Source organism: Mustelus asterias, unplaced genomic scaffold (assembly GCF_964213995.1).
Source record: "Mustelus asterias unplaced genomic scaffold, sMusAst1.hap1.1 HAP1_SCAFFOLD_360, whole genome shotgun sequence".
Classification (NCBI taxonomy): Eukaryota; Metazoa; Chordata; class Chondrichthyes; order Carcharhiniformes; family Triakidae; genus Mustelus; species Mustelus asterias.
The window spans coordinates 198197-341149 of NW_027590319.1; the positions used below are offsets into that span (position 1 = coordinate 198197).

At 48.9% G+C, this 142953-nt stretch overlaps 2 protein-coding genes across 2 annotated transcripts in view; both read left to right on the forward strand.

Moving 5' to 3' along the window:
* The first annotated feature begins 33664 nt into the window (after positions 1–33664).
* Positions 33665–103062, forward strand: mogs (mannosyl-oligosaccharide glucosidase). The gene is made up of 3 exons (XM_078204520.1): positions 33665–33906; positions 51251–51444; positions 100673–103062. The coding sequence occupies exons 1-3, from the start codon at positions 33691–33693 to the stop codon at positions 102414–102416; spliced, it is 2154 nt and encodes a 717-aa protein (XP_078060646.1). The 5' UTR covers positions 33665–33690; the 3' UTR covers positions 102417–103062.
* Positions 103063–135703: 32641 nt separating this feature from the next.
* The window catches only part of LOC144486476 (uncharacterized), a 129752-nt gene continuing 122502 nt past the window's right edge, over positions 135704–142953 (forward strand). The window contains exon 1 of the mRNA XM_078204519.1: positions 135704–136058. Within this exon, the coding sequence (XP_078060645.1) occupies positions 135716–136058 (343 nt within the window). The 5' untranslated portion in view covers positions 135704–135715. The remainder of the gene's footprint in view (positions 136059–142953) is intronic.

The window sequence follows — 142953 nt, forward strand, 5'->3', positions numbered from 1 at the left end:
AGCCACCTCCCCCTTTATCCCATGAGATCCAACCTTTTTCACCAGCCTACCATGAGGGACTTTGTCAAACGCTTTACTAAAGTCCATATAGACGACATCCACGGCCCTTCCCTCGTCAACCATTCTGGTCACTTCTTCAAAAAAGTCCACCAGTTTAGTGAGGCATGACCTCCCTCTCACAAAACCATGCTGACTATCGTTAATGAGTTTATTCCTTTCTAAATGCGCATACATCCTATCTCTAAGAATCTTCTCCAACAACTTCCCCACCACAGACGTCAAGCTCACAGAGAAAGAGTCAGACCTCTCAAGAACAGAGGGGAATTATCCTGAGAACCCAAGGAAGTAGGTGAGATCCTAAATGAATACTTTGCATCAGTATTCACAAAAGAGAGGGGCACATTGATTGGTAGTGTCTCAGAGGGATGTGTAGACCCGTTAGAACAAATCGCAATTACAAGGGAGGAAGTGTCAGGTGTTTTAGGAAGCATTAATAGAACATTACAGCGCAGTACAGGCCCTTCGGCCCTCGATGTTGCGCCGACCAGTGGAACCAATCTAAAGCTCCTCCAATCTACACTATTCCAATATCATCCATATGTTTATCCAATAACCATTTGAATGCTCCTAAGGTTGACGGGTCCACTACTGCTGCAGCAGGGCATTCCACGCCCTTACTACTCTCTGAGTAAAGAACCTACCTCTAACATCTGTCCTATATCTCTCACCCCTCAATTTAAAGCTATGTCCCCTCGTGTTAGCCATCACCATCCGAGGAAAAAGGCTCTCACTATCCACCCTATCTAATCCTCTGATCATCTTGTATGCCTCTATTAAGTCACCTCTTAACCTTCTTCTCTCTAACGAAAACAACCTCAAGTCCCTCAACCTTTCCTCATACGATCTTCCCACCATACCAGGCAACATCCTAGTAAATCTCCTCTGCACCCTTTCCAACACTTCCACATCTTTCCTATAATGCGGCGACCAGAACTGTACGCAATACTCCAAGTGCGGCCGCACCAGAGTTTTGTGCAGTTGCAGCATGACCTCCTGGCTCCGAAACTCACTCCCTCTACCAATAAAAGCTAACACACCGTACGCCTTCTTAACAACCCTATCAACCTGGGTGCCAAGTTTCAGGGATCTATGCACATGGACACCCAGATCCCTCAGTTCATCCACACTACCAAGTATGTTACCATTAGCCCAGTACTCTGTATTCCTGTTATTCCTTCCAAAGTGAATCACCTCACACTTTTCCGCATTAAACTCCATTTGCCACCTCTCAGCCCAGCTCTGCAGCTTATCTATGTCCCTCTGTAACCTGCCACTTCCCTCCGCACTGTCTACACCTCCACCGACTTTAGTGTCATCCGCAAATTTACTAACCCATCCTTCTATGCCCTCAGCCAGGTCATTTATAAAAATGACAAACAGCAGTGGCCCCAAAACAGATCCTTGCGGTACACCACTAGTAACTGAACTCCAGGATGAATATTTCCCATCAACCACCACCCTCTGTTTTCTTACAGCTAGCCAATTCCTGATCCAAACCACTAAATCACCCTCAATCCCATGTGTCCATATTTTCTGCAAAAGCTTACCATGGGGAACCTTTTCAAACGCTTTGCTGAAATCCATATACACCACATCAATCGCTTTACCCTCATCCACCTCTTTGGTCACCTTCTCAAAGAACTCAATAAGGTTTGTGAGGCACGACCGATGCTTCACAAAACCGTGCTGACTATCCCTAATCAAATTATTCCTTTCTAGGTGATTATAAATCCTATCTCTGATAATCCTTTCCAATACTTTGCCCACAACAGAAGTAAGGCTCACCAGTCTATAATTACCAGGGTTGTCCCTACTCCCCTTCTCGAACAAGGGGACAACATTTGCTCTCCTCCAGTCTTCTGGCACTGTTCCTGTAGACAATGACGACACAAAGATCAAAGCCAAAGGCTCTGCAGTCTCCTCTCTAGCCTCCCAGAGAATCCTCGGACAAATCCCATCCGGCCCAGGGGACTTATCTATTTTTACCCTTTCCAGAATTGCTAACACCTCCTCCTTATGAACCTCAATCCCGTCCAGTCCAACAGCCTGCATCTCAGTACTCCCCTCGACAACACTGTCCCTCCCCTGTGTGAATACTGACGAAAAATATTTATTTAGTGCCTCTGCAATCTCTTCAGACTCCACGCACAACTTCCCACTACTGTCCTTGACTGGCCCTAATCTTACCCTCGTCATTCTTTTACTCCTGACATACCTATAGAAAGCTTTAGGGTTTTCTTTGATCCGACCTGCCAAAGACTTCTCATGTCCCCTCCTGGCTCTTCTTAACTCTTTAGCTCCTTCCTGGCTAACTTGTAACTCTCAAGTGCCCTAACTGAGCCTTCATGTCTCATCTTTACATGAGTCTCCTTCTTCCTCCTAACAAGAGATTAAGGTAGACAAATCCCCAGGGCCAGATGGCATCTGCCCTAGATTACTGAGAGAGACAAGAGATGAAATTGCTGGGCCTCTAACTGAAATCTTTGTTTCTTCATTGGACACAGGTGAGGTCCCAGAGGATTGGAGGATAGCAAATGTGGTCCCATTATTTAAGAAGGGTAGCAAGGATAACCCGGGTAATTATAGGCCAGTGAGCTTGACGTCCGTGGTCGTGAAATTGCTGGAGAAGATTCTTAGAGCTAGGATCTATACACATTTAGAACTGAATAGTCTCATTGGCGATAGACAACATGGTTTTGTACGAGGGAGGTCATGCCTCACAAATTTGGTTGAGTTTTTTGAAGAGGTGACAAAAATGATTGACAAGGGAAGGGCCGTGGATGTCGTCTACATAGATTTTTGTAAAGCATTTGACAAGGTCCCTCATGGCAAGCTGATGCAAAGGATTAAATCTCACAGGATCAGGGGTGAACTAGCTCGATGGATACAGAACTGGCTTGGCCATAGAAGACAGAGGGTAACAGTGGAGGGGTCTTTTTCTGATTGGAGGTCTGTGACTAGTGGTGTTCCGCTGGGCTCTGTACTGGGACCTCTGCTGTTTGTGATATAGTAAGAGTTTTAACAACACCAGGTTAAAGTCCAACTAGTTTATTTGGTGGCAAATACCATTAGCTTTCGGAGCACTGCTCCTTCGTTTGTGATATATACAGATGATTTGGAAGAAGATGTAGCTGGTCTGATTAGTAAGTTTGCGGACGACACAAAGATTGCTGGAGTTGCGGATAGTGATGAACATTGTCAGAGAATACAGCAGGATATAGGCTGGAAAATTGGGCAGAGAAATGGCAGATGGAATTTAATCCAGATAAATGCGAAGTGATGCATTTTGGTAGATCTAATGCAGGGGGGAGCTATACAATAAATGGCAGAACCATCAGGAGTATATACACACAGAGGGATCTGGGTGTGCAAGTCCACAGATCCTTAAAGGAGGAAGCACAGGTGGAAAAGGTGGTGAAGAAGGCATATGGCATGCTTGCCTTTATTGGACGGGCTTAGAGTATAAAAGTTGGCATATGATGTTGCAGTTATATAGAACGTTGGTTAGGCCACATTTGGAATACTGCGTCCAGTTCTGGTCGCCACACTACCAGAAGGATGTGGAGGCTTTGGAGAGAGTGCAGAGGAGGTTTACCAGGATGTTGCCTGGTATGGAGGGGCTTAGCTATGAGGTGAGATTGAGTAAACTAGGGTTGTTCTCCCTGGAAAGACGGAGGTTGAGGGGCGACCTAATAGAAGTTTATAAAATTATGAAGGGCATAGATAGGGTGAACAGTTGGAAGCTTTTTCCCAGGTCAGAAATGACAAACACAAAGGGTCACAAGTTCAAGGTAAGGGGAGCAAGGTTCAATACAGATATGCGGGGGACGTATTTTACACAGAGGGTGGTGGGGGCCTGGAACGCACTACCAAGCAAGGTGGTTGAGGCGGACACGCTGGGATCATTTAAGACTTAACTAGATAGCCACATGAACAGACTGGGAATAGAGGGATACAAACGGATGGTCTAGTTAGGAACACATGATCGGTGCAGGCTTGGAGGGCTGAAGGGCCTGTTCCTGTGCTGTATTGTTCTTTGTTTGTTGATTATTTGTCATTTATATTAATGATTTGGATGAGAATATCGGAGGCACGGTTCGTAAGTTTGCAGATGACACCGAGATTGGTGGCATAGTGGACAGTGAAGAAAGTTATCTCCAATTGCAACAGGATCTTGATCAATTGGGGCAGTGGGCTGACGAATGGCAGAAGGAATTTAATTTAGATAAATGCGAGGTGATGCATTTTGGTCGATCAAACCAGGGCAGGACTTACTCAGTTAATGGTAGGGTGTTGGGGAGAGTTACAGAACAAAGAGATCTAGGGGTACAGGTTCATCGCTCCTTGAAAGTGGATTCACAGGTGGACAGAGTGGTGAAGAAAGCATTCGGCATGCTTGGTTTCATTGGTCAGAACATTGAAGTGGAGATGCCGGCGTTGGACTGGGGTAAACACAGTAAGAAGTCTCACAACACCAGGTTAAAGTCCAACAGGTTTATTTGGGAGCAAAAGCCACACAAGCTTTCGGAGCTGCAAGCCCTTCTTCAGGTGAGTGGGAATTCTGTTCACAAACAGAGCATATAAAGACACAAACTCAATTTACATGAATAATGGTTGGAATGCGAATACTTACAACTAATCAAGTCTTTAAGAAACAAAACAACATGAGTGGAGAGAGCATCAAGACAGGCTAAAAAGATGTGTATTGTCTCCAGACAAGACAGCCAGTGAAACTCTGTGGGAGTTACAAATAGTGTGACATGAACCCAATATCCCGGTTGAGGCCGTCCTCGTGTGTGCGGAACTTGGCTATCAGTTTCTGCTCAGCGACTCTGCGCCGTCGTGTGTCGCGAAGGCCGCCTTGGAGAACGCTTACCCGAATATCAGAGGCCGAATGCCCGTGACCGCTGAAGTGCTCCCCAACAGGAAGAGAACAGTCTTGCCTGGTGATTGTCGAGCAGTGTTCATTCATCCGTTGTCGCAGCGTCTGCATAGTTTCCCCAATGTACCATGCCTCGGGACATCCTTTCTTGCAGCGTATCAGGTAGACAACGTTGGTCGAGTTGCAAGAGTATGTACCGTGTACCTGGTGGATGGTGTTCTCACGTGAGATGATGGCATCTGTGTCGATAATCCGGCACGTCTTGCAGAGGTTGCTGTGGCAGGGTTGTGTGGTGTCATGGTCACTGTTCTCCTGAAGGCTGGGTAGTTTGCTGCGGACAATGGTCTGTTTGAGGTTGTGCGGTTGTTTGAAGGCAAGAAGTGGGGGTGTGGGGATGGCCTTGGCGAGATGTTCGTCTTCATCAATGACATGTTGAAGGCTCCGGAGGAGATGCCGTAGCTTCTCCGCTCCGGGGAAGTACTGGACAACGATGGGTACTCTGTCCACTGTGTCCCGCGTTTGTCTTCTGAGGAGGTCGGTGCGGTTTTTCGCTGTGGCGCGTTGGAACTGTTGATCAATGAGTCGAGCGCCATATCCTGTTCTTATGAGGGCATCTTTCAGCGTCTGGAGGTGTCTGTTGCGATCCTCCTCATCCGAGCAGATCCTGTGTATACGGAGGGCTTGTCCGTAGGGGATGGCTTCTTTAACGTGTTTAGGGTGGAAGCTGGAGAAGTGGAGCATCTTTGAAGGTCCGGATCAAAGGTCTTGATCAGAGTGTTGAGTTGACGGGTGTGTTCTTTGGTCGGATCTGCAGGTAACTGTCTGACTCACCATAGACTACTCTCCGGAATCGGTTGCATTCTTGGACACACGCATCTCCATTAAGGACGGTCACCTCAGCACCTCACTGTACCGCAAGCCCACGGATAACCTCACGATGCTCCACTTCTCCAGCTTCCACCCTAAACACGTTAAAGAAGCCATCCCCTACGGACAAGCCCTCCATATACACAGGATCTGCTCGGATGAGGAGGATCGCAACAGACACCTCCAGACGCTGAAAGATGCCCTCATAAGAACAGGATATGGCGCTCGACTCATTGATCAACAGTTCCAACGCGCCACAGCAAAAAACCGCACCGACCTCCTCAGAAGACAAACACGGGACACAGTGGACAGAGTACCCTTCGTTGTCCAGTACTTCCCCGGAGCGGAGAAGCTACGGCATCTCCTCCGGAGCCTTCAACATGTCATTGATGAAGACGAACATCTCGCCAAGGCCATCCCCACACCCCCACTTCTTGCCTTCAAACAACCGCACAACCTCAAACGGACCATTGTCCGCAGCAAAATTCCCAGCCTTCAGGAGAACAGTGACCATGACACCACACAACCCTGCCACAGCAATCTCTGCAAGACGTGCCGGATCATCGACACAGATGCCATCATCTCACGTGAGAACACCATCCACCAGGTACACGGTACATACTCTTGCAACTCGACCAGTGTTGTCTACCTGATACGCTGCAAGAAAGGATGTCCCGAGGCATGGTACATTGGGGAAACTATGCAGACGCTGCGACAACGGATGAATGAACACCGCTCGACAATCACCAGGCAAGACTGTTCTCTTCCTGTTGGGGAGCACTTCAGCGGTCACGGGCATTCGGCCTCTGATATTCGGGTAAGCGTTCTCCAAGGCGGCCTTCGCGACACACGACGGCGCAGAGTCGCTGAGCAGAGACTGATAGCCAAGTTCCGCACACACGAGGACGGCCTCAACCGGGATATTGGGTTCTTGGCACACTATTTGTAACCCCCACAGAGTTTCACTGGCTGTCTTGTCTGGAGACAATACACATCTTTTTAGCCTGTCTTGATGCTCTCTCCACTCATGTTGTTTTGTTTCTTAAAGACTTGATTAGTTGTAAGTATTCGCATTCCAACCATTATTCATGTAAATTGAGTTTGTGTCTTTATATGCTCTGTTTGTGAACAGAATTCCCACTCACCTGAAGAAGGGGCTTGCAGCTCCGAAAGCTTGTGTGGCTTTTGCTACCAAATAAACCTGTTGGACTTTAACCTGGTGTTGTTAAACTTCTTACAGAACATTGAATACAGGAGTTGGGATGTCTTGTTGAAGTTCTACAAGACATTGGTAAGGCCACACCTGGAATACTGTGTACAGTTCTGGTCACCCTATTGTAGAAAGGGTATTATTAAACTAGAAAAAGTGCAGAAAAGATTTACTTGGATGCTACCGGGACTTGATGGATTGAATTATAAGGAGAGACTGTATAAACTGGGACTTTTTTCTCTGGAGCGTAGGAGGCTGAGGGGTGAACTTATAGAGGTCTATAAAATAATGAGGGGCATAGACAAGGTAGATAGTCAATATCTTTTCCCAAAGGTAGGGGAGTCTAAAGCTAGAGGGCATAGGTTTAAGGGGAGAGATACAAAAGGGTCCAGAGGGGCAATTTTTTCACACAGAGGGCGGTGAGTGTCTGTAACAAGCTGCCACAGGTAGTAGAGACGAGTATAATTTTATCTTTTAAAAAGGATTTTGACAGTTACATGGGTAAGATGGATATAGAGGGATATGGGTCAAACGCGGGCAATTGGGATTAGCTTAGTGGTTTAAAAAAAAAGAGCGGCATGGACAAGTTGGGCCGAAGGGCCTGTTTCCGTGCTGTAAACCTCTGACTCAAATATTGAACTTTGCATGTTTTTATTGACGTTGTTTTTACTCTACACGTGAAGCAAATATTAACTAATTTTATCATTTAAATTTGAAAAGTTCCCCTTGCTCAGGATTCAGTACAAATTCAGGAACAAGCTATATTTAACTAAACTAGCATTTTAAAATCCATTACTCACCAGATGATGGGCAAGTGCAATTGCAAATATTTTCACATATGGAATGGTTCCAAACTGCTGAGGTCTCACATTTCAGAACAGTACACCAAAACTATTCCGGCTCAGATGAATATGGTTAGATCATCCAACAGACTTGTTCTTAGCATCTCAATTTAGAACATAGAACATAGAAAAACTACAGCACAAACAGGCCCTTCGGCCCACAAGTTGTGCCGAACACACCCCTACCTTCTAGACCTACCTATAACCCTCCATCCTATTAAGCTCCATGTACTCATCCAGGAGTCTCTTAAAAGACCCTATTGAGTTCGCCTCCACCACCACTGATGGCAGCCGATTCCACTCGCCCACCACCCTCTGTGTGAAAATCTTCCCCCTAACATTTCCTCTGTACCTACCCCCCAGCACCTTAAACCTGTGTCCTCTCGTAGCAGACATTTCCACCCTGGGAAAAAGCCTCTGAGAGTCGACCCGATCTATGCCTCTCAACATCTTATATACCTCTATTAGGTCTCCTCCCATCCTCCAAGGAGAAAAGACCGAGCTCCCTCAGCCTATCCTCATAAGGCATGTCACTCAATCCAGGCAACATCCTTGTAAATCTCCTCTGCACCCTTTCAATCTTTTCCACATCCTTCCTATAGTGAGGCGACCAGAACTGAGCACAGTACTCCAAGTGGGGTCTGACGAGGGTCTTATATAGCTGCATCATTGTCCCCGGACTCCTAAACTCAATCCCTCGATTGATAAAGGCCAGCACACCATACGCCTTCTTAACCACCTCCTCCACCTGCGGGGCCGATTTTAGAGTCCTATGGACCCGGACCCCAAGGTCCTTCTGATCCTCTACAGTACTAAGAGTCTTTCCCTTTATATTGTACTCCTTCATCCCATTTGACCTACCAAAATGGACCACTACACATTTATCTGGGTTGAAGTCCAGCTGCCACTTGTCCGCCCAGTCGTGCATCCTATCTATGTCCCTCTGTAACTTCTGACATCCCTCCAGACTTTCCACAACCCCACCAACCTTCGTGTTGTCGGCAAACTTACCAACCCATCCCTCAGCTTCCTCATCCAGGTCATTTATGAAAATGACAAACAATGAGGGTCCCAGAACAGATCCCTGGGGCACACCACTGGTGACCGACCTCCATTTAGAAAAAGACCCATCTATACCCACTCTCTGCCTCCTTTGGGCAAGCCAGTTCTGGATCCACAGGGCAGCAGCCCCTTGAATCCCATGCCCTCTCACTTTTTCGAGAAGCCTTGCATGGGGGACCTTATCGAATGCCTTGCTAAAATCCATATAAACCACATCTACCGCCTTCCCTTCGTCAATGTGTTTAGTCACATTTTCGAAGAACTCCACCAGGCTCGTAAGGCACGATCTGCCTTTGACAAAGCCATGCTGAGTATTCTTGAGCATACTAAACCTCTCTAAATACTCATATATCCTGTCCCTCAGGATCTTCTCCATCAGCTTACCAACCACTGAGGTTAGACTCACCGGTCGATAATTTCCTGGGCTATCCCTATTCCCCTTCTTGAAAATAGGAACCACATCCGCAATCCTCCGGCACCTCTCCCGTCTCCATCAACGACGCAAAAGTCAATGCCAGAGGCTCTGCAATCTCTTCCCTCGCCTCCCACAGGGTTGTTGTAGTGGGAGACTTCAATTTCCCTGGTATAGACTGGAAACTGCTTAGGGCTGGGGGTCTGGACGGGGAGGAATTTGTAAAATGCGTACTGGAAGGTTCTTTGGAACAGTATGTAGATAGCCCGACTAGAGAGGGGGCTATACTGGACCTGGTACTGGGAAATGAGCCCGGTCAGGTCGTCAAAGTTTCGGTAGGGGAACATGTGGCATATAGTGACCACCACTCTGTTAACTTTAGGATAGTAATGGACAAGGATGAGTGCTGTCCTACGGGCAGGGTGCTAAATTGGGGGAAGGCTAACTATAGTCGGATTAGGCAGGAATTGGTGGCCGTTGATTGGGAGAGGTTGTTCGGGGGTAAGTCCACGTCTGGCATGTGGGAGTCTTTTAAGGAACAATTGATAAGGCTGCAGGATAGGCATGTGCCTGTCAAAAGGAAGGATAGGAAAGGTAGGATTCGAGAGCCGTGGATAACCAGGGAAATTGAGAATCTGATCAAAAAGAAAAGAGAGGCGTACGTTAGGTCCAGGCAACTGAAAACAGATGGAGCTCTGGAGGAATACAGAGAGAGTAGGAAAGAACTCAAACGGGGAGTTAGAAGGGCAAAAAGAGGTCACAAAATGTTCTTGGCAGACAGGATTAAGGAGAATCCTAAGGCACTTTATTCATATGTTAGGAACAAAAGAGTTGTCAGGGAGAAAATCGGACCTCTCGGGGTCAAAGGGGGGAAATTATGCTTAGAACCCAAGGGAATCGGGGAGATCTTAAATGAATACTTTGCATTGGTATTCACAAAGGAGAGGGACTTGTTGACTGGGAGTGTCTCAGAGGGAGGTGTTGACGCGTTAGAGAGAATGTCCATTACAAGGGAGGAAGTGTTAGATTTTTTAGGTAACATTAAAACTGACAAATCCCCAGGGCCTGATGGCATCTAGAACATAGAACATTACAGCGCAGTACAGGCCCTTCGGCCCTCGATGTTGCGCCGACCAGTGAAACCAATCTAAAGCCCATCTAACCTACACTATTCCAATAAAATCTATCCTAGACTGCTCAGGGAGACAAGAGATGTAATTGCTGGGCCTCTGACGGAAATCTTTGTCTCTTCATTTGACACAGGTGAGGTCCCTGAGGATTGGTGGATAGCGAATGCAGTACCTTTATTTAAGAAGGGGATAACCCGGGTGATTATAGGCCACTGAGCTTGACGTCCGTGGTAGGGAAGTTGTTGGAGAGGATTCTTAGAGACAGGATGTATGTGCTTTTAGAACGGAACAATCTCATTAGTGACAGACAGTATGGTTTTGTAAGAGGGAGGTCGTGCCTTACAAATTGGTGGAGTTTTTTGAGGAAGTGACAAAAACGGTTGACGAAGGAAGGGCCGTGGATGTCGTCTATATGGATTTCAGTAAGGCATTTGACAAAGTCCCTCATGGTAGGTTGGTTAAGAAGGTTAAGGCTCATGGGATACAAGGAGAAGTGGCTTGATGGGTGGAGAACTGGCTTGGCCATAGGAGACAGAGGGTAGCGGTCGAAGGGTCTTTTTCCGGTTGGAGGTCTGTGACCAGTGGTGTTCCACAGGGCTCTGTACTGGGACCTCTGCTATTTGTGATATATATAAATGATTTGGAAGAAGGTGTAACTGGTGTAATCAGCAAGTTTGCGGATGACACGAAGATGGCTGGACTTGCAGATAGCGATGAGCATTGTCGGACAATACAGCAGGAAATAGATAGGCTGGAAAATTGGGTAGTGAAATGGCAGATGGAATTTAATCCAGATAAATGCGAAGTGATGCATTTTGGAAGAACTAATGTAGGGGGGAGTTATACACTAAATGGCAGAGCCATCAAGAGTATAGAAACACAGAGGGACCTAGGTGTACAAGTCCACAAATCCTTGAAGGTGGCAGCACAGGTGGAGAAGGTGGTGAAGAAGGCATATGGTATGCTTGCCTTTATAGGACGGGGTATAGAGTATAAAAGCTGGAGTCTGATGATGCAGCTGTATAGAACGCTGGTTAGGCCACATTTGGAATACTGCGTCCAGTTCTGGTCTCCACACTACCAGAAGGACGTGGAGGCATTGGAGAGAGTGCAGAGAAGGTTTACCAGGATGTTGCCTGGTATGGAGGGTCTTAGCTATGAGGAGAGATTGGGTAAACTGGGCTTGTTCTCCCTGGAAAGACGGAGAATGAGGGGAGATCTAATAGAGGTGTACAAAATTATGAAGGATAGAGATAGGGTGAACAGTGGGAAGCTTTTTCCCAGGTCGGAGGTGATGATCACGAGGGGTCACGGGCTCAAGGTGAGAGGGGCGAGGTATAACTCAGATATCAGAGGGACGTTTTTTACACAGAGGGTGGTGGGGGCCTGGAATGCGCTGCCAAGTCGGGTGGTGGAGGCAGACACGCTGACATCGTTTAAGACTTACCTGGATAGTCACGAGTAGTCTAGGAATGGAGGGATACAAACGAATGGTCTAGTTGGACCAATGAGCGGCACAGGCTTGGAGGGCCGAAGGGCCTGTTTCCTGTGCTGTACTATTCTTTGTTCTTTTGTCTTTGTCTTCCCTGTTTGTCTTGAGAAGGTGCTTGAGCTTGGCATCCTCCAATGAACTTGACTGACTTCCAATGTGTTTCCAAAACAGGAACATAAAGGAAGTGATAGTCCAGGTTGGAGTTGGAAAATTGTAGTGTATACTATATCATTATTTATTGAGACAGGGACAGCTGAGAGATTCTATCTAAAGCTGTGCAATATTTTGTGTGCAGGGTGTGACTCTGGTTACTTGAACTCAGGGTTTTTACACATAAGCAGCTGGAGTCACTAGGACTTGGAGGGCCAAAGGGCCTGTTTCCTGTGCTGTACTGACGTATGGGAGGCTGAAAGTATCTTGGACATTGGCATTTGGATGGCACATTTCAGGAGATGCTTACTCCCCAGCTCCAGACAGTTCATGTCATATACATGGATTTTAGTAAGGCGTTTGATAAGGTCCCCCATGGTCGGCTTATGATGAAAGTGAGGAGGTGTGGGATAGAGGGAAAGTTGGCCGATTGGATAGGTAACTGGCTGTCTGACCGAAGACAGAGGGCGGTGGTCGATGGAAAATTTTCGGATTGGAGGCAGGTTGCTAGCGGTGTGCCGCAGGGATCAGTGCTTGGTCCTCTGCTCTTTGTGATTTTTATTAATGACTTAGAGGAGGGGGCTGAAGGGTGGATCAGTAAATTTGCTGATGACACCAAGATTGGTGGAGTAGTGGATGAGGTGGAGGGCTGTTGTAGGCTGCAAAGAGACATAGATAGGATGCAAAGCTGGGCTGAAAAATGGCAAATGGAGTTTAACCCTGATAAATGTGAGGTGATTCATTTTGGTAGGACAAATTTAAATGTGGATTACAGGGTCAAAGGTAGGGTTCTGAAGACTGTGGAGGAACAGAGAGATCTTGGGGTCCATATCCACAGATCTCTGAAGGTTGCCAGTCAAGTGGATAGAGCTGTGAAGAAGGCCTATAGTGTGTTAGCTTTTATTAACAGGGGGTTGGAGTTTAAGAGCCGTGGGGTTATGCTGCAACTGTACAGGACCTTGGTGAGACCACATTTGGAATATTGCGTGCAGTTCTGGTCACCTCACTATAAGAAGGATGTGGAAGCGCTGGAAAGAGTGCAGAGGAGATTTACCAGGATGCTGCCTGGTTTGGAGGGTAGGTCATATGAGGAAAGGTTGAGGGAGCTAGGGCTGTTCTCTCTGGAGCGGAGGAGGCTGAGGGGAGACTTAATAGAGGTGTATAAAATGATGAAGGGGATAGATAGAGTGAACGTTCAAAGACTATTTCCTCGGGTGGATGGAGCTATTACAAGGGGGCATAACTATAGGGTTCGTGGTGGGAGATACAGGACGGATATCAGAGGTAGGTTCTTTACGCAGAGAGTGGTTGGGGTGTGGAATGGACTGCCTGCAGTGATAGTGGAGTCAGACACTTTAGAAACATTTAAGCGGTTATTGGATAGGCACATGGAGCACACCAGGATGATAGGGAGTGGGATAGCTTGATCTTGGTTTCAGATAAAGCTCGGCACAACATCGTGGGCCGAAGGGCCTGTTCTGTGCTGTACTGTTCTATGTTCTATGTTCAGGAGGTTAGTAAGTGAGTTGGAAGAGCAGGTTGTACAGGAATCCTCTCGGAGTTTAGCACTGAACAATGGTGAGAGGGTGCAACCTGGAACAAATCCACAGCACTGCAGGGAGGATGACTTGAGAGGATGGTAGTCCATTGGATAATTTGGTTGTCAAAGAGGGTGTGTAATGATGAGCATTTCATGACATTTTGAGTCCCACGTGCTAAATTGTACAGGGTGAAAGAAACCAGGAAGAAGGTATGGAATATTCTATGCGGTAAAGGGAGCAGCCAGAAGTTGTGCGCAATCAGGACCCTGACCTTCCAGTTGCTTGCCATTTTAACACATGATCCCACATGCCTGCCCTTGGCCTGCTGCAATGTTCCAGTGAAGCTCAACGCAAACTGGAGGAACAGCATCTCATCTTCCGGCTGGGCACTTTTCAGCCTTCCGGTCTCAACATTGAATTCAACAACTTCTGATGATTAGCTGTACCCCACCTCCACCCCTTTGTTTTCATTTTATTTAATTTTAACTTGTTCTCTACTTTTTATTTCTTTATTGTCTTTCTTTATTTTTCTTTCCCCCCACTATTTTATCCCCCCTTTCTTGACCTTTTCTCCCCCTTTGCTTCCCCTTTCCCCTTTTTCCTAATTTCACCCATCTCCCCCCTCCCCCACATCTTCATCTCTCCCAGTTTACCCTCTGATTTCAACTTCTCTGCCCCTTGACCTTTCAAACCTTCTATTCTCTCTATGGACTGCCGTTAGCAGCCTTTCCCCTTGTTTGTGTGGCTATGACTCATCTTTCATTCCCTCCCCCTACAGTATAAATATCTCCCATTTTCTATGCCTTTTAGCTTTGACAAAGGGTTGTCTGAACTTGAAACATCAGCTCTTTTCTCTCCTTACAGATGCTGCCAGACCTGCTGAGATTTTCCAGTATTTTCCCTCTTTGTTTCAGATTCCAGCATCCACAGTATTTTGCTTTTAGCCAGAGGCTGTGGTCCATGTTGGAAACAATGAAAGGAAAGTGTAGATTTATAGATAACAAATTGAGAATCTAATTAAAAACCTAAAGAACAGGATTTCAAGGTGTATCTCTGAACTCCCAATGCCGTGTGCTATTGAGTATAGGAACAGCAAGTTAAGGCAGGATAATACATGGCTGAAGAAATGGTACAGGTGGGAGTAGAATCATAGGACAGGATTTTACAACCTTGCTCGGGCAACACCGGAAATTCCCGCCTATGATCAATGGAGATTTCTGTTGTCGGACTCTCGCCTGCGCCAATTCCATTGTGGACGAGGTGGTAGAGTTCCAGCCATAAGGTTTTAAGCACACAAAGGCCATTTGGCCCATCGTGCATGCACCAGCTGTGGAGCATCTGTCTATTCTAATCCCATTTTCCAGCACTTGGCCCAAAGCCTTGAATGGTATGGCATTAGAAGCATTCATCTAATTACTTCTTAAATGTTGTGAGCGTTCCTTACAAGGCTGCTACCTGGACTTGATGGTTTGCGTTATAAGGAGAGGCTGGATAGACTGTGACATTTTTCTCTGGAGCGTAGGAGGCTGAGGGGTGATCTTGTAGAGGTCTATAAATAATGAGAGACACAGATCAGCTAGATAGTCAATATCTTTCCCCAAAGGCAGGGGAGTCTAAAACTAGAGGGCATAGGTTTAAAGTGAGAGGGGAGAGATACAAAAGTGTCCAGAGGGGCAGTTTTTTTCACACAGAGGGTGGTGAGTGTCTGGAACAAGCTGCCAGAGGTAGTAGTAGAGGCGGGTACAATTTTGTCTTTTAAAAAGCATTTAGACAGTTACATGGGTAAGACGGGTTCAGAGGGATATGGGCCAAATGATGGCAATTGGCATTAGGGGTTAGGGCTTAGGGGTTTAAAAAAAAGACGGCATGGACAAGTTGGGCCGAAGGGCCTGTTTCCATGCTGTAAACCTCTATGACTCGATGACTTCCCATCTCTACCACACTTTGCGACACGGCAGCACAGTGTTTAACACTGCTGCCTCACACTGCCAGGGACCTGGGTTCAATTCCCGGCTTGGGTCATTGTCTGTGTGGAGTCTGCACGTTTTCCCTGTGTCTGCGTGAGCTTCCTCCAGGTGCTCTGGTTTTCTCCCACAGTCCAAAAGATGTACAGGTTATCAAAGAATCCCTACAATGCAGAAGGAGGCCATTTGGCCCATTGAGTCTGCACCGACCACAATCCCTCCCAGGCCTATCCCCGTAACGCCATGTTTTTACCCCAGCCAGTTCCCCTGACACTAAAGGGCAATTGAGCATTGCCAATCCTCCTCACCCACACATCTTTGGTTAGTTGCATTGGTCATGCTAAAATTCTCCCTCAGTGTACTTGAACAGGCGAACCGTGTGGCGACTAGCAGATTTTCACAGTAACTTAATTGCACTGTTAATGTAAGCCTACTGTGACACTAATAATTAAATTTAAAACTTTTATTTTTTAAACTTAAAAAACTTTCAGGCAGTGAGTTCCAGAAAAAGTTAGGTGAAAACGTTTTTCTTCAAATTCCCACTAAATCTCCTGCCCCTTCACGATTGACCCCTCTACTAAGGGGGAAAGTTTCTGACTATCTACCCTGTCTATGTTACTCATATTTTTGTACATTTTGATCAGGAGAATCATCAGGATGTTGCCTAGGCTGTAGAATTTCAGCTTTAAGAGAGGCTGGTTATGAAAAAGAGTGGCGAAAGTAAACATTGGTCCTTTAGAGGATGAGAAGGGGGATGTAATAACTGGAAATGAGAAAATGGCTGAGGCATTGAACGGGTATTTTGTGTCGGTCTTCACAGTGGAAGACACAAATAACATGCCAAAAATTGATGACAGGAAGGTTATGGCAGGTGAGGACCGAGAAACTATCATTATCACGAAAGAGGTAGTGTTGGGCAAGCTAATGGGGCTAAAGGTAGACAAGTCTCCTGGTCCTGATGGAATGTATCCCAGGGTACTAAAAGAGATGGCGGGGGGAAATAGCAAATGCACGAGTGGTAATTTACCAAAATTCGCTGGACTCTGGGATGGTTCCCGCAGTTTGGAAAACAGCAAATGTGACGCCACTGTTTAAAAAAGGAGGTAGACAAAAGGCGGGTAACTATAGGCCGGTGAGCTTAACTTCTGTAGGAGGGAAAATGCTTGAATCTATCATCAAGGAAGAAATAGCGAGACATCTGGATATAAATTGTCCCATTGGTAAGACGCAGCATGGGTTCATGAAGGGAAGGTCATGTTTGACTAATTTGGTGGAATTCTTTGAGAACATTACATGTGCAGTGGACAATGGGGAACCTGTGGATGTGGTGTATCTGGATTTCCAGAAGGCATTTGACAAGGTGCCGCACCAAAGACTGCTACATAAGATAAAGGTGCACGGTGTTACGGGTAATGTATTAGCCTGGATAGAGGATTGGTTAACTAACAGAAAGCAAAGAGTGGGGGTAAATGGGTGTTTTTCTGGTTGGCGATCAGTGACTAGTGGTGTTCCTCAGGGATCAGTGTTGGGACCGCAATTGTTTATGATTTACATAGATGATTTGGAGTTGGGGACTAAGTGTAGTGTGTCAAAATTCGCAGATGACACTAAGATGAGTGGCAGAGCAAAATGTGCAGAGGACGCTGAAAGTCTGCAAAGGGATATAGATAGTCTGAGTGGGCGAGGGTCTGGCAGATGGAGTACAATGTTGGTAAATGTGAGGTCATCCATTTTGGTAGCAAAATGGACTATTATTTAAATGGTAAAAAATTGCAGCATGCTGCTGTGCAGAGGGACCTGGGTGTCCTTGTGCAAGAGTCACAAGGAGTTGGTTTGGGAGTGCAGCAGGTAATTAAGAAGGCAAATGAAATTTTGTCCTTCATTGCTGGAGGGATGGAGTTTAAAAACAGCGAAGTTATGTTGCAGCTGTATAAGGTGCTGGTGAGGCCACACCTGGAGTACTGTGTACAGTTTTGGTCTCCTTACTTGAGAAAGGATATACTGGCACTGGAGGGGAGATTCACTCGGTTGATTCCGGAGTTGAGAGGGTTGGCTTATGAGGAGAGACTGAGTAGACTGGGGCTATACTCATTGGAATTCAGAAGAATAAGGGGAGATCTTATAGAAACATATAAGATTATGAAGGGAATAGATAAGATAGAAGCAGGGAAGTTGTTTCCACTGGCGGGTGAAACTAGAACTAGGGAGCATAGCCTCAAAATAAAGGGGAGCAGATTTAGGACTGAGTTGAAGAGGAATTTCTTCACACAAAGGGTTGTGAATCTGTGGAATTCCCTGCCCAGTGAAGCAGTTGAGGCTACCTCATTGAATGTTTTAAGGCCAGGATAGATAAAGTTTTGAACAGTAAAGCAATTAAGGGTTATGGTGAGCGGGTGGGTAAGTGGAGCTGAATCCACAAAAAGATCAGCCATGATCTTATTGAGTGGCAGAGCAGGCTCAAGAGGCCAGATGGCCTACTCCCGCTCCTAGTTCTTATGTTCTTATGCCTTTGAGCAGAGAAGGCTAAGAGGGAATCTGGCTTGGTGGTAATGGTAGCATGGCAGATAGACCGGGCCATGAGTACTATTCTGCTGCTGCTGATGGCCCACAGTGCCCCATGGATGCCCATTCTTCATTTGCTAGATTAGTATGAAATCTGTTCCATTTAGCATACAACACAATGGAGGAGATCCTTATTGAGCAGATGGGACTTTGTCTCCTCAAGGACTGTGCGGTGATCACTCCTACCAATTTTGTCATTTACAAGCTCCCCTGTGTGGAGAGGTTGTGCAAACAGGATGGGCCAAATGGCCTCCTTCTTCATTGCAACAATTCTGAGATATATTTAATCCTTAAAGACCAACGGTCGCTGTAAATTGACATTAATGTGATAAGCAATTGGTTAAGAAGATAGAACTCACTATCAGTAAGTAGTGGGAATTTTAATTTCAAAAGAACTGACAGCGTTCATGAAGGTATGCGTAATGCTGCGGATGAACAGGGATCGAGGGGTGCAGGTTGACAGCATATAGGGATGCATGCAGTATTGCACTTCAGTTTCTCGGAGCTTTCAAGATGTTACAACACAGTCACTTGGGTGCAGTGTGATATGAGACAATACAAATAGGAAGAAAAATGAAATAGTTCCTACATATAAATAGTTAGAAATAGGAAAGGAGCGGTCACGTTGTTAGGAGTTTACTATAGGCCCCCAAATAGTAATAGAGAGGTGGAGAAAGAAATTGCTAAGCAGATTATGGATATGTGTGGGGGTCACAGGGTAGTTGTCATGGGGACTTTAACTTTCCAAATATTGATTGGAGCCTTTATAGGTCGAATAGTTCGGATGGGGCAGTTTTTGTGCAGTGTGTGCAGGAGGGTTTCCTGACACAATATGTGGATAGGCCGACAAGAGGTGAGGCCACATTGGATTTGGTACTGGGAAATGAACCGGGCCAAGTGTTAGATTTGGTTGTGGGAGAGCACTTTGGAGATAGTGACCACAATTCGGTGTCTTTTGTTATTGCAATGGAGAGGGATAGGGCCGTACAGCAGGGCAAGGTTTACAATTGGGGGAGAGGTAATTCTGATGCGATTAGGCAAGAATTAGGGGGCATAAGATGGGAACAGAAACTGTCAGGGAAAGGCACTAATGAAAAGTGGAACTTTTTCAAGGAACAAATACTGTGTGTCCTTGATAGGTATGTCCCTGTCAGGCAGGGAGGAAATGGCCGAGTGAGGGAACCATGGTTCACGAAAGAGGTGGAATGTCTTATAAAAAGGAAGAGGGAAGCTTATGTAGGAATGAGGAAACAAGGTTCAGATGGCTGGATTGAGGGTTACAAGTTAGCAAGGAATGAGCTGAAAAAGGGGCTTAGGAGAGCTAGGAGGGGACATGAAAAGTCCTTGGTGGGTCGGATCAAGGAAAACCCCAAGGCTTTTTACTCTTATGTGAGGAATAAAAGAATGGCCAGGGTGAGGTTAGGGCCGGTCAAGGACAGTAGTGGGAACTTGTGTATGGAGTCAGTAGAGATAGGAGAGGTGATGAATAAATACTTTTCTTCAGTGTTCACCAAGGAAAGGGGCCATGTTTTTGAGGAAGAGAAGGTGTTACAGGCTAATAGGCTGGAGGAAGTAGATGTTCGGAGGGAGGATGTACTAGCAGTTTTGAATAAACTGAAGGTCGATAAGTCCCCTGGGCCTGATGAAATATATCCTAGGATTCTTTGGGAGGCAAGGGATGAGATTGCAGAGCCTTTGGCTTTGATCTTTGGGTGCTCACTGTCCACGGGGATGGTGCCAGAGGACTGGAGAGTGGCGAATGTTGATCCTCTGTTTAAGAAAGGGAATAGAAATGACCCTGGTAATTATAGACCGGTTAGTCTTACTTCGGTGGTTGGAAAATTGATGGAAAAGGTCCTTAAGGTTAGGATTTAAGACCATTTAGAAAGATGCGGATTAATCCGGGATAGTCAGCACGGGTTCGTGAAGGGCAAATCGTGCCTCACAAATTTGATAGAATTTTTTGAGGAGGTAACTAAGTGTGTTGATGAAGGTAGGGCAGTTGATGTCAAATACATGGATTTTAGTAAGGCGTTAGATAAGGTCCCCCATGGTCGGCTTATGAAGAAGGTAAGGAGGTGTGGGATAGAGGGAAAGTTGGCCGATTGGATAGGTAACTGGCTGTCTGATCGAAGACAGAGGGTGGTGGTGGATGGAAAATTTTTGGACTGGAGGCAGGTTGCTCGCGGAGTGCCACAGGGATCAGTGCTTGGTCCTCTGCTCTTTGTGATTTTTATTAATGACTTAGAGGAGGGGGCTGAAGGGTGGATCAGTAAATTTGCTGATGACACCAAGATTGGTGGAGTAGTGGATGAGGTGGAGGGCTGTTGTAGGCTGCAAAGAGACATAGATAGGATGCAAAGCTGGGCTGAAAAATGGCAAATGGAGTTTAACCCTGATAAATGTGAGGTGATTCATTTTGGTCGGACTAATTTAAATGTGGATTACAGGGTCAGAGGTAGGGTTCTGAAGACTGTGGAGGAACAGAGAGATCTTGGGGTTCATATCCACAGATCTCTGAAGGTTGCCACTCAAGTGGATAGAGCTGTGAAGAAGGCCTATAGTGTGTTAGCTTTTATTAACAGGGGGTTGGAGTTTAAGAGCCGTGGGGTTATGCTGCAACTGTACAGGACCTTGGTGAGACCACATTTGGAATATTGTGTGCAGTTCTGGTCATCTCACTATAAGAAGGATGTGGAAGTGCTGGAAAGAGTGCAGAGGAGATTTACCAGGATGCTGCCTGGTTTGGAGGGTAGGTCTTATGAGGAAAGGTTGAGGGAGCTACGGATGTTCTCTCTGGAGCGGAGGAGGTTGAGGGGAGACTTAATAGAGGTTTATAAAATGATGAAGAGGATAGATAGAGTGAACGTTCAAAGACTATTTCCTCGGGTGGATGGAGCTATTACAAGGGGGCATAACTATAGGGTTCGTGGTGGGAGATACAGGAAGGATATCAGAGGTAGGTTCTTTACGCAGAGAGTGGTTGGGGTGTGGAATGGGCTGCCTGCAGTGATAGTGGAGTCAGACACTTTGGGAACATTTAAGCTGTTATTGGATAGGCACATGGAGCACACCAGGATGATAGGGAATGAGATAGCTTGGTCTTGGTTTCAGATAAAGCTCGGCACAACATCGTGGGCCGAAGGGCCTGTTCTGTGCTGTACTGTTCTATGTTCTACGTTCCTATTAGACTGCCAGATGATGAGCTGATGTGTTTAAAATAATGAAAGGATGAGAGAGATGGATCAAAGCAGATTGTTACCAGTTACGTAAAAGCCAGAAGGCAGAGATACGAGTTTGAATGTAGAGATTTAGAAGTGGAAAGTCATCTTCATTCAATTGAAGCTGTGGGATTCACTTCCAGAGAAAGGAACTGTGTTAAGATTCAGGTTAAGACTGCAAAGAGAGATAAACTGTTTGTTTCTTGGGTTTAATTGTTGTATTGTGGGCATTTATTGGAATTCACTTGCTCTTCTATAAAAAAAGATTGAAACTTTAGGTTGTTTGCGGACGTGTGTTTGTGTTGTGTATCTATAAATACAAATTTTTGAAATATTTAACGATTACACTCCATTTCTATCTGTTTCTCTGATATAAAAGGCATGGTTACATTTTTATATTTTCTATCACAGGGTTCAATGGAAAATGTTTAATTTTGAATCACTGTTTCTGGATATCACGTAATACTCAGTTTCACATTGTGCAATTTTATCACCTCGCTGCGCCTAGCAAACAGTATGGTTTGTGCAGCTAAAAATATGATTCAATATAGTTTGCATCATCCCGGCCCCTTTCCTTTCTAATGGCGTGAACTTGATTAGCATATTTAAAGTAGGCTTTAAAAATTCATAACCCATTCAAATGTCATCACACGGAATCTTCTGGACATCAGGCGCAGCCCATAATGGGGCAAATCGGATAGGTCTCCATAAGCACAGACCTGGCCAGCTGGTCACGTGGGGAGGGGGGTGGGGGCTCAGAGGCCATTGAGGCCCCCCTTCCCCCCCAGGTGGTCAGGGACATTGCTGGGCAGTGCACATTGGCCAGTGTCAGTTGGGCCCTGCCAGTGTGCCAGGAGCAGTGCCAGGGGGTGGGGCCCTTAGTGAGGGGGCTTTGCGACGGAGGTGGTGCAGAGGTGGATCATGTCAGAGGCATGATGGGGATACGGCATGTCAGGGGTTGTGCAGGCAGGGCCCTGATGCCCCCAATGTATGTGACTCATGTCAGTGAGGAGGGGTGTTGGGGGGGCGGGGGGAGGACATGCTGTTGATGGGGGCGATCCTGATGTCTGGCAGGGGTTCTCACAGTACGCAGTGATATCGATGCGTCCTTGCGAAACCACGCCCAAGCTCTCAGCAGCCGGCTCACCGGCGTATTGAAGCCTCTGTCCCCTCAGTAACAGCCCACAACTTCCCACTCTCCATAAAGTGACTTGAATTTGGAATGATTGTCGCCTTGAGAGACTGGCATAGTTCACCCCATTTTTCTTACTGCAATGAAAAGTAAAGTTTATTTATTAGTCATTTATTAGTCAGTTTACATTGACACTGCAGTGAAGTTACTGTGAAATTCCCCTCTCGGGGGACACTCTGTGCCCTATTTTACCATTTTGATTCCAAGTGCTGGGTGGACGTGAAACTGGGAATGTTTCAGATCCAACTTTTAGGCCCGTTCTCAGGCACCCCCGTACTCACTCTGCCTGAAGAAATATCAGCGAGTCCAAATCGCGCTGCAGAAGCCCGTGGGTGGGGCTTAATGCACCCAAAACCCTGCAGCTCTGATTGGAGCCTCCAACTGTGCTTGCGCAGTGAAAAGATAGAATGCCACTCCCCTGCCACATCACTCCCTAGCTAGAATCCTCCCCCTGGTCCCCACCCCGAACATTACTGATCCCCTTATCCCCCCCTCCCCACGACCTCAGGCTGTGTGGCAGAGGCCCCCCATTCCCCCCACCAATCTCAGGCAGAGTGGTAGCGGCCTCCCCTCCACCCCCCTCATGGATCTCAGGCAGAGTGATCCCGCCCCCCCCACTCTGGACCCTCCTGCACAAGGCCCTCATCTCCTCCTGACTCCAATGGCTGTGTGACACCTCCCTCTTTCTCCCCTGTCCCTAATCATCATAGAGGCACTGATCCACCCTCCCTGTGCCCATCCCCATCAGCATACCTGCTAGCGCTCGCTTGCCTTCCCCTCAATGCTAACAAGCAAACTGCATGGAACTTGCTGGAAAGCTCTGCCAAACTGCCTGCAGCTGATCTCCCTAATGAGGGGCAGCTCCATTAAAACCCCAAGGATGGACAGACAGTGCAGAAAAAAGATGACCACACAACACCCGATTTACTGAGGGTGACCTCGGGAGACTACTGGATGCAGCAAAGGCAAGGCAGGACACCCTCTTCCCCCCCAGGAGACTCAGACCCAGGGCGGTTGATGGCAATGCGGCCTGAGCGGCAGTTGCCACCTCGGTCAGTGCCATGGCACTGGCTCCCCGAACTGGGAAGCAATGCCGGAAAAAAACCAATGATCTCATCCGGGCAGCGCAGGTGTGTGCTAAACCCCATCTTCCCCCAAATCGCCCCCAGATCCTCCCACCCCAGGACCCTGCATTCCTCCAACCCCTGACCCGCAAGCACCTCCTTCCTACCCCCCCTCCACACCTCCGCCTCCCAGAGAGTAGCACTCCGCTTGCCCTCTCCGGGCCACCACCTGATACTCTGCAGGAGTTGCTCTATCATTTCTTTCATGGCTCCTTCTGTACCCACAGGAGAAGGCTGACCATAACATCCGAGAGGGGGCGAAGACAGGAGGTGGTGAGCCAGATCTCTGGGACCTCACCCCCCTTGAGGAGCGGGTGCTGGAGCTGTCCAGGGAAGGGGAGATGTGGGTTGTCAGTGACAGCATGGTGGGGCTGGAGTCAAGAAGTGAGCACCTGTCAATCTTCCAAAGGATAAAGAGTCACCTGGACTCAAAACGTCAGCTCTTTTCTCTCCTTACAGATGCTGCCAGACCAGCTGAGATTTTTCCAGCATTTTCTTTTTTGGGGTCAATCCTCCACTCACTTTGAGGAAAATTCTCCGGGGGCACGAGTTTCGGGTTCAAGGGGCAAGGTTTAAAGGAGATGTACGAGGCATGTTTATTTGCACAGAGGGGATGATGGGTGCCTGGAACTCACTGCCGGGGGAGCAGGGGGTCGCGGAGGCAGATATGAGAGTGACCTTTAAGGGGCATCTTCACAGCTACGTCAATGGGATGGAAATAGAGGCATATGGTCCCCGGAAGGGTAGGGGGTTACAATTCAGTCGGGCAGCATGGTCGGTGCAGGCTTGGAGGGCTGAAGGGCCTGTTCCTGTGATGTAACTTTCTTTGTGCTTCGTTCTACGTTCAGTGGAGCAATGTGAATCACATGTTTGGCATCCCGGTTCCTCTCTGTCTCTTACACTCAACCTTGTGTCTGGACGCCTCAGAGCCTTTTGGCATCGTAATCCCCACTGCGGCTCCTGCCCACCCTGCTCCAGACAGCTCGGACGAGTCCTCAAAGAACCAAAGAACAGTACAGCACAGGAAACAGGCCCTTCGGCCCTCCAAGCCTGTGCCGCTCCTTGGTCCAACTAGACCAATCGTTTGTATCCCTCCATTCCCAGGCTGCTCATGTGACTATCCAGGTAAGTCTTAAACGATGTCAGCGTGCCTGCCTCCACGACCCTACTTGGCAGCGCATTCCAGGCCCCCACCACCCTCTGTGTAAAAAACGTCCCTCTGATGTCTGAGTTATACTTCGTCCCTCTCAGCTTGAGCCCGTGACCCCTCGTGACCGTCACCTCCGACCTGGGAAAAAGCTTCCCACTGTTCACCCTATCTATACCCTTCATAATCTTGTATACCTCTATTAGATCTCCCCTCATTCTCCGTCTTTCCAAGGAGAACAACCCCAGTCTACCCAATCTCTCCTCATAGCTAAGACCCTCCATACCAGGCAACATCCTGGGAAACCTTCTCTGCACTCTCTCCAATGCCTCCACGTCCTTCTGGTAGTGCGGCGACCAGAACTGGACGCAGTACTCCAAATGTGGCCTAACCAGCGTTCTATACAGCTGCATCATCAGACTCCAGCTTTTATACTCTATACCCCGTCCTATAAAGGCAAGCATACCATATGCCTTCTTCACCACCTTCTCCACCTGTGTTGCCACCTTCAAGGATTTGTGGACTTGCACACCGAGGTCCCTCTGTGTTTCCATACTCCTGATGACTCTGCCATTTATTGTATAACTCCTCCCTACATTATTTCTTCCAAAATGCATCACTTCGCATTTATCCGGATTAAACTCCATCTGCCACCTCTCCGCCCAATTTTCCAGCCTATCTATATCCTGCTGTATTGCCCGACAATGCTCTTCGCTATCCGCAATTCCAGCCATCTTCGTGTCATCCGCAAACTTGCTGATTACACCAGTTACACCTTCTTCCAAATCATTTATATATATCACAAATAGCAGAGGTCCCAGTATAGAGCCCTGCGGAACACCACTGGTCACAGACCTCCAGCCGGAAAAAGACCCTTCGACCACTACCCTCTGTCTCCTATGGCCAAGCCAGTTCTCCACCCATCTAGCCACTTCTCCTTGTATCCCATGAGCCTTAACCTTCTTAACCAACCTGCCATGTGGGACTTTGTCAAATGCCTTACTGAAATCCATATAGACGACATCCACGGCCCATCCTTCATCAACCGTTTTTGTCACCTCCTCAAAAAACTCCACCAAATTTGTAAGGCACGACCTCCCTCTTACAAAACCATGCTGTCTGTCACTAATGAGATTGTTTCATTCTAAAGGCACATACATCCTGTCTCTAAGAATCCTCTCCAACAACTTCCCTACCACGGACGTCAAGCTCACCGGCCTATAATTTCCTGGGTTATCCCTGCTACCCTTCTTAAACAACGGGACCACATTCGCTATCCTCCAATCCTCAGGGACCTCACCCGTGTCCAAAGAAGCGACAAAGATTTCCGTCAGAGGCCCAGCAATTTCACCTCTCGTCTCCCTGAGCAGTCGAGGATAGATGCCATCAGGCCCTGGGGCTTTGTCAGTTTTAATGTTCCCTAAAAAACCTAACACTTCCTCTCTTGTAATGGAGATTTTCTCTAACGGGTCAACACTTCCCTCCGAGACACTCCCGGTTAACATGCCCCTCTCCTTCGTGAATACCGATGCAAAGTATTCATTTAGGATCTCCCCTATTCCCTTGGGTTCTAAGCATAATTCCCCTCCTTTGTCCCTGAGAGGTCCGATTTTCTCCCTGACAACTCTTTTGTTCCTAACGTATGAATAGAATGCCTTAGGATTCTCCTCAATCCTGCCTGCCAAGAACATCTCGTGACCTCTTTTTGCCCTTCTAACTCCCCGTTTGAGATCTTTCCTACTCTCTCTGTATTCCTCCAGAGCTCCATCTGTTTTCAGTTGCCTGGACTTAACGTACGCCTCCCTTTTCATTTTAATCAGATCCTCAATTTCCCTGGTTATCCACGGCTCTCGAATCCTACCTTTCCTATCTTTCCTTTTTACAGGCACATGCCTATCCTGCATCCTTATCAATAGTTCCTTAAAAGACTCCCACATGCCAGACGCGGACTTACCCTCGAACATCCTCTCCCAATCAACATCCACCAATTCCTGCCTAATCCGGCTATAGTCGGCCTTCCCCCAATTTAGCACCCTGCCCGTAGGACAGCACTCATCCTTGTCCATTACTATCCTAAAGTTAACAGAGTTGTGGTCACTATTTGCCACATGTTCCCCTACCGAAACTTTGACGACCTGACCGGGCTCATTTCCCAGAACTAGGTCCAGTATAGCCCCCTCTCTAGTCGGGCTATCTACATACTGTTCCAAAGAACCTTCCAGTACGCATTTTACAAATTCCTCCCCGTCCGGTCCCCCAGCTCTAAGCACTTTCCAGTCTGTGCCAGGGAAATTAAAGTCCCCCACTACAACAACCCTATGTTTTCTGCACCTATCCAGAATCTCCTGACATATCCTTTCCTCCCCTTCCCGTGGGCTGTTGGGTGGTCTGTAGTACACCCCCAGCATAGTGACTGCACCCTTCCTGTTTCTGAGTTCCACCCACAGCGACTCAGTACATGACCCCTCTAAGTTGTCTGCCCTCTGCACTGCGGTAATATGCTCCTTAACTAATATCGCTACTCCCCCACCTTTTTGAGCCTCTCCTCTGTCTCGCCTTAAACACTTATACCCCGGAATATTCAGCTGCCAGTCATGTCCTTCTTTTAACCAAGTTTCCGTCACCGCAACCACATCCAAATTCCGCATAAGCATTAAGGCCCTAAGTTCGTCTGTTTTACCCATTATGCTCCTCGCATTGAAGCAGATGCACTCCAGACCTCCAGGCCCACTCAGGTCATCCTCCTCCAGCGTGCTCCTCTTCTTAGCTAGCCTTGCCCTGGCCCCCAGCTCAACCCAAGCCTCAGTATTTACTGACCTACTGTTTTGTTCCCCACCCCCCTGCCACACTAGTTTAAATCCTGCCGAAACACTCTAGCAAAACTCCCAGCCAGGATATTTGCTCCCTTCCAGTTAAGGTGTAACCCATCCTTTCTGTACAGTTGCCATCCTGACTTGAAGATTTCCCAGTTATCTATGAATTTAAAACCCTCCCTCTTGCACCAGTCCTTTAGCCACGCGTTCAACTGTAGAATCTCCCTGTTCCAAGCCTCACTTGCACTAGACACCGGGAGCAGTCCAGAGATTGCTACCCTGGAGGCTTTACTTTTTAGCCTAGCACCCAACTCCCTGAATTTCTCTCGTATGACCCCCCTGCTCTTCCTACCTACATCATTTTCACCAATGTGTATAATCACATCCGTTTGACTACCTTCCTTTTTAAATATGCTTCCTACCCTCTCGGAGACATCCAGTACCCCGGCACCAGGGAGGCAGACTACCATCCTGGATTCTCGTTCACTCCCATAGAACCGCCTGTCCGTGCCTCTAACTATTGCGTCCCCCACAACTATCGCTCTCCTAAACCCCTTCTTTCCCTTCTGGACCCCTGAGCCTGTCTCCGTGGAGGCGATCTGGTCCTCGTGGCTTACCCCTGGAGGGTCATCCCCCTCCACAGAATCCAAAACAATATACCTATTTTGGAGGGGGACAACCACAGGGGATCCCTCCACAGACTGCTCACTCCCTTCCCTTCTCCCATCTGTTGCCCATCCCTTTCTTTTATGGGAGACTGCCACTGGGGTACTTTCTGGCACATCACCCTTCTGACTATTACCCCTCCTAACTGTGACCCACGTGTCTTCCTTCCGAGACTCTGGTGTCACTACCTGACTATAACTTTTATCTATTAATCTCTCATTTTCCCTAACTAAGAACATAAGAAATAGGAGCAGGAGTAGGCCATCTAGCCCCTCGAGCCTGCCCCGCCATTCAATAAGATCATGGCTGATCTGACGTGGATCAGACCACTTACCCGCCTGATCCCCATAACCCTTAATTCCTTTACCGATCAGGAATCCATCCATCCGCGCTTTAAACATATTCAGCGAGGTAGCCTCCACCACCTCAGTGGGCAGAGAATTCCAGAGATTCACCACCCTCTGGGAGAAGAAGTTCCTCCTCAACTCTGTCTTAAACCGACCCCCCTTTATTTTGAGACTGTGTCCTCTAGTTTTATCTTCCTTACTAAGTGGAAAGAATCTCTCCGCCTCCACCCTATCCAGCCCCCGCATTATCTTATAAGTCTCCATAAGATCCCCCCTCATCCTTCTAAACTCCAACGAGTACAAACCCAATCTCCTCAGCCTCTCCTCATAATCCAAACCCCTCATCTCCGGTATCAACCTGGTGAACCTTCTCTGCACTCCCTCCAATGCCAATATATCCTTCCTCATATAAGGGGACCAATACTGCACACAGTATTCCAGTTGCGGCCTCACCAATGCCCTGTACAGGTGCATCAAGACATCCCTGCTTTTATATTCTATCCCCTTCGCAATATAGGCCAACATCCCATTTGCCTTCTTGATCACCTGTTGTACCTGCAGACTGGGCTTTTGCGTCTCATGCACAAGGACCCCCAGGTCCCTTTGCACGGTAGCATGTTTTAATTTGTTTCCATTGAGATAATAATCCCATTTGTTATTATTTCCTCCAAAGTGTATAACCTCGCATTTCTCAACGTTATACTCCATTTGCCATATCCTCGCCCACTCACTCAGCCTGTCCAAATCTCTCTGCAGATCTTCTCCGTCCTCCACACGATTCACTTTTCCACTTATCTTTGTGTCGTCTGCAAACTGAGTTCATCGAGCCTCAGCTCCAGCTCCCTTACACGATCCTTCAGGAGTTGCAGTTCCACACATCTGGCACAGATATGGACTTCCGGGAGGCAAGTTGTCTCCAGGAACTCGCACATCCCACACCGAATGCAGTATACTGGCCTCCCACTCATACCAGCCATGTCCTTTTTAGTTTTTGGGAGATAAAACAAAAAAAGGGGGTGTAACAGAAGAAAAGCAAACAACCTTCCTCGCTTTCGCCGAAGCCCTGTGAGCCAAAGCCCTTACAGCTCACACTCTGCTCCCTGCTCACTCCACTGCCCGCTCCAGACACTGCCCGCTCAAAAGTGCGGCCTGCTTTTAAACCCTCCAAAAAACCTTCCCCAGGCTGCTCCTGGGCCTACTCCCTGTTTTGAAAAAAACCACCGAATTTTAAGCCAAATTTAACTGAAAAATAAATAAATAAAATGCAGACACAATCTTTCTTACACTCAGCCTGCTCCTGTGGAACAATGAGGCTGAAACCTCGGAGAATTTGACTGAAGGGACCTCCGAAGGTGGCACCGTTTTAGCGTCAGCTTCCACCTCGCAGTTCACCATTACCTCCCAGATACTGACACATTGCTGGGTCCAGTTAGTGATGAGGCTTCTGGGTCACTCTCTGATGAGCACGACATATCTGCTGATGTACATCGGGTGGAGGAGGGAATGTCCGAGGCCTCTGGCATGTGGAGGCCTGCCGGAGGCGAGGACTCGGCTGGCCCCAGGCTACATGCTGGGCCTCTGAAATCATTTCTCCCTCAGCTGCTGGAGATGCAGCAACAGAGCCAGGGAATGCAAGAGGGGTTGACAGCCACACTGGACCGACTGCGAGGCTGTTGGGAAGAGCCCCAAAGCTTTCAGGCGGATCAGCTATTGCCTGTCTTGTGTGGTTCTCAGACCAACACTGTAAGGGTGGCGTTTGTGGTGGAAAGCCTGGGGCAGGGGATTCTCGCCATGAGTGGCAGGCTCCAAGCGATGGCCGAGTCACAGCAGAGTCCCAGAAGGTCATGGCCGAGTCACAGTGGCCGAGTCACATCTTCGACTTCTCTTTACAACAATCTGAGATCTCTATCTGCTTCAAGAAGACGACCATCATCCCGTTACCAAAGAAAAACCAAGCAGCGTGCCTTAATGACTACTGGCTGGTGGCTCTGACATCCATCATTTTGAAGGGCTTCGAAAGGCCAGTCATGGCACAAATCAATTCCAGCCTCCCGGACCACCTGGATCTACTTCAGTTTGCCGACTGCCACAACAGGTCCATAGTAGACGCCATCTCTCTGGCCCAGCACTCAACCCTGGAACACCTAGATAACAAAGACATCTATGTCAGACTCCTATTTATTGACTATGGCTCAGTATTCAACACCATTATTCCCACAAAACTTATCCCCAAACTCCGTGGCCTGGACCTCAGCTCCTCCCTCTGTGACTGGATCCTGAACTTCCTAACTCACAGACCACAATCAGTAAGGATAGGCAACAACAACACCTCCACGATCATCCTCAACACCGGTGCCCCACAAGGCTGTGTTCTCAGCCCCGTGCTATACTCCTTATACACCTATGACTGTTTGGCCAAATTCCCCTCCAATTTGATTTCCAAGTTTGCTGACGACATCACCGTAGTGGGTCAGACCTCAAACAATGACGAGACAGAGTACAGGAATAAGATAGAGAATCTGGTGAACTGGTGCGGCAACAATCTCTCCCTCAATGTCAACAGAACAAAGGAGATTGTCATCGACTTCAGGAAGCATAGTGAAGAACATGCCCCTGTCTACATCAATGAGGACAAGGTAGAAAGGGTCGAGAGCTTCAAGTTTTTAAGTGTCCAGATCACCAACAACTTGTCCTGGTCCTCCCATGCTGACACGATAGTTAAGAAAGCCCCATCAACACCTCTACTTTTGCAGAAGCCTCAGGAAATTCAGCATGTCTGCTACGACTCTCAGCAACTTTTACAGATGCACCATAGAAAGCATTCTTCCTGGTTGTATCACAGCTTGGTATGGAGCTCCTGCTCCGCCCAAGACCACAAGGAACTACAAAAGGTCATGGATGTAACCCAATCCATCACGCAAACCAGCTTCCCATCCATTGACTCTGTCTACACTTCCCGCTGCCTCAGCAAAGCAGCCAGCATAATAAAGGACCCCACACACCCCGGACATTCTCTCTTCCACCTTCTTCCGTCAGGAAAAAGATACAAAAGTCTGAGGTCACGTACCAACCGACTCGAACAGCTTCTTCCCTGCTGCTGTCAGACTTTTGAATGGACCTACCTCGCATTAAGTTGATCTTTCTCTACACCCTAGCTATGACTGTGACACTACATTCTGCACTCTCTCCTTTCCTTCTCTATGAACAGTATGCTTTGTATTGGGCACAAGATACAATACTTTTCACGATGTTAATAGAACAGTACAGCACAGAACAGGCCCTTCGGCCCACGTTGTTGTGCCGGGCTTTGTCTGAAACCCAGATCAAGCTATTTCCTCCCTATCATCCTGGTGTGCTCCATGTGCCCATCCAATAGCTTCTTAAATGTTCCTAAAGTTTCTGACTCCACTATCACTGCAGGCAGTCCATTCCACACCCCAACCACTCTCTGCGTAAAGAACCTACCTCGGACATCCTTCCTATATCTCCCACCACGAACCCTATAGTTATGCCCCCTAGTTACCGCTCCATTCACCCGAGACACGTGACAATAATAAATCAAATCCAACATCTCTGCTCGGGGTCTGGAAGGAGCCAGTTGCATAAAAGTTCAGAGCGGCTGTCAATTTGACAGCCACTGAGAGTGGGTGGCCCCCACCTGCCCAGAGGTGCCAAGTCCTGCAACAGGTGGCACAGATGTTGAACTGTCTCCTTTCGGAGGCGGAGACATCGGCAGCACATGGTGTCCGACATCTGTTCAAATGACACATGCATGGAATTGCCATGGTCTCTGCTCCCTCCTCCTCCTTCACCCCCTCATTCTCCTGCACCCCTCCCCACACCCCGGACGAATGAAAGCCACCTCCTGTCTCTGGTGGTCGTCTTCCCTCTACTGCAAGTGGTAAGGCCTGGGCCTCCTGTGCCCGCAATTCTTCCTCCAGCTCCTCCTCCTCAGCTCCAGCAGCAACCAAAAGAACAGCAATATCGATCGGCTGCATTGCAAAAGCCATCTCGTCACTCTGAAGGGGGTTGGAGATGGAGAGGAACACATGCAGAGGTTAAGAAATGCTGTTTGCCCCGAGCCCAGCAACGGTCACTATCCATACTGCCCATTCCCCCAACCACATGCCCCCAGAATCACAGACCCCCCAATTCCCCCAACCACATGCCCTCAGAATCACAAACCCTCCAATTCCCCAACCACATGCCCTCCAGAATCACAGAACCCCGATCCCCAACCACATGCTTCCAGAATCACAGTCCCCCCAATTCCCCAACCACATGCCCCCCAGAATCACAGACCATCCCCAACCACATGCATCCAGAATCACAGACCACCCCCCCCCCAATCCCCAACCATGCCTTCAGCTGGAAGAGCGCTGAGTGCACTAGGACCCAGCAGCACCACAAGACCCCCGAGATCAGTGCTGCAAATCGGACATCGGAGACCCTGCAGACCAACAGTCCCTCACTCCCCCCACACACTCGCAGAACCCCCGACCTGAAAAACAAAATGGCTGCAATGAAAGGACACCTGTAAGCAGCAGAGAGCCGTTGGACGCTGAGCACTTACCTCCTCACTAACCCTTGCTGATAGAGTGCCCGAATCGGACTTTTATGGAGCATGTCTGTTTCGTGCCGATTCAGGATTGGTGAACGCGGTGGTAACGGGGGTGTACAGGTAAAGTTGGGCGTGCAGCCGGTGAAGTGGATTGAAATGCATGCAAATACATTTAAATGGCTGTTGCGCCCGTTTTGGGCGCGTTCCTGATTGTGGCCATTTTTGGGCCTTGGTAAGGGGGAACTGGCATGGAGGCGGGCGCGAATCATGCTACTCGCCTCACGCCTGACTTTACCAAGTTTTCGCGCCCGAAAATGGGCGCTACGCAATGGTAAAATTGCCTCCTTAGTTTTTGGGGGAATTTTCCACCCGTTATATTTTCAGTATGATCCAGGGACTGATCAATAGTTGATTTTACTCAAATTTATTTTGCAATTTAGGATTGATGTGGCTGCAGCAGTTTAAGGCAGAGGTGAATCTGCGACATACGTGTGAGCAAGGTGATCGGCTGCCCAGCTATGGCTGGCTAATGCATGATGGAATAAACTTTGGAGTGCAAGAAATAAAAGACACTGATTTCATATTAACAACTGAGTTTGTGAAACGTGTTGGAGGACAACATGGTGGAGATTGGACGTGGAGAATTACTGCCAAACCACAGGTATGTCTAATTATTTATTAAACAAAAGATCTATTTCTATTCATTTTATGAAAATCATATGACTTGGTTATTAATATAAACACTTCCAAGCATTCCAGTTGTCTCTTAATTAATCCAGCAATCACTCTTTATTTAACACTTTACACTTTGCAACTTAAACAGTTGCAACTCATAACTCTTTTACTGAACTTGACTTCTTAATTAAACATTAACATTAATTATTTAACTGAAAATAGATACCACCAGGTTTAGGGAGAACCTTGGCTAAGAAATCATAGAATCATAGAACCCCTACAGTACAGAAGGAGGCCATTTGGCCCATCAAGTCTGCACCAATAACAATCCCACCCAGGCCCTATCCCCATAACTCCATGTATTTACCCTGCTAATCCTCCTAACACTGAGGGGCAATTTTAGCAAGGCCAATCCACCTAACCCGATGTAGAATCTATCTTCTCCCTGAAGATTCCTTCAGGGCACACTTTTACGATGGTGGATCTCGAGAGTTGTCATTCGCAAACAAAGGACTGTACAGATCTTTTATCTACAAATTCATCACTTGCTTCCAGAAGATTCCAAAAACCAATCACATGGCTCAAACATCCAATAAAATACGTGTGAACAATGCCATTATGCTTACTTCAGATTACGTTATTAGTTATTGGGGACTCCATAGTGAGGGGGATAGATAGGAGATTCTGTGGGAACGAGAGGGACTCGCGGTTGGTGTGTTGCCTCCCAGGTGCCGGGGTCTGTGATGTCTCGGATCGTGTTTTCGGGATCCTTAAGGGGGAGGGGGACCAGCCCCAAGTCGTGGTTCACATCGGCACCCAAGACATAAGTAGGAAAAGGGATGGGGATGTAAGGCAGAAATTCAGGGAGTTAGGGTGGACGCTTAGGGCAAGAACAAACAAAGTTGTTATCTCTGGTTTGTTACCCGTGCCACGTGATAGTGAGGAGAGGAATAGGGAGAGAGAGCAATTGAACACGTGGCTACAGGGATGGTGCAGGAGGGAGGGACTCAGATACCTGGACAATTGGGGCTCATTCTGGGGTCGGTGGGACCTCTACAAACGGGATGGTCTACACCTGAACCAGAGGGGTACCAATATCCTGGGGGGGGGAATTTGCTAATGCTCTTCGGGAGGGTTTAAACTAATTCAGCAGGGGGATGGGAACCTGAATTGTAGCTCCAGTGTACAGGAGGCTGAGAGTAGTGAGGTCATAGATAAGGTTTCAGCGTCGCAGGAGTGTACTGGCAGGCAGGAAGGTGGTTTGAAGTGTGGATACTTCAACGCCAGGAGCATCCGGAATAAGGTGGGTAAACTTGCGGCATGGGTTGGTACCTGGGACTTTGATGTTGTGGCCATCTCGGAGACATGGATAGAGCAGGGACAGGAATGGTTGTTGCAGGTTCCGGGGTTTAGATGTTTCAGTAAGAGCAGGGAAGGTGGTAAAAGAGGGGGAGGTGTGGCATTGTTAGTCAAGGACAGTATTACAGTGGCAGAAAGGACGTTTGATGAGGACTCGTCTACTGAGGTAGTATGGGCTGAGGTTAGAAACAGGAAAGGAGAGGTCACCCTGTTGGGGGTTTTCTATAGGCCTCTGAAAAGTTCCAGAGATATAGAGGAAAGGATTGCAAAGATGATTCTGGATAGGAGCGAAAGTAACAGGGTAGTTATTATGGGGGACTTTAACTTTGCAAATATTGACTGGAAAAGCTATAGTTCGAGTACTTTAGATGGGTCAGTTTTTGTCCAATGTGTGCAGGAGGGTTTCCTGACACAGTATGTAGATAGGCCAACAAGAGGCGAGGCCACATTGGATTTGGTACTGGGTAATGAACCAGACCAGGTGTTAGATTTGGAGGTAGGGGAGCACTTTGGTGATAGTGACCACAACTCGGTTACGTTTACTTTAGCGATGGAAAGGAATAGGTATATACCAAAGGGCAAGAGTTATAGCTGGGGGAAAGGAAATTATGATGCGATTAGGCGAGATTTAGGATGCATAGGTTGGGGAAGGAAACTGCAGGGGATGGGCACAATTGAAATGTGGAGCTTGTTCAAGGAACAGCTACTGCATGTCCTTGATAAGTATGTACCTGTCAGGCAGGGAAGAAGTGGTCGAGTGAGGGAACCGTGGTTTACTAAAGAAGTTGAAACTCTTGTGAAGAGGAAGAAGGAGACTTATGTAAAAATGAGACATGAAGGCTCAGTTAGGGCGCTTGAGAGTTACAAGTTAGCCAGGAAGAACCTAAAGAGAGAGTTAAGAAGAGCCAGGAGGGGACATAAGAAGTCTTTGGCAGGTAGGATCAAGGAAAACCCTCAAGCTTTCTATCGGTATGTCAGGAATAAAAGAATGACTCGGGTAAGATTAGGGCCAGTCAAGAACAGTAGTGGGAAGTTGTGCGTGGAACCTGAAGAGGTAGGAGAGGTGCTAAATGAATATTTTTTGTCAGTATTCACGCAGGAAAACGACAATGTTGTCGAGGAGAATACTGAGATACAGGCTATTGGACTAGACAGAATTGAGGTTAATAAGGAGGAGGTGTTAGCAATTCTGGAAAGTGTGAAAATAGCTAAGTCCCCTGGGCCGGATGGGATTTATCTCAGGATTCTCTGTGAGGCTAGGGAGGAGATTGCAGAGCCTTTGGCTTTGATCTTTATGTCGTCATTGTCTACAGGTATAGTGCCAGAAGACTGGAGGATAGCAAATGTTGTCCCCTTGTTCGAGAAGGGGAGTAGAGACAACCCTGGTAATTATAGACCTTACTTCTGTTGTGGGCAAAGTTTTGGAAAGGATTATAAGAGATAGGATTTATAATCATTTGGAAAGGAATAATTTGATTACGGATAGTCAACACGGTTTTGTGAAGGGTAGGTCGTGCCTCACAAACCTTATTGAGTTCTTTGAGAAGGTGACCAAAGAGGTGGATGAGGGTAAAGCGGTTGATGTGGTGTATATGGATTTCAGTAAAGCGTTTGATAAGGTTCCCCACGGTAAGCTATTGCAGAAGATACGGAGGCATGGGATTGAGGGTGATTTAGTGGTTTGGATCAGGAATTGGCTAGCTGTAAGAAAACAAAGGGTGGTGGTTGATGGAAAATGTTCATCCTGGAGTTCAGTTACTAGTGGTGTACCGCAAGGATCTGTTTTGGGGCAACTGCTGTTTGTCATTTTTATAAATGACCTGGATGAGGGCGTAGAGGATGGGTTAGTAAATTTGCGGATGACACTAAAGTCGGTGGAGTTGTGGACAGTGCGGAAGGGTGTTGCAGGTTTCAGAGGGACATAGATAAGCTGCAGTGCTGGGCTGAGAGGTGGCAAATGGAGTTCACTGCGCAAAAGTGTCAGGTGATTCACTTTGGAAGGAGTAACAGGATTATAGAATACTGGGCTAATGGTAAGATACTTGATAGTGCGGATGAACATAGAGATCTCGGTGTCCTTGTGCATAGATCCCTGAAAGTTGGCACCGAGATTGATAGGGTTGTGAAGAAGGCGTACGGAGTGTTAGCTTTTATTGGTAGAGGAATTGAGTTTCGCAGCCAGGAGGTCATGTTGCAGCTGTACAAAACTCTGGTGCGGCCGCATTTGGAGTATTGCGAACAGTTCTGGTCGCCGCATTATAGGAAGGATGTGGAAGCATTGGAAAGGGTGCAGGGGAGATTTACTAGGATGTTGCCTGGTATGGTGGGAAGGTCTTATGAGGAAAGGCTGAGGGACTTGAGGTTGTTTTCGTTAGAGAGAAGAAGGTTAAGAGGTGACTTAATAGAGGCATACAAGATGATCAGAGGATTAGATAGGGTGGATAGTGAGAGCCTTTTTCCTCGGATGGTGATGGCTAACACGAGGGGACATAGCTTTAAATTGAGGGGTGACAGATATAGGACAGATGTTAGAGGTAGGTTCTTTACTCAGAGAGTAGTAAGGGCGTGGAATGCCCTGCCTGCAGCAGTAGTGGACCCGTCAACATGAAGAGCATTCAAATGGTTATTGGATAAACATATGGATGATATTGGAATAGTGTAGATTGGAGGAGCTTTAGATTGGTTTCACTGGTCGGCGCAACATCGAGGGCTGAAGGGCCTGTACTGCGCTGTAATGTTCTATGTCTCTCTCACAACGGCAATAAAATTCGAGGCCACTGTGTCTCGTCGAAAGTAAACAACCTGCCTTATTTAGGTAACACAGGAAGCTTCAGGTCGTAGTTCCCAGATCACAACGCTGACTCAGAGGAACTTTACGACCTAGATCTGGTTTTAATTATAAGTTGACCAAAAATCCCAGCATGCTTAGCTCTCAGCCAGAACAGCCATTTTAAAGCCATTATTGCCATTATTGTTGTTAAACCATTGTTGGATCCGTTCCTTCTCCATCTACAATCAGACCATGTTGTTGGACCTTCAGATAATGCTGTGCAACTAGCCAATAGGGGATGTTACACTGAATCATCAGCCATTGTGAATCGCTCACTCATGCAATAGTAGTATCGGCTGATGGGGCAGCACGGTGGCACAGTGTTAGCACTGCTGCCTCACAGTGCCAGGGACCCGGGGCAGCACGGTAACACAGTGGTTAGCACTGCTGCCTCACAGCGCCAGGGACTCGGGACAGCACGGTGGCACAGTGGTTAGCACTGCTGCCTCACAGCGACAGGGACCTGGGTTCAATTCTGGCCTCGGGCCACTATCTGTGTGGAGTCTGTACATTCTCCCAGTGTCTACGTGGGTTTCCTCTGGGTGCTCCAGTTTCCTCCCACAGCTTGAAAGACATGCTGGTTAGGTGCATTGACCCGAACTGGCGCCGGAGTGTGGCGACTAGGGGAGTTTCACATTAACACTTCAATGAAGTTACTATAAGCCTATTTGTGACTGATCAACAAATAAAATAAAGCATTAAACAGTAAATTGGGGCCGCCTGCACTAAAGGAAATCTGTAATTATGGGTGATTTAACGAACATATAGTTTGAACAAATCAAATTAGTCATTAACATCCAAAGTGTTCTGTGTCCACAGTTCCCTAAAAGTGGCAACACAGGTGGCCAAGTTGATTAAGAAGGCATATGGCATGCTTGCCTTCATCAGTCGGGGCATTGAGTACAAGAGTTGGGAAATCATGTTGCAGCAATATAAAACCTTGGTTAGGCCGCATTTGGAGTGTTGCGTGCAGTTCTGGTCACCACACGACCAGAAGGACATGGAAGCTTTGGAGAGACTGCAAAGAAGGTTCACCAGGATGTTGCCTGGTCCCGAGGGTGTTGACTATGAGGAGAGATGTTGGCTATGAGGGGACCTAATCAGGGTCTATAAAATGATGAGAGGCATAGACAGGGTGGATAGTCAGAGGCTTTTTCCCAGGGTGGAAGTGTCAATTACCGGGGGGCACAGGTTCAAGGTGAGAAAGGAAAAGTTTAAGGGAGATGTGCGGGAGAAGTTTTTCACGCAGAGAGTGGTGGGTGCCTGGAACACGCTGCCAGAGGAGGTGGTGGAAGCAGGAACATTAACAACATTTAACAGGCATCTGGATGGGTTCATGAATAGGGAGGGAATAGAGGGATATAGAGTACGGGCAGGTTTTTTTAAAGTTTAGTTAGAGCATTATGATCGGCACAGGGTTGGAGGGCTGAAGGGCCTGTTCTTGTGCTGGACTGTTCTTTGTTGTTCTTTATTCGTAATACCGTAGAGGAATTTCTGGAGTGTGTGTGGGATGATTTTCTGGACCAATACATTGAGGAACCAATTAGAGAGCAGGCCATCCTCGACTGGGGATTGTGTAATGAGAAAGGAATAATTGGCAATCTAGTTGTGCAAGATCCCTTTGAGGATGAGCGACCATAATATGATAGAATTTGCCACCAAGGTGGAGAGTGAAGTAGTTGATTCTTAATAAGGGAAACTACGATGATATGAGGCCCGAGTTGGCAATGATAGATTGGGAAATGTTACTTAAAAGGATGATGGTGGACAGGCAATGGCGAACATTCAGGGAGCCCATGGGTGAACTGGAACAATTGTTTATTCCTGCCTGGCACTAAAGTGTCATGGCTGCATGGTGGCACAGTGGTTAGCACTGCTGTTTCACAGTTTCAATTCCAGGCTTGGATCACTGTCTGTGTGGAGTTTGCACGTTCTCCCCGTGTCTGCGTGGGTTTCCTCCGGGTGCTCCGGTTCCCTGCCACAGTCCGAAAGACGTGCTGATTAGATACATTGGCCATGCTAAATTCTCCCTCAGTGTACCCAAACAGGTGCCAGAGTGTGGCGACCAGAGGATTTTCACAGTAACTTCATTGCACTTTTAATGTTAGCTTACTTGTGACACTAATAAATAAACTTAAAAAACAGTAAAATGAAAAGTGACCAAACCACTTCCCAGGGAAATTGGAGATAGTGTTAGATCAAAGGGAGAAGCATACAGATTGGTCAGAGAAAACAACAAACCTGACCATTGGAAGCAGTTCACAATTCAAGACAGGAGGACAAAGGCATCGAGGAAGATGAGGAAAATGGAGTATGAGAATAAGCCTGCAGGGAACATAAAAACTGACTGTAAAAGTTTCTACAGGTGTGTCATAGAGTCATACAGGTTCCCAGCATGGAAACGGGCCCAACTTGTTCATGCCGCCCTTTTTTTTTAAACCCCTAAGCTAATCCCAATTGCCCACATTTGGCCCATATCCCTCTATACCCATCTTACCCATGTAACTGTAAAAGTCGTCACCAGGCAGGAGTGTTCCCTTCCTGTCGGGGAACACTTCAGCGGTCACGGGCATTCAGCCTCTGATCTCTGGGTAAGCGTTCTCCAAGGCGGCCTTCGCAACACAACAACGCAGAATCGCTGAGCAGAAATTGATAACCAAGTTCCGCACACATGAGGACGGCCTCAACCAGGATCTTGGGTTCATGTCACACTATCTGTAACCCCCACAACTTGCCTGGGCTTGCAAAATCTCACTAACTGACCTGGCTGGAGACAGTACACATCTCTTTAACCTGTGCTTAATCCTCCCTCCACTCACATTGTCTGTACCTTTAAAACTTGATTACCTGTAAAGACTCACATTCCAACCATTATCTTGTAAATTGAGTTTGTGTCTATATATGCCCTGTTTGTGAACACAACTCCTCACTCACCTGAAGAAGGAGTGACACTCCGAAAGCTTGTAGAGTCATAGAGGTTTGCAGCATGGAAACAGTCCCTTCGGCCCAACTTGTCCATGCCGCCCTTTTTTTTAAAACCCCTAAGCTAATCCCAATTACCCGCATTTGGCCCATATCCCTCTATACCAATCGTACCCATGTAACTATCTAAATGCTTTTTAAAAGACAAAATTGTACCTGCCTCTACTACTACCTGGAATGCGCTGCCAAGTAGGGTGGTGGAGGCACTCACGCTGGCATCGTTTAAGACTTACCTGGATAGTCACATGAGCAGTCTGGGAATGGAGGGATACAAACGAATGGTCTAGTTGGACCAATGAGCGGCACAGGCTTGGAGGGCCGAAGGGCCTGTTTCCTGTGCTGTACTGTTCTTTGTTCTTTGTACCTCTGGCAGCTTGTTCCAGACACTCACCACCCTCTGTATAAAAGAAATTGCCCCTCTGGACACTTTTGTATCTCTCCCCTCTCACCTTAAACCTATGCCCTCTAGTGTTAGACTCCCCTACCTTTGGGAAAAGATATTGACTATCTAGCTGATCTGTGCCCCTCATTATTTTATAGACCTCTATAAGGTCACCCCTCAGCCTTCTACGCTCCAGAGAAAAAAGTCACAGTCTATCCAGCCTCTCCTTATAACTCAATCCAGCCCTGGTAGCTTCCTAGTAAATCTTTTCTGCACTCTTTCTAGTTTAATAATATCCTTTCTGTAATAGGGTGACCAGAACTGTACACAGTATTCCAAGTGTGGCCTTACCAATGTCTTGTACAACTTCAACAAGACGTCCCAACTCCTGTATTCAATGTTCTGACCGATGAAACCGAGCATGCAGAATGCCTTCTTCACCACTCTGTCCACCTGTGACTCCACTTTCAAGGATGTATGAACATGTATCCCTAGATCTCTTTGTTCTGTAACTCTCCCCAACACCCTACCATTAACTGAGTAAGTCCTGCCGTGGTTCAATCTACCAAAATGCATCACCTCGCATTTGTCTAAATTAAACTCCATCTGCCATTCGTCAGCCCACTGGCCCAATTGATCAAGATCCTGCTGCAATTGGAGATAACTTTCTTCACTGTCCACTATGCCACCAATCTCAGTGTCATCTGCAAACTTACTAACCATGCCCCCTATATTCTCATCCAAATCATTAATATAAATGACAAATAACAGTGGGCCCAGCACTGATCCCTGAGGCTCACCGCTGGTCACAGGCCTCGAGTTTGAAAAACAACTCTCTCTTTTGTGCTACCAAATAAACCTGTTGGACTTTAACCTGGTGTTGTGAGACTTCTTACTGTGTTTACCCCAGTCCAACGCCGGCATCTCCACATCAAAAACATAGATCAGTACAGCACAGGAACAGGCCCTCCGGCCCACCATGCTGTGCCGAACGTGACACTAAATTAAACTAATCCCTTCTACCTGCCCTTGGTCCATATCCCTCTATTCCTTGTATATTAATGTGCTTATCGAAGAGCACCTTAAACACCCCTATCATATCTGCCTGCACCACCATCCCTGACAGCGTGGTCCAGACACCTACCACTCCCTGTGTAAAAAAACTTGAAAACAATACCAACTGTAAACAACTCTGAGAAAATTAAGTCTGCAGTTAATGTCTACTGATTGCTATCAATTAGTTATTTGACTTGATCAAAAAAATCACACTTGGTTTTAAATCAAGATTTACCAAAAAACTTTAAATATCCGGATAAATGCGAAGTGATGCATTTTGGAAGAAATAATGTAGGGAGGAGCTATACAATAAATGGCAGAGTCATCAGGAGTATAGAAACACAGAGGGACCTAGGTGTGCAAGTCCACAAATCCTTGAAGGTGGCAACACAGGTGGAGAAGGTGGTGAAGAAGTGATATGGTATGCTTGCCTTTATAGGACGGGGTATAGAGTATAAAAGCTGGAGTCTGATGATGCAGCTGTATAGAACGCTGGTTAGGCCACATTTGGAGTACTGTGTCCAGTTCTGGTCGCCGCACTACCAGGAGGACGTGGAGGCATTGGAGAGAGTGCAGAGAAGGTTTACCAGGATGTTGCCTGGTATGGAGGGTCTTAGTTATGAGGAGAGATTGGGTAAACTGGGGTTGTTCTCCCTGGAAAGACGGAGAATGAGGGGAGATCTAATAGAGGTGTACAAGATTATGAAGGGGATAAATAGGGTGAACGGTGGAAAGCTTTTTCCCAGATCAGAAGTGACGATCACGAGGGGTCACGGGCTCAAGCTGAGAGGGGCGAAGTATAACTCAGATATTAGAGGGATGTTTTTTACACAGAGGGTGGTGGGGGCCTGGAATGCGCTGCCAAGTAGGGTGGTGGAGGCAGGCACGCTGACATCGTTTAAGACTTACCTGGATAGTCACATGAGCAGCCTGGGAATGGAGGGATACAAACGATTGGTCTAGTTGGACCAAGGAGCGGCACAGGCTTGGAGGGCCGAAGGGTCTGTTTCCTGTGCTGTACTGTTCTTTGTTCTTTATTCAATAAAGGTTTTCTTAAAATCGAGAGCAAAGCAGAAATAAAATGCAAAAATGAGTATTGCAGGCTTCCAGCCGACAGTTTCCTGCTGCTTTCTCCATGGTGATGCCTCCACCAATCAATCATGCTGTATAAACTGTTCTGATTGTTTGAAATTTGGCATTCTTGCCTTGGTCCAGATGAGGGCAAAATGAAAACTTTCAGCAATACAGTATTCAAATGTTGTACTTCCAAGCAAAAGATGGTTCTGGGTATTGGAGGTTAATCATCTCAGCTCCAGGGCATCTCTGCAGGAGTCCCTCAGGGGAGTGTCCTCGGCCCAATCATCTTCAGCTGCTTCATCAATTACCTTCCCTACATCATAAGGTCAGACGTGGGGATGTTCACTGATAACTGCACAATGGTCAGTACTATTCGCAAGTCCTCAGAAGTTGATGCAGTCCATGTCCAAATGCAGAAAGGCTTGGACAATCGGCCCAGCTTGATAAGTGGCAAATAACATCTAGAATCATTGCTTATGGCACTGAAGGAGACCACTTGGTCCATCATATCTGCACTGGCCAAAAAACGGGCCACCCAGCCTAATCCCACTTTCCAGCATTTGATCTGTATCTCTGCAGGTTATGGCAATTGATGTGGATATCCAGGAACATTTCAAATGAGTTGAGGTTTACTCTACTTCGACTGCACTTTCAAGCATGAGTTCCAGACCTCACAACACAAGTTTTTCCTCTTCTCCCCTCATATGTTTCAACCATTTACTTTGAATCTATGCACCGATTAACTGACCTCCCTGTTGAAAGTGAATGCGGCCTTCCCATCCACTCTATCCAGAGCCCACACAAGTACCAGATCATGACAACAAGAGAGAATCTAATCATCTCTCCTTGACATTCAATGGCATTGCCGACACTCAATCATCACGATCAGTATCCTGGGGGTTACCACTGACCAGAAACTGAATTGGACTAGCCATATAAATACTGTGGCTACACGGGTGGGTCAAAGGCTAGGAATTCTGCGGCAAGTTACTCACTTTCAAAGCACTTGAAATGCCATCGTGTACAAGGCTACGGACCAAGTGCTAGAAAATGGTATTAGAATAGGAAGACGCTTGATGGCCAGCATAGAGAAGATGGGCCAAAGAGCCTCTTTCTGTTCTGTAAAACTCTGACTCTGGACTCCCCAAACCCTGTCCACCATTTGGAAGGAACAAGTCAAGAGTGCAATGGAATACTTTCTACTTGCTTGGATGAGACAACATTCAAGAAGCTCCAGGACACAGCAGCCCACTTACTTACCAAGTCTTACACAAACATTCAATCCCAACACCACCTATAGCAGTCGTGTGTACCATCTACAAGATGCACTGCAGGAACTAGAACAAAGAAAAACAAAGAACAAAGAAAATTACAGCACGGGAACGGGCCCTTCGGCCCTCCAAGCCTGCATCGGCCATGCTGCCCGACTTAACTAAAACCCTCTACCCTTCCGGAACCATATCCCTCTATTCCCATCCTATTCATGTATTTGTCCAGACACCCCTTAAAAGCCACTACCCCGTATCCGCTTCCACGACTTACCCCGGCAGCGAGTTCCAGGCACCCACCACCCTCTGTGTAAAAAATCTGCGTAAGAGTTTTAACAACACCAGGTTAAAGTCCAACAGGTTTATTTGGTAGCAAATACCATTAGCTTTCGGAGCGCTGCTCCTTCGTCAGATGGAGTGGAAATCTGCTCTTAAACAGGGCACAGTGACACAAAATCAAGGTACAGAATACTGATTAGAATGCGAATCTCTACAGCCAACCAGGTCTTAAAGATACAGACAATGTGAGTGGAGGGAGCATTGAGCACAGGTTAAAGAGATGTGTATTGTCTCCAGACAGGACAGCCAGTGAGATTCTGCAAGTTCAGGAGGCAAGCTGTGGGGGTTACAGATAGTGTGACATAAACCCAAGATCCCGGTTTAGGCCGTCCTCATGTATGCGGAACTTGGCGATCAGTTTCTGCTCAGCGACTCTGCGCTGTCGTGTGTCGTGAAGGCCGCCTTGGAGAACACTTACCCGAAGATCAGAGGCTGAATGCCCGTGACCGCTGAAGTGCTCCCCCACAGGAAGAGAACAGTCTTGCCTGGTGATTGTTGAGCGGTGTTCATTCATCTGTTGTCGTTGCGTCTGCCTGTCTGCACGGGCATTCAGCCTCTGATCTTCGGGTTTAAAGTGAAAACTGGAAGTGGGCTGCTAAGGAGTCTGGGAAGGGTTTTTATTTTAACTTTAAAAGTCAGTTACCTGGGAGGTTCCCCCTCATTGTTCCACTGGAGCAAGCAGAGAGGGAGTGATTGGAGGCAGGAGTGCTGGTGAGAGATTGATTGAATTGTTTATTTATTTAATTAGTCAGCTAGTGTGTGTTTTCTTTTTGGCCTTTACTTTTGGAGTAGTATTTTAAGTTTAAAGTGAAAACTGGAAGTGGGCTGCTAAGGAGTCTGGGAAAGGTTTTTTAAGCGCGTGAAGTATAAAAGGTAGGCTGCAGTATACAGCGGGCAGCGTCGGGAGCGGGCAGTGGAGTGCGTGGGAAGCAGAGTGTGAGCTATAAGGCTTTGGCTCACAGGGCTTGGGCAGAAAGGGCGAGCAGGGGTGAGTTTAATTCATTTTTGCTGTTTCTACCTGGTACTGGCAAGGTATCTAGAGGGGATGGGTGTGCAGGCAGTGCTATGTTCCTCTTGCACTATGTTTGAGGTGAGGGACGACGTCAGTGTCCCTGCTGATTACATCTGTGGGAAGTGCACCCATCTGCAGCTCCTCCAAAACCGTGTTAGGGAACTGGAGCTGGAGTTGGATGAACTTAGGATCATTCGGGACGCAGAGGTGGCCATAGACAGAAGCTTTAGGAATACAGTTACTCTGAGGAATGAAAACAGATGGGTGACGGTGAGAGGGGCTGGGAGGAAGCAGTCCGTGCAGGGATCCCCTGTGGTCGTTCCCCTTAGCAACAAGTATTCCGCTTTGGATACGGTTGAGGGGGATGACATACCAGTGGTGAGCCGCAGTGAGAGAATCTCCAGCACTGTGTCCGTCTCTGTGGCTCGGGAGGGTAAGGGGCAGAGCGGGAGGGCAATAGTTATTGGGGACTCGTTAGTTAGAGGGATAGATAGGAGGTTCTGTGGCAGCAAAAGAGACTCACGGATGGTATGTTGCCTACCGGATGCCAAGGTCCGTGACGTCTCGGACCGTGTTTTCCGGATTCTGAAGGGGGAGGGGAAACAGCCACAAGTCGTGGTACACATTGGTACCAATGACATAGGTAAGAGAAGGGACGGGGATTTAAAGCAGGAATTTCTGGAGCTGGGCTGGAAGCTGAGAGCCAAGACAAAACATGTGGTCATCTCTGGTACGTTGCCGGTGCCACGTGATAGCGAGTTGAGGAACAGGGAGAGAGTGCAGTTAAACATGTGGTTGCAGGGATGGTGTAGGAGGGAGGGTTTCAGATACGTGGATAATTGGAACACATTCTGGGGAAGGTGGGACCTGTACAAACAGGACGGGGTGCACCTGAACCAGAGGGGCACCAATATCCTAGGAGGGAAATTTGATACGGCTCTTCAGGGGGGTTTAAACTAATTTGTCAGGGGAGTGGGAAAAGGAGTTGTAGTCCAGAAGTCAGTGAGGGTGGTGAGGTATTGGGGAAGGTATCAGGGTCAAGGGTGGGTACCGGTAGACAGGAAGGTGGGTTGAAGTGTGTCTACTTCAATGCAAGGAGCATCCGGAACAAGGTAGATGAACTTGGGGCGTGGATTGGTACTTGGGACTACGATGTTGTGGCCATTACGGAGACGTGGGTAGAACAAGGACAGGAATGGTTGTTGGACGTTCCGGGGTATAGATGTTTCAGTAAGTGTAGGGAAGCTGGTAAAAGGGGTGGAGGAGTAGCATGGTTAATCAAGGATAGTTTAACGGCTGCGGAAAGGCACTTCGAGGGGGATCTGCACACTGAGGTAATATGGGCTGAGGTTAGAAATAGGAAAGGAGCGGTCACGTTGTTAGGAGTTTACTATAGGCCCCCAAATAGTAATAGAGATGTGGAGGAAGAAATTGCTAAGCAGATTATGGATTGGTGTGGGGGTCACAGGGTAGTTGTCATGGGGGACTTTAACTTTCCAAATATTGATTGGAACCTTTGTAGGTCAAATAGTTCGGATGGGGCAGTTTTTGTGCAGTGTGTGCAGGAGGGTTTCCTGACACAATATGTGGATAGGCCGACAAGAGGTGAGGCCACATTGGATTTGGTACTGGGAAATGAACCGGGCCAAGTGTTAGATTTGGTTGTGGGAGAGCACTTTGGAGATAGTGACCACAATTCGGTCTCTTTTGTTATTGTAATGCAGAGGGATAGGGCTGTACGGCAGGGCAAGGTTTACAATTCGGGGAGAGGTAATTATGATGCGATTAGGCAAGAATTAAGGGCCGTAAGTTGGGAACAGAAACTGTCAGAGAAAGGAACTAATGAAAAGTGGAATTTTTTCAAGGAACAAATACTGGGTGTCCTTGATAGGTATGTCCCTGTCAGGCAGGAAGGAAATGGCCGAGTGAGGGAACCATGGTTCACGAAAGAGGTGGAATATCTTGTGAAAAGGAAGAGGGAAGCTTATGTAGGGCTGAGGAAACAAGGTTCAGATGGCTCGATTGAGGGTTACAAGTTAGCAAGGAATGAGCTGAAAAAGGGGCTTAGGAGAGCGAGGAGGGGACATGAGAAGTCCTTGGCGGGTCGGATCAAGGAAAACCCCAAGGCTTTTTACTCTTATGTGAGGAATAAAAGAATGACCAGGGTGAGGTTAGGGCCGGTCAAGGACAGTAGTGGGAACTTGTGTATGGAGTCAGTAGAGATAGGCAAGGTGATGAATGAATACTTTTCTTCAGTGTTCACCAAGGAGAGGGGCCATGTTTTTGAGGAAGAGAAGGTGTTACAGGCTATTAGGCTGGAGGAAATAGATGTTCGGAGGGAGGATGTACTGGCAGTTTTGAATAAACTGAAGGTCGATAAGTCCCTTGGGCCTGATGAAATATATCCCAGGATTCTTTGGGAGGCAAGGGATGAGATTGCAGAGCCTTTGGCTTTGATCTTTGGGTCCTCGCTGTCCGGGGATAGTGCCAGAGGACTGGAGAATGGCGAATGTTCCTCTGTTTAAGAAAGGGAATAGAAATGACCCTGGTAATTATAGACCGGTTAGTCTTACTTCGGTGGTTGGTAAATTGATGGAAAAGGTCCTTAGGGATGGGATTTACGACCATTTAGAAAGATGTGGATTAATCCGGGATAGTCAACACGGATTTGTGAAGGGCAAGTCGTGCCTCATCAATTTGATTGAATTTTTTGAGGAGGTAACTAAGTGTGTTGATGAAGGTAGGGCAGTTGATGTCATATACATGGATTTTAGTAAGACATTTGATAAGGTCCCTCATGGTCGGCTTATGATGAAAGTAAGGAGGTGTGGGATAGAGGGAAAGTTGGCCGATTGGATAGGTAACTGGCTGTCTGATCGAAGACTGAGGGTGGTGGTGGATGGAAAATTTTCGGATTGGAGGCAGGTTGCTCGTGGAGTGCCACAGGGATCAGTGCTTGGTCCTCTGCTCTTTGCGATTTTTATTAATGACTTAGAGGAGGGGGCTGAAGGGTGGATCAGTAAATTTGCTGATGACACCAAGATTGGTGGAGTAGTGGACGAGGTGGAGGGCTGTTGGAGGCTGCAAAGAGACATAGATAGGATGCAAAGCTGGGCTGAAAAATGGCAAATGGAGTTTAACCCTGATAAATGTGAGGTGATTCATTTTGGTAGGACTAAATTAAATTTGGTTACAGGGTCAAAGGTAGGGTTCTGAAGACTGTGGAGGAACAGAGAGATCTTGGGGTCCATATCCACAGATCTCTAAAGGTTGCCACTCAAGTGGATAGAGCTGTGAAGAAGGCCTATAGTGTGTTAGCTTTTATTAACAGGGGGTTGGAGTTTAAGAGCCGTGGGGTTATGCTGCAACTGTACAGGACCTTGGTGAGACCACATTTGGAATATTGTGTGCAGTTCTGGTCACCTCACTATAAGAAGGATGTGGAAGCGCTGGAAAGAGTGCAGAGGAGATTTACCAGGATGCTGCCTGGTTTGGAGGGTAGGTCTTATGAGGAAAGGTTGAGGGAGCTAGGGCTGTTCTCTCTGGAGCGGAGGAGGCTGAGGGGAGACTTAATAGAGGTTTATAAAATGATGAAGGGGATAGATAGAGTGAACATTCAAAGACTATTTCCTCGGGTGGATGGAGCTATTACAAGGGGGCATAACTATAGGGTTCGTGGTGGGAGATATAGGAAGGATATCAGAGGTAGGTTCTTTATGCGGAGAGTGGTTGGGGTGTGGAATGGACTGCCTGCAGTGATTGTGGAGTACATAGAACAGTACAGCACAGAACAGGCCCTTCGGCCCACGATGTTGTGCCGAGCTTTATCTGAAACCAAGATCAAGCTATCCCACTCCCTATCATCCTGGTGTGCTCCATGTCAGACACTTTACGAACATTTAAGCGGTTATTGGATAGGCACATGGAGCACACCAGGATGATAGGGAGTGGGGTAGCTTGATCTTAGTTTCAGATAAAGCTCGGCACAACATCGTGGGCCGAAGGGCCTGTTCTGTGCTGTACTATTCTATGTTCTATGTTCTAATACACATCCCTTTAACCTGTGCTTAATGCTCCCTCCACTCACATTGTCTGTATCTTTAAGACCTGGTTGGCTGTAGAGATTCGCATTCTGATCAGTATTCTGTAACTTGATTTTGTGTTACTGTGCCCTGTTTGAGAGCAGATTTCCACTCCATCTGACGAAGGAGCAGCGCTCCGAAAGCCAATGGTATTTGCTACCAAATAAACCTGTTGGACTTCAACCTGGTGTTGTTAAAACTGTTACTGCATTTACCCCAGTCCAACGCCAGCATCTCCACATCATAAAAAATCTGCCTCGTGAATCTCCTTTAAACCTTGCCCTTTGCACCTTAAACCTGTGCCCCCTATTAATTGACTCTTCCACCCTGGGAAAAAGCTTCTAACTATCCACTCTGTCCATGCCTCTCATAATCTTGTAGACTTCTATCAGGTCTCCCCTCAACCTCCGTCGTTCCAGTGAGAACAAACCAAGTTTCTCCAACCTCTCCTCATAGCTAATGCCCTCCATACCAGGCAACATCCTGGTAAATCTTTTCTGTACTCTCTCCAAAGCCTCCACACACTTCTGGTAGTGTGGCGACCAGAATTGAACACCATATAACTCACCAAGACTCCTTCAACAGCACCTTCCAAACCTGCAACCTCTATCTTCAAGAAGGACAATGGCAGCAAGTGAATGGGAACACCGCCAGCCACAAGTTCCCCATCGAGCCAAGTACCATCCTGACTTCGAGCTCCTATCACCCACCATTCCTTGGCTGTCATTGGGTCTAAACCTGCAACTCCCTTCCTAACACAGTGACCTTCACCAGATTAGCAGTTTGAGAAGGCGACTCTTCAGGAAATTCAGGATGAGCAAATGCTAACCTTGCCAGTGACATTCCTATCCCAATTTTACAAACACAGCATGTTTATCCTTGGTAGGCAAAGATCAGTGAGGTATTGATGTGATTTTTATTGGCAACTTACTTTCTATTGTAGAGTTCCACCCCAGAGAACCCAGTGATATCGCTGTTATTTTATGTCGCTAGTGATGGACAAGGGATACTTCAGCCACATGTTGAGGAGAAAAGCAGGCTCCTGGCAGTATCAGGTTCATCAGAGGAGCTGGGAAAATTCAGAATCACCTTCCTTTCACCAACTGCTGTAAAATCCAGAAACTATAAATATGCCAGGTAAGATTGTCTCTCATTATCAAACAGCTTTTTAAAAAAGAAATTGGCACATTCACAGAACTGTTCTTTATTCAGCTTCGCATTCACATTTATATTTACCAAGATATTCTACTTTATTTTCATGATCCCAGCTGATTTTATTAAAATAAGGCAGGATCTGGCCAAAGTTGACTGGGAACAGCTCCTTTTGGGAAAGTTTCCAGCAAATCAGGGGAGCAAGCATTCAAAGGGGAAATGGGGAGAGTACAGGTCCAACATGGGGAAATGTAGGAGCAATAAGTTCAGGGAGCCCTGGATGTCCAGAACAATTCAGGACTGGATAAGGAAGAACAACTCCAAAGGGAACAATTCGCTGCGACCCTAGAGGAATATAGGAAGAGGGAACTTCAGAAAGCAATTAGAAGAGCATAAAGGGGGGCATGAAAAGGACTTGCGAACAGGATTAGGGAGAACCCCAAGATATTTTATAAATACATGAAGGGGAAGAGCTTAACCAAGGAAAGAGTAGTGCCCATTAGAGACCAAGGGGCAATCTGTGTGTGAAGTCACAGGATATTGGAAGGGTGTTAAAAATGAATACTTCTCATTAGCCTTCACTTAGGAGCAGGAGGATGTCGGTAGGTACAGAAGGAATTGTGAAAACCTTTGTTTCTTCAGAAGGAACTGTTCAAATGCAGACAGAAAGAGGCCCTTCAGCCCTCCAAACCTGTGCCAATCATAGAAACATAGAAAAACTACAGCACAAACAGGCCCTTCAGCCCACAAGTTGTGCCAAACACATCCCTACCTTCTAGACCTACCTATAACCCTCCATCCTATTAAGTCCCATGTACTCATCCAGGAGTCTCTTAAAAGACCCTATTGAGTTTGCCTCCACCACCATTGACGGCAGCCGATTCCACTCGCCCACCACCCTCTGTGTGAAAAACTTCCCCCTAACATCTCCCCTGTACCTACCCCCCAGCACCTTAAACCTGTGTCCTCTCGCAGCAGACATTTCCACCCTGGGAAAAAGCCTCTGAGAGTCCACCCGATCTATGCCTCTCAACATCTTATACACCTCTATTAGGTCTCCTCTCATCCTTCGTCTCTCCAAGGAGAAAAGACCAAGCTCCCTCAGCCTATCCTCATAAGGCATGCCACTCAATCCAGGCAACATCCTTGTAAATCTACTCTGCACCCTTTCAATCTTTTCCACATCCTTCCCATAGTGAGGCGACCAGAACTGAGCACAGTACTCCAAGTGGGGTCTGACAAGGGTCTTATATAGCTGCATCATTATCCCCGGACTCCTAAACTCAATTCCTCGATTGATAAAGGCCAGCACACCATACGCCTTCTTAACCACCTCCTCCACCTGCGGGGCCGATTTTAGAGTCCTATGGACCCGGACCCCAAGGTCCTTCTGATCCTCTACAGTACTAAGAATCTTTCCCTTTATATTGTACTCCTTCATCCTATTTGACCTACCAAAATGGACCACGACGCATTTATCTGGGTTGCAGTCCATCTGCCACTTCTCCGCCCAGTCTTGCATCCTATCTATGTCCCTCTGTAACTTCTGACATCCCTCCAGACTATCCACAACCCCACCAACCTTCGTGTCGTTGGCAAACTTACCAACCCATCCCTCCGCTTCCTCATCCAGGTCATTTATGAAAATGACAAACAGCAAGGGTCCCAGAACAGATCCCTGGGGCACACCACTGGTGACCGACCTCCATTTAGAAAAAGACCCATCTATACCCACTCTCTGCCTCCTTTGGGCAAGCCAGTTCTGGATCCACAGGGCAGCAGCCCCTTGGATCCCATGCCCTCTCACTTTTTCTGGAAGCCTTGCATGGGGGACCTTATCGAACGCCTTGCTAAAATCCATATAAACCACATCTACCGCCTTCCCTTTGTCAATGTGTTTAGTCACATTTTCGAAGAACTCCACCAGGCTCGTAAGGCACGATCTGCCTTTGACAAAGCCATGCTGAGTATTCTTGAGCATACTAAACCTCTCTAAATGCTCATATATCCTGTCCCTCAGGATCTGCTCTATCAGTTTACCAACCACTGAGGTTAGACTCACCGGTCGATAATTTCCTGGGCTACCCTCTTCCCCTTCTTGAAAATAGGAACCACATCCGCAATCCTCCAATCCTCCGGCACCTCTCCCGTCTCCATCGACGACGCAAAGATCATCGCCAGAGGCTCTGCAATCTCTTCCCTCGCCTCCCACAGTAACCTGGGGTACATCCCATCCGGACCCGGCGACTTATCTATCTTGATGCCATTCAAAGATTCCAGCACAACCTCTTTGTTAAAGTCCACATACTCAATCCTTTCAGTCCACCGCACGCCCGCAGTACATCCACCCAGGTCCTTCTCCTCTGTGAAAACCAAGGCAAAATACTCATTAAGCACCTCTGCCATTTCTACTGGTTCCGTACAGACTTTCCCGCCTTCACCTTTTATAGGCTCTATTCCGTCACGTCTCATCCTTTTACTCTTCACATATTTATAGAACGCCTTAGGGTTTTCCTTAATCCTACCTGCCAGGGCCTTCTCGTGACCCCTTCTGGCTCTCCTAATTTCCTTCTTTTGTCCCTTCCTACAAGCCGTATTCTCTTCTAAATCCCTATCTTCGCCAAGCTCTCTGAGCCTTTTGTACGCTTTCCTTTTCTTCTCGACTAGGTCCCGCACAGCTTTCGTGCACCACCACGGCTCCTTTAACCGACCAACACCTCCCTGTCTAATCGGAACGTTGTCCTGTAGAACTCTAGACAGACGTTCCTTGAAAAACTGCCACCTCTCTTCAGTACATTTCCCCGAGAATACCGCCTTCCAATTTACTCCTCTAATTTGCTGTCTAATGTCTTCATATTTCCCCTTACTCCATATAAACACTTTCCTCACATCATGATGCACGAACTCCAACTTATGAATCAAAGAAAGAGTTTAATAAAGAAACTTCATTACTCCAAACTTGGGGCCTCGCCCTGGGCCACTCCAAGCTCTCCACAATTCCCACCAGATTCTTACTTATAGTGAGTCAGCTGGTCAGCTGACCATCACATCATTCTGTAATTGGTTCCATGGTTCACTGGGTCAGCTGACCCTTGCAGCTTGTTACCATTGGTCACATTACATCCAATACAAAGTTGTCAGCAGTTACATTTTAACAACCTTGGGCGGTTTGATTTGGATGTGAGGCAGCTCTGACGCACATTTTTAATTCCTCTCTATCCACGGGGGGAAGTACCAGAGGACTGGAGGACGGCGAATATGGTTCTACTTTTCAAGAAGGGTGGGGCGGCACGGTAGCACAGTGGTTAGCACTGCTGCTTCACAGCTCCAGGGTCCCGGGTTCGATTCCCGGCTCGGGTCACTGTCTGTGTGGAGTTTGCACATTCTCCTCGTGTCTGCGTGGGTTTCCTCCGGGTGCTCCTGTTTCCTCCCACAGTCCAAAGATGTGCAGGTTAGGTTGATTGGCCAGGTTAAAAACAAAATTGCCCCTTAGAGTCCTGGGATGCACAGGTTAGAGGGATTAGCGGGTAAATATGTGGATGTGGGGGTGGGGCCTGGGTGGGATTGTGGTCGGTGCAGACTTGATGGGCCGAATGGCCTCCTTCTGCACTGTAGGGTTTCTATGATTTCTATGAAGATGAACCAGGGAATTACAGACTGGTCTACCACAGACAGAATCACGTCAGTGATAGAGAGACTAGTGGAAAAAATCTCCACTTGGAAAGGCATAGGTAATTACGGATAGTCAGCATGGCTTTGTCAGAGTGGGTTCATGCCTAACCAATTTAATTGAATTTTGTGTGATAGATAATGATCGAGTGTGTGGATGAGGGAAGTGCAGCTGATGTAATTTATATGGATTTGAGCAAAGCCTTTGATAAGGTCTCATGTGAGAGACTGATTGAGTCGGCTAAAGCACTTGGAATTCAGGGAAACTTGGAGAGATGGATCCAAAACTAGCTTAGTAATAGGACACAAAGGATGGTGATAGAAGGCTGTTTGAGTGACTGGAGACTGGTGTCCAGTGGCATGTCACAAGTTCAGTGCTTGGCCCTTATTGTTTGTTATATACATAAACAATATAGATGAGAATGTACAGGAGTGATAAGTATGTTTGCATGGGGAGATGGTGGCATAGTGGTATTGTCACTGGAATAGTATCTCAGGAAATGGGGACCTGGGTTCAAATCCCATGACGGCAGATGCTGAAATTTCAATTCAATAAAACTCTGGAATTAAGAACCAAGAACAAAGAAAATACAGCACAGAACGAGGCCCTTCACACCTCCAACACTGTGCCAATCATGATGCCGTAACTAAACTAAAATAAACTTCTGCCCTTACTCGGTCCGTATCCCTCTATTCCATCCCTGTCTATGTACCCATCCAGATACCTCTTAAATGTGCCTGCTTCCACCACCTCTTCCAGGCACCCACGACTCTCTGCGTGAAAAACTTCTCCCACACATCTCCCTTAAATTTTCCCCTCTCATCTTGAACCTGTGCCCCCTTGTAATTGCCACTTCCATCCTGGGAAAAAGCCTCTGACTATCCACCCTGTCTGTGCCTCTCATAATTTTGTAGACTTCTATCAGGTCTCCCCTCAGCCTCCTTCTTTCCAGTGAAAACAATCCTAGTTTATTCAACCTCTCCTCACAGCCAACACCCTCGAGACCAGGCAACATCCTGGTGAACTTTCTTTGCACTCTCTCCAAAGTTTCCTCGTCCTTCTGGTAGTGTGGTGACCAGAACTGCACGTAATACTCCAAATGTAGTCTAACCATGGTTTTATATAGCTGCAGCATGATTTCTTACTTATCAGACCACTCATATTTTCCTCCAGATCACTTATATATGCTACAAACAACAGAGGTCCCAGCACTGATCCCTGCGGAACACCATCAGCTACAGATCTCCATTCTGAAAAACACCCTTCACCGCTACTGTCTGTCTTCTATAAAACCAAGCCAGTTCTGTATCCATCGCCAGCCCACCCCAAATCCCATGTGATTTTAGTTTTTGTACCAGTCTGCCATGTGGGACCTTGTCAAACATCCATATAAACTACATCCACAGCCCTTCCCTCATCAATTATCTTTGTCACTTCTTCATAAAGCTCAATCAAATCGGTGAATTAAAAGTCTAACTATGACCATAAAACCATTGTCGATTGTTGTAAAAATCCATCTGGTTCACGAGTGTCCTTTAAGGGAAGGGAATCTGCCGCCGTTACCCTGTCTGGCCGATGTGATTCCAGAGCCACAGCAATGTCGTTAACTCTTAAAGTACCCTCTGAAATGGCCGAGCAAGCTACTCAATTAGGGATGGGCTAGAAATGGTGACCCAGACAGCGACTACTGGTCGGGAAGATCTCAAAATGGAACCCTGGCTAAAAACAACAAAGAACGGAGAAAATTACAGCACAGGAATAGGCCCTTCGGCCCTCCAAGCCTGCACCGACCATGCTGCCCGACTGAACTAAAACCAGGGGCCATATCCCTCTATTCCCATCCTATTCTTGTATTTGTCAGGACGCCATTTAAAAGTCATTATTCCAAACCACGGGATCAGAGGTGAGCTGGCAAGATGGATACAGAACTGGCTTGGTCATAGAAGACAGAGAGTAGCAGTGGAAGGGTGCGTTCCTGAATGGAGTGCTGTGACTAGTGGCGTTCCTCAGGGATCAAAGAACAAAGAAGAACAAAGAACAAAGAAAATTACAGCACAGGAACAGGCTCTTCGACCCTCCAAGCCTGCACCAACCATGCTGCCCGACTTAACTAAAACCCCCTACCCTTCCGGGGACCATATCCCTCTATTCCCATCCGATTCATGTATTTGTCAAGACGCCCCTTAAAAGTCAGTACGTATTTGTTTCCACTATCTCCCCCAGCAGTGAGTTCCAGGCACCCACTCATCTCTGTGTAAAAAATCTGCCTCGTATATCTCCTTTAAACCTTGCCCCTCACACCTTAAACCTATGCCCCCATGTAATTGACTCTTCCACCCTGGGAGAAAGCTTCTGACTATCCACTCTGTCCATGCCTCTCATAATCTTGTAGACTTCTATCAGGTCTCCCCTCAACCTCCGTCGCTCCAGTGAGAACAAACCAAGTTTCTCCAACCTCTCCTCTTAGCTAATGCACTCCATAACCAGGTAACATCCTGGTAAATCTTTTCTGTACCCTCTCCAAAGCCTCCACATCCTTCTGGTAGTGTGACGACCAGAATTGAACACTATATTCCAAGTGCGGCCTAACTAAGGTTCTATAAAGCTGCAACATGACTTGCCAATTTTTAAACTCAATACCCCGGCCGATGAAGGCAAGCATGCCGTATGCTTCTTAACTACCTTCTCCACCTGCATTGCCACTTTCAGTGACCTGTGTACCTGTACACCCAGATCCCTTTGCCGATCAATACTCTTCAGGCTTCTGCCATTTACTGTATATTTCCTATCTGTATTAGACCTTCCAAAATGCATTAACTCACATTTGTTCAGATTAAACTGCATCTGCCAGCTCCCCGCCCAAGTCTCCAACTGATCTATATCCTGCTGTATCCTCTGATGGTCCTCATCGCAATCTGCAAATCCACCAACCTTTGTGTCGTTCGCAAGCTTACTAATCAAACCAGTTACATTTTCCTCCAAATCATTTATATATATTACAAATAGCAAAGGTCCCAGCACTGATCCCTGAGGAATGCCACTTGTCACAGCCCTCCATTCAGAAACGCACCCTTCCACTGCTACCCTCTGTCTTCTTTGACCAGGCCAGTTTTGTATCCATCTTGCCAGCTCACCTCTGATCCCATGCAACTTCACCTTCTGCAGCAGTCTGCCATGAGGGACCTTGTCAAAGGCCTTACTGAAGTCCATGTAGACAACATCCACTGCCCTACCCTCATCAATCATCTTCGTCACTTCCTCGAAAAACTCAATCAAGTTCGGGAGACACAACCTCCTTTCACAAAACCATCTTGCCTCTCACTAATATGTCCACTTATTTCCAAGTAGGAATAAATCCTATCACGAAGAATCCTCTCCAATAATTTCCCTACCACTGATGTAAGGCTCACCGGCCTGTAATTACCTGGATTATTCTTGCTACCCTTCTTAAACAAAGGAACATTGGCTATTCTCCAATCCTCTGGGACCTCCCCTGTAGCCAGTGAGGATACAAAGATTTCTTTCAAGGCCCCAGCAATTTCCTCCCTTGCCTCTCTCAGTATTCTGGGGTATATCGTGTCTGCGTCAGTTTCCTCCGGGTGCTCCGGTTTCCTCCCACAGTCCAAAGATGTGCGGGTTAGGTTGATTGGCCATGCTAAAATTGCCCCTTAGAGTCCTGAGATGCGTAGGTTAGAGGGATTAGCGGGTAAATGTGTAGGGATATGGGGGTAGGGCCTGGGTGGGATTGTGGTCGGTGCAGACTCGATGGACCAAATGGCCTGTTTCTGCACTGTAGGGTTTCTGTGATTTCTATGATATCCCATCAGGCCCTGGGGACTTGTCTACCTTAATGATCTCAACATGACTCAAACTATCTACACACCCTTTCCCAGACTCATCATCCACCAAGTCCTTCTCTTTGGTGAATACTGACGCAAAGTACTCATTTAATACCTCGCCCATTTCCTCTGGCTCCACATATAGATTCCCTCCCTTGTCCTTGAGTGAGCCAACCCTCGCCCTGGCTACCCTCTTGCTTTTTATATATGTATAAAAGCCTTCGGATTTTCCTCAATCCTGCTGGCCAATGCTTTTTCATGACCCCTTTTAGCCCTCCTTACTCCTTGCTTAAGTTTCTTTCTACTTCCCTTGTATTCCACACTTGCTTCGTGTGTTCCCAGCCTCCCACCTTTGACAAATCCTTCCTTTTTCTCTTTGACGAGGCTCACAATATCTCTCGTTATCCAAGGTTCCCAAAACTTGCCATACTTATCCTTCATCCTTCCAGGAATGTGCCGGTCCTGAATCCCTATCAACTTACACTTGAAAACCTCCCACATGCCAGATGTTGATTTGCCCTCAAACATCTGCCCCCAATCTACATTCTTCAGTTCCTGCCTAATATTGTTGTAATTAGCCTTCCCCCAATTCAGCACCTTAACTTGAGGACTACACTTATCTTTATCCATCAGTACCTTAAAGCTTACTGAATTGTGGTCACTGTTCCCGAACTGCTCCCCTACTGAAACATTGACCACCTGGCCGGGCTCATTTCCCAATACCAGGTCCAGTGTGGCCTCTTCGCTAGTTGGACTATCTACATGTGACTAGTGGTGTTTGTGATTTATATAAACGATCTGGAAGAAGGTGTAACTGGGGTGATCAGTAAGTTTGCGGACGACACAAAATTGGCAGGACTTGCAGATAGTGAGGAACATTGTCAGAAGCTACAGAAGGATATAGATAGGCTGGAAATTTGGGCAAAGAAATGGCAGATGGAGTTCAATCCTGATAAATGCGAAGTGATGCATTTTGATAGAAATAATGTAGGGAGGAGCTATACAATAAATGGCAGAACCATAAAGGGTGTAGATACGCAGAGGGACCTGGGTGTGCAAGTCCACAGATCCTTGAAGGTGACGTCACAGGTGGAGAAGGTAGTGAAGAAGGCATATGGCATGCTTGCCTTTATAGGACGGGGCATAGAGTATAAAAGTTGGGGTCTGATGTTGCAGATGTATAGAACGTTGGTTCGGCTGCATTTGGAATACTGCGCCCAGTTCTGGTCGCCGCACTACCAGAAGGACGTGGAGGCTTTGGAGAGAGTACAGAGGAGATTTACCAGGATGTTGCCTGGTATGGAGGGGCTTAGTTATGAGGAGAGATTGGGTAAAATGGGGTTGTTCTCCCTGGAAAGACGGAGGATGAGGGGAGACTTAATAGAGGTGTATAAAATTATGAAAGGCATAGATAGGGCGAACGGTGGGAAGCTTTTCCCCAGGTCGGTGGTGACGTTCACAAGGGGTCATAGGTTCAAGGTGAAGGGGGGGAGGTTTAACACAGATATCAGAAGGACATATTTCACACAGAGGGTGGTGGGGGCCTGGAATGCGCTACCAGGCAAGGTGGTGGAGGTGGACACACTGGGAACGTTTAAGACTTATCTAGACAGCCATATGAACGGAGTGGGAATGGAGGGATACAAAAGAATGGTCTAGTTTGGACCAGGGAGCGGCACGGGCTTGGATGGCCGAAGGGCCTGTTCCTGTGCTGTATTGTTCTTTGTTCTTTACATACTGTTTCAAGAAGCCCTCCTGGATGCTCCTTACAAACTCTGCCCCATCCACGCCCCTAGCACTAAGTGGGTCCCAGTCAATATAAGGAAAGTTAAAATCTCCCACCACAACAACCCTGTTACTTTTACACAGTACTGGGATCATTGCTGGGACCTTGGCTGTTTGTAATATATATAAATGATTTGAAGGAAAATGTAACTGGTTTGATGAGTAAGTTTGCGGACGACACAAAGGTTGGTGGAATTGTGGACAGCGATGAGGACCGTCAGTGGATGCAGTAGATATAGATCGGTTGGAGACTTGGGCGGAGAGATGGCAGATGGAGTTTCATTCGGACAAATGTGAGGTACTGCATTTTGGACGGTCTAATACAGATAGGAAATATACAGTAAATGGCAGAACCCTTAAGATTATTAATAGGCAGAGGGATCTGGGTGTACAGGTATACAGGTCACTGAAAATGGCAACGCAAGTGGAGAAATAGCCAAGAAGGCATACGGCATTGAGTTTAAAAATTGACAAGTCATGTTGCAGCTCTATAGAACCTTAGTTAGGCCGTACTTGGAATATAGCGTTCAATTCTGGTCGCCACACTACCAGAAGGATGGAGGCTTTGGAGAGGGTACAGGAAGGATTTACCAGGATGTTGCCTGGTATGGAGGGCATTAGCTATGAGGAGAGGTTGGAGAAACTTGATTTGTTCTCACTGGAACAATGGAGATTGAGAGGCGACTTATAGAAGTCTACAAGATTATGAGAGGCATGGATAGAGTGGATAGTCAGAAGCTTTTTCCCAGTGTGGAAGAGTCAATTACTCGGGGGCACAGGTTTAAGGTGCGAGGGGCAAGGTTTAATGGAGATGTACGAGGCAGATTTTTACACAGAGGGTGGTGGGTGCCTGGAACCCGCTTGGGTTCATTTAGCTCCCGATCGTTCCGTGTCCGGGGCTGGCTATGGATAGTGTTTGGGCATTCTTGCCATCTCTCTCCAGTATAACTGTAACTGAGGCTTAGTCTTGCCCTCTTCGCTTGCATCCCGGCCGGTTTTGCTGCTTCCTTGTGCTTTGATGTGGAGATGCCGGCGTTGGACTGGGGTAAACACAGTAAGAAGTTTAACAACATCAGGTTAAAGTCCAACAGGTTTATTTGGTAGCAAAAGCCACACAAGCTTTCGGAGCTCCAAGCCCCTTCTTCAGGTGAGTGGGAATTCTGTTCACAAACAGGGCATATAAAGACACAAACTCAATTTACATGAATAATGGTTGGAATGCGAATACTTACAACTAATCAAGTCTTTAAGAAACAAAACAACGTGAGTGGAGAGAACATCAAGGTGGGTAACCGTTCTCCAAGGCGGCCTTCGCGACACACGACGGCGCAGAGTCGCTGAGCAGAAACTGATAGCCAAGTTCCGCACACACGAGGACGGCCTCAACCGGGATATTGGGTTCATGTCCCACTATTTGTAACCCCCACAGAGTTTCACTGGCTGTCTTGTCTGGAGACAATACACATCTTTTTAGCCTGTCTTGATGCTCTCTCCACTCACGTTGTTTTGTTTCTTAAAGACTTGATTAGTTGTAAATATTCGCATTCCAACCATTATTCATGTAAATTGAGTTTGTGTCTTTATATGCTCTGTTTGTGAACAGAATTCCCACTCACCTGAAGAAGGGGCTTGCAGCTCCGAAAGCTTGTGTGGCTTTTGCTACCAAATAAACCTGACTTTAACCTGGTGTTGTTAAACTTCTTACTGTCCTTGTGCTTTATCAAGGGAAGGGAGAGTTGATTTCACTGTTTTGTGCTTTTGTATCCCTTTCTCAACCCTTTTTGGATCCTGTCTCCTCTTGTAGATTCAGGGTGGGTGAGTCTTGTCTGTTCCTTGCTACCTCTGTGGGTGAAGGATGTTCCCTCCCTGTACCTGTCCTGTATATGGGCTTAGGTCCCGTCCCTTTCTATCCTCAAGTGGCTGGAAGCTGTTGCAACTCATTAGATCCCTGTGGGTTTGGGATTCACCCCCTTCCATCCCTGAGTGACCGGGAGGCAATGTGGTGTGTTGGGTCAGTTCCTTGCATTCCATCCCTGGTATTTGTGGGGTGGGATACTTCTTTTTACCCTTGTGCTGTGCTGGACTCTTGGTTTATTTTAGGGTGTTGGTAGTGGATAAGTCTCCAGGTCTGGGTGCTCTATCTTGTGTATGTTGTGGAAAGGGGCGTGGGAGAGAGGAAAGTGGCTTCCTGGTTTTTCTTATAGATTCGGGGAGAGGGGGGGCTTCAGTGGGAAGGTTGAGGGTGTGTCGGACTGGGGGCTGGAGTGAAGGGGGGGTTTGGTGATGGTATGGGTCTTGGGTAGAGGGGTGTTATTCCTGGGATGGGGGGTCTTATTGGTAAGTTTGGTACCCGTGGTGTTATGGGGGGTGCCCCTCGAGGGGTGGTTTTCTCGGCACCATCTGGGTTGACTGTACTGGGGATGTACTGGGCCCTTTTTGTTTGACAGGGTTATGGAGATTAGAGGTTGGGGGGGATTGGGGAGGTTTTGGGAGGGTCCTTCTTGTTTGTCGGAGTTATGGAGAGGTTCGTCTCTATTCACGAGGCTGTTTGTTCCCCAGGTGGTGGGTTATTTTCTCTAATGTTTTGGATTCTTTCCTTTCCCTTTTTTTTCCCGTTGTTACCTTTTTGTGGGGTCTTGCTGGGGGTGAGTGGTAAATATTGTGTTCCTGTTCAGTGTCAGGTTGTGTGCGAGCAAGGGGGGAAGGGAAAGAAAGGAAAACGAAGGAGTCTTTTAGGGGCTGGTCAGAAGGACGCCGGGATATTGAGTTGGGTAAGTTTGGTTGGGGAGTGGGATGTGTGTGTTTGGTTTGGTTGGGGAGTGGGATGTGTGTGTTTGGTTTGGTTGGGGAGTGGGATGTGTGTGTTTGGTTTGGTTGGGGAGTGGGATGTGTGTTTCTGGTTTGGTTGGGGAGTGGGATGTGTGTGTTTGGTTTGGTTGGGGAGTGGGATGTGTGTTTCTGGTTTGGTTGGGGAGTGGGATGTGTGTTTCTGGTTTGGTTGGGGAGTGGGATGTGTGTGTGTTTGGTTTGGTTGGGGAGTGGGATGTGTGTGTTTGGTTTGGTTGGGGAGTGGGATGTGTGTTTTTGGTTTGGTTGGAGAGTGGGATGTGTGTGTTTGGTTTGGTTGGGGAGTGGGATGTGTGTTTGGTTTGGTTGGGGAGTGGGATGTGTGTGTTTGGTTTGGTTGGTGAGTGGGATGTGTGTGTTTGGTTTGGTTGGGGAGTGGGATGTGTGTTTGGTTTGGTTGGGGAGTGGGATGTGTGTTTGGTTTGGTTGGGGAGTGGGATGTGTGTGTTTGGTTTGGTTGGGGAGTGGGATGTGTGTGTTTGGTTTGGTTGGGGAGTGGGATGTGTGCTTTTGGTTTGGTTGGGGAGTGGGATGTGTGTTTTTGGTTTGGTTGGGGAGTGGGATGTGTGTTTTTGGTTTGGTTGGAGAGTGGGATGTGTGTGTTAGTATTTCATTTCCATCCATTCTCCGTCTTCATATTTTGGCCTTTTCACTCCTTTTCGTTGGCTGTGCATCATTGGGAGCGGGTTGGGTGTGTCATATATGTGGAGAGATCATTGGGGTGAGACAGAGAGAGGACATGTCCCCTTTTCTTTGTGCTCTGCCACTTTTCTTTCGGCCCACGACCAATGCTCTTGGTCCCTGTGATGTCTTGCTCTTATCTTGTGGCTTGTTGTCTTCTTGCCCCCTGGGTCTTTTTCAGCTCTCCCAGTGTCCTCCTCTCACCCTCTCCTCTCGGTGCTGACTGTCTGTCTCAGTGTCCTCCTCCCACACTCTCCTCTAGGTGCTGTCTGTCTGTCTCAGTGTCCTCCTCTCTCACTCTCCTCCAGGTGCTGACTGTCTGTCCCAGTGTCCTCCTCTCACACTCTCCTCTAGGTGCAGACTGTATGTCCCAGTGTCCTCCTCTCACACTCTCCTCTAGGTGCAGACTGTATGTCCCAGTGTCCTCCTCTCACACGCTCCTCCAGGTGTCACTGACTGTCCCAGTGTCCTCCTCTCACACTCTCCTCGAGGTGCAGACGGTCTGTCCCAGTGCCCCAGTGTCCTCCTCTCTCACTCTCCTCTAGGTGCTGTCTGTCTGTCCCAGTGTCCTCCTCTCACACTCTCCTCTCGGTGCTGTCTGTCTGTCCCAGTGTCCTCCTCTCACACTCTCCTCTCGGTGCTGTCTGTCTGTCCCAGTGTCCTCCTCTCACACTGCCCTCTCGTTGCTGACTCTGTCCCAGTGTCCTCCTTTCAGACTCTCCTCGAGGTGCTGACTGTCTGTCCCAGTGTCCTCCTTTCAGACTCTCCTCTAGGTGCTGTCTGTCTGTCCCAGTGTCCTCCTCTCACACTCTCCTCTAGGTGCTGTCTGTCTGTCCCAGTGTCCTCCTCTCACACACTCCTCTAGGTGCTGTCTGTCTGTCCCAGTGTCCTCCTCTCACACTCTCCTCTAGGTGCTGACTGTCTGTCCCAGTGTCCTCCTCTCACACTCTCCTCTCGGTGCTGACTGTCTGTCCCAGTGTCCCCCTCTCTCACTCTCCTCTAGTGCTGACTGACTGCCCCGTGTCCTCCTCTCACACTCTCCTCTAGGTGCTGTCTGTCTGTCCCAGTGTCCTCCTCTCACACTCTCCTCTCGGTGCTGACTGTCTGTCCCAGTGTCCCCCACTCTCACTCTCCTCTAGTGCTGACTGACTGCCCCGTGTCCTCCTCTCACACTCTCCTCTAGGTGCTGTCTGTCTGTCCCAGTGTCCTCTCACCCTCTCCTCTCGGTGCTGACTGCCTGTCCCACTGTCCCCCTCTCACACTCTCCTCTCGGTGCTGACTGCCTGTCCCACTGTCCCCCTCTCACACTCTCCTCTCGGTGCTGACTGCCTGTCCCACTGTCCCCCTCTCACACTCTCCTCTCGGTGCTGTCTGTCTGTCCCAGTGTCCTCCTCTCACACTCTCCTCTCGGTGCTGTCTGTCCCAGTGTCCCCCTCTCACACTCTCCTCTAGGTGCTGTCTGTCTGTCCCAGTGTCCTCCTCTCACACTCTCCTCTAGGTGCTGTCTGTCTGTCCCAGTGTCCTCTCACCCTCTCCTCTCGGTGCTGACTGCCTGTCCCACTGTCCCCCTCTCACACTCTCCTCTCGGTGCTGACTGCCTGTCCCACTGTCCCCCTCTCACACTCTCCTCTCGGTGCTGACTGCCTGTCCCACTGTCCCCCTCTCACACTCTCCTCTCGGTGCTGTCTGTCTGTCCCAGTGTCCTCCTCTCACACTCTCCTCTCGGTGCTGTCTGTCCCAGTGTCCCCCTCTCACACTCTCCTCTAGGTGCTGTCTGTCTGTCCCAGTGTCCTCCTCCCACACTCTCCTCTAGGTGCTGACTGTCTGTCCCAGTGTCCTCCTCTCACACTCTCCTCTAGGTGCTGTCTGTCTGTCCCAGTGTCCTCCTCTCACACTCTCCTCTCGGTGCTGTCTGTCCCAGTGTCCCCCTCTCACACTCTCCTCTCGGTGCTGTCTGTCCCAGTGTCCCCCTCTCTCACTCTCCTCTCGGTGCTGACTGTCTGTCCCAGTGTCCTCTTCTCTCACTCTCCTCTAGGTGCTGACTGTCTGTCCCAGTGTCCTCCTCTCTCACTCTCCTCTAGGTGCTGACTGTCTGTCCCAGTGTCCTCCTCTCACCCTCTCCTCTCGGTGCTGTCTGTATGTCCCAGTGTCCTCCTCTCACCCTCTCCTCTCGGTGCTGTCTGTCTGTCCCAGTGTCCTCCTCTCACACGCTCCTCCAGGTGTCACTGACTGTCCCAGTGTCCTCCTCTCACACTCTCCTCGAGGTGCAGACGGTCTGTCCCAGTGTCCCAGTGTCCTCCTCTCTCACTCTCCTCTAGGTGCTGTCTGTATGTCCCAGTGTCCTCCTCTCTCACTCTCCTCTAGGTGCTGACTCTCTGTCCCAGTGTCCTCCTCTCACACTGCCCTCTCGTTGCTGACTCTCTGTCCCAGTGTCCTCCTTTCAGACTCTCCTCTAGGTGCTGACTCTCTGTCCCAGTGTCCTCCTTTCAGACTCTCCTCTCGGTGCTGTCTGTCTGTCCCAGTGTCATCCTCTCACACTCTCCTCTCGGTGCTGACTGTCTGTCCCAGTGTCCTCCTCTCTCACTCTCCTCTGGGTGCTGACTCTCTGTCCCAGTGTCCTCCTCTCACACTGCCCTCTCGTTGCTGACTCTCTGTCCCAGTGTCCTCCTTTCAGACTCTCCTCGAGGTGCTGACTGTCTGTCCCAGTGTCCTCCTTTCAGACTCTCCTCTCGGTGCTGTCTGTCTGTCCCAGTGTCCTCCTCTCACACTCTCCTCTCGGTGCTGTCTGTCTGTCCCAGTGTCCTCCTCTCACACTCTCCTCTCGGTGCTGTCTGTCTGTCCCAGTGTCCTCCTCTCACACTGCCCTCTCGTTGCTGACTCTCTGTCCCAGTGTCCTCCTTTCAGACTCTCCTCGAGGTGCTGACTGTCTGTCCCAGTGTCCTCCTTTCAGACTCTCCTCTAGGTGCTGTCTGTCTGTCCCAGTGTCCTCCTCTCACACTCTCCTCTAGGTGCTGTCTGTCTGTCCCAGTGTCCACCTCTCACACACTCCTCTAGGTGCTGTCTGTCTGTCCCAGTGTCCTCCTCTCACACTCTCCTCTAGGTGCTGACTGTCTGTCCCAGTGTCCTCCTCTCACACTCTCCTCTCGGTGCTGACTGTCTGTCCCAGTGTCCCCCTCTCTCACTCTCCTCTAGTGCTGACTGACTGCCCCGTGTCCTCCTCTCACACTCTCCTCTAGGTGCTGTCTGTCTGTCCCAGTGTCCTCCTCTCACACTCTCCTCTCGGTGCTGACTGTCTGTCCCAGTGTCCCCCTCTCTCACTCTCCTCTAGTGCTGACTGACTGCCCCGTGTCCTCCTCTCACACTCTCCTCTAGGTGCTGTCTGTCTGTCCCAGTGTCCTCTCACCCTCTCCTCTCGGTGCTGACTGCCTGTCCCACTGTCCCCCTCTCACACTCTCCTCTCGGTGCTGACTGCCTGTCCCACTGTCCCCCTCTCACACTCTCCTCTCGGTGCTGACTGCCTGTCCCACTGTCCCCCTCTCACACTCTCCTCTCGGTGCTGTCTGTCTGTCCCAGTGTCCTCCTCTCACACTCTCCTCTCGGTGCTGTCTGTCCCAGTGTCCCCCTCTCACACTCTCCTCTAGGTGCTGTCTGTCTGTCCCAGTGTCCTCCTCTCACACTCTCCTCTAGGTGCTGTCTGTCTGTCCCAGTGTCCTCTCACCCTCTCCTGTCGGTGCTGACTGCCTGTCCCACTGTCCCCCTCTCACACTCTCCTCTCGGTGCTGACTGCCTGTCCCACTGTCCCCCTCTCACACTCTCCTCTCGGTGCTGACTGCCTGTCCCACTGTCCCCCTCTCACACTCTCCTCTAGGTGCTGTCTGTCTGTCCCAGTGTCCTCCTCTCTCACTCTCCTCTAGGTGCTGACTGTCTGTCCCAGTGTCCTCCTCTCTCACTCTCCTCTCGGTGCTGTCTGTCTGTCCCAGTGTCCTCCTCTCACCCTCTCCTCTCGGTGCTGTCTGTCTGTCCCAGTGTCCTCCTCTCACACTCTCCTCTCGGTGCTGACTGTCTGTCCCTGTGTCCTCCTCTCACACTCTCCTCTCGGTGCTGTCTGTCTGTCCCAGTGTCCTCCTCTCTCACTCTCCTCTAGGTGCTGACTGTCTGTCCCAGTGTCCTCCTCTCTCACTCTCCTCTCGGTGCTGTCTGTCTGTCCCAGTGTCCTCCTCTCACCCTCTCCTCTCGGTGCTGACTGTCTGTCCCAGTGTCCTCCTCTCTCACTCTCCTCTAGGTGCTGACTGTCTGTCCCAGTGTCCTCCTCTCACCCTCTCCTCTCGGTGCTGTCTGTCTGTCCCAGTGTCCTCCTCTCACACTCTCCTCTCGGTGCTGTCTGTCCGTCCCAGTGTCCTCCTCTCACACGCTCCTCCAGGTGTCACTGACTGTCCCAGTGTCCTCCTCTCACACTCTCCTCGAGGTGCAGACGGTCTGTCCCAGTGTCCCAGTGTCCTCCTCTCTCACTCTCCTCTAGGTGCTGACTCTCTGTCCCAGTGTCCTCCTCTCTCACTCTCCTCTGGGTGCTGACTCTCTGTCCCAGTGTCCTCCTTTCAGACTCTCCTCGAGGTGCTGACTGTCTGTCCCAGAGTCCTTCTCTCACCCTCTCCTCCAGGTGTCACTGACTGTCCCAGAGTCCTCCTCTCACACTCTCCTCTCGGTGCTGACTGTCTGTCCCAGTGTCCTCCTCTCACACTCTCCTCTCGGTGCTGACTGTCTGTCCCAGTGTCCTCCTCTCACACTCTCCTCTCGGTGCTGTCTGTCTGTCCCAGTGTCCTCCTCTCACACTCTCCTCTCGGTGCTGTCTGTCTGTCCCAGTGTCCTCCTCTCACACTCTCCTCTCGGTGCTGACTGTCTGTCCCAGTGTCCTCCTCTCACTCTCCTCTAGGTGCTGACTGTCTGTCCCAGTGTCCTCCTCCCACACTCTCCTCTCGGTGCCGACTCTCTGTCCCAGTGTCCTCCTCTCACCCTCTCCTCTAGTGCTGTCTGTCTGTCCCAGTGTCCTCCTCTCACTCTCTCCTCTCGGTGCTGTCTGTCTGTCCCAGTGTCCTCCTCTCACCCTCTCCTCTCGGTGCTGTCTGTCTGTCCCAGTGTCCTCCTCTCACCCTCTCCTCTCGGTGCTGTCTGTCTGTCCCAGTGTCCTCCTTTCTCACTCTCCTCTCGGTGCTGTCTGTCCCAGTGTCCCCCTCTCACACTCTCCTCTCGGTGCTGTCTGTCTGTCCCAGTGTCCTCCTCTCACTCTCTCCTCTCGGTGCTGTCTGTCCCAGTGTCCCCCTCTCACACTCTCCTCTCGGTGCTGTCTGTCTGTCCCAGTGTCCTCCTCTCACCCTCTCCTCTCGGTGCTGTCTGTCTGTCCCAGTGTCCTCCTCTCACTCTCTCCTCTCGGTGCTGTTTGTCCCAGTATCCCCCTCTCACACTCTCCTCTCGGGGCTGTCTGTCTGTCCCAGTGTCCTCCTCTCACCCTCTCCTCTCGGTGCTGACTGTCTGTCCCAGTGTCCTCCTCCCACACTCTCCTCTAGGTGCTGACTGTCTGTCCCAGTGTCCTCCTCCCACACTCTCCTCTCGGAGCTGTCTGTCCCAGTGTCCCCCTCTCACACTCTCCTCTAGGTGCTGTCTGTCCCAGTGTCCTCCTCTCTCACTCTCCTCCAGGTGCTGACTGTCTGTCCCAGTGTCCTCCTCTCACCCTCTCCTCTCGGTGCTGACTGTCTGTCCCAGTGTCCTCCTCTCACACTCTCCTCTAGGTGCTGACTGTCTGTCCCAGTGTCCTCCTCCCACACTCTCCTCTCGGTGCCGACTCTCTGTCCCAGTGTCCTCCTCTCTCACTCTCCTCTAGGTGCTGACTGTCTGTCCCAGAGTCCTCCTCTCTCACTCTCCTCTCGGTGCTGACTGTCTGTCCCAGTGTCCTCCTCTCACCCTCTCCTCTCGGTGCTGACTGTCTGTCCCAGTGTCCTCCTCTCACCCTCTCCTCTCGGTGCTGACTGTCTGTCCCAGTGTCCTCCTCTCACCCTCTCCTCTCGGTGCTGACTGTCTGTCCCAGTGTCCCCCTCTCACACTCTCCTCTCGGTGCTGACTGTCTGTCCCAGTGTCCTCCTCTCACCCTCTCCTCGAGGTGCTGACTGTCTGTCCCAGTGTCCTCTTCTCACCCTCTCCTCTCGGTGCTGACTGTCTGTCCCAGTGTCCTCCTCCCACACTCTCCTCTAGGTGCTGACTGTCTGCCCCAGTGTCCTCCTCTCACCCTCTCCTCTAGGTGCTGTCTGTCTGTCCCAGTGTCCCCCTCTCTCACTCTCCTCTCGGTGCTGTCTGTCTGTCCCAGTGTCCTCCTCCCACACTCTCCTCTAGGTGCTGACTGTCTGTCCCAGTGTCCTCCTCTCACCCTCTCCTCTAGGTGCTGTCTGTCTGTCCCAGTGTCCCCCTCTCTCACTCTCCTCTGGGTGCTGACTCTCTGTCCCAGTGTCCTCCTTTCAGACTCTCCTCGAGGTGCTGACTGTCTGTCCCAGAGTCCTTCTCTCACCCTCTCCTCCAGGTGTCACTGACTGTCCCAGAGTCCTCCTCTCACACTCTCCTCTCGGTGCTGACTGTCTGTCCCAGTGTCCTCCTCTCACACTCTCCTCTCGGTGTTGACTGTCTGTCCCAGTGTCCTCCTCTCACACTCTCCTCTCGGTGCCGTCTGTCTGTCCCAGTGTCCTCCTCTCACACTCTCCTCTCGGTGCTGTCTGTCTGTCCCAGTGTCCTCCTCTCTCACTCTCCTCTCGGTGCTGACTGTCTGTCCCAGTGTCCTCCTCTCACTCTCCTCTAGGTGCTGACTGTCTGTCCCAGTGTCCTCCTCTCACACTCTCCTCGAGGTGCAGACGGTCTGTCCCAGTGTCCCAGTGTCCTCCTCTCTCACTCTCCTCTAGGTGCTGACTCTCTGTCCCAGTGTCCTCCTCTCTCACTCTCCTCTAGGTGCTGACTGTCTGTCCCAGTGTCCTCCTCTCTCACTCTCCTCTCGGTGCTGTCTGTCTGTCCCAGTGTCCTCCTCTCTCACTCTCCTCTCGGTGCTGTCTGTCTGTCCCAGTGTCCTCCTCTCTCACTCTCCTCTGGGTGCTGACTCTCTGTCCCAGTGTCCTCCTTTCAGACTCTCCTCGAGGTGCTGACTGTCTGTCCCAGAGTCCTTCTCTCACCCTCTCCTCCAGGTGTCACTGACTGTCCCAGAGTCCTCCTCTCACACTCTCCTCTCGGTGCTGACTGTCTGTCCCAGTGTCCTCCTCTCACACTCTCCTCTCGGTGCTGACTGTCTGTCCCAGTGTCCTCCTCTCACACTCTCCTCTCGGTGCTGTCTGTCTGTCCCAGTGTCCTCCTCTCACCCTCTCCTCTCGGTGCTGACTGTCTGTCTCAGTGTCCTCCTCCCACACTCTCCTCTAGGTGCTGTCTGTCTGTCTCAGTGTCCTCCTCTCACACTCTCCTCTAGGTGCAGACTGTATGTCCCAGTGTCCTCCTCTCACACGCTCCTCCAGGTGTCACTGACTGTCCCAGTGTCCTCCTCTCACACTCTCCTCGAGGTGCAGACGGTCTGTCCCAGTGTCCCAGTGTCCTCCTCTCTCACTCTCCTCTAGGTGCTGTCTGTCTGTCCCAGTGTCCTCCTCTCACACTCTCCTCTCGGTGCTGTCTGTCTGTCCCATTGTCCTCCTCTCACACTCTCCTCTCGGTGCTGTCTGTCTGTCCCAGTGTCCTCCTCTCACACTGCCCTCTCGTTGCTGACTCTCTGTCCCAGTGTCCTCCTTTCAGACTCTCCTCGAGGTGCTGACTGTCTGTCCCAGTGTCCTCCTTTCAGACTCTCCTCTAGGTGCTGTCTGTCTGTCCCAGTGTCCTCCTCTCACACTCTCCTCTAGGTGCTGTCTGTCTGTCCCAGTGTCCTCCTCTCACACACTCCTCTAGGTGCTGTCTGTCTGTCCCAGTGTCCTCCTCTCACACTCTCCTCTAGGTGCTGACTGTCTGTCCCAGTGTCCTCCTCTCACACTCTCCTCTCGGTGCTGACTGTCTGTCCCAGTGTCCCCCTCTCTCACTCTCCTCTAGTGCTGACTGACTGCCCCGTGTCCTCCTCTCACACTCTCCTCTAGGTGCTGTCTGTCTGTCCCAGTGTCCTCCTCTCACACTCTCCTCTAGGTGCTGACTGTCTGTCCCAGTGTCCCCCTCTCTCACTCTCCTCTAGTGCTGACTGACTGCCCCGTGTCCTCCTCTCACACTCTCCTCTAGGTGCTGTCTGTCTGTCCCAGTGTCCTCTCACCCTCTCCTCTCGGTGCTGACTGCCTGTCCCACTGTCCCCCTCTCACACTCTCCTCTCGGTGCTGACTGCCTGTCCCACTGTCCCCCTCTCACACTCTCCTCTCGGTGCTGACTGCCTGTCCCACTGTCCCCCTCTCACACTCTCCTCTCGGTGCTGTCTGTCTGTCCCAGTGTCCTCCTCTCACACTCTCCTCTCTGTCCTCTCTGTCCCAGTGTCCCCCTCTCACACTCTCCTCTAGGTGCTGTCTGTCTGTCCCAGTGTCCTCCTCTCACACTCTCCTCTAGGTGCTGTCTGTCTGTCCCAGTGTCCTCTCACCCTCTCCTCTCGGTGCTGACTGCCTGTCCCACTGTCCCCCTCTCACACTCTCCTCTCGGTGCTGACTGCCTGTCCCACTGTCCCCCTCTCACACTCTCCTCTCGGTGCTGTCTGTCTGTCCCAGTGTCCTCCTCTCACACTCTCCTCTCGGTGCTGTCTGTCCCAGTGTCCCCCTCTCACACTCTCCTCTAGGTGCTGTCTGTCTGTCCCAGTGTCCTCCTCCCACACTCTCCTCTAGGTGCTGACTGTCTGTCCCAGTGTCCTCCTCTCACACTCTCCTCTAGGTGCTCTCTGTCTGTCCCAGTGTCCTCCTCTCACACTCTCCTCTCGGTGCTGTCTGTCCCAGTGTCCCCCTCTCACACTCTCCTCTCGGTGCTGACTGTCTGTCCCAGTGTCCTCTTCTCTCACTCTCCTCTAGGTGCTGTCTGTCTGTCCCAGTGTCCCCCTCTCTCACTCTCCTCTCGGTGCTGACTGTCTGTCCCAGTGTCCTCTTCTCTCACTCTCCTCTAGGTGCTGACTGTCTGTCCCAGTGTCCTCCTCTCACCCTCTCCTCTCGGTGCTGTCTGTCTGTCCCAGTGTCCTCCTCTCACACTCTCCTCTAGGTGCTGACTGTCTGTCCCAGTGTCCTCCTCTCACCCTCTCCTCTCGGTGCTGTCTGTATGTCCCAGTGTCCTCCTCTCACCCTCTCCTCTCGGTGCTGTCTGTCTGTCCCAGTGTCCTCCTCTCACACGCTCCTCCAGGTGTCACTGACTGTCCCAGTGTCCTCCTCTCACACTCTCCTCGAGGTGCAGACGGTCTGTCCCAGTGTCCTCCTCTCTCACTCTCCTCTAGGTGCTGTCTGTATGTCCCAGTGTCCTCCTCTCTCACTCTCCTCTAGGTGCTGACTCTCTGTCCCAGTGTCCTCCTCTCACACTGCCCTCTCGTTGCTGACTCGCTGTCCCAGTGTCCTCCTTTCAGACTCTCCTCTAGGTGCTGACTCTCTGTCCCAGTGTCCTCCTTTCAGACTCTCCTCTCGGTGCTGTCTGTCTGTCCCAGTGTCATCCTCTCACACTCTCCTCTCGGTGCTGACTGTCTGTCCCAGTGTCCTCCTCTCTCACTCTCCTCTGGGTGCTGACTCTCTGTCCCAGTGTCCTCCTCTCTCACTCTCCTCTGGGTGCTGACTCTCTGTCCCAGTGTCCTCCTCTCTCACTCTCCTCTAGGTGCTGACTGTCTGTCCCAGTGTCCTCCTCTCTCACTCTCCTCCAGGTGTCACTGACTGTCCCAGTGTCCTCCTCCCACACTCTCCTCTAGGTGCAGACGGTCTGTCCCAGTGTCCTCCTCTCACACTCTCCTCGAGGTGCTGTCCGTCTGTCCCAGTGTCCTCCTCTCACACTCTCCTCTAGGTGCTGTCTGTCTGTCCCAGTGTCCTCCTCTCACACTCTCCTCTAGGTGCTGTCTGTCTGTCCCAGTGTCCTCCTCTCTCACTCTCCTCTCGGTGCTGACTGTCTGTCCCAGTGTCCTCCTCTCACACTCTCCTCTCGGTGCTGTCTGTCTGTCCCAGTGTCCTCCTCTCACACTCTCCTCTAGGTGCTGTCTGTCTGTCTCAGTGTCCTCCTCTCACACTCTCCTCTAGGTGCAGACTGTCTGTCCCAGTGTCCTCCTCTCACACTCTCCTCTCGGTGCTGTCTGTCTGTCCCATTGTCCTCCTCTCACACTCTCCTCTCGGTGCTGTCTGTCTGTCCCAGTGTCCTCCTCTCACACTGCCCTCTCGTTGCTGACTCTCTGTCCCAGTGTCCTCCTTTCAGACTCTCCTCGAGGTGCTGTCTGTCTGTCCCAGTGTCCTCCTCTCACACTCTCCTCTAGGTGCTGTCTGTCTGTCCCAGTGTCCTCCTCTCACACACTCCTCTAGGTGCTGTCTGTCTGTCCCAGTGTCCTCCTCTCACACTCTCCTCTAGGTGCTGACTGTCTGTCCCAGTGTCCTCCTCTCACACTCTCCTCTCGGTGCTGACTGTCTGTCCCAGTGTCCTCCTCTCACCCTCTCCTCTCGGTGCTGTCTGTCTGTCCCAGTGTGCTCCTCTCACACTCTCCTCTCGGTGCTGACTGTCTGTCCCAGTGTCCCCCTCTCTCACTCTCCTCTAGTGCTGACTGACTGCCCCGTGTCCTCCTCTCACACTCTCCTCTAGGTGCTGTCTGTCTGTCCCAGTGTCCTCTCACCCTCTCCTCTCGGTGCTGACTGCCTGTCCCACTGTCCCCCTCTCACACTCTCCTCTCGGTGCTGACTGCCTGTCCCACTGTCCCCCTCTCACACTCTCCTCTCGGTGCTGTCTGTCTGTCCCAGTGTCCTCCTCTCACACTCTCCTCTCGGTGCTGTCTGTCCCAGTGTCCCCCTCTCACACTCTCCTCTAGGTGCTGTCTGTCTGTCCCAGTGTCCTCCTCTCACACTCTCCTCTAGGTGCTGTCTGTCTGTCCCAGTGTCCTCTCACCCTCTCCTCTCGGTGCTGACTGCCTGTCCCACTGTCCCCCTCTCACACTCTCCTCTCGGTGCTGACTGCCTGTCCCACTGTCCCCCTCTCACACTCTCCTCTCGGTGCTGACTGCCTGTCCCACTGTCCCCCTCTCACACTCTCCTCTCTGTGCTGTCTGTCTGTCCCAGTGTCCTCCTCTCACACTCTCCTCTCGGTGCTGTCTGTCCCAGTGTCCCCCTCTCACACTCTCCTCTAGGTGCTGTCTGTCTGTCCCAGTGTCCTCCTCCCACACTCTCCTCTAGGTGCTGACTGTCTGTCCCAGTGTCCTCCTCTCACACTCTCCTCTCGGTGCTGACTGTCTGTCCCAGTGTCCTCTTCTCTCACTCTCCTCTAGGTGCTGTCTGTCTGTCCCAGTGTCCCCCTCTCTCACTCTCCTCTCGGTGCTGACTGTCTGTCCCAGTGTCCTCTTCTCTCACTCTCCTCTAGGTGCTGACTGTCTGTCCCAGTGTCCTCCTCTCACCCTCTCCTCTCGGTGCTGTCTGTCTGTCCCAGTGTCCTCCTCTCACACTCTCCTCTAGGTGCTGACTGTCTGTCCCAGTGTCCTCCTCTCACCCTCTCCTCTCGGTGCTGTCTGTATGTCCCAGTGTCCTCCTCTCACCCTCTCCTCTCGGTGCTGTCTGTCTGTCCCAGTGTCCTCCTCTCACACGCTCCTCCAGGTGTCACTGACTGTCCCAGTGTCCTCCTCTCACACTCTCCTCGAGGTGCAGACGGTCAGTCCCAGTGTCCTCCTCTCTCACTCTCCTCTAGGTGCTGACTCTCTGTCCCAGTGTCCTCCTCTCACACTGCCCTCTCGTTGCTGACTCTCTGTCCCAGTGTCCTCCTTTCAGACTCTCCTCTAGGTGCTGACTCTCTGTCCCAGTGTCCTCCTTTCAGACTCTCCTCTCGGTGCTGTCTGTCTGTCCCAGTGTCATCCTCTCACACTCTCCTCTCGGTGCTGACTGTCTGTCCCAGTGTCCTCCTCTCTCACTCTCCTCTGGGTGCTGACTCTCTGTCCCAGTGTCCTCCTCTCTCACTCTCCTCTGGGTGCTGACTCTCTGTCCCAGTGTCCTCCTCTCTCACTCTCCTCTAGGTGCTGACTGTCTGTCCCAGTGTCCTCCTCTCTCACTCTCCTCCAGGTGTCACTGACTGTCCCAGTGTCCTCCTCCCACACTCTCCTCTAGGTGCAGACGGTCTGTCCCAGTGTCCTCCTCTCACACTCTCCTCGAGGTGCTGTCCGTCTGTCCCAGTGTCCTCCTCTCACACTCTCCTCTAGGTGCTGTCTGTCTGTCCCAGTGTCCTCCTCTCACACTCTCCTCTAGGTGCTGTCTGTCTGTCCCAGTGTCCTCCTCTCTCACTCTCCTCTCGGTGCTGACTGTCTGTCCCAGTGTCCTCCTCTCACACTCTCCTCTCGGTGCTGTCTGTCTGTCCCAGTGTCCTCCTCTCTCACTCTCCTCTCGGTGCTGACTGTCTGTCCCAGTGTCCTCCTCTCACACTCTCCTCGAGGTGCTGTCTGTCTGTCCCAGTGTCCTCCTCTCACACTCTCCTCTCGGTGCTGTCCGTCTGTCCCAGTGTCCTCCTCTCACCCTCTCCTCTAGGTGCTGTCTGTCTGTCCCAGTGTCCTCCTCTCACACTCTCCTCTCGGTGCTGACTGTCTGTCCCTGTGTCGTCCTCTCACACTCTCCTCTCGGTGCTGTCTGTCTGTCCCAGTGTCCTCCTCTCTCACTCTCCTCTAGGTGCTGACTGTCTGTCCCAGTGTCCTCCTCTCTCACTCTCCTCTCGGTGCTGTCTGTCTGTCCCAGTGTCCTCCTCTCACCCTCTCCTCTCGGTGCTGACTGTCTGTCCCAGTGTCCTCCTCTCTCACTCTCCTCTAGGTGCTGACTGTCTGTCCCAGTGTCCTCCTCTCACCCTCTCCTCTCGGTGCTGTCTGTCTGTCCCAGTGTCCTCCTCTCACACTCTCCTCTCGGTGCTGACTGTCTGTCCCTGTGTCCTCCTCTCACACTCTCCTCTCGGTGCTGTCTGTCTGTCCCAGTGTCCCCCTCTCACACTCTCCTCTAGGTGCTGTCTGTCTGTCCCAGTGTCCTCCTCTCTCACTCTCCTCTAGGTGCTGACTGTCTGTCCCAGTGTCCTCCTCTCTCACTCTCCTCTCGGTGCTGTCTGTCTGTCCCAGTGTCCTCCTCTCACCCTCTCCTCTCGGTGCTGACTGTCTGTCCCAGTGTCCTCCTCTCTCACTCTCCTCTAGGTGCTGACTGTCTGTCCCAGTGTCCTCCTCTCACCCTCTCCTCTCGGTGCTGTCTGTCTGTCCCAGTGTCCTCCTCTCACCCTCTCCTCTCGGTGCTGTCTGTCTGTCCCAGTGTCCTCCTCTCACACGCTCCTCCAGGTGTCACTGACTGTCCCAGTGTCCTCCTCTCACACTCTCCTCGAGGTGCAGACGGTCTGTCCCAGTGTCCCAGTGTCCTCCTCTCTCACTCTCCTCTAGGTGCTGACTCTCTGTCCCAGTGTCCTCCTCTCTCACTCTCCTCTAGGTGCTGACTGTCTGTCCCAGTGTCCTCCTCTCTCACTCTCCTCTCGGTGCTGTCTGTCTGTCCCAGTGTCCTCCTCTCTCACTCTCCTCTCGGTGCTGTCTGTCTGTCCCAGTGTCCTCCTCTCTCACTCTCCTCTGGGTGCTGACTCTCTGTCCCAGTGTCCTCCTTTCAGACTCTCCTCGAGGTGCTGACTGTCTGTCCCAGAGTCCTTCTCTCACCCTCTCCTCCAGGTGTCACTGACTGTCCCAGAGTCCTCCTCTCACACTCTCCTCTCGGTGCTGACTGTCTGTCCCAGTGTCCTCCTCTCACACTCTCCTCTCGGTGCTGACTGTCTGTCCCAGTGTCCTCCTCTCACACTCTCCTCTCGGTGCTGTCTTTCTGTCCCAGTGTCCTCCTCTCACACTCTCCTCTCGGTGCTGTCTGTCTGTCCCAGTGTCCTCCTCTCTCACTCTCCTCTCGGTGCTGACTGTCTGTCCCAGTGTCCTCCTCTCACTCTCCTCTAGGTGCTGACTGTCTGTCCCAGTGTCCTCCTCCCACACTCTCCTCTCGGTGCCGACTCTCTGTTCCAGTGTCCTCCTCTCACCCTCTCCTCTAGTGCTGTCTGTCTGTCCCAGTGTCCTCCTCTCACTCTCTCCTCTCGGTGCTGTCTGTCTGTCCCAGTGTCCTCCTCTCACCCTCTCCTCTCGGTGCTGTCTGTCTGTCCCAGTGTCCTCCTTTCTCACTCTCCTCTCGGTGCTGTCTGTCCCAGTGTCCCCCTCTCACACTCTCCTCTCGGTGCTGTCTGTCTGTCCCAGTGTCCTCCTCTCACTCTCTCCTCTCGGTGCTGTCTGTCCCAGTGTCCCCCTCTCACACTCTCCTCTCGGTGCTGTCTGTCCCAGTGTCCCCCTCTCTCACCCTCCTCTAGGTGCTGTCTGTCTGTCCCAGTGTCCTCCTCCCACACTCTCCTCGAGGTGCAGACGGTCTGTCCCAGTGTCCCAGTGTCCTCCTCTCTCACTCTCCTCTAGGTGCTGTCTGTATGTCCCAGTGTCCTCCTCTCTCACTCTCCTCTAGGTGCTGACTCTCTGTCCCAGTGTCCTCCTCTCACACTGCCCTCTCGTTGCTGACTCTCTGTCCCAGTGTCCTCCTTTCAGACTCTCCTCTAGGTGCTGACTCTCTGTCCCAGTGTCCTCCTTTCAGACTCTCCTCTCGGTGCTGTCTGTCTGTCCCAGTGTCATCCTCTCACACTCTCCTCTCGGTGCTGACTGTCTGTCCCAGTGTCCTCCTCTCTCACTCTCCTCTGGGTGCTGACTCTCTGTCCCAGTGTCCTCCTTTCCGACTCTCCTCGAGGTGCTGACTGTCTGTCCCAGAGTCCTTCTCTCACACTCTCCTCCAGGTGTCACTGACTGTCCCAGTGTCCTCCTCCCACACTCTCCTCTAGGTGCTGTCCGTCTGTCCCAGTGTCCTCCTCCCACACTCTCCTCTAGGTGCTGTCTGTCCCAGTGTCCTCCTCTCTCACTCTCCTCCAGGTGTCACTGACTGTCCCAGTGTCCTCCTCTCACACTCTCCTCGAGGTGCTGACTGTCTGTCCCAGAGTCCTTCTCTCACACTCTCCTCCAGGTGTCACTGACTGTCCCAGTGTCCTCCTCCCACACTCTCCTCGAGGTGCTGTCCGTCTGTCCCAGTGTCCTCCTCCCACACTCTCCTCGAGGTGCTGTCTGTCTGTCCCAGTGTCCTCCTCTCACACTCTCCTCTAGGTGCTGTCTGTCTGTCCCAGTGTCCTCCTCTCACACTCTCCTCTAGGTGCTGTCTGTCTGTCCCAGTGTCCTCCTCTCTCACTCTCCTCTCGGTGCTGACTGTCTGTCCCAGTGTCCTCCTCTCACCCTCTCCTCTCGGTGCTGACTGTCTGTCCCAGTGTCCTCCTCCCACACTCTCCTCTCGGTGCTGTCTGTCCCAGTGTCCTCCTCTCACACTCTCCTCTAGGTGCTGTCTGTCTGTCCCAGTGTCCTCCTCTCACCCTCTCCTCTAGGTGCTGTCTGTCTGTCCCAGTGTCCTCCTCTCTCACTCTCCTCTCGGTGCTGACTGTCTGTCCCAGTGTCCTCCTCTCACCCTCTCCTCTCGGTGCTGACTGTCTGTCCCAGTGTCCTCCTCTCTCACTCTCCTCTAGGTGCTGACTGTCTGTCCCAGTGTCCTCCTCTCACCCTCTCCTCTCGGTGCTGTCTGTCTGTCCCAGTGTGCTCCTCTCACACTCTCCTCTCGGTGCTGACTGTCTGTCCCTGTGTCCTCCTCTCACACTCTCCTCTCGGTGCTGTCTGTCTGTCCCAGTGTCCTCCTCTCTCACTCTCCTCTAGGTGCTGACTGTCTGTCCCAGTGTCCTCCTCTCTCACTCTCCTCTCGGTGCTGTCTGTCTGTCCCAGTGTCCTCCTCTCACCCTCTCCTCTCGGTTCTGACTGTCTGTCCCAGTGTCCTCCTCTCTCACTCTCCTCTAGGTGCTGACTGTCTGTCCCAGTGTCCTCCTCTCACCCTCTCCTCTCGGTGCTGTCTGTCTGTCCCAGTGTCCTCCTCTCACACTCTCCTCTCGGTGCTGTCTGTCCGTCCCAGTGTCCTCCTCTCACACGCTCCTCCAGGTGTCACTGACTGTCCCAGTGTCCTCCTCTCACACTCTCCTCGAGGTGCAGACGGTCTGTCCCAGTGTCCCAGTGTCCTCCTCTCTCACTCTCCTCTAGGTGCTGACTCTCGGTCCCAGTGTCCTCCTCTCTCACTCTCCGCTCGGTGCTGTCTGTCTGTCCCAGTCTCCTCCTCTCTCACTCTCGTCTCGGTGCTGTCTGTCTGTCCCAGTGTCCTCCTCTCTCACTCTCCTCTGGGTGCTGACTCTCTGTCCCAGTGTCCTCCTTTCAGACTCTCCTCGAGGTGCTGACTGTCTGTCCCAGAGTCCTTCTCTCACCCTCTCCTCCAGGTGTCACTGACTGTCCCAGAGTCCTCCTCTCACACTCTCCTCTCGGTGCTGACTGTCTGTCCCAGTGTCCTCCTCTCACACTCTCCTCTCGGTGCTGACTGTCTGTCCCAGTGTCCTCCTCTCACACTCTCCTCTCGGTGCTGTCTGTCTGTCCCAGTGTCCTCCTCTCACACTCTCCTCTCGGTGCTGTCTGTCTGTCCCAGTGTCCTCCTCTCACACTCTCCTCTCGGTGCTGACTGTCTGTCCCAGTGTCCTCCTCTCACTCTCCTCTAGGTGCTGACTGTCTGTCCCAGTGTCCTCCTCTCACACTCTCCTCTCGGTGCCGACTCTCTGTCCCAGTGTCCTCCTCTCACCCTCTCCTCTAGTGCTGTCTGTCTGTCCCAGTGTCCTCCTCTCACTCTCTCCTCTCGGTGCTGTCTGTCTGTCCCAGTGTCCTCCTCTCACCCTCTCCTCTCGGTGCTGTCTGTCTGTCCCAGTGTCCTCCTCTCACCCTCTCCTCTCGGTGCTGTCTGTCTGTCCCAGTGTCCTCCTTCTCACTCTCCTCTCGGTGCTGTCTGTCCCAGTGTCCCCCTCTCACACTCTCCTCTCGGTGCTGTCTGTCTGTCCCAGTGTCCTCATCTCACTCTCTCCTCTCGGTGCTGTCTTTCCCAGTGTCCCCCTCTCACACTCTCCTCTCGGTGCTGTCTGTCTGTCCCAGTGTCCTCCTCTCACCCTCTCCTCTCGGTGCTGTCTGTCTGTCCCAGTGTCCTCCTCTCACTCTCTCCTCTCGGTGCTGTCTGTCCCAGTGTCCCCCTCTCACACTCTCCTCTCGGTGCTGTCTGTCTGTCCCAGTGTCCTCCTCTCACCCTCTCCTCTCGGTGCTGACTGTCTGTCCCAGTGTCCTCCTCCCACACTCTCCTCTAGGTGCTGACTGTCTGTCCCAGTGTCCTCCTCCCACACTCTCCTCTCGGTGCTGTCTGTCCCAGTGTCCCCCTCTCACACTCTCCTCTAGGTGCTGTCTGTCCCAGTGTCCTCCTCTCTCACTCTCCTCCAGGTGCTGACTGTCTGTCCCAGTGTCCTCCTCTCACCCTCTCCTCTCGGTGCTGACTGTCTGTCCCAGTGTCCTCCTCTCACACTCTCCTCTAGGTGCTGACTGTCTGTCCCAGTGTCCTCCTCCCACACTCTCCTCTCGGTGCCGACTCTCTGTCCCAGTGTCCTCCTCTCTCACTCTCCTCTAGGTGCTGACTGTCTGTCCCAGAGTCCTCCTCTCTCACTCTCCTCTCGGTGCTGACTGTCTGTCCCAGTGTCCTCCTCTCACCCTCTCCTCTCGGTGCTGACTGTCTGTCCCAGTGTCCTCCTCTCACCCTCTCCTCTCGGTGCTGACTGTCTGTCCCAGTGTCCTCCTCTCACCCTCTCCTCTCGGTGCTGACTGTCTGTCCCAGTGTCCCCCTCTCACACTCTCCTCTCGGTGCTGACTGTCTGTCCCAGTGTCCTCCTCTCACCCTCTCCTCGAGGTGCTGACTGTCTGTCCCAGTGTCCTCTTCTCACCCTCTCCTCTCGGTGCTGACTGTCTGTCCCAGTGTCCTCCTCCCACACTCTCCTCTAGGTGCTGACTGTCTGCCCCAGTGTCCTCCTCTCACCCTCTCCTCTAGGTGCTGTCTGTCTGTCCCAGTGTCCCCCTCTCTCACTCTCCTCTCGGTGCTGTCTGTCTGTCCCAGTGCCCTCCTCCCACACTCTCCTCTAGGTGCTGACTGTCTGTCCCAGTGTCCTCCTCTCACCCTCTCCTCTAGGTGCTGTCTGTCTGTCCCAGTGTCCCCCTCTCTCACTCTCCTCTAGGTGCTGTCTGTCTGTCCCAGTGTCCTCCTCTCACACTCTCCTCTCGGTGCAGACTGTCTGTCCCAGTGTCCTCCTCCCACACTCTCCTCTCGGTGCCGACTCTCTGTCCCAGTGTCCTCCTCTCACACTCTCCTCTCGGTGCTGTCTGTCTGTCCCAGTGTCCTCCTCTCACTCTCCTCTCGGTGCTGTCTGTCCCAGTGTCCCCCTCTCACACTGTCCTCTCGGTGCTGTCTGTCTGTCCCAGTGTCCTCCTCTCTCACTCTCCTCTCGGTGCTGTCTGTCTGTCCCACTGTCCTCCTCTCTCACTCTCCTCTAGTGCTGTCTGTCTGTCCCAGTGTCCTCCTCTCACTCTCTCCTCTAGGTGCTGTCTGTCTGTCCCAGTGTCCTCCTCTCACACTCTCCTCTCGGTGCTGTCTGTCTGTCCCAGTGTCCTCCTCTCTCACTCTCCTCTAGGTGCTGTCTGTCTGTCCCAGTGTCCTCCTCCCACACTCTCCTCTAGGTGCTGTCTGTCTGTCCCAGTGTCCTCCTCTCACACTCTCCTCTCGGTGCTGTCTGTCTGTCCCAGTGTCCTCCTCTCTCACTCTCCTCTAGGTGCTGTCTGTCTGTCCCAGTGTCCCCCTCTCACACTCTCCTCTCGGTGCTGTCTGTCTGTCCCAGTGTCCTCCTCTCTCACTCTCCTCTAGGTGCTGTCTGTCTGTCCCAGTGTCCTCTTCTCACCCTCTCCTCTAGGTGCTGTCTGTCTGTCCCAGTGTCCTCCTCTCACACTCTCCTCTAGGTGCTGTCTGTCCCTGTGTCCTCCTCTCCCACTCTCCTCTCGGTGCAGACTGTCTGTCCCAGTGTCCTCCTCTCACACTCTCCTCTAGGTGCTGTCTGTCTGTCCCAGTGTCCCCCTCTCTCACTCTCCTCGAGGTGCTGACTGACTGTCCCAGTGTCCTCCTCTCCCACTCTCCTCTAGGTGCTGACTGTCTGTCCCAGTGTCCTCCTTTCAGACTCTCCTCGAGGTGCTGTCTGTCTGTCCCAGTGTCCTCCTCTCACACTCTCCTCTAGGTGCTGTCTGTCTGTCCCAGTGTCCTCCTCTCACACACTCCTCTAGGTGCTGTCTGTCTGTCCCAGTGTCCTCCTCTCACACTCTCCTCTAGGTGCTGACTGTCTGTCCCAGTGTCATCCTCTCACACTCTCCTCTCGGTGCTGACTGTCTGTCCCAGTGTCCTCCTCTCTCACTCTCCTCTGGGTGCTGACTCTCTGTCCCAGTGTCCTCCTTTCCGACTCTCCTCGAGGTGCTGACTGTCTGTCCCAGAGTCCTTCTCTCACACTCTCCTCCAGGTGTCACTGACTGTCCCAGTGTCCTCCTCCCACACTCTCCTCTAGGTGCTGTCCGTCTGTCCCAGTGTCCTCCTCCCACACTCTCCTCTAGGTGCTGTCTGTCCCAGTGTCCTCCTCTCTCACTCTCCTCCAGGTGTCACTGACTGTCCCAGTGTCCTCCTCTCACACTCTCCTCGAGGTGCTGACTGTCTGTCCCAGAGTCCTTCTCTCACACTCTCCTCCAGGTGTCACTGACTGTCCCAGTGTCCTCCTCCCACACTCTCCTCGAGGTGCTGTCCGTCTGTCCCAGTGTCCTCCTCCCACACTCTCCTCGAGGTGCTGTCTGTCTGTCCCAGTGTCCTCCTCTCACACTCTCCTCTAGGTGCTGTCTGTCTGTCCCAGTGTCCTCCTCTCACACTCTCCTCTAGGTGCTGTCTGTCTGTCCCAGTGTCCTCCTCTCTCACTCTCCTCTCGGTGCTGACTGTCTGTCCCAGTGTCCTCCTCTCACCCTCTCCTCTCGGTGCTGACTGTCTGTCCCAGTGTCCTCCTCCCACACTCTCCTCTCGGTGCTGTCTGTCCCAGTGTCCTCCTCTCACACTCTCCTCTAGGTGCTGTCTGTCTGTCCCAGTGTCCTCCTCTCACCCTCTCCTCTAGGTGCTGTCTGTCTGTCCCAGTGTCCTCCTCTCTCACTCTCCTCTCGGTGCTGACTGTCTGTCCCAGTGTCCTCCTCTCACCCTCTCCTCTCGGTGCTGACTGTCTGTCCCAGTGTCCTCCTCTCTCACTCTCCTCTAGGTGCTGACTGTCTGTCCCAGTGTCCTCCTCTCACCCTCTCCTCTCGGTGCTGTCTGTCTGTCCCAGTGTGCTCCTCTCACACTCTCCTCTCGGTGCTGACTGTCTGTCCCTGTGTCCTCCTCTCACACTCTCCTCTCGGTGCTGTCTGTCTGTCCCAGTGTCCTCCTCTCTCACTCTCCTCTAGGTGCTGACTGTCTGTCCCAGTGTCCTCCTCTCTCACTCTCCTCTCGGTGCTGTCTGTCTGTCCCAGTGTCCTCCTCTCACCCTCTCCTCTCGGTTCTGACTGTCTGTCCCAGTGTCCTCCTCTCTCACTCTCCTCTAGGTGCTGACTGTCTGTCCCAGTGTCCTCCTCTCACCCTCTCCTCTCGGTGCTGTCTGTCTGTCCCAGTGTCCTCCTCTCACACTCTCCTCTCGGTGCTGTCTGTCCGTCCCAGTGTCCTCCTCTCACACGCTCCTCCAGGTGTCACTGACTGTCCCAGTGTCCTCCTCTCACACTCTCCTCGAGGTGCAGACGGTCTGTCCCAGTGTCCCAGTGTCCTCCTCTCTCACTCTCCTCTAGGTGCTGACTCTCGGTCCCAGTGTCCTCCTCTCTCACTCTCCGCTCGGTGCTGTCTGTCTGTCCCAGTCTCCTCCTCTCTCACTCTCGTCTCGGTGCTGTCTGTCTGTCCCAGTGTCCTCCTCTCTCACTCTCCTCTGGGTGCTGACTCTCTGTCCCAGTGTCCTCCTTTCAGACTCTCCTCGAGGTGCTGACTGTCTGTCCCAGAGTCCTTCTCTCACCCTCTCCTCCAGGTGTCACTGACTGTCCCAGAGTCCTCCTCTCACACTCTCCTCTCGGTGCTGACTGTCTGTCCCAGTGTCCTCCTCTCACACTCTCCTCTCGGTGCTGACTGTCTGTCCCAGTGTCCTCCTCTCACACTCTCCTCTCGGTGCTGTCTGTCTGTCCCAGTGTCCTCCTCTCACACTCTCCTCTCGGTGCTGTCTGTCTGTCCCAGTGTCCTCCTCTCACACTCTCCTCTCGGTGCTGACTGTCTGTCCCAGTGTCCTCCTCTCACTCTCCTCTAGGTGCTGACTGTCTGTCCCAGTGTCCTCCTCTCACACTCTCCTCTCGGTGCCGACTCTCTGTCCCAGTGTCCTCCTCTCACCCTCTCCTCTAGTGCTGTCTGTCTGTCCCAGTGTCCTCCTCTCACTCTCTCCTCTCGGTGCTGTCTGTCTGTCCCAGTGTCCTCCTCTCACCCTCTCCTCTCGGTGCTGTCTGTCTGTCCCAGTGTCCTCCTCTCACCCTCTCCTCTCGGTGCTGTCTGTCTGTCCCAGTGTCCTCCTTCTCACTCTCCTCTCGGTGCTGTCTGTCCCAGTGTCCCCCTCTCACACTCTCCTCTCGGTGCTGTCTGTCTGTCCCAGTGTCCTCATCTCACTCTCTCCTCTCGGTGCTGTCTTTCCCAGTGTCCCCCTCTCACACTCTCCTCTCGGTGCTGTCTGTCTGTCCCAGTGTCCTCCTCTCACCCTCTCCTCTCGGTGCTGTCTGTCTGTCCCAGTGTCCTCCTCTCACTCTCTCCTCTCGGTGCTGTCTGTCCCAGTGTCCCCCTCTCACACTCTCCTCTCGGTGCTGTCTGTCTGTCCCAGTGTCCTCCTCTCACCCTCTCCTCTCGGTGCTGACTGTCTGTCCCAGTGTCCTCCTCCCACACTCTCCTCTAGGTGCTGACTGTCTGTCCCAGTGTCCTCCTCCCACACTCTCCTCTCGGTGCTGTCTGTCCCAGTGTCCCCCTCTCACACTCTCCTCTAGGTGCTGTCTGTCCCAGTGTCCTCCTCTCTCACTCTCCTCCAGGTGCTGACTGTCTGTCCCAGTGTCCTCCTCTCACCCTCTCCTCTCGGTGCTGACTGTCTGTCCCAGTGTCCTCCTCTCACACTCTCCTCTAGGTGCTGACTGTCTGTCCCAGTGTCCTCCTCCCACACTCTCCTCTCGGTGCCGACTCTCTGTCCCAGTGTCCTCCTCTCTCACTCTCCTCTAGGTGCTGACTGTCTGTCCCAGAGTCCTCCTCTCTCACTCTCCTCTCGGTGCTGACTGTCTGTCCCAGTGTCCTCCTCTCACCCTCTCCTCTCGGTGCTGACTGTCTGTCCCAGTGTCCTCCTCTCACCCTCTCCTCTCGGTGCTGACTGTCTGTCCCAGTGTCCTCCTCTCACCCTCTCCTCTCGGTGCTGACTGTCTGTCCCAGTGTCCCCCTCTCACACTCTCCTCTCGGTGCTGACTGTCTGTCCCAGTGTCCTCCTCTCACCCTCTCCTCGAGGTGCTGACTGTCTGTCCCAGTGTCCTCTTCTCACCCTCTCCTCTCGGTGCTGACTGTCTGTCCCAGTGTCCTCCTCCCACACTCTCCTCTAGGTGCTGACTGTCTGCCCCAGTGTCCTCCTCTCACCCTCTCCTCTAGGTGCTGTCTGTCTGTCCCAGTGTCCCCCTCTCTCACTCTCCTCTCGGTGCTGTCTGTCTGTCCCAGTGCCCTCCTCCCACACTCTCCTCTAGGTGCTGACTGTCTGTCCCAGTGTCCTCCTCTCACCCTCTCCTCTAGGTGCTGTCTGTCTGTCCCAGTGTCCCCCTCTCTCACTCTCCTCTAGGTGCTGTCTGTCTGTCCCAGTGTCCTCCTCTCACACTCTCCTCTCGGTGCAGACTGTCTGTCCCAGTGTCCTCCTCCCACACTCTCCTCTCGGTGCCGACTCTCTGTCCCAGTGTCCTCCTCTCACACTCTCCTCTCGGTGCTGTCTGTCTGTCCCAGTGTCCTCCTCTCACTCTCCTCTCGGTGCTGTCTGTCCCAGTGTCCCCCTCTCACACTGTCCTCTCGGTGCTGTCTGTCTGTCCCAGTGTCCTCCTCTCTCACTCTCCTCTCGGTGCTGTCTGTCTGTCCCACTGTCCTCCTCTCTCACTCTCCTCTAGTGCTGTCTGTCTGTCCCAGTGTCCTCCTCTCACTCTCTCCTCTAGGTGCTGTCTGTCTGTCCCAGTGTCCTCCTCTCACACTCTCCTCTCGGTGCTGTCTGTCTGTCCCAGTGTCCTCCTCTCTCACTCTCCTCTAGGTGCTGTCTGTCTGTCCCAGTGTCCTCCTCCCACACTCTCCTCTAGGTGCTGTCTGTCTGTCCCAGTGTCCTCCTCTCACACTCTCCTCTCGGTGCTGTCTGTCTGTCCCAGTGTCCTCCTCTCTCACTCTCCTCTAGGTGCTGTCTGTCTGTCCCAGTGTCCCCCTCTCACACTCTCCTCTCGGTGCTGTCTGTCTGTCCCAGTGTCCTCCTCTCTCACTCTCCTCTAGGTGCTGTCTGTCTGTCCCAGTGTCCTCTTCTCACCCTCTCCTCTAGGTGCTGTCTGTCTGTCCCAGTGTCCTCCTCTCACACTCTCCTCTAGGTGCTGTCTGTCCCTGTGTCCTCCTCTCCCACTCTCCTCTCGGTGCAGACTGTCTGTCCCAGTGTCCTCCTCTCACACTCTCCTCTAGGTGCTGTCTGTCTGTCCCAGTGTCCCCCTCTCTCACTCTCCTCGAGGTGCTGACTGACTGTCCCAGTGTCCTCCTCTCCCACTCTCCTCTAGGTGCTGACTGTCTGTCCCAGTGTCCTCCTCTCACCCTCTCCTCTAGGTGCTGACTGTCTGTCCCAGTGTCCTCCTCTCACACTCTCCTCTCGGTGTTGTCTGTCCCAGTGTCCCAGTGTCCCCCTCTCACACTCTCCTCTAGGTGCTGACTCTCTGTCCCCGTGTCCTCCTCTCACCCTCTCCTCTAGGTGCTGTCTGTCTGTCCCAGTGTCCTCCTCCCACACTCTCCTCTCGGTGCTGTCTGTCTGTCCCAGTGTCCCCCTCTCACACTCTCCTCTAGGTGCTGTCTGTCTGTCCCAGTGTCCCCCTCTCACACTCTCCTCTAGGTGCTGACTCTCTGTCCCAGTGTCCTCCTCCCACACTCTCCTCTCGGTGCTGTCTGTCTGTCCCAGTGTCCCCCTCTCACACTCTCCTCTAGTGCTGTCTGTCTGTCCCAGTGTCCTCCTCTCACACTCTCCTCTCGGTGCTGTCTGTCTGTCCCAGTGTCCTCCTCTCACACTCTCCTCTAGGTGCTGTCTGTCTGTCCCAGTGTCCCCCTCTCACACTCTCCTCTCGGTGCTGTTTGTCCCAGTGTCCTCCTCTCACACTCTCCTCGAGGTGCTGTTTGTCCCAGTCTCCCCCTCTCACACTCTCCTCTAGGTGCTGTCTGTCTGTCCCAGTGTCCTCCTCTCTCACTCTCCTCTCGGTGCTGACTGTCTGTCCCAGTGTCCTCCTCCCACACTCTCCTCTCGGTGCTGTCTGTCTGTCCCAGTGTCCCCCTCTCACACTCTCCTCTAGGTGCTGTCTGTCTGTCCCAGTGTCCCCCTCTCACACTCTCCTCTAGGTGCTGTCTGTCTGTCCCAGTGTCCTCCTCTCACACTCTCCTCTAGGTGCTGTCTGTCTGTCCCAGTGTCCCCCTCTCACACTCTCCTCTCGGTGCTGTTTGTCCCAGTGTCCTCCTCTCACACTCTCCTCGAGGTGCTGTTTGTCCCAGTCTCCCCCTCTCACACTCTCCTCTAGGTGCTGTCTGTCTGTCCCAGTGTCCTCCTCTCTCACTCTCCTCTCGGTGCTGACTGTCCCAGTGTCCTCCTCCCACACTCTCCTCTCGGTGCTGTCTGTCTGTCCCAGTGTCCCCCTCTCACACTCTCCTCTAGGTGCTGACTCTCTGTCCCAGTGTCCTCCTCTCACACTCTCCTCTCGGTGCTGTCTGTCTGTCCCAGTGTCCTCCTCTCACACTCTCCTCTAGGTGCTGTCTGTCTGTCCCAGTGTCCCCCTCTCACACTCTCCTCTCGGTGCTGTTTGTCCCAGTGTCCTCCTCTCACACTCTCCTCGAGGTGCTGTTTGTCCCAGTCTCCCCCTCTCACACTCTCCTCTAGGTGCTGTCTGTCTGTCCCAGTGTCCTCCTCTCTCACTCTCCTCTCGGTGCTGACTGTCTGTCCCAGTGTCCTCCTCCCACACTCTCCTCTCGGTGCTGTCTGTCTGTCCCAGTGTCCCCCTCTCACACTCTCCTCTAGGTGCTGACTCTCTGTCCCAGTGTCCTCCTCTCACACTCTCCTCTCGGTGCTGTCTGTCTGTCCCAGTGTCCTCCTCTCACACTCTCCTCTAGGTGCTGTCTGTCTGTCCCAGTGTCCCCCTCTCACACTCTCCTCTCGGTGCTGTTTGTCCCAGTGTCCTCCTCTCACACTCTCCTCGAGGTGCTGTTTGTCCCAGTCTCCCCCTCTCACACTCTCCTCTAGGTGCTGTCTGTCTGTCCCAGTGTCCTCCTCTCACACTCTCTGAGATTGCAAAGCCTTTGGCTTTGATCTTTGGGTCCTCGCTGTCCACGGGGATGGTGCCAGAGGACTGGAGAGTGGCGAATGTTGTTCCTCTGTTTAAGAAAGGGAATAGAAATGACCCTGGTAATTATAGACCGGTTAGTCTTACTTCGGTGGTTGGTAAATTGATGGAAAAGGTCCTTAGGGATGGGATTTACGACCATTTAGAAAGATGCGGATTAATCCGGGATAGTCAGCACGGATTCGTGAAGGGCAAGTCGTGCCTCACAAATTTGATAGGATTTTATTGAGGAGGTAACTAAGTGTGTTGATGAAGGTAGGGCAGTTAGAACATAGAACAGTACAGCACAGAACAGGCCCTTCGGCTCACGATGTTGTGCCGAGCTTTATCTGAAACCAAGATCAAGCTATCCCACTCCCTATCATCCTGGTGTGCTCCATGTGCCTATCCAATCACCGCTTAAGTGTTCCTAAAGTGTCTGACTCCACTATCACTGCAGGCAGTCCATTCCACACCCCAACCACTCTCTGCGTAAAGAACCTACCTCTGATATCCTTCCTGTATCTCCCACCACGAACCCTATAGTTATGCCCCCTTGTAATAGCTCCATCCACCCGAGGAAATAGTCTTTGAACGTTCACTCTATCTATCCCCTTCATCATTTTATAAACCTCTATTAAGTCTCCCCTCAGCCCCTCTACAGTACTAAGAGTCTTTCCCTTTATACTGTACTCCTTCATCCCATTTGACCTGCCAAAATGGACCACCACGCATTTATCTGGGTTGAAGTCCATCTGCCACTTCTCCGCCCAGTCTTGCATCCTATCTATGTCCCTCTGTAACTTCTGACATCCCTCCAGACTATCCACAACCCCACCAACCTTCGTGTCGTCGGCAAACTTACCAACACATCCCTCCACTTCCTCATCCAGGTCATTTATGAAAATGACAAACAGCAAGGGTCCCAGAACAGATCCCTGGGGCACACCACTGGTGACCGACCTCCATTTAGAAAAAGACCCATCTACATACACTCTCTGCCTCCTTTGGGCAAGCCAGTTCTGCATCCACAGTGCAGCAGCCCCTTGGATCCCATGCCTTCTCACTTTTTCTAGAAGCCTTGCATGGGGGACCTTATCGAAGCCTTGCTAAAATCCATATAAACCACATCTACCGCTTTCCCTTCATCAATGTGTTTAGTCACATTTTCGAAGAACTCCACCAGGCTCGTAAGGCACGATCTGCCTTTGACAAAGCCATGCTGAGTATTCTTGAGCATACTAAACCTCTCTAAATGCTCATAAATCCTGTCTCTCAGGATCTTCTCCATCAGTTTACCAACCACTGAGCTTAGATTCACCAGTCGGTAATTACCTGGGCTATCCCTATTCCCCTTCTTGAAAATAGGAACCACATCCGCATTCCTCCAATCCTCCGGCACCTCTCCCGCCTCCATCGACGACACAAAGATCATCGCCAGAGGCTCTGCAATCTCTTCCCTCGCCTCCCACAGTAACCTGGGGTACATCCCATCCGGACCCGGCGACTTATCTATCTTGATGCCATTCAAAGATTCCAGCACAACCTCTTTCTTAAAGTCCACATACTCAATCTTTTCAGTCCACCGCAAGCCCGCAGTACATCCACCCAGGTCCTTCTCCTCTGTAAAAACCGAGGCAAAATACTCATTCAGCACCTCTGCCATCTCTACTGGTTCCATACAGATTTTCCCGCCTTCACCTTTTATAGGCCCTATTCCTTCACGTCTCATCCTTTTTGTCTTCACATATTTATAGAGTGCCTTAGGGTATTTCCTTAATTCTACTTGCTAAGGCCTTCTCGTGACCCCTTCTGGCTCTCCTAATTTCCTTCTTTAGTCCCTTTCTACAAGCCGTATACTCATCTAGATCCCTATCTTCGCCAAGCTCTCTGAACCTTTTGTACGCTTTCCTTTTCCTCTCGACTAGGTCCCTCACAGCTTTCGTGCACCACGGTTCCTTTAACCTACCAACTCCACCCTATCTGCTCGGAACGTTGTCCTGTAGAACTCTCGACAGACGTTCCTTGAAAAACTGCCACCTCTCTTCAGTACATTTCCCCGAGAATACTGCCTTCCAATTTACTCCTCTAATTTGCTGCCTTATGTCTTCATATTTACCCTTACTCCATATAAACGCTTTCCTAGCTTGCCTGATCCTCCCTTTTTCCAATGCAAGCATAAAGGAGATAGAGTTATGATCGCTATCCCCAAGATGCTCTCCCACTGAGAGATCTGACACCTGTCCAGGCTCATTGGTCAGTATCAGATCAAGTACAGCCTCTCCTCTTGTCGGCTTGTCCACATGCTGTGTCAGGAAACCCTCCTGAACACACCTAACAAACTCCTCCCCATCCAATCCCCTTACCCTAAGGATATTCCAATCTATGTTTGGGAAATTAAAGTCTCCCATCACAACAGCTCTGCTATTATTTCAACTCTCCAGGATCTGTTTCCCTATCTGCTCCTCCACCTCCCTGTTACTATTGGGCGGCCCATAGAAAACTCCCAGCAAAGTGATCGACCCCTTCCCACTCTGAACTTCCACCCACAGAGACTCTGTAGACAATCCCTCCACAGCATACACCTTCTCTACAGCTGTGACACTATCCCTGATCAGCAGTGCCACTCCACCCCCTCTCTTGCCTCCCTCCCTGTCCTTCCTGAAACATCTGAATCCCGGCACCTGGAGTATCCAGTCCTGTCCCTGAGACATCCAAGTCTCCGTAATGGCCACCACATCACACTTCCAGGCATCGATCCACGCTCTGAGCTCATCCCCTTTATTCACCATACTCCTGGCATTGAAGTAAACACATCTCAATCCTTTGATCTGAGCTCTCCCATTCTCTATTCCCCGTCCATCCTCCCTCCTGCACTGTCTATAACGCTTCTCTGTTTGCGAGCTAACTCCCTCGCTCCCAGTCACCTCGTCTCGATCCCCTCCCCCCAACCTATCTAGTTTAAACTCTCCCCAGTAGCCTTAGCCAACCTTCCTGCCAGGATATTGGTCCCCCTGGGATTCAAGTGCCACCCGTTTTTTGTGTACAGGTCACACCTGCCCCTAAAGAGGTTCCAATGGTCCAGGAACCTGAATCCCTGCCCCCTGCACCACTCCCTCAGCCACACATTCATCCTCCACCTCACTCCATTCCTGCTCTCACCCTCCCGTGGCACAGGCAGCAAGTCTGAGATTACTACCTTTGCTTTCCTCCTTCTCAGCTGTCTCCCCAATTCCCTATACTCTCTTTTCATGACCCCTTCCCCCTTCCTTCCCACATCAGCGGTACCAATATGTACCACTACCTCTGGCTCCTCTCCCTCCCCCCTCAGGATTTCTGGGAGTGTTAAGCTGCCAATCCTGTCCTTCCCTTAACCAAGTCTGTAATGGCAACAACATCGTAGTTCCTCGTACTAATCCAAGCTCTAAGTTCATCTGCCTTACCTGTTACACTTCTCACATTGAAACAAATGCACTTCAGTCCACCAGACCCTCTCTGATGAGCAATCCCACCCTGACTGCTGTTTCTCTGAGTCTTACTGGCCCTACTCTCTGGTTCCCCTTCAGTTAATTCACCTTTGCTTTGGTTCCCACCCCCCGGCCAAACTAGTTTAAATCCTCCCGTTTGACACGAGCAAACCCCCAGCCAGAATATTTATGCCCTTCCAGTTTAGATGCAGCCCGTCCTTCTTGTACAGGTCCCACCTGTCCCAGAAGAGACCCCAATGGTCCAGATATCTGACACCTTTCCTCCTACACCAGCTGTTTAGCCACGTGTTGAGCTGCACTATCTTCCTATTCTCATCTTTAACAATGGACTCTAAAATCAATTATCCCGCTGGCTGCTGGGTGGCCTGCAGTAAACCCCCAACATTGTGACTGCACCTTTCCTATTCCTGAGCTCTACCCATATTGCCTTGCTGTATGTGCCCTCCTGCCCCCCGTCCCTGCCCCCTGCGCCCCACCCCCCGCACCCACCCCCCTCGCCCCTGAGAGCCGAGGATAACCAGGGAAATTGAGGATCTGATTAAAATGAAAAGGGAGGCGTACGTTAAGTCCAGGCAACTGAAAACAGATGGAGCTCTGGAGGAATACAGAGAGAGTAGGAAAGAACTCAAACGGGGAGTTAGAAGGGCAAAAAGAGGTCACGAGATGTTCTTGGCAGGCAGGATTAAGGAGAATCCTCAGGCATTCTATTCATACGTTAGGAACAAAAGAGTTGTCAGGGAGAAAATCGGACCTCTCAGGGACAAAGGAGGGGAATTATGCTTAGAACCCAAGGGAATAGGGGAGATCCTGGCGGGAAGGTTGGCTAAGGCTACTGGTGAGACTTTAAACTAGAAAGGTTGGGGGGAGGGAATCGAAATGAGGGGACTGAGAGCGAGGAGGTTAGCTCGCAAATAGATAAGGAATGTAGACAGGGTAAGAGGGAGGTTAGACGAGTGAGGGAGAAGGGAAGTGCTCAGGCTGAAGGTCTGAGATGTGTCTATTTTAATGCCAGGAGTGTAGTGAATAAAGTGGATGAGCTTGGAGCGTGGATTGCTGCTTCGAATTGTGATGTGGTGGCCATTACGGAGACTTGGATGTCTCAGGGACAGGACTGGGTGCTTCAGGTGCCGGGTTTTAGATGTTTCAGGAAGGACAGGGAGGGAGGCAAGAGAGGGGGGGGAGTGGCACTGTTGATCAGGGATAGTGTCACGGCTGTAGAGAAGGTGGACGCCGTGGAGGGACTGACTACGGAATCTCTGTGGGTGGAGGTTAGGAACAGGAAGGGGTCGGTAACTTTGCTGGGTGTTTTCTATAGGCCGCCCAATAGTAACAGAGATGTTGAGGAGCAGATGGGGAAACAGATCCTGGAGAGATGTAGGAATAACAGAGTTGTCGTGATGGGAGATTTTAATTTCCCAAACATAGATTGGAATATCCCTAGGGCTAGGGGTTTGGATGGAGATGAGTTTGTTAGGTGTGTCCAGGAGAGTTTCCTGACACAGTATGTGGATAAGCCTACTAGAGGAGAGGCTGTTCTTGATCTGGTGCTGGCTAATGAACCTGGACAGGTGGAGGATCTCTCGGTGGGTGAGCATCTTGGGGATAGCGATCATAATTCTATCTCCTTCACGATAGCATTGGAAAGAGATAGGGTCAGGCAGGCTAGGAAAGTGTTTCTCTGGAGTAAAGGGAAATACAGTGTCATCAGGGAGGAAATTAGACGGGTAAATTGGAAGGAGGCATTCTTGGGGAAAAGTACCGAAGGAAAGTGGAGGATTTTCAAGGAATGTTTGTCTGGAGCTCTGCATGACAACGTTCCGATGAGACAGGGGGGTGTTGGTAGGGTACGGGAACCGTGGTGCACGAAGGTTGTGATGAACCTGGTGAATAAGAAAAGAGAGGCGTACAGAAGGTTCAGAGAGCTAGGAGGTGTTAAGGATTTAGAGGAGTATACGCGATGTAGGAAGGAGCTTAAGAAGGAAATTAGGAGAGCGAGAAGGGGTCATGAGAAGACCTTGGCGGGTAAGATTAAGGAGAATCCCAAGGCTTTCTACAAATATGTCAAGAGTAAAAGGATGAGATGTGAAGGCATAGGACCCTTAAAAGGTGAAGGGGGAAAAGTTTGTGCGGAACCGTTAGAAATGGCGGAGCTGCTTAATGAATACTTTACCTCGGTATTCACGGTGGAAAGGGATCTGGGTGGTTGTACTGCTGGATTGCGGAGGACAGAAAGGATCGAGCATGTGGACATAAAGAAAGAGGATGTGTTGGAACTATTGAATGGCATCAAGGTTGGTAAGTCGCCGGGACCGGATGGGATGTACCCCAGGTTACTGTGGGAGGCGAGGGAGGAGATTGCAGAGCCTTTGGCGATGATCTTTGCATCGTCGATGGAGACGGGAGAGGTTCCGGAGGATTGGAGGATTGCGGATGTGGTCCCTATATTCAAGAAAGGGAACAGGGACAGCCCGGGAAATTACCGACCGGTGAGTCTAACCTCAGTGGTTGGTAAGTTGATGGAGAGGATCCTGAGAGACAGGATTTATGATCATCTAGAGAAGTTTAGTATGATCAAAAGTAGTCAGCACGGCTTTGTCAGGGGCAGGTCGTGCCTTACGAGCCTGGTTGAGTTCTTTGAAAATGTGACCAAGCACATTGACGAAGGAAGAGCGGTGGATGTGGTCTATATGGACTTCAGCAAAGCGTTCGATAAGGTCCCCCATGCAAGACTTCTTGAGAAAGTGAGAGGGCATGGGATCCAAGGGGCTGTTGCCTTGTGGATCCAGAACTGGCTTGCCTGCAGAAGGCAGAGAGTGGCTGTGGAGGGGTCTTTCTCTGCATGGAGGTCAGTGACCAGTGGAGTGCCCCAGGGATCTGTTCTGGGACCCTTGCTGTTTGTCATTTTCATAAATGACCTGGATGAGGAAGTGGAGGGATGGGTTGGTAAGTTTGCTGACGACACCAAGGTAGGTGGTGTTGTGGATAGTTTGGAGGGATGTCAGAAGTTGCAGCGAGACATAGATAGAATGCAAGACTGGGCGGAGAAGTGGCAGATGGACTTCAACCCGGATAAGTGTGTGGTGATCCATTTTGGCAGATCCAATGGGATGGAGCAGCAGTATAAAATGAAGGGTACCATTCTTAGCAGTGTAGAGGATCAGAAGGACCTTGGGGTCCGGGTCCATAGGACTCTTAAATCGGCCTCGCAGGTGGAGGATGCGGTCAAGAAGGCGTATGGCGTACTAGCCTTCATTAATCGAGGGATTGAGTTTAGGAGTCGGGAGATAATGCTGCAGCTTTATAGGACCCTGGTTAGACCCCACTTGGAGTACTGCGCGCAGTTCTGGTCACCTCATTACAGGAAAGATGTTGAAGCCATTGAAAGGGTGCAGAGGAGATTTACAAGGATGTTGCCTGGATTGGGGGGCATGCCTTATGAGGATAGGTTGAGGGAGCTTGGTCTCTTCTCCCTGGAGAGACGAAGGATGAGAGGTGACCTGATAGAGGTTTACAAGATGTTGAGGGGTCTGGATAGGGTGGACTCTCAGAGGCTATTTCCAAGGGCTGAAATGGTTGCTACGAGAGGACACAGGTTTAAGGTGCTGGGGGGTAGGTACAGGGGGGATGTCAGGGGTAAGTTTTTCACTCAGAGGGTGGTGGGTGAGTGGAATCGGCTGACGTCGGTGGTGGTGGAGGCAAACTCGTTGGGGTCTTTTAAGAGACTTCTGGATGAGTACATGGGATTTAATGGGATTGAGGGCTATAGATAGGCCTAGAGGTGGGGATGTGATCGGCGCAACTTGTGGGCCGAAGGGCCTGTTTGTGCTGTGGCTTTCTATGTTCTAATACTTTGCATCGGTATTCACGAAGGAGAGGGGCGAGTTAACCGGGAGTGTCTCGGAGGGAGGTGTTGACCCATTAGAGAAAATCTCCATTACAAGAGAGGAAGTGTTAGGTTTTTTAGGGAACATTAAAACTGACAAAGCCCCAGGGCCTGAAGGCATCTATCCTCGACTGCTCAGGGAGACGAGAGATGAAATTGCTGGGCCTCTGACGGAAATCTTTGTCGCTTCTTTGGACACGGGTGAGGTCCCTGAGGATTGGAGAATAGCGAATGTGGTCCCGTTGTTTAAGAAGGGTAGCAGGGATAACCCAGGAAATTATAGGCCGGTGAGCTTGACGTCCGTGGGAGGGAAGTTGTTGGAGAGGATTCTTAGAGACAGGATGTATGTGCATTTAGAACGGAACAATCCCATTAGTGACAGACAGCGTGGTTTTGTAAGAGGGAGGTCGTGCCTTACAAATTTGGTGGAGTTTTTTGAGGAAGTGACAATAACGGTTGATGAAGGAAGGACCGTGGATGTCGTCTATATGGATTTCAGTAAGGCATTTGACAAAGTCCCACATGGCAGGTTGGTTCAGAAGGTTAAGGCTCATGGGATACAAGGAGAAGTGGCTAGATGGGTGGAGAACTGGCTTGGCCATAGGAGACAGAGGGTAGTGGTCGAAGGGTCTTTTTCCGGCTGGAGGTCTGTGATCAGTGGTGTTCCGCAGGGCTCTGTACTGGGGGCCTCTGCTATTTGTGATATATATAAATGATTTGGAAGAAGGTGTAACTGGTGTAATCAGCAAGTTTGCGGATGACACGAAGATGGCTGGAATTGCGGATAGCGAAGAGCATTGTCGGGCAATACAGCAGGATATAGATAGGCTGGAAAATTGGGCGGAGAGGTGGCAGATGGAGTTTAATCGGGATAAATGCGAAGTGATGCATTTTGGAAGAAATAATGTAGGGAGGAGTTATACAATAAATGGCAGTCATCAGGAGTATAGAAACACAGAGGGACCTGGGTGTGCAAGTCCACAAATCCTTGAAGGTGGCAACACAGGTGGAGAAGGTGGTGAAGAAGGCATATGGTATGCTTGCCTTTATAGGACGGGGTATGGAGTATAAAAGCTGGAGTCTGATGATGCAGCTGTATAGAACGCTGGTTAGGCCACATTTGGAGTACTGCGTCCAGTTCTGGTCGCCGCACTACCAGAAGGACGTGGAGGCGTTAGAGAGAGTGCAGAGAAGGTTTATCAGGATGTTGCCTGGTATGGAGGGTCTTAGCTATGAGGAGAGATTGGGTAAACTGGGGTTGTTCTCCCTGGAAAGACGGAGAATGAGGGGAGATCTAATAGAGGTATACAAGATTATGAAGGGTATAGATAGGGTGAAGAGTGGGAAGCTTTTTCCCAGGTCGGAGGTGACGATCACGAGGGGTCACGGGCTCAAGGTGAGAGGGGCGAAGTATAACTCAGATATCAGAGGGATGTTTTTTACACAGAGGGTGGTGGGGGCCTGGAATGTGCTGCCGGGTAGGGTGGTGGAGGCAGGCACGCTGATATCGTTTAAGACTTACCTGGATAGTCACATGAGCAGCCTGGGAATGGAGGGATACAAACGATTGGTCTAGTTGGACCAAGGAGCGGCACAGGCTTGGAGGGCCGAAGGGCCTGTTTCCTGTGCTGTACTGTTCTTTGTTCTTTGATTCCCTGGCCCCCCGCCCCATTTCCCCGGCCCCCCGCCTCAAGCCCCACCCCCCCTCGCCCACCCATCCCACACTCTCCGCCCCATGCCCCCCTCGGTCCCCGCCCCTGGCCCCACCACCCCCCTCCACTGGCCCCACCCCTCGACCCCCCGACCCTGCCCCCCCACCCCCCTCAGCCCGCCCCCCCCCCCACCCATACCTCCCACTTTCCTCCCTTTCTCACTTTCTCTTCTACTGTTGTCTCCAATCAGGTCATCTTTGTGAATGAGATAAAGACACTATAGAAACATAGAAAAACTACTGCACAAACAGGCCCTTCGGCCCACAAGTTGTGCCGAACACATCCCTACCTTCTAGACCTACCTATAACCCTCCATCCTATTAAGCTCCATGTACTCATCCAGGAGTCTCTTAAAAGACCCTATTGAGTTTGCCTCCACCACCACTGACAGCAGCCAATTCCACTCGCCCACCACCCTCTGTGTGACAGACTTACCCCTAACATCTCCCCTGTACCTACCCCCCAGCAACTGAAACCTGTGTCCTCTCGTAGCAGACATTTCCACCCTGGGAAAAAGCCTCTCAGAGTCCACCCGATCCATGCCTCTCAACATCTTATACACCTCTATTAGGTCTCCTCTCATCCTACGTCTCTCCAAGGAGAAAAAACCGAGCTCCCTCAGCCTATCCTCATAAGGCATGCCACTCAATCCAGGCAACATCCTTGTAAATCGCCTCTGCACCCTTTCAATCTTTTCCACATCCTTCCTATAGTGAGGCGACCAGAACTGAGCACAGTCCTCCAAGTGGGGTCTGACGAGGGTCTTATATAGCTGCATCATTATCCCCAGACTCCTAAACTCAATCCCTCGATTGATAAAGGCCAGCACACCATACGCCTTCTTAACCACCTCCTCCGCCTGCGGGGCCGATTTCAGAGTCCTATGGACCCAGACCCAAAGGTCCTTCTGATCCTCTGCAGTACTAAGAGTCTTTCCCTTTATATTGTACTCCTTCATCCCATTTGACCTGCCAAAATGGACCACGACGCATTTATCTGGGTTGAAGTCCATCTGCCACTTCTCCGCCCAGTCTTGCATCCTATCTATGTCCCTCTGTAACTTCTGACATCCCTCCAGACTATCCACAACCCCACCAACCTTCGTGTCGTCAGCAAACTTACCAACCCATCCCTCCACTTCCTCAGCCAGGTCATTTATGAAAATGACAAACAGCAAGGGTCCCAGAACAGATCCCTGGGGCACTCCATTGGTGACCGACCTCCATTTAGAAAAAGGCACTGTCTGGTGCAAAAATACATGCTAAAGAAATCATGCAACAATTCTACCTTCAGTGTGGAACATTGACCCTTCTAGCACAGTGTAATAACGATGCTTGTTGTCAATGCTGTTGCTAAACTATTGCCCTTGCACCATCACGCAGCTGGACTAAAACTGGCCAACAAAGCTACAGAACATTCCACAGCATTGCAAACTGAAGTTATTTCTTGCTTTTCACCTTGTTATTTTCTTTTATCTTTCTTGTAACAGTTACAACTATCTGCAAGCACACTGTCCAAGTTTGGAGATGATGACAGATATTGTGAAAAATAGTTTGAATGGTCGTTTTGTGTACAACACAGCATCTGCTCCCAGACGGTACTATATTGGGGTGGACAGCTACAGGCCACCTGCAAAACAAGGTGGAGACAGCACACAAGACAACTTCTTGGTTCATCAAGTGACTGTGCAAGTTCCCTTTGAGGTTGAAGTCCGCTTTGAGTCTGAAAGCTTCACTGATCGACCTGATCATCTAACTGGGCAGATCTTCACCAATGAGCTGGAAAGGTGGAAACAAGCATTTGATGAAAAATTTAATGCTATTTTCAAATTGCCAGATAAAGGTTTTCCCCCTCAGCAAATAAACTTTGCTAAAGCTGTTTTCAGCAATACAATAGGTGGAATGGGATATTTCTATGGTCAGTCATATGTCCAGTCTGTGTATAATGAGTACCCATTGCCTTACCTGGAGGGCCCATTGTACACTGCTGTTCCATCCCGTTCATTCTTCCCTCGAGGATTCCTCTGGGATGAAGGATTCCATCAACTTCTGATCAGTAAATGGAATCCATCTATTAGTAAAGAGGTGATTGGACACTGGTTAGATATGATGAATGTAGAAGGTTGGATACCGAGAGAGCAGATTTTAGACAATGAGGCACGTAGTAAGGTGCCTGCAGAATTTATTGTACAAAGAAATGAAAATGCCAACCCTCCTACACTCTTCCTCACAATACAAAAACTGATTGAAGATTTAAATGGAAGTTTGAGTGAAGAGGACAAGTTTTATCTTAAGAGACTCTTCCCACGTTTGAAGACTTGGTATGATTGGTATAATTCAACCCAAGTTGGGTCCCTACCATCCACCTATCGTTGGAGAGGACGTGACACTGATACAAACCTGTTCCTTAATCCAAAAACTCTGACCTCTGGCCTTGATGATTACCCACGGGCATCACACCCTTCTGAGGATGAACGTCACGTTGATCTACGTTGTTGGATGACATTGGCATCAAAGATCATGACAGATATTGCAAAAATCCTTGGAGAGGCACATCAGGACTACCAGGACATGTATGAAAAGCTAAGCGACAACTCTTTGCTTCAAGAACTGCACTGGTCTGAGGATCTGAAGGCATTTAGTGATTATGGGAATCATAGTCAGTCCATTATTCTTGAACGAGAGAAAGTTTATGTACCACCTGGCCAGCCACGACAGCATGTCCAACCTGCTAGGCTTATCCGTTCTGTTCGGAAACAACCAAAACTCCAATATGTCAATGCTTTTGGCTATGTCAGTCTGTTCCCATTCCTACTTCAAATTCTTCAGCCTGACTCTCCAAAACTTCAACATATCTTAAACAATATGAGGGATGACGAGAAACTCTGGACCCCTTATGGCCTGCGCTCACTTTCAAAATCCAGCCCCCTCTATTTGAAACGCAACACTGAATATGACCCACCTTACTGGCGTGGACCCATTTGGATTAACATGAACTACCTTGTGGTTCGGGCACTGCACTACTATTCCACTCAAAATGGACCATATCAAGAAATGGCAGCAACATTATACCAGGAGCTGAGGACTAACCTCATATCAAATATGTATAAGCAGTTTGTACAAACTGGCTACTTGTGGGAACAATATAATGATAGTACTGGCAGAGGGCAGGGTAGTCACCCATTTACTGGCTGGTCATCCCTGATAGTTCTAATAATGGCAGAGCAATATTAATGCTCTCACTGAGATCATCCTGCATTATGGTTTAGGGCTGAGCCGAGGGGATTTTTTTTCTGAATGAATCTTTCAATACATGAAATAATTGCAGTTAAACTTCTGAATGTCTGCATATTAATTGAAGGAAAATTCAACATTGTTGTACATGTTTTCTGAGTGTAAAACAGGCACAACAATGACATTTAGCAGTGTAACAGCTCATGTTGCTTTGCACATGCATTCCAGGTGATGGTTAGATTTTCAGGGCTTATTCAGGTGGCCCTGGAGGCTGTCTAAAGCAGGCATTAGGCCTGTTCAATGTGTTAATTACAGGACAAATACGTATTTTAAGTCCCTGTTACGAGCAGGTGGCAGGTATGGTCCATGACGATTTCAGTGGCTGCTGAGAAACGGGTACACTTCTTAAAAACATTGACTGGAATGTGGAGTCAGGAGGAGCAAGAATGTTCCACCCACATCACCACACTATTGAAGAGTTGGTATTAGTTGGCCCGCAACCACATTCCACCCCCCGAAACCCCACCGTTTCCCTCACTAGGTTTACTGAGACCTTCGCTCCATCTATTAATAGTAAATCACATCTTGAATTGCTAATGGCCAACTTATAATAAATGGATTTCTTATTAAAGTTATATTTAAAAGATTTAATTTCCTGCCTAACTTTTTTTCCCCACAGATGAATGAGTGTCAGTTACACTCTTTCAGAGAATGTATTCAACTGATGCCATGCCAATAAAGCTGTTTGTATTTGAAAGAGTAGATGAAGGACTCAGTGCTAGGTTTGAATAGGGCTCTGCTAATTCTGACACTATTGTATTCCTTTGTTAAATAAACTAAAAGTTGCTAATATTGCTTTATTGCAATGATACCAGAATTTGAACGGCTGGACCAATATGTATCGCAATAACTGGTTTTATAGGACGACTATTATTGAAGAGTTTGGAATCTGTCCTGTTTAATTAATGGCACAAGTCTTTTGTAGGTTTATATTAAATCCCACCAGTGCCCAGGATTCCATATATGTATTTGCAATGCTGCTTTTCTCATTCTGTAAATAAATTAATATCAAGTGGAAGAAATCAGTGACAAAGTCAAAGCAAGTGATCAAGAACACACAGCATCCATCGACATTGCGCAGTTAGCAATAGAACAGGTGTAGGAGGCACCACACACAAACCTGAGATGTTTCATTTTCTGAAACTGATCAGTCCTGTCGTTCCTATCCCTTACACATTGTATGTATGTTATAAAGGTACTCTCAAAATGAAATAAAATTTATGGTATTTGCTTCTCAACAAAAACTATGAATGGGAAGTGGCTGTTCAGTCTGCAAGCCTGTCTGTCATTGAATTGGATTGTATCTGGGCTCAGTTCCATTTGACTCACCTGTGATCTATATTCCTGATATCCTGACCAGACTCAGTCCATTGATTTAAGAACATAAGAACTAGGAGCAGGAGTGGGCCCTCTGGCCCCTCGGGCCTGCTCTGCCATTCAATAAGATTATGGCTGATCTTTTTGTGGACTCAGCTCCACTTACCCGCCCATTCATCATAACCCTTAATTTCTTTACTGTTCAAAAATTTATCTATCCTTGCCTTAAAAACATTCAATGAGGTAGCCTCAACTGCTTCACTGGGCAGGGAATTCCACAGATTCACAACCCTTTGTGTGAAGAAGTTCCTCCTCAACTCGGTCCTAAATCTGCTTCCCCTTATTTTGAGGCTGTGCCCCCTAGTTCTAGTTTCACCCGCCAGTGGAAACAACTTCCCTGCTTCTATCTTATCTATTCCCTTCATAATCTAATATGTTTCTATAAGGTCTCCGCTCATTCTTTTGAATTCCAATGAGTACAGCCCCAGTCTATTCAGTCTCTCATAAGCCAACCCTCTCAACTCTGGAATCAACCTAGTAAATCTCCTCTGCACCCCCTCCAGTGCCAGTATATCCTTTCTCAAGTAAGGAGACCAAAACTGTACACAGTACTCCAGCTGTGGCCTCACCAGCACCTTATACAGCTGCAACATAACCTCGCTGTTTTTAAACTCCATCCGTCTTGCAATGAAGGACAAAATTCCATTTGCCTTCTTAATTACCTGCTGCACCTGCAAACCAACTTCTTGAGATTCCTGCATAAGGACACCCAGGTCCCTCTGCACAGCAGCATGCTGCAATTTTTTACCATTTAAATGATCGTCCTTTGCTGTTATTCCTACCAAAATGGATGACCTCACATTTACCAACATTGTACTCCATCTGCCAGACCCTCGCCCACTCACTTAGACTATCTATATCCCTTTGCAGACTTTCAGCATCCTCTGCACACTTTGCTCTTCCACCCATCTTAGTGTGATCTGCGAATTTTGACACACTACACTTGGTCCCCAACTCCAAATTGGAATCAAGAACCCCAACTCCGGGCTTTTTTCAAGGGTTGAAACTAAAGGAAGTGCGAGTAGGCTGCAGGGGATTCTGGGAGATTGTGTTTTTTAGTATAAAAGTCACTCTATACAGCGGGCAGTGTCAGGAGTGGGCTGTGGAGTGAGTGGGAAGCCGAGTGAAAGCTGTCAGGGCTTTGGCTCACAGGGCTTCAGGGGAAAGAGCGAGCAGGGGTGAGTTTAATTCATTTTTGCTGTTTCTACCTGGTACTGGCAAGGTATCTAGAGGGGATGGGTGTGCAGGCAGTGCTATGTTCCTCTTGCACGATGTTTGAGGTGAGGGGCGACAACAGTGTCCCTGCTAATTACACCTGTGGGAAGTGCACCCATCTGCAGCTCCTCCAAAACCGTGTTAGGGAACTGGAGCTGGAGTTGGATGAACTTAGGATCATTAGGGACGCAGAGATGGCCATAGACAGAAGCTTTAGGGATACAGTTACTCCGAGGAATGAAAATAGATGGGTGACGGTGAGAGGGGCTGGGAGGAAGCAGTCAGTGCAGGGACCCCCTGTGGTCATTCCCCTTAGCAACAAGTATTCCGCTTTGGATACGGTTGAGGGGGACGACATACCAGTGGTGAGCCGCAGTGAGAGGATCTCCAGCACTGGGTCCGTCTCTGTGGCTCGGGAGGGTAAGGGGGAGAGCGGGAGGGCAATAGTTATTGGGGACTCGTTAGTTAGAGAGATAGATAGAAGGTTCTGTGGCAGCAAAAGAGACTCGAGGATGGTATGTTGCCTACCGGATGCCAGGGTCCGTGACGTCTCGGACCGTGTCTTCTAGATTCTTAAGGGGGAGGGGAAACAGTCACAAGTCGTGGTACACATTGGTACCAACGACATAGGTAAGAGAAGGGACGGGGATTTAAAGCAGGAATTTCTGGAGCTGGGCTGGAAGCTGAGAGCCAAGACAAAACATGTGGTCATTTCTGGTACGTTGCCGGTGCCACGTGATAGCGAGTTGAGGAACAGGGAGAGAGTGCAGTTAAACATGTGGTTGCAGGGATGGTGCAGGAGGGAGAGTTTCAGATACGTGGATAATTGGAACACATTCTGGGGAAGGTGGGACCTGTACAAACAGGACGGGGTGCACCTGAACCAGAGGGGCACCAATATCCTGGGAGGGAAATTTGATACGGCTCTTCAGGGGGGTTTAAACTAATTTGTCAGGGGAGTGGGAAAAGGAGTTGTAGTCCAGAAGTCAGTGTTGAGGGTGGTGAGGTATTGGGGAAGGTATCAGGGTCAAGGGTGGGTACCGGTAGACAGGAAGGTGGGTTGAAGTGTGTCTACTTCAATGCAAGGAGCATCCGGAACAAGGTAGATGAACTTGGGGCGTGGATTGGTACTTGGGACTACGATGTTGTGGCCATTACGGAGACGTGGGTAGAACAAGGACAGGAATGGTTGTTGGACGTTCCGGGGTATAGATGTTTCAGTAAGTGTAGGGAAGCTGGTAAAAGAGGTGGAGGAGTAGCATTGTTAATCAAGGATAGTTTAATGGCTGCGGAAAGGCACTTCGAGGGGGATCTGCACACTGAGGTAATATGAGCTGAGGTTAGAAATAGGAAAGGAGCGGTCACGTTGTTAGGAGTTTACTATAGGCCCCCAAATAGTAATAGAGATGTGGAGGAAGAAATTGCTAAGCAGATTATGGATTGGTGTGGGGGTCACAGGGTAGTTGTCATGGGGGACTTTAACTTTCCAAATATTGATTGGAACCTTTGTAGGTCAAATAGATCGGATGGGGCAGTTTTTGTGCAGTGTGTGCAGGAGGGTTTCCTGACACAATATGTGGATAGGCCGACAAGAGGTGAGGCCACATTGGATTTGGTACTGGGAAATGAACCGGGCCAAGTGTTAGATTTGGTTGTGGGAGAGCACTTTGGAGATAGTGACCACAATTCGGTGTCTTTTGTTATTGCAATGGAGAGGGATAGGGCCGTACGGCAGGGCAAGGTTTATAATTGGGGGAGAGGTAATTATGATGCGATTAGGCAAGAATTAGGGGCCATAAGTTGGGAACAGAAACTGTCAGGGAAAGGCACTAATGAAAAGTGGAACTTTTTCAAGGAACAAATACTGGGTGTCCTTGATAGGTTTGTCCCTGTCAGGCAGGGAGGAAATGGCCGAGTGAGGGAACCATGGTTCACGAAAGAGGTGGAAAGTCTTGTGAAAAGGAAGAGGGAAGCTTATGTAGGGATGAGGAAACAAGGTTCAGATGGCTGGATTGAGGGTTACAAGTTAGCAAGGAATGAGCTGAAAAAGGGGCTTAGGAGAGCTAGGAGGGGACATGAGAAGTCCTTGGTGGGTCGGATCAAGGAAAATCTCAAGGCTTTTTACTCTTATGTGAGGAATAAAAGAATGACCAGGGTGAGGTTAGGGCCGGTCAAGGACAGTAGTGGGAACTTGTGTATGGAGTCAGTAGAGATAGGCGAGGTGATGAATGAATACTTTTCTTCAGTGTTCACCAAGGAGAGGGGCCATGTTTTTGAGGAAGAGAAGGTGTTACAGGCTAATAGGCTGGAGGAAATAGATGTTCGGAGGGAGGATGTACTGGCAGTTTTGAATAAACTGAAGGTCGATAAGTCCCCTGGGCCTGATGAAATATATCCTTTGGGAGGCAAGGGATGAGATTGCAGAGCCTTTGGCTTTGATCTTTGGGTCGTCACTGTCCACGGGGATGGTGCCAGAGGACTGGAGAGTGGCGAATGTTGTTCCTCTGTTTAAGAAAGGGAATAGAAATGACCCTAGTAATTATAGGCCGGTTAGTCTTACTTCGGTGGTTGGTAAATTGATGGAAAAGGTCCTGAGGGATGGGATTTACGACCATTTAGAAAGATGCAGATTAATCCGGGATAGTCAGCACAGATTCTTGAAGGGCAAGTCGTGCCTCACAAATTTGATTGAATTTTTTGAGGAGGTAACTAAGTGTGTTGATGAAGGTAGGGCAGTTGATGTCATATACGTGGATTTTAGTATGGCGTTTGATAAGGTCCCCCATGGTCGGCTTGTGATGAAAGTAAGGAGGTGTGGGATAGAGGGAAAGTTGGCTGATTGGATAGGTAACTGGCTATCTGATCGAAGACAGAGGGTGGTGGTGGATGGAAAATTTTCGGACTGGAGGCAGGTTGCTAGCTGAGTGCCGCAGGGATCAGTGCTTGGTCCTCTGCTCTTTGTGATTTTTATTAATGACTTAGAGGAGGGGGCTGAAGGGTGGATCAATAAATTTGCTGATGACACCAAGATTGGTGGAGTAGTGGATGAGGTGGAGGGCGGTTGTAGGCTGCAAAGAGACAGAGATAGGATGCAAAGCTGGGCTGAAAAATGGCAAATGGAGTTTAACCCTGATAAATGGGAGGTGATTCATTTTGGTAGGCCTAATTTAAATGTGGATTATAGGGTCAAAGGTAGGGTTCTGAAGATTGTGGAGGAACAGAGAGATCTTGGGGTCCATATCTACAGATCTCTAAAGGTTGCCACTCAAGTGGATAGAGCTGTGAAGAAGGCCTATAGTGTGTTAGCTTTTATTAACAGGGGGTTGGAGTTTAAGAGCCGTGGGGTTATGCTGCAACTGTACAGGACCTTGGTGAGACCACATTTCGAATATTGTGTGCAGTTCTGGTCACCTCACTATAAGAAGGATGTGGAAGCGCTGGAAAGAGTGCAGAGGAGATTTACCAGGATGCTGCCTGGTTTGGAGGGTAGGTCTTATGAGGAAAGGTTGAGGGAGCTCGGGCTGTTCACTCTGGAGCGGAGGAGGCTGAGGGGAGACTTAATAGAGGTTTATAAAATGATGAAGGGGATAGATAGAGTTAACGTTCAAAGACTATTTCCTCGGGTGGATGGAGCTATTATAATGGGGCATGACTATAGGGTTCATGGTGGGAGATATAGGAAGGATATCAGAGGTAGGTTCTTTACGCAGAGAGTGGTTGGGGTGTGGAATGGACTGCCTGCAGTGATAGTGGAGTCAGAAACGTTCGGAACATTGAAGTGGTTATTGGATAGGCACATGCAGCACACCAGGATGATAGGGAGTGGGATAGCTTGATCTTGGTTTCAGATAAAGCTCGGCACAACATTGTGGGCCGAAGGGCCTGTTCTGTGCTGTACTGTTCTATGTTCTATATCCCAGCGTCAATTCCAAGACGTTAATAAAGCTGTACCGCTGTTGAACCTGACTCTGAGTCCGAAGTGGCCGTGTTCGCCCACTCGCGCCAACAACCTTATACTCCATCTGCCAGATCCTCGTCCACTCACTCAGCCTTTCCAAATCTCTCTGCAGACCTTCTACGCCCTCCACACGATTCACTTTTCCACTTATCTTTGTGTCGTCTGCAAACTTTGTTACCCAACACTCAGTCCCCTCCTCCAGATCATCTATATAAATCGGAAATAGTTGAGGCCCCAGTACCGATCCCTGCGGCACGCCACTAGTTACCATCTGCCAACCAGAAAAGCACCCATTTATTCCGACTCTCTGCTTCCTGTCGGATAGCCAATCCCCAATCCACACTAACACCCTTCCCCCAACTCCGTGTGACCCAATCTTCTTCAGCAACCTTTTGTGAGGCACCTTATCAAATGCCTTTTGGAAATCCAAAAACACCGCATCCACCGGTTCCCCTCCGTCAACCGCACTAGTCACATCTTCATAAAAATCCAACAAGTTTGTCAAGCACGACTTTCCCCTCATGAATCCATGCTGCGTCTGCTTAATCGAACCATTCTTATCCAGATGGCCTGCTATTTCTTCTTTAATGATGGATTCCAGCATTTTCCCAACTACAGACGTTAAGCTGACCGGCCTATAGTTACCCGCCTTTTGTCTATTTCCTTTTCTAAACAGTGGCGTAACATTAGCCGTTTTCCAATCCGCCGGCACTACCCCAGAATCCAACGAATTTTGATAAATAACAACTAACGCATCCACTATTACCTCTGACATTTCTTTCAGTACCCTGGGATGCATTCCATCCGGGCCCGGGGACTTGTCCTTCAGTCCCATTAGTTTACCAAGCACTGCCTCCCTGGTAACATTAATTGTATTGAGTACCTCTCCTCCTACCAACCCTCGTTAATATTCGGTAAACTATTTGTGTCTTCCACCGTGTCCAAGGCAGATCATGCCTTACAAGGCTGATTCAGTTTTTTGAAAATGTGACTGGACACTTAGACGGGGGAAGAGCGGTAGATGTGGTTTATATGGATTTCAGAAAGGCGATTGATAAGGTGCCCCATGCAAGGCTGATGGAGAAAGTGAAGGGGCATGGGATACAAGGGGACGTTGCTTTGTGGATTCAGAACTGGCTTGCCCACAGAAGGCAAAGAGTGGTTGTAGATGGGTCTTTTTCAGAGTGGAGGTCGGTCACCAGTGGGGTGCCCCAGGGATCTGTTCTGGGACCCTTGCTCTTTGTGATTTTTAGAAATGACCTGGATGAGGAACTGGAAGGATGGGTTGGCAAGTTTGCTGATGACACAAAGGTTGGACGTGTTGTGGATAGTGTGGAGGGATGTCAGCAGTTGCAATGAGACATAGATAAGATGCAAGACTGGGCGGAGAAGTGGCAGATGGACTTCAACCCAGATAAGTGTGCAGTGGTTCATTTTGGCAGGTCGAATAGGATGAAAGAATATAATATTAAGGGTAAGACGCTTGGCAGAGTGGAAGAACAGAGGGATCTTGGGGTCCGGGTTCATAGGACGCTCAAAGCGGCGTCGCAGGTGGAGCCTGTGGTTAAGAAGGCGTATGGAATACTGGCCTTCATCAATAGAGGAATGTTGAACTTGCAGGGGCCCTGGCAGACATATTTAAAATGTCAGTATTCACGGGGGAGGTGCCGGATGATTGGAGGGTGGCTCATGTTGTTCCGTTGTTTAAAAAAGGTTCCAAAAGAAATCCGGGAAATTATAGGCCAGTAAGTTTGACGTCGGTGGTGGGCAAGTTATTGGAAGGTGTGATAAGGGATCGGATCTACAAATATTTGGATAGACAGGGACTTATTAGGGAGAGTCAACATGGCTTTGTGCGTGGTAGGTCATGTTTGACCAATCTATTAGAGTTTTTCGAGGAGGTTACCAGGAAAGTGGATGAAGGGAAGGCGGTGGATGTTGTCTACCTGGATTTCAGCAAGGCCTTTGACAAGGTCCCTCATGGGAGGTTAGTTAGGAAGGTTCAGTCGCTGGGTATACATGGGGAGGTAGTAAATTGGATTAGACACTGGCTCAATGGATGAAGCCAGAGAGTGGTTGTGGAGGATTGCTTCTCTGAGTGGAGGCCTGTGACTAGTGGTGTGCCGCAGGGATCGGTGTTGGGTCCATTGTTGTTTGTCATCTATATCAATGATCTGGATGATAATGTGGTAAATTGGATCAGCAAATTTGCTGATGATACAAAGATTGGAGGTGTAGTGGACAGTGAGGAAGGTTTTCAAAGCTTGCAGAGGGATTTGGACCAACTAGAAAAATGGGCTGAAAAATGGCAAATGGAATTTAACGCAGATAAGTGTGAGATATTGCACTTTGGAAGGACAAACCAAAGAAGAACGTACAGGGTAAATGGTAGGACTCTGAAGAGTGCAGTTGAACAGAGGGATCTGGGAATACAGGTACAGAATTCCCTGAAAGTGACGTCACAGGTGGATAGGGTCGTAAAGAGTGCCTTTGGTACATTGGCCTTTATAAATCGGAGTATCGAGTATAAAAGTTGGAGTGTTATGGTAAGGTTATATAAGGCATTGGTGAGGCCGAATTTGGAGTATTGTGTACAGTTTTGGTCACCTAGTTACAGGAAGGATGTAAATAAGATTGAAAGAGTGCAGAGAAGGTTCACAAGGATGTTGCCGGGACTTGAGAAGCTGAGTTACAGAGAGAGATTGAATAGGTTGGGACTTTATTCCCTGGAGCGTAGAAGATTGAGGGGAGATTTGATAGAGGTGTATAAGATTTTGATGGGTATAGATAGAGTGAATGCAAGCAGGCTTTTTCCGCTGAGGCTAGGGGAGAAAAAAACCAGAGGGCATGGGTTAAGGGTGAAAGGAGAAAAGTTTAAAGGGAATATTAGGGGGGGCTTCTTCACGCAGAGAGTGGTGGGAGTGTGGAATGAGCTGCCGGATAAAGTGGTAAACTTTAACATTTAAGAAAAACTTGGACGGGTTCATGGATGAGAGGGGTGTGGAGGGATATGGTCCAAGTGCAGGTCAGTGGGACTTGGCATAAAATGGTTCGGCACAGACAAGAAGGGCCAAAAGGCCTGTTTCAGAGCTGTAATTTTCTATGGTTCTATGGTTCTAATTGAGTTTAGAAATCGGGAGATAATGCTGCAGCTGTATAGGAGGCTGGTCAGATCCCACCTGGAGTACTGTGCCCTGCTCTGGTCACCTCATTACAGAAAGGATGTGGAAGCCATAGAACGGGTGCAGAGGAGATTTACGAGGATGTTGCCGGGATTAAGTGGTATGCCTTATGAGGATAGGTTGAGAGAGCGAGGTCTATTCTCCTTGGAGAGGCAGAGGATGAGAGGTGACCTGATTAGAGGTGTATAAGATGTTCAGAGGTATTGATAGAGTGGATTCTCAGAGGCTTTTACCCAGGGCTGAAATGGTTGTCATGAGAGGCCACAGGTTTAGGGTGCTGGGGAGTAGGTACAGAGGAGATGTTAGGGGTAAGTTTTTCACTCAGAGGGTGGTGGGTGTGTGGAATCGGCTGCCGGTAGTGGTGGTGGAAGCGGATTCGATTGAGTCTTTTAAGAGACTTTTGGATAGGTTCATGGAGGTTAGTAAGATAGAAGGTAAGATGAGCCTAGAAGGTAATGAAATTGTTCGGCGCAACTTGTGGGCCGAAGGGCCTGTTTGTGCTGTAGCTTTTCTATGTTCTATGATTAGTTGGCAATCTCATTGTGAGAGAACCCTTGGGGACAAGTGACCATAATATGGTAGCATTCGTTGTCAAGATGGATAATGATGTAGTTGATTCTGAGACCAGGGTCCTGAATCTCAGTAAAGGGAACTGATGGTATGAGGCATGAATTGGCCATGATGGACTGGGAAACATTACTGAAAGGAAAGACAGTGGACAGGCAATGGCAGGCATTTAAAGAACAAATAGGTGAACTCCAGAAGTTGTTAATTCCTGTTTGGCGCAAGAGTGGAAAGGGAATTGTGGCCGGACCATGGCTGACAGGGAAATTAGAGATTGTATCAGATTCAAGGCAGAAGCCGAACAATTAGCAACAAAAAGCAACAGGCCCGAGGATTGGGAGCAGTTTAACATTCAGCAAAGGAGGACCAATGGGTGGAGCTGAGAAACAGGAAAGGTATGACCACATTAATGAGGTTGTATTATAGACCACCCAATAGTCAGCGAGAATTGGAGGAGCAAATCAGCAGAGAGATAGCTGACAACTGCAAGAAACACAAAGTTGTGATAAAGAACAAAGAACAGTACAGCACAGGAAACAGGCCCTTCGGCCCTCCAAGCCTGTGCCGCTCCTTGGTCCAACTAGACCAATCATTTGTCTCCCTCCATTCCCAGGCTGCCCATGTGACTATCCAGGTAAGTCTTAAACGGTGTCAGCGTGCCTGCCTCCACCACCCTACTTGGGAGCGCATTCCAGGCCCCCACCACCCTCTGTGTAAAAAACATCCCTCTAATATCTGAGTTATACCTCGCCCCTCTCACCTTGAGCCCGTGACCCCTCGTGATCGTCACTTCTGATCTGGGAAAAAGCTTCCCACCGTTCACCCTATCTATCCCCTTCATAATCTTGTACACCTCTATTAGATCTCCCCTCATTCTCCGTCTTTCCAGGGAGAACAATCCCAGTTTACCCAATCTCTCCTCATAGCTAAGACCCTCCATACCAGGCAACATCCTCGTGAACCTTCTCTGCACTCTCTCTAACGCCTCAGAAAGGCATTTGACAAAGTCCCACATGGCAGGTTGGTTAAGAAGATTAAGACTCATGTGATACAAGGAGAGGATGCGATATTGGATCTCCTCTTGGGAAATGAGTTGGGGCAGGTGATGGATGTGAGTGTGAAGGAATTCTTTGGATCCAGTGATCATAATGCCATTAGTTTCAATCTGATCATGGATAAGCATAGATCTGGTCCTCGGGTTGAAGTTCTGAACTGGAAAAAGGCCAAATTTGACGAAATGAGAAGGGATCTGGGAAGTGTGGATTGGCACAGGCTGTTCTCTGGTAAGGATGTAAATGGAAAGTGGGAGGCCTTCAAAGGAGAAATTTTGAGAGTGCAGAGTTTGTATGTTCCTGTCAGGATTAAAGGCAAAGTAAATAGGAATAAGGAACCTTGGTTCTCGAGGGAGATTGTAACACTGATTAAGAGGAAGAGAGAGTTGTATGAAATGTACAGGCTGATGCGCGATTAAATCACTCGGGAGGCTGGATCGTACCCGGGAAATAAAGGCTTTTATGAGTAACAAGAATGGAGCATACTGCTTAACAATACAATCCCAGACTAAAGGGTCACCAGGCAGTGCAGTGACCTTTATACTCCTACAGGTAGGCGGAGCCAACCGGAGTGTACCACAGAACAATACCAACAGGTGGAACACCCCAACCCTAACCCCAACAGTGACAACAGTAACATTTGTACAAGTACCCATAGTGATAACCATCTATGGTTCAGTACCCATAGTGGTAACCATCTATGGTTCACCACATTCACCCCTCCTTTAAAAACAAAGGCTGGTGGGGCAAAAAAACAGTACAAACTGTCCATATGTTCACAAGTTCAGTCGTATCGGAGGGCCGCACCATCTCTGCGACCTCCTCAACACTGGCGGTAGCGCCGGTTCTGGTGACCGTGATGACCCTCTCTCCAAGGCGGTGTCCAGTGAATCCTCCAGTTCCTCACGGACGGGTGGACCTCAAGGTGGCGACAATCTCCTGGACTCAGGAATGCCCCGAGGTGGCGACAATCTCCTGGACTCAGGCAAGCTGTACACGGGAGTAAGAGGATTAAGTGGTGGTCCCGATACTGTCCGCGCCGTGTCAGGAGGGGAGATAAAGGGCAAGGGGTCCCTAACCAGGGGTGCGGGAGCGACGGGGGTTTCCAGGTCCCCTGCAGGCGCCAGATCTCTAATAGAGACCGTGTCCTCTCGCCCGTCAGGATATGCCACATAGGCATATTGAGGGTTGGCGTGGAGGAGATGGACCTGTTCAACCAAAGGGTCGGACTTGCGGGTCCTAACATGCCGCCGCAGGAGGACAGGTCCTGAGTACGTCAACCAAGACGGCAGTGAGGTCCCAGAGGAAGACTTCCTAGGGAAGGTAAACATCCGCTCATGTGGGGTAGCGTTGGTTGCTGTACACAGGAGGGACCGGATTGAATGGAGCGCATCAGAAAGTACCTCTTGCCAACGGGAGACTGGAAGACCTTTAGACCTCAACGCCAGTAAGACAGCCTTCCAGACTGTAGCGTTTTCTCTTTCGACCTGCCCGTTACCCCTGGGGTTGTAACTCGTAGTCCTACTTGAGGCAATCCCTTTTGAGAGCAGGTATTGCCTCAAGTCGTCACTCATAAACGACAAGCCCCTATCACTGTGGATATAACTGGGGTAACCAAACAGGGTGAAAAGATCCCGCAATGCTTTGATAATCGTGGCAGCGGTCACGTCTGAACAGGGAATGGCAAAAGGGAATCGGGAGTACCCGTCAACCACGTTGAGGAAATACACATTCCGATCTGTCGAAGGAAGGGGGCCCTTGAAATCAACACTCAGTCTTTCAAAAGGGCGAGTGGCCTTAATGAGGTGTGCCCTGTCAGGTCGGTAGAAGTGCGGCTTGCATTCAGCACATACCTGGCAGCTTCGAGTTATCGACCTGACATCCTCTACGGAGTAGGGTAGATTCCGGGCCTTTACAAAATGGAAGAGCCGAGTGATCCCCGGATGGCAGAGATCATTGTGGAGGGCCTGTAGCCGGTCCTCCTGCACACTGGCACATGTTCCACGCGACAGGGCATCTGAGGGCTCATTGAGCTTCCCCGGACGGTACATCATATCATAGTTGTAGGTGGAGAGTTCGATTCTCCACCTCAAGATTTTATCATTTTTGATCTTACCCCTTAACATGTTGTTGAACATGAACGCCACGGACCGCTGGTCCGTGAGCAGGGTGAATCGTTTTCCAGCCAAGTAATGGTGCCAATCCCGGACGGCCTCCACAATGGCCTGAGCCTCTTTTTCCAGAGCGGAGTGCCGAATTTCCGGGCCTTGGAGGGTGCGAGAGAAAAAGACGATGGGCCTGCCCGCCTGGTTAAGTGTGGCGGCCAGGGCGAAATCAGATGCATCACTCTCCACCTGGAAGGGGATGGACTCATCGACAGCGTGCATCGTGGCTTTCGCGATGTCAGCTTTTATCCCTTCAAAGGCTAGGCGAGCCTCTGCTGCCAGGGGAAAAGAGGTAGATTTTATGAGCGGACAAGCTTTGTCCGCATAATTGGGAACCCACTGTGCGTAATACAAAAAGAAGCCTAAGCATCTTCTCAGTGCTTTGATGCTAGTGGGTAGGGGAAGTTCAAGGAGGGGACGCATACGGTCTGGATCGGGGCTAAGGACCCTGTTTTCCACCACGTATCCGAGAATTGCTAGGCGGCGCTTGCTGAATACACACTTCTCCCTGTTATAGGTCAGATTCAGGCGAGACGCAGTGCGTAAAAACTTTAGGAGGTTGGCATCGTGGTCCTGCTGGTCATGGCCGCAGATAGTGACGTTGTCCAGGTACGGGAAGGTATCCCGTAGTCCGTTTTGGTCCACCATTCGGTCCATTGCACGCTGGAAGACCGAGACCCCATTCGTGACGCCAAAGGGGACCCTTAAGAAGTGGTAGAGACGACCATCCGCCTCAAAGGCCGTGTATTGTCGGTCCTCTGGGCGAATGGGGAGCTGGTGATAGGCTGACTTCAAGTCGATGGTGGAGAACACCCGGTACTGCGCAATCTGGTTGACCATGTCAGATATGCGCGGGAGAGGGTACGCGTCCAGCTGCGTGTACCTATTAATGGTCTGACTATAGTCTATGACCATCCGGGGCTTGTCTCCAGTTTTAACCACCACGACTTGTGCTCTCCATGGGCTAGTGCTAGGTTGAATGATCCCTTCCCTGAGGAGCCGCTGAACCTCAGATCGAATAAAGATCCGATCCTCAGCGCTGTAACGCCTGCTCTTAGTTGCGATGGGCTTGCAGCTTGGCACGAGATTCTCAAATAAAGATGGCGGAGTGATTCTGAGTGTCGAGAGACTGCACGTGGAGCGCGCTGGGCAATTTGGAGGCTGCTGTTCTCCCACTGAAAGTGAAGGGAGTGGCCCATCGTACTGCAGGGTCAGACTCCTCAGGTGGACCATAAAGTCTAGTCCCAGGAGTATCAGAGCGCAAAGGTGCGGTAACACGAGGAGCCTGAAGTTCTCATAAACTGTGCCCCACACCGTTAGGTTTACCACGCAGCTCCCAAGAACGGTAACAGATCGGGACCTCGACGCCATAGAAATTGTCTGTCTGACAGTCTGTACTCGGAGACCGCACCGTTTCATGGTGTCAGGATGAATGAAACTCTCCGTGCTCCCGCTGTCAAACAGACAATGTGTCAGGCGTCCGTTTACCTCTATGTCCATCATGGACTTGTCGAGTCTGTGAGGCTTGGCCTGGTCCAGGATGATTGACGCCACCGTTAAATTTTGAGTGCAACTGCAGGCAGCTGAGATGGTTGATGATGATGACCCCTGCTGGTCGTCTGCGGTCGGTGTCGACCAAAATGGCTGCGCCCATGGATCGCACGTGGTCGATGGCGTTGAAAGTGGCGGCACCCGCAGGTCGCACGTGTCTTGCGTCGTCATCCTCAGGAATGGCGGCGCTCGTGAATCGCACGTGGTGGAAGACCTCGATGAAGCTGGAGACGAGGAGACAGATCCTGGAGAGTCAAACGTCGCACTGCTTGGCTTCGAGGGTGGTTTAGCTCGGCACACTTTAGCATAGTGCCCTTTCTTCCCACACGCGGAGCAAAATACCATTCTGGCCGGACATCGCTGCCGAGGGTGTTTCGCCAATCCACAGAAATAGCACCGCGGGCCTCCAGGAGCTGCTGCCGCCGTCAGATCCGAGGTTGAAAGCACGATCGCGCAGTTCCTAGGAGCCGCTGGGTGGAGTTGAGTCGGTGGCTGTACTTGCCACGATGTTCCCACGTGGTCGGTGGGGTAAGTTTCAAGACTTCTGGAGGCCGTTTCCATCACATCAGCCAATTCCACCGTCTTAGCTAGGTCTAAGTTACCTTGCTCTAGCAGCCGCAGGCGAATATAGGGTGAGCCGATTCCCGCCACGAACGCATCTCGGATCAAATCGTTAGTATACTGTGTCGCCGACACTGGCTTGCAATTGCAGGCTCTGGCTCGCTGCTGAAGTTCGCGCAGGTACTGTCCCGTCGTTTCGCCGGGCGGCCGCCGTCGAGTGGCTAGTAGGTGCCGAGCATGAATCTCGTTTGGCGGTTTGTTGTACAGTTTCTTAAGTAGTTCGATGGCCCCTTTGTAGTCTTGGGCATCGTGGATTGTTGAATACACAGTGTCGCTTACCCTTGCGTGGAGGACCCACAATCTATCGGCGTCGTTTTGAATGGCTGTTGAGGCGTCGATATAATCTTGGAAACACTTCACCCAATGGTCGAAAGTGTTCGACGCTCCAGCGGCACGCGGATCTAAGGTAAGCCGATCGGGTTTTAACATTTGCTCCATGGTTTTTTTTTCAACCAAAAATTGTTACGAATAAAATTGATGCGCGATTAAATCACTCGGGAGGCTGGATCGTACCCCGGAAATAAAGGCTTTTATGAGTAACAAGAATGGAGCATACTGCTTAACAATACAATCCCAGACTAAAGGGTCACGAGGCAGTGCAGTGACCTTTATACTCCTACAGGTAGGCGGAGCCAACCGGAGTGTACCACAGAACAATACCAACAGGTAGAACACCCCAACCCTAACCCCAACAGTAACAACAGTAACATATGTACAAGTACCCATAGTGATAACCATCTATGGTTCAGTCCCCAGAGTGGTAACCAACTATGGTTCACCACAGGCAGCAAGGAGCAGATCAGATGCTCGAGGAGTATAAAAAGTGCAAGAAGCTACTTAAGAGGGAATTCAGGAGGGCTAAAAGAAGACATGAGGTTGCTTTGGCAGACAGAGTGAAGGAAAATCCAAAGAGCTTCTATAGGTATGTTAGGAGCAAAAGGATAGTGAGGGATAAAATTGGTCCTCTTGAAGACCAGAGTGGTAGACTGTGTATGGAACCAAAAGAGATGGGGGAGATACTCAATGGTTTTTTTGCATCCGTATTTACTGAGGAAACGGGCATGGAGTCTACAGAAATAGGGCAAACTGGCAGGGAGGTCATGGAACCTTTACAGATTAAAGGGGAGGAGGTGCTCGCTGTCTTGAGGCAAATCAGAGTGGATAAATCCCCAGGACCGGACAGGGTATTCCCACGGACCTTGAGGGAAGCTAGTGTTGAACTTGCAGGGGCCCTGGCAGACATATTTAAAATGTCAGTATTCACGGGGGAGGTGCCGGATGATTGGAGGGTGGCTCATGTTGTTCCATTGTTTAAAAAAGGTCCAAAAGAAATCCGGGAAATTATAGGCCAGTAAGTTTGACATCGGTGGTGGGCAAGTTATTGGAAGGCGTGATAAGGGATAGGATCTACAAATATTTGGATAGACAGGGACTTAGTGGGAGAGTCAACATGGCTTTGTGCGTGGTAGGTCATGTTTGACCAATCTATTAGAGTTTTTCGAGGAGGTTACCAGGAAAGTGGATGAAGGGAAGGCGGTGGATGTTGTCTACCTGGATTTCAGCAAGGCCTTTGACAAGGTCCCTCATGGGAGGTTAGTTAGGAAGGTTCAGTCGCTAGGTATACATGGGGAGGTAGTAAATTGGATTAGACACTGGCTCAATGGAAGAAGCCAGAGAGTGGTTGTGGAGGATTGCTTCTCTGAGTGGAGGCCTGTGACTAGTGGTATGCCGCAGGGATCGGTGTTGGGTCCATTGTTGTTTGTCATCTGTATCAATGATCTGGATGATAATGTGGTAAATTGGATCAGCAAATTTGCTGATGATACAAAGATTGGAGGTGTAGTGGACAGTGAGGAAGGTTTTCAAAGCTTGCAGAGGGATTTGGACCAACTAGAAAAATGGGCTGAAAAATGGCAAATGGAATTTAACGCAGACAAGTGTCAGATATTGCACATTGGAAGGACAAACCAAAGTAGAACGTACAGGGTAAATGGTAGGACTCTGAAGAGTGCAGTTGAACAGAGGGATCTGGGAATACAGGTACAGAATTCCCTAAAAGTGGCATCACAGGTGGATAGGGTTGTAAAGAGTGCCTTTGGTACATTGGCCTTTATAAATTTGGGGGAATTGTATTGAGATGGATAGAAAACTGGTTGGCAAAGAGGAAACAAAGTGTAGGAATTAATTTTCAAATTGGCAGGCAGTAACTAGTGGAGTGTCACAGCGATCGGTGCTGGGACTCCCAGCTATTCACAATATATATTAATGATTTGGATGAGGGAACAAAATGTAACATCTCAAAGTTTGCAGATGATACCAAGTTGGGTGGGAGGGTGAACCGTGACGAGGATGCAGAGATCCTTCAGAATGATCTGGACAGGTTGGGTGAGTGGGCTAATCAATGGCAGATGCAGTATAATTTGGATAAATATGAGGTTATTCACTTTGGAAGCAAAAACAAAAAGGCAGATCACTACCTAACTGGCTGTAAATTGGGAGAGGGGAGTGTGCAGTGGGACCTGGGTATCCTTGTGCACCAGCCGCTGAAGGTAAGCATGCAGGTGCAGCATGAATATAGGGGGCATGGTAAGTAAGTTTGCAGATGACACCAAGATTGGTGACATGGTGGACAGTGAGGAAGGTTATCTCCAATTGCAACGGGATTGTGATTGCGGATTGTGTTTTTTTGGCAGTGTGATTGTGGATTGTGTTTTTTTGGCAGTGTGATTGTGGATTGTGTGTTTTTGGCAGTGTGATTGTGGATTGTGTTTTTTTGGCAGTGTGATTGTGGATCGTGTGTTTTTGGCAGTGTGATTGTGGATTGTGTTTTTTTGGCAGTGTGATTGTGGATTCTGCTTTTTAGCAGTGTGATTGTGGATCGTGTTTTTTTAGCAGTGTGATTGTGGATCGTGTTTTTTTGGCAGTGTGATTGTGGATCGTGTTTTTTTGGCAGTGTTATTGTGGATTGTGTTTTTTTGGCAGTGTGATTGTGGTTTGTGTTATTTGGCAGTGTGATTGTGGATTGTGTTTTTTGGCTGTGTGATTGTTGATTGTGTTATTTGGGAGTGTGATTGTGGATTTTGTTTTTGGCAGTGTGATTGTGGATTGTGTTTTTTTGGCAGTGTGATTGTGGATTGTGTTTTTTGGCTGTGTGATTGTTGGTTGTGTTATTTGGGAGTGTGATTGTGGATTGTGTTTTTTTGGCAGTGTGATTGTGGATTGTGTTTTTTTGACAGTGTGTCTGTGTTTTTGGCAGTGTGTCTGTGTTTTGTTGGCAGTGTGATTGTGGTTTGTGTTATTTGGCAGTGTGATTGTGGATTGTGTTTTTTGGCTGTGTGATTGTTGATTGTGTTATTTGGGAGTGTGATTGTGGATTTTGTTTTTGGCAGTGTGATTGTGGATTGTGTTTTTTTGGCAGTGTGATTGTGGATTGTGTTTTTTGGCTGTGTGATTGTTGGTTGTGTTATTTGGGAGTGTGATTGTGGATTGTGTTTTTTTGGCAGTGTGATTGTGGATTGTGTTTTTTTGACAGTGTGTCTGTGTTTTTGGCAGTGTGTCTGTGTTTTGTTGGCAGTGTGATTGTGGATTGTGTTTTTTTGGCAGTGTGATTGTGGATTGTGTTTTTTGGCAGTGTGATTGTGGATTGTGTTTTTTTGACAGTGTGATTGTGGATTGTGTTTTTGACAGTGTGTCTGTGTTTTTGGCAGTGTGTATGTGTTTTGTTGGCAGTGTGATTGTGGAAGGTGTTTTTTTGGCAGTGTTATTGTGGATTGTGTTATTTGGCAGTGTGATTGTGGATTAGAACACAGAACATAGAAAGCCACAGCACAAACAGGCCCTTCGGCCTCTGTACCTACCCCCCAGCACCTTAAACCTGTGTCCTCTCGTAGCAACCATTTCAGCCCTTGGAAATAGCCTCTGAGAGTCTACCCTATCCAGACCTCTCAACATCTTGTAAACCTCTATCAGGTCACCTCTCATCCTTCGTCTCTCCAGGGAGAAGAGACCAAGCTCCCTCAACCTATCCTCATAAGGCATGCCCCCCAATCCAGGCAACATCCTTGTAAATCTCCTCTGCACCCTTTCAATGGCTTCAACATCTTTCCTGTAATGAGGTGACCAGAACTGCGCGCAGTACTCCAAGTGGGGTCTAACCAGGGTCCTATAAAGCTGCAGCATTATCTCCCGACTCCTAAACTCAATCCCTCGATTAATGAAGGCTAGTACGCCGTACGCCTTCTTGACCGCATCCTCCACCTGCGAGGCCGATTTAAGAGTCCTATGGACCCGGACCCCAAGGTCCTTCTGATCCTCTACACTGCTAAGAATGGTACCCTTCATATTATACTGCTGCTTCATCCCATTGGATCTGCCAAAATGGATCACTACACACTTATCCGGGTTGAAGTCCATCTGCCACTTCTCCGCCCAGTCTTGCATTCTATCTATGTCTCGCTGCAACTTCTGACATCCCTCCAAACTATCCACAACACCACCTACCTTGGTGTCGTCAGCAAACTTACCAACCCATCCCTCCACTTCCTCATCCAGGTCATTTATGAAAATGACAAACAGCAAGGGTCCCAGAACAGATCCCTGGGGCACTCCACTGGTCACTGACCTCCATGCAGAGAAAGACCCCTCCACAGCCACTCTCTGCCTTCTGCAGGCAAGCCAGTTCTGGATCCACAAGGCAACAGCCCCTTGGATCCCATGCCCTCTCATTTTCTCAAGAAGTCTTGCATGGGGGACCTTATCGAACGCCTTGCTGAAGTCCATATAGACCACATCCACCGCTCTTCCTTCGTCAATGTGTTTGGTCACATTTTCAAAGAACTCAACCAGGCTCGTAAGGCACGACCTGCCCTTGACAAAGCCGTGCTGACTACTTTTGATCATACTAAACTTCTCTAGATGATCATAAATCCTGTCTCTCAGGATCCTCTCCATCAACTTACCAACCACTGAGGTTAGACTCACCCGTTGGTAATTTCCCGGGCTGTCCCTGTTCCCTTTCTTGAATATAGGGACCACATCTGCAATCCTCCAATCCTCCGGAACCTCTCCCGTCTCCATCGATGATGCAAAGATCATCGCCAAAGGCTCCGCAATCTCCTCCCTCGCCTCCCACAGTAACCTGGGGTACATCCCATCCGGTCCCGGCGACTTACCAACCTTGATGCCATTCAATAGTTCCAACACATCCTCTTTCTTTATGTCCACATGCTCGATCCTTTCTGTCCACCGCAAACCAGCAGTACAACCACCCAGATCCCTTTCCACCGTGAATACCGAGGTAAAGTATTCATTAAGCACCTCCGCCATTTCTAACGGTTCCGCACAAACTTTTCCCCCTTCACCTTTTAAGGGTCCTATGCCTTCACATCTCATCCTTTTACTCTTGACATATTTGTAGAAAGCCTTGGGATTCTCCTTAATCTTACCCGCCAAGGCCTTCTCATGACCCCTTCTCGCTCTCCTAATTTCCTTCTTAAGCTCCTTCCTACATCCCGTATACTCCTCTAAATCCTTAACACCTCCTAGCTCTCTGAACCTTCTGTACGCCTCTCTTTTCTTATTCACCAGGTTCATCATGGCTGTGTGATTGTTGATTGTGTTATTTGGGAGTGTGATTGTGGATTTTGTTTTTGGCAGTGTGATTGTGGATTGTGTTTTTTTGGCAGTGTGATTGTGAATTGTGTTTTTTGGCTGTGTGATTGTTGGTTGTGTTATTTGGGAGTGTAATTGTGGATTGTGTTTTTTTGGCAGTGTGATTGTGGATTGTGTTTTTTTGACAGTGTGTCTGTGTTTTTGGCAGTGTGTCTGTGTTTTGTTGGCAGTGTGATTGTGGATTGTGTTTTTATGGCAGTGTGATTGTGGATTGTGTGTTTTTTGGCAGTGTGATTGTGGATTGTGGTTTTTGGCAGTGTGATTGTGGATTGTGTTTTTTTGGCAGTGTGATTGTGGATGATGCTTTTTTGTAGTGCGATTGTGGATTGTGTGTTTCTGGCAGGGTGATTGTGGGTTTTCTTTTTTTGGCAGTGTGATTGTGAATTTTGTTTTTGGCAGTGTGATTGTGGATTGTGGTTTTTGGCAGTGTGATTGTGGATTGTGTTTTTTGCCAGTGTGATTGTGGATGTGGATTGTGTTTTTTGGCAGTGTGATTGTGGATTGTGTTTATTTGGCAGCGTGATTGTGGATTGTGTTTTTTTGGCAGTGTGATTGTGCATTGTGTGTTTTTGGCAGTGTGGTTGTGGATTGTGTTTTTTTGACAGTGCGATTGTGGATTATGTTTTTTTGGCAGTGTGATTGTTGGTTGTGCTTTTTGGTAGTGTGATTGTGGATTGTGTTTTTTGGCAGCGTGATTGTGGGTTGTGGTTTTGGCAGTGTGATTGTGTGTTTTTGGCAGTGTGGTTGTGGATTGTGTTTTTTTGGCAGTGTGATTGTGGATTGCGTTTTTTTGGCAGTGTGATTGTGGATTGTGTGTTTTTGGCAGTGTGGTTGTGGATTGTGTTTTTTTGGCAGTGTGAATGTGGATTGTATTTTCAGCCTGTGTGATTATGGATTGTGTTTTTTTGGCAGTGTGATTGTGGATTGTGTTTTTTTGGCAGTGTGATTGAGGATTGTGTTTTTTTGGCGGCGTGATTGTGGATTGTGAATTTTTGGCAGTATGATTGTGGATTGTGTTTTTTTGGCAGTGTGATTGTGGATCGTGTGTTTTTGGCAGTGTGATTGTGGATTGTGTTTTTTTGGCAGTGTGATTGTGGATTCTGCTTTTTAGCAGTGTGATTGTGGATCGTGTTTTTTTAGCAGTGTGATTGTGGATCGTGTTTTTTTGGCAGTGTGATTGTGGATCGTGTTTTTTTGGCAGTGTTATTGTGGATTGTGTTTTTTTGGCAGTGTGATTGTGGTTTGTGTTATTTGGCAGTGTGATTGTGGATTGTGTTTTTTGGCTGTGTGATTGTTGATTGTGTTATTTGGGAGTGTGATTGTGGATTTTGTTTTTGGCAGTGTGATTGTGGATTGTGTTTTTTTGGCAGTGTGATTGTGGATTGTGTTTTTTGGCTGTGTGATTGTTGGTTGTGTTATTTGGGAGTGTGATTGTGGATTGTGTTTTTTTGGCAGTGTGATTGTGGATTGTGTTTTTTTGACAGTGTGTCTGTGTTTTTGGCAGTGTGTCTGTGTTTTGTTGGCAGTGTGATTGTGGTTTGTGTTATTTGGCAGTGTGATTGTGGATTGTGTTTTTTGGCTGTGTGATTGTTGATTGTGTTATTTGGGAGTGTGATTGTGGATTTTGTTTTTGGCAGTGTGATTGTGGATTGTGTTTTTTTGGCAGTGTGATTGTGGATTGTGTTTTTTGGCTGTGTGATTGTTGGTTGTGTTATTTGGGAGTGTGATTGTGGATTGTGTTTTTTTGGCAGTGTGATTGTGGATTGTGTTTTTTTGACAGTGTGTCTGTGTTTTTGGCAGTGTGTCTGTGTTTTGTTGGCAGTGTGATTGTGGATTGTGTTTTTTTGGCAGTGTGATTGTGGATTGTGTTTTTTGGCAGTGTGATTGTGGATTGTGTTTTTTTGACAGTGTGATTGTGGATTGTGTTTTTGACAGTGTGTCTGTGTTTTTGGCAGTGTGTATGTGTTTTGTTGGCAGTGTGATTGTGGAAGGTGTTTTTTTGGCAGTGTTATTGTGGATTGTGTTATTTGGCAGTGTGATTGTGGATTAGAACACAGAACATAGAAAGCCACAGCACAAACAGGCCCTTCGGCCTCTGTACCTACCCCCCAGCACCTTAAACCTGTGTCCTCTCGTAGCAACCATTTCAGCCCTTGGAAATAGCCTCTGAGAGTCTACCCTATCCAGACCTCTCAACATCTTGTAAACCTCTATCAGGTCACCTCTCATCCTTCGTCTCTCCAGGGAGAAGAGACCAAGCTCCCTCAACCTATCCTCATAAGGCATGCCCCCCAATCCAGGCAACATCCTTGTAAATCTCCTCTGCACCCTTTCAATGGCTTCAACATCTTTCCTGTAATGAGGTGACCAGAACTGCGCGCAGTACTCCAAGTGGGGTCTAACCAGGGTCCTATAAAGCTGCAGCATTATCTCCCGACTCCTAAACTCAATCCCTCGATTAATGAAGGCTAGTACGCCGTACGCCTTCTTGACCGCATCCTCCACCTGCGAGGCCGATTTAAGAGTCCTATGGACCCGGACCCCAAGGTCCTTCTGATCCTCTACACTGCTAAGAATGGTACCCTTCATATTATACTGCTGCTTCATCCCATTGGATCTGCCAAAATGGATCACTACACACTTATCCGGGTTGAAGTCCATCTGCCACTTCTCCGCCCAGTCTTGCATTCTATCTATGTCTCGCTGCAACTTCTGACATCCCTCCAAACTATCCACAACACCACCTACCTTGGTGTCGTCAGCAAACTTACCAACCCATCCCTCCACTTCCTCATCCAGGTCATTTATGAAAATGACAAACAGCAAGGGTCCCAGAACAGATCCCTGGGGCACTCCACTGGTCACTGACCTCCATGCAGAGAAAGACCCCTCCACAGCCACTCTCTGCCTTCTGCAGGCAAGCCAGTTCTGGATCCACAAGGCAACAGCCCCTTGGATCCCATGCCCTCTCATTTTCTCAAGAAGTCTTGCATGGGGGACCTTATCGAACGCCTTGCTGAAGTCCATATAGACCACATCCACCGCTCTTCCTTCGTCAATGTGTTTGGTCACATTTTCAAAGAACTCAACCAGGCTCGTAAGGCACGACCTGCCCTTGACAAAGCCGTGCTGACTACTTTTGATCATACTAAACTTCTCTAGATGATCATAAATCCTGTCTCTCAGGATCCTCTCCATCAACTTACCAACCACTGAGGTTAGACTCACCCGTTGGTAATTTCCCGGGCTGTCCCTGTTCCCTTTCTTGAATATAGGGACCACATCTGCAATCCTCCAATCCTCCGGAACCTCTCCCGTCTCCATCGATGATGCAAAGATCATCGCCAAAGGCTCCGCAATCTCCTCCCTCGCCTCCCACAGTAACCTGGGGTACATCCCATCCGGTCCCGGCGACTTACCAACCTTGATGCCATTCAATAGTTCCAACACATCCTCTTTCTTTATGTCCACATGCTCGATCCTTTCTGTCCACCGCAAACCAGCAGTACAACCACCCAGATCCCTTTCCACCGTGAATACCGAGGTAAAGTATTCATTAAGCACCTCCGCCATTTCTAACGGTTCCGCACAAACTTTTCCCCCTTCACCTTTTAAGGGTCCTATGCCTTCACATCTCATCCTTTTACTCTTGACATATTTGTAGAAAGCCTTGGGATTCTCCTTAATCTTACCCGCCAAGGCCTTCTCATGACCCCTTCTCGCTCTCCTAATTTCCTTCTTAAGCTCCTTCCTACATCCCGTATACTCCTCTAAATCCTTAACACCTCCTAGCTCTCTGAACCTTCTGTACGCCTCTCTTTTCTTATTCACCAGGTTCATCATGGCTGTGTGATTGTTGATTGTGTTATTTGGGAGTGTGATTGTGGATTTTGTTTTTGGCAGTGTGATTGTGGATTGTGTTTTTTTGGCAGTGTGATTGTGAATTGTGTTTTTTGGCTGTGTGATTGTTGGTTGTGTTATTTGGGAGTGTAATTGTGGATTGTGTTTTTTTGGCAGTGTGATTGTGGATTGTGTTTTTTTGACAGTGTGTCTGTGTTTTTGGCAGTGTGTCTGTGTTTTGTTGGCAGTGTGATTGTGGATTGTGTTTTTATGGCAGTGTGATTGTGGATTGTGTGTTTTTTGGCAGTGTGATTGTGGATTGTGGTTTTTGGCAGTGTGATTGTGGATTGTGTTTTTTTGGCAGTGTGATTGTGGATGATGCTTTTTTGTAGTGCGATTGTGGATTGTGTGTTTCTGGCAGGGTGATTGTGGGTTTTCTTTTTTTGGCAGTGTGATTGTGAATTTTGTTTTTGGCAGTGTGATTGTGGATTGTGGTTTTTGGCAGTGTGATTGTGGATTGTGTTTTTTGCCAGTGTGATTGTGGATGTGGATTGTGTTTTTTGGCAGTGTGATTGTGGATTGTGTTTATTTGGCAGCGTGATTGTGGATTGTGTTTTTTTGGCAGTGTGATTGTGCATTGTGTGTTTTTGGCAGTGTGGTTGTGGATTGTGTTTTTTTGACAGTGCGATTGTGGATTATGTTTTTTTGGCAGTGTGATTGTTGGTTGTGCTTTTTGGTAGTGTGATTGTGGATTGTGTTTTTTGGCAGCGTGATTGTGGGTTGTGGTTTTGGCAGTGTGATTGTGTGTTTTTGGCAGTGTGGTTGTGGATTGTGTTTTTTTGGCAGTGTGATTGTGGATTGCGTTTTTTTGGCAGTGTGATTGTGGATTGTGTGTTTTTGGCAGTGTGGTTGTGGATTGTGTTTTTTTGGCAGTGTGAATGTGGATTGTATTTTCAGCCTGTGTGATTATGGATTGTGTTTTTTTGGCAGTGTGATTGTGGATTGTGTTTTTTTGGCAGTGTGATTGAGGATTGTGTTTTTTTGGCGGCGTGATTGTGGATTGTGAATTTTTGGCAGTATGATTGTGGATTGTGTTTTTTGGCAGTGTGATTGTGGATTGTGTTTTTTGGCAGTGTGATTGTGGGTTGTGTATTTTGGCAGTGCGATTGTGGATTGTGCTTTTTTGTAGTGCGATTGTGGGTTGTCTTTTTTTGGCAGTGTGATTGTGGATTGTGTTTTTTAGCAGTGTCATTTTGGATCGTGTTTTTTTGGCAATGTGATTGTGGATTGTGTTATTTGGCAGTGTGATTGTGGATTGTGTTTTTTGGCAGTGTGATTGTGGATTTTGTTTTTGGCAGTGTGATTGTGGATTGTGGATTTTTGGCAGTGTAATTGTGGATTGTGTTTTTTTGGCAGTGTGATTCTGGATTGTGTTCTTTGGCAGTATGATTGTGGGTTGTCTTTTTTTGGCAGTGTGATTGTGGATTTTGTTTTTGGCAGTGTGATTGTGGGTTGTGTTTTTTTGGTCGTGTGATTGTGGATTTTGTTTTTGGCAGTGGGATTGTGGATTGTGTGTTTTTGGCAGTGTGATTGTGGATTGTGTTTTTTGCCAGTGTGATAGTGGTTTGTGTGTTTTTGGCAGGGTGATTGTGGATTGTGTTTTTTGGCAGTGTGATTGTGGATTGTGTTTCTTTGGCAGTGTGATTGTGGATTGTGTTTTTTGGCAGTGTGATTGTGGATTGTGTTTATTTGGCAGCGTGATTGTGGATTGTGTTTTTTTGGCAGTGTGATTGTGGATTGTGTGTTTTTTGCAGTGTGGTTGCGGATTGTGTTTTTTTGGCAGTGCGATTGTGGATTGTGTTTTTTTGACAGTGCGATTGTGGATTGTGTTTTTATGGCAGTGTGATTGTGGGTTGTGTTTTTTGGCAGTGTGATTGTGGATTGTGTTTTTTAGCAGTGTGATTGTGGATTGTGTTTTTTGGCAGTGTGATTGTGGATTGTGTTTTTGGCAGTGTGATTGTGTGTTTTTGGCAGTGTGATTGTGGATTGTGTTTTTTTGGCAGCGTGACTGTGGATTGTGTTTTTTTGGCAGTGTGATTGTGGATTGTGTTTTTTTTGGCAGTGTGATTGTGGATTGTGTTTTTTTGGCAGTGTGATTGAGGATTGTGTTTTTTTGGCGGCGTGATTGTGGATTGTGAATTTCTGGCAGTATGATTGTGGATTTTGTTTTTTGGCAGTGTGATTGTGGATTGTGTTTTTTGGCAGTGTGATTGTGGGTTGTGTATTTTGGCAGTGCAATTGTGGATTGTGTTATTTGGCAGTGTGATTGTGGATTGTGTGTTTCTGGCAGTGTGGTTGTGGGTTTTCTTTTTTTGGCAGTGCGATTGTGGGTTGTCTTTTTTTGGCAGTGTGATTGTGGATTGTGTTTTTTAGCAGTGTGATTTTGGATCGTGTTTTTTTGGCAGTGTGATTGTGGATTGTGTTATTTGGCAGTGTGATTGTGGATTGTGTGTTTCTGGCAGTGTGGTTGTGGGTTTTCTTTTTTTGGCAGTGTGATTGTGGATTGTGTTTTTTGGCAGTGTGATTGTGGATTTTGTTTTTGGCAGTGTGATTGTGGATTGTGGATTTTTGGCAGTGTAATTGTGGATTGTGTTTTTTTGGCAGTGTGATTCTGGATTGTGTTTTTTGGCAGTATGATTGTGGGTTGTCTTTTTTTGGCAGTGTGATTGTGGATTTTGTTTTTGGCAGTGTGATTGTGGGTTGTGTTTTTTTGGTCGTGTGATTGTGGATTTTGTTTTTGGCAGTGGGATTGTGGATTGTGTGTTTTTGGCAGTGTGATTGTGGATTGTGTTTTTTGCCAGTGTGATAGTGGTTTGTGTGTTTTTGGCAGGGTGATTGTGGATTGTGTTTTTTGGCAGTGTGATTGTGGATTGTGTTTCTTTGGCAGTGTGATTGTGGATTGTGTTTTTTGGCAGTGTGATTGTGGATTGTGTTTATTTGGCAGCGTGATTGTGGATTGTGTTTTTTTGGCAGTGTGATTGTGGATTGTGTGTTTTTTGCAGTGTGGTTGCGGATTGTGTTTTTTTAGCAGTGCGATTGTGGATTGTGTTTTTTTGACAGTGCGATTGTGGATTGTGTTTTTTTGGCAGTGTGATTGTGGGTTGTGTTTTTTGGTAGTGTGATTGTGGATTGTGTTTTTTGGCAGTGTGATTGTGGATTGTGTTTTTGGCAGTGTGATTGTGTGTTTTTGGCAGTGTGATTGTGGATTGTGTTTTTTTGGCAGCGTGACTGTGGATTGTGTTTTTTTGGCAGTGTGATTGTGGATTGTGTTTTTGGCAGTGTGATTGTGGATTGTGGATTTTTGGCAGTGTAATTGTGGATTGTGTTTTTTTGGCAGTGTGATTCTGGATTGTGTTTTTTGGCAGTGTGATTGTGGGTTGTCTTTTTTTGGCAGTGTGATTGTGGATTTTGTTTTTGGCAGTGTGATTGTGGGTTGTGTTTTTTTGGTCGTGTGATTGTGGATTTTGTTTTTGGCAGTGGGATTGTGGATTGTGTGTTTTTGGCAGTGTGATTGTGGATTGTGTTTTTTGCCAGTGTGATAGTATTTTTTGTGTTTTTGGCAGGGTGATTGTGGATTGTGTTTTTTGGCAGGGTGATTGTGGATTGTGTTTTTTGGCAGTGTGATTGTGGATTGTGTTTCTTTGGCAGTGTGATTGTGGATTGTGTTTTTTGGCAGTGTGATTGTGGAATGTGTTTATTTGGCAGCGTGATTGTGGATTGTGTTTTTTTGGCAGTGTGATTGTGGATTGTGTGTTTTTTGCAGTGTGGTTGCGGATTGTGTTTTTTTAGCAGTGCGATTGTGGATTGTGTTTTTTTGACAGTGCGATTGTGGATTGTGTTTTTTTGGCAGTGTGATTGTGGGTTGTGTTTTTTGGTAGTGTGATTGTGGATTGTGTTTTTTGGCAGTGTGATTGTGGATTGTGTTTTTGGCAGTGTGATTGTGTGTTTTTGGCAGTGTGATTGTGGATTGTGTTTTTTTGGCAGCGTGACTGTGGATTGTGTTTTTTTGGCAGTGTGATTGTGGATTGTGTTTTTTTTGGCAGTGTGATTGTGGATTGTGGGTTTTTGGCAGTATGATTGTGGATTTTGTATTTGGCAGTGTGATTGTGGATTGTGTTTTTTTGGCAGTGTGATTGTGGATTGTCTTTATTGGCAGCGTGATTGTGGATTGTGTTTTTTTGGCAGTGTGATTGTGGATTGTGTGTTTTGGCAGTGTGGTTGTGGATTGTGTTTTTTTGGCAGCGTGATTGTGGATTGTGTTTTTTTGACAGTGCGATTGTGGATTATGTTTTTTTGGCAGTGTGATTGTGGGTCGTGTATTTTGGTAGTGTGATTGTGGATTGTGTTTTTGGCAGTGTGATTGTGTGTTTTTGGCAGTGTGATTGTGGATTGTGTTTTTTTGGCAGTGTGATTGTGGATTGTGTTTTTTTGACAGTGTGTCTGTGTTTTTGGCAGTGTGTCTGTGTTTTGTTGGCAGTGTGATTGTGGATTGTGTTTTTTTGGCAGCGTGACTGTGGATTGTGTTTTTTTGGCAGTGTGATTGTGGATTGTGTTTTTTTTGGCAGTGTGATTGTGGATTGTGGGTTTTTGGCAGTATGATTGTGGATTTTGTATTTGGCAGTGTGATTGTGGATTGTGTTTTTTTGGCAGTGTGATTGTGGATTGTCTTTATTGGCAGCGTGATTGTGGATTGTGTTTTTTTGGCAGTGTGATTGTGGATTGTGTGTTTTGGCAGTGTGGTTGTGGATTGTGTTTTTTTGGCAGCGTGATTGTGGATTGTGTTTTTTTGACAGTGCGATTGTGGATTATGTTTTTTTGGCAGTGTGATTGTGGGTCGTGTATTTTGGTAGTGTGATTGTGGATTGTGTTTTTGGCAGTGTGATTGTGTGTTTTTGGCAGTGTGATTGTGGATTGTGTGTTTTTGGCAATGTGATTGTGGATTGTGTTTTTTTGGCAGTGTGATTGTGGATTGTGTTTTTTTGACAGTGTGTCTGTGTTTTTGGCAGTGTGTCTGTGTTTTGTTGGCAGTGTGATTGTGGATTGTGTTTTTTTGGCAGTGCGATTGTGGATTGTGTGTTTTTGGCAGTGTGATTGTGGATTGTGTTTTTTTGGCAGTGTGATTTTGGATTGTGTTTTTTGGGCAGTGTGATTGTGTATTGTATGTTTTTGGCAGTGTGATTGTGGATTGTATTTTCGGCCAGTGTGATTGTGGATTGTGTTTTCTTGGCAGTGTGATTGTGGATTGTGTTTTTTTTGGCAGTGTGATTGTGGATTGTGTGTTTTTGGCAGTATGATTGTGGATTGTGTTTTTTAGCAGTGTGATTGTGGATTGTGTTTTTTTGGCAGTGTGATTGTGTTTTTTTGGCGGTGTATCTGTGTTTTTTTGCAGTGTGATTGTGGATTGTGTTTTTTTGACAGTGTGATTGTGGATTTTGTATTTGGCAGTGTGATTGTGGATTGTGTTTTTTTGGCAGTGTGATTGTGGATTGTCTTTATTGGCAGCGTGATTGTGGATTGTGTTTTTTTGGCAGTGTGATTGTGGATTGTGTGTTTTGGCAGTGTGGTTGTGGATTGTGTTTTTTTGGCAGTGTGATTGTGGATTGTGTTTTTTTGACAGTGCGATTGTGGATTCTGTTTTTTTGGCAGTGTGATTGTGGGTCGTGTATTTTGGTAGTGTGATTGTGGATTGTATTTTTGGCAGTGTGATTGTGTGTTTTTGGCAGTGTGATTGTGGATTGTGTGTTTTTGGCAATGTGATTGTGGATTGTGTTTTTTTGGCAGTGTGATTGTGGATTGTGTTTTTTTGGCAGTGTGATTGTGGATTGTGTGTTTTTGGCAGTGTGGTTGTGAATTGTGTTTTTTTGAACATAGAACATAGAAAGCCACAGCACAAACAGGCCCTTCGGCCCACAAGTTGCGCTGATCATATCCCTACCTCTAGGCCTATCTATAGCCCTCAGTCCCATTAAATCCCATGTACTCATCCAGAAGTCTCTTAAAAGACCCCAACGAGTTTGCCTCCACCACCACCGACGTCAGCCGATTCCACTCACCCACCACCCTCTGAGTGAAAAACTTACCCCTGACATCTCCTCTGTACCTACCCCCCAGCACCTTAAACCTGTGTCCTCTCGTAGCAACCATTTCAGCCCTTGGAAATAACCTCTGAGAGTCTACCCTATCCAGACCTCTCAACATCTTGTAAACCTCTATCAGGTCACCTCTCATCCTTCGTCTCTCCAGGGAGAAGAGACCAAGCTCCCTCAACCTATCCTCATAAGGCATGCCCCCCAATCCAGGCAACATCCTTGTAAATCTCCTCTGCACCCTTTCAATGGCTTCAACATCTTTCCTGTAATGAGGTGACCAGAACTGCGCGCAGTACTCCAAGTGGGGTCTAACCAGGGTCCTATAAAGCTGCAGCATTATCTCCCGACTCCTAAACTCAATCCCTCGATTAATGAAGGCTAGTACGCCGTACACCTTCTTGACCGCATCCTCCACCTGCGAGGCCGATTTAAGAGTCCTATGGACCCGGACCCCAAGGTCCTTCTGATCCTCTACACTGCTAAGAATGGTACCCTTCATGTTATACTGCTGCTTCATCCCATTGGATCTGCCAAAATGGATCACTACACACTTATCCGGGTTGAAGTCCATCTGCCACTTCTCCGCCCAGTCTTGCATTCTATCTATGTCTCGCTGCAACTTCTGACATCCCTCCAAACTATCCACAACACCACCTACCTTGGTGTCGTCAGCAAACTTACCAACCCATCCCTCCACTTCCTCATCCAGGTCATTTATGAAAATGACAAACAGCAAGGGTCCCAGAACAGATCCCTGGGGCTGTGTGATTGTGGATTGTGTTTTTTTTGGCAGTGTGATTGTGGATTGTGTGTTTTTGGCAGTATGATTGTGGATTGTGTTTTTTGGCAGTGTTATTGTGGATTGTGTTTTTTTGGCAGTGTGATTGTGGATTGTGTTTTTTGGCAGTTTGGTTGTGGATTGTGTTTTTTTGGCAGTGTGATTGTGGATTGTGGTTTTTTTTGGCAGTGTGATTGTGGATTGTGTTTTTTTTGGCAGTATGATTGTGGATTGTGTTTTTTTGACAGTGTGATTGTGTTTTTGGCAGTGTGATTGTGGATTGTGTTTTTTTGGCGGTGTATCTATGTTTTTTTGGCAGTGTGATTGTATTTTTTTGGCAATGTGATTGTGTTTTTTTGGCAGTGTGATTGTGGATTGTGTTTTTTTGGCAGTGTGTCTGTGTTTTTTTGGCAGTGTGTCTGTGTTTTTTTGGCAGTGTGATTGTGGATTGTGTTTTTTTGGCAGTGTGTCTGTGTTTTTTTGGCAGTGTGATTGTGGATTGTGTTTTTTTGGCAGTGTGATTGTGGATTGTGTTTTTTTTGGCAGTGTGATTGTGGATTGTGTTTTTTTTGGCAGTATGATTGTGGATTGTGTTTTTTTGACAGTGTGATTGTGTTTTTGGCAGTGTGATTGTGGATTGTGTTTTTTTGGCGGTGTATCTATGTTTTTTTGGTAGTGTGATTGTATTTTTTTGGCAGTGTGATTGTGTTTTTTTGGCAGTGTGATTGTGGATTGTGTTTTTTTGGCAGTGTGTCTGTGTTTTTTTGGCAGTGTGTCTGTGTTTTTTTGGCAGTGTGATTGTGGATTGTGTTTTTTTGGCAGTGTGTCTGTGTTTTTTTGGCAGTGTGATTGTGGATTGTGTTTTTTTGGCAGTGTGTCTGTGTTTTTTTGGCAGTGTGATTGTGGATTGTGTTTTTTTGGCAGTGTGTCTGTGTTTTTTTGGCAGTGTGATTGTGGATTGTGTTTTTTTGGCAGTGTGTCTGTGTTTTTTTGGCAGTGTGATTGTGGATTGTGTTTTTTTGGCAGTGTGTCTGTGTTTTTTTGGCAGTGTGATTGTGGATTGTGTTCGGTTGACAATCTGTTCCTCCTTCAATCCCAGTTCCTGTTCAATGTTGAGATGTCCCGGCAACTTCTCATTCTCCTCCTGTCCCTGAATCTCCTCTTCTCGGGATCGGCGAATCTCAATCTCCAGCCTCACCCTGGAGCCGGGATCGGGATCCAGCCGCTCCGCCTGGAATCCGGAGCCATAGAGATTCCCGGAGCGGGAGTGAGTCCGGGACCGGGTTCGGGACCGGGACCGGGAGTGAGTCCGGGACCGGGAGAGAGTCCGGGACCGGGTTCGGGACCGGGACCGGGAGCGAGTCCGGGACCGGGAGTGAATCCGGGACCAGGAGAGAGTCTGGATCGGAGCCCCGAGCCGGGACAGAGGAAGCGGATTCCGCAAGGCAGCGCAGAGAAAGGTAAAAAACTCATAGATCCTGGGATAGGGAGTGTTCCCGGGATAAAGAACTGACTCGAGGATAAGAAATATTCCTGGGATAAGGAATTGACTCTGAGATAAGGGATGATCCTGGGATAAGGAATTGACTCGGGGACAGGGAATGTCCCTGACATAAGGAAGTGAATCTGGGATAAGGAATGATCCTGGGATAAGGAATTGACTCTGGGATAGGAAATGTTCCTGAGATAAGGAATTGACTCTGGGGTAAGGAATGTTGCTGGGATATGGAATTGACTCTGGGATAAGAAATGTTCCTGGGATAGGGAATTAACTCTGGGATAAGGGATGTTCCTGGGATAAGGAATTGACTCTGGGATAAGGAATGTTGCTGAGATAAGGAATTGACGCTGGGGTAAGGAATTGATTCTAGGATGAGGAATGTTACTGGCATAAGGAATTGACTCTGGGATAAGGAATGTTGCTGGGATAAGGAATTGACTCTGGGATAAGGAATTGATTCTGGGACAAGGAATTGGCTCTGGGACAAGGAATTGGTTCTGGGACAAGGAATGTTCCTGGGATAAGGAATTGACTCTGGGATAAGGAATGTTGCTGTGATAAGGAATTGACTCGAGGATAAGGAATGTGGCTGGGATAAGGAATTGACTACTCTGTGATAAGGAATTGACGCTGGGATATGGAATTGATTCTGGGATAAGGAATGTTCCTGGGATAAGGAATTGACTCTGGGATAAGGAATGTTCCTGAGATAAGGAATTGACTCTGGGATAAGGAATGTTGCTGGGATAAGGAATTGACTCTGGGATAGGGAATGTTCCTGAGATAAGGAATTGACTCGAGGATAAGGAATGTTGCTGGGATAAGAAATTGACTCGAGGATAAGGAATGTGGCTGGGATAAGGAATTGACTACTCTGTGATAAGGAATTGACGCTGGGATATGGAATTGACTCTGGGATAAGGAATGTTCCTGGGATAAAGAATTGACTCTGGGATAAGGAATGTTGCTGGGATAAGGAGTTAACTCTGGGATAAGGAATGTTCCTGGGATAAGTAATTGACTCGAGGATAAGGAATGTGGCTGGGATAAGGAATTGACACTGGGATATGGAATTGACTCTGGGATAAGGAATTGGCTCTGGGACAAGGAATTGGTTCTGGGATAAGGAATGTTCCTGGGGTAAGGAATTGACTCTGGGATGAGGAATGTTGCTGGGATAAGGAATTGACTCTAGGATAAGGAATGTTCCTGGCATAAGAATTAACTCTGGGATAAGGAATTGACTCTGGGATAAGGAATTGAAGCTGGGATAAGGAATTGAAGCTGGGATAAGGAATTGACTCTGGGATAGGGAATGTTCCTGAGATAAGGAATTGACTCTGGGATAAGGAATGTTCCTGGGATAAGGAATTGACTCAGGGATAAGGAATGTTGCTGGGATAAGGAATTGACTCGAGGATAAGGAATGTGGCTGGGATAAGGAATTGACTCTGGGATAGGGAATGTTCCTGAGATAAGGAATTGACTCTAGGATAAGGAATGTTGCTGGGATAAGGATTTGACTCTGTGATAAGGAATTGACGCTGGGATATGGAATCGACTCTGGGATAAGGAATGTTCCTGGTATAAGGAATTGACACTGGGATAGGGAATGTTCCTGAGATAAGGAATTGACTCTGGGAGAAGGAATGATCCTGGGATAAGGAATTGACTCAGGGATAAGGAATTGACGATGGGATATGGAATGTTCCTGAGAAAAGGAATTGACTTCAGGATAAGGAATGTGGTTGGGATAAGGAATTGACTCTGGGATAGGGAATGTTCCTGAGATAAGGAATTGACTTCAGGATAAGGAATGTGGTTGGGATAAGGAATTGACTCTGGGATAGGGAATGTTCCTGAGATAAGGAATTGACTCTGGGATAAGGAATGTTCCTGGGATAAGGAATTGACTGTGGGACAAGGAATGTTCCTGAGATATGGAATTGACTCTAGGATAAGGAATGTTGCTGGGAAAAGGAATTGACTTTGGGATAAGGAATTGACGCTGGGATATAGAACATAGAACAGTACAGCACAGAACAGGCCCTTCGGCCCACAATGTTGTGCCGAGCTTTATCTGAAACCAAGGTCAAGCTATCCCACTCGCTATCATCCTGGTGTGCTCCATGTGCCTATCCAATAACCGCTTAAATGTTCCTGAAGTGTCTGACTCCACTATCACCGCAGGCAGTCCATTCCACACCCCAACCACTCTCTGCGTAAAGAACCTACCTCTAATATCCTTCCTGTATCTCCCACCACGAACCCTATAGTTATGCCCCCTTGTAATAGCTCCATCCACCCGAGGAAATAGTCTTTGAACGTTCACTCTATCTATCCCCTTCATCATTTTATAAACCTCTATTAAGTCTCCCCTCAGCCTCCTCCGCTCCAGAGAGAACAGCCCTAGCTTCCTCAACCTTTCCTCATAAGACCTACCCTCCAAACCAGGCAGCATCCTGGTAAATCTCCTCTGCACTCTTTCCAGCGCTCCCACATCCTTCTTATAGTGAGGTGACCAGAACTGCACACAATATTACAAATGTAAATGGATATGGAATTGACTCTGGGATAAGCAATGTTCTGGGGATAAGGAATTGACTCTGGGATAAGGAATGTTGCTGAGGTAAGGAATTGTCTCTGGGATAGGGAATGTTCCTGGGATAAGTAATTGACGCTGAGATAAGTAATTGACGCTGGGTTAAGGAATTGACTCTGGGATAAGGAATGTTCCTGAGGTAAGGAATTGACTCTAGGATATGGAATGTTCCTGGGATAAGGATTTGATTCCATGATAAGGAATGTGGCTGGTATAAGGAATTGTCTCTGGAATAGGGAATGTTCCTGGGATAAGGAATTAATGCGGGTATAAGGAATTGACTCTGGGATAAGGAATGTTGCTGGGATAAGGAATTGACTCTGGGATAAGGAATTGACGCTGGGATATGGAATTGACTCTGGGAGAAGGAATGTTCCTGGGATAAGGAATTGACTCTGGGATAAGGAATTGACGCTGGGATATGGAATTGACTCTGGGAGAAGGAATGTTCCTGGGATAAGGAATTGACTCTGGGGTAAGGAATATTCCTCGGATAAGGAATTGACTCTGGTATAGGGAACGTTCCTTGGATAAGGAATTGACTCTGGAATAAGGAATGTTCCTGGGATAAGGAATTGACTCTGCGATAAGGAAAGTTGCTGGGAGAAGGAATTGACTCTGGGATAGGGAATGTTCCTGAGATATGGAATTGACTCTAGGATAAGGAACGTTCCTGGGATAAGGAATTGACCCCGGGGTGAGGAATGTTCCTGAGATAAGGAATGGACTCTAGGATAAGAAATTTTCCTGAGATAAGGAATTGACTCTGTGATAAGGAATTGACACTGAGATAAGGAATTGATGCTGGGATATGGAATTGACTCTGGGATAAGGGATGTTCCTGGGATAACGAATTGACTGTGGGATAAGGAATGTTCCTGGGATAAGGAATTGACCTTGGGATAAGGAATGTTCCTGGGATAACGAATTGACGGTGGGATAAGAAATGTTCCTGGGATAAGGAATTGACTCTGGGATAAGGAATGTTCCTGGGATATGGAATTGACGCTGGGATAAGGAATTGCCTCTGGGACAAGGAATGTTTCTGAGATATGCAATTGACTCTAGGATAAGGAATGTTGCTGGGAAAAGGAATTGACTTTGGGATAAGGAATTGATGCTGGGATATGGAATTGACTCTGGGATAAGGAATGATTCTGGGATAAGGAATTGGCTCTGGGATAAGGACTGTTTCTGGGATAAGGAATTGACTCTGGGTTAAGGAATGATCCTGGGATAACAAATTGACTCTGGGACAGGAAATGTTACTGTGATAAGGAATTGAATCTAGGATAAGGAATGTTGCTGGGATAATGTATTGACGCTGAGATAAGGAATGATCCTGGGATAAGGAATTGACTCTGGGATAAGGAATTAACGCTGGGATATGGAATTGACTCTGGGACGAGGAATGTTCCTGAGGTAAGGAATTGACTCTGGGATATGGAATGTTCCTGGGATAAGGAATTGTCTCTGGGATAGAAATCATAGAATCATAGAAACCCTACAGTGCAGAAGGAGGCCATTCGGCTCATCGAGTCTGCACCGACCACAATCCCACCCAGGCCCTACCCCCACCTATTTACCCGCTAATCCCTCTAACCTACACATCCCAGGACTCCAAGGGGCAATTTTTAACCTGGCCAATCAACCTAACCCGCACATCTTTGGACTGTGGGAGGAAACCGGAGCACCCGGAGGAAACCCACGCAGACACGAGGAGAATGTGCAAACTCCACACAGACAGTGACCCGAGCCGGGAATCGAACCCGGGACCCCGGAGCTGTGAAGCAGCAGTGCTAACCACTGTGCTACCGTGCCGCCCATATCTGGAATAAGGAATGTTCCTGGAATAAGGAATTGACGCTGGGATAAGGCACTTTCCTGGCATAAGGATTTGACTCTGGGATAAGGAATGTTCCTGGCATAAGGAATGGACTCTGGGATAAGGAATGTTGCTGGGATAAGGATCGTTGCTGGGATAAGGAATTGACTCTAGGATAAAGAATGTTGCTGGGATAAGGAATTGACTCTGGGAATTGACATTGGGATAAGGAATTGACACTGAGATAATGAATTGATGCTGGGATATGGAATTGACTCTGGGATAAGGAATGTTTCTGGGATAAGGAATTGGCTCTGGGATGAGGACTGTTTCTGGGATAAGGAATTGGCTCTGGGATAAGGAATGTTTCTGGGATAAGGAATTGACTCTGGGATAAGGAATGTTCCTGGGATATGGATTTGACGCTGGGATAAGGAATTGCCTCTGGGACAAGGAATGTTCCTGAGATATGCAATTGACTCTAGGATAAGGAATGTTGCTGGGAAAAGGAATTGACTTTGGGATAAGGAATTGATGCTGGGATATGGAATTGACTCTGGGATAAGCAATGTTCCTGGGATTAGGAATTGACTCTGGGATAAGGATTGTTTCTGGGATAAGGAATTGGCTCTGGGATGAGGACTGTTTCTGGGATAAGGAATTGGCTCTGGGATAAGGAATGTTTCTGCGATAAGGAATTGACTCTGGAATAAGGAATGTTCCTGGGATAAGGAATTGACTGTGGGGTAAGGAATGTTGTTGGGATAAGGAATTGACTCTGGGATAGGGAATGTTGCTGAGATAAGGAAGTGACTCTGGAATAAGGAATGTTCCTGGGATAAGGAATTGACTCTGGGGCAAGGAATGTTCCTGAGATATGGAATTGACTCTGGGATAAGGAATGTTCCTGGGATAAGGAATTGACCCTGGGATAAGGAATGTTCCTGGGATAAGGAATTGACTCTGGGATAAGGGAATGTTCCTGAGATAAGGAATTGACTCTGGGATAAGGAATGTTCCTGGGATAAGGAATTGACTGTGGGACAAGGAATGTTCCTGAGATATGGAATTGACTCTAGGATAAGGAATGTTGCTGGGAAAAGGAATTGACTTTGGGATAAGGAATTGACGCTGGGATATAGAACATAGAACAGTACAGCACAGAACAGGCCCTTCGGCCCACAATGTTGTGCCGAGCTTTATCTGAAACCAAGATCAAGCTATCCCACTCGCTATCATCCTGGTGTGCTCCATGTGCCTATCCAATAACCGCTTAAATGTTCCTGAAGTGTCTGACTCCACTATCACCGCAGGCAGTCCATTCCACACCCCAACCACTCTCTGCGTAAAGAACCTACCTCTAATATCCTTCCTGTATCTCCCACCACGAACCCTATAGTTATGCCCCCTTGTAATAGCTCCATCCACCCGAGGAAATAGTCTTTGAACGTTCACTCTATCTATCCCCTTCATCATTTTATAAACCTCTATTAAGTCTCCCCTCAGCCTCCTCCGCTCCAGAGAGAACAGCCCTAGCTTCCTCAACCTTTCCTCATAAGACCTACCCTCCAAACCAGGCAGCATCCTGGTAAATCTCCTCTGCACTCTTTCCAGCGCTCCCACATCCTTCTTATAGTGAGGTGACCAGAACTGCACACAATATTACAAATGTAAATGGATATGGAATTGACTCTGGGATAAGCAATGTTCTGGGGATAAGGAATTGACTCTGGGATAAGGAATGTTGCTGAGGTAAGGAATTGTCTCTGGGATAGGGAATGTTCCTGGGATAAGTAATTGACGCTGAGATAAGTAATTGACGCTGGGTTAAGGAATTGACTCTGGGATAAGGAATGTTCCTGAGGTAAGGAATTGACTCTAGGATATGGAATGTTCCTGGGATAAGGATTTGATTCCATGATAAGGAATGTGGCTGGTATAAGGAATTGTCTCTGGAATAGGGAATGTTCCTGGGATAAGGAATTAATGCGGGTATAAGGAATTGACTCTGGGATAAGGAATGTTGCTGGGATAAGGAATTGACTCTGCGATAAGGAAAGTTGCTGGGAGAAGGAATTGACTCTGGGATAGGGAATGTTCCTGAGATATGGAATTGACTCTAGGATAAGGAACGTTCCTGGGATAAGGAATTGACCCCGGGGTGAGGAATGTTCCTGAGATAAGGAATGGACTCTAGGATAAGAAATTTTCCTGAGATAAGGAATTGACTCTGTGATAAGGAATTGACACTGAGATAAGGAATTGATGCTGGGATATGGAATTGACTCTGGGATAAGGGATGTTCCTGGGATAACGAATTGACTGTGGGATAAGGAATGTTCCTGGGATAAGGAATTGACCTTGGGATAAGGAATGTTCCTGGGATAACGAATTGACGGTGGGATAAGAAATGTTCCTGGGATAAGG

What these genes read in the sequence shown, in the direction of transcription:
- mogs (XM_078204520.1), top strand. Translation starts at nt 33,691, where the DNA reads ATGTGGCTGCAGCAGTTTAAGGCAGAGGTGAATCTGCGACATACGTGT. An exon ending in GAATTACTGCCAAACCACAG is followed by an intron (nt 33,907 to 51,250) that starts GTATGTCTAATT and finishes TTTCTATTGTAG; the next exon opens with AGTTCCACCCCAGAGAACCC. An exon ending in AGAAACTATAAATATGCCAG is followed by an intron (nt 51,445 to 100,672) that starts GTAAGATTGTCT and finishes TTCTTGTAACAG; the next exon opens with TTACAACTATCTGCAAGCAC.